Source organism: Salvia splendens, chromosome 14 (genome assembly GCF_004379255.2).
Source record: "Salvia splendens isolate huo1 chromosome 14, SspV2, whole genome shotgun sequence".
NCBI lineage: Eukaryota > Viridiplantae > Streptophyta > Magnoliopsida > Lamiales > Lamiaceae > Salvia > Salvia splendens.
This window is the reverse complement of record NC_056045.1, coordinates 5,285,348-5,428,825: the sequence shown is the minus strand read 5'-3', so window position 1 is coordinate 5,428,825 and position 143,478 is coordinate 5,285,348. Positions and strand designations below refer to the sequence as shown.

Here is a 143,478-nt window from a genome sequence, read left to right as displayed (position 1 = left end):
CAGCTAAAAATTGCCTTCTTCTATGCTTCCTCTGTCTCCTTTTCTCTGTAAGTCAAAAAGCCCCCTCAAATCTTTACCCCACAAAGACACACACAGAGAGAGTGAAGTAGGTGAGTGAAACTCCATCATCTCTTCACAATGCAAATCTTCTGATTGCTTCACCATTACAATCTTCCCCTTTTTTTTCAAAAATAAAAGATGTTCAAAAACCAGCTGCAAGAATTAGCTCAAAGAAGCTGCTTCAATCTCCCTTCATACGCCTGCGTGAGAGAGGGCCCCGATCACGCCCCCAGATTCAAAGCCTCCGTCAATTTCAACGGCGAAGTTTTCGAGAGCCCCACTTACTCCACCACCCTCCGCCAGGCCGAGCACGCCGCCGCCGAGGTCGCCCTCAACTCCCTCTCCGCCAGAGGCCCCTCCAAATCCCTTACCGCCAGAGTTCTCGTAGCTTTCCACCACCAAAGTTTTGTGCTTTGCTTTGCTTTGATTCGATTTCTCAAATGTATTTTGATTTTCTATGTAGGATGAGACGGGAGTGTACAAAAATCTACTTCAAGAAACTGCACACAGAGCCGGATTGAAGCTGCCCGTTTACACCACCGTCAGATCAGGCCCCGGCCACGTCCCCGTCTTCACCAGCACCGTCGAGCTTGCCGGAATCAGCTTCTCCGGCGAACCTGCCAAGACTAAAAAACAAGCTGAGAAGAATGCTGCTATTGCTGCTTGGTTCCAATTGAAACAAAGTATTCTTTTTATGATACAATTTAAATCCCCCATTTTCCCCTGTTCCATTGGTAAACTACAAATTAAGTAAAATGTTTGTTGTTTCAGTGCCAAATTTGGGGCTTTTGTCGGAGCAAGAGAATGCGGGAGGCGGGAAATGGAGTTGCAGTTCGAATTCCGGTAGAGTGATGAGGCGAAGAGATCACCATCATCATCAACAGCCGAAAATGCAGAGGCCTATTCAAAGAGACAATAGCTTTGCCCAGAAACGGCCGTGGAAGTTTCCGGATCCGTTTTTAGACCCGGCTTATAAGCACAGAAGCTTTCTCTCTTTTCTCCCTCCGCCGCCGCTGACGGCTTCCAAAATCCTGCCCCCAAACTTGCCCAATTCCAAAACCCCCACTCTCAAAGCTGCAGTTGAAGAAACGCCGCCGATGTTGGAGGAGTTTTTTAGAGACGATCAGGAATGGGTTAACAAGATAAGCGAGGCCATAAAAAGAGATCCCGGCAGTTCAAATTCGATTTATGGAGGGAAAATTGGAGGAGTCTACAGTCAATTTGGGGGAGAAGATGGCAGAATTAGGTCAATTCCGCCTCCGCTGATGAAAATTCCCTCAACTTGTCACAACCCCCAAATTGGATCAATCCCTAAATTCGCGCCGGCGGTGCAAATCAGATCCGTGATTCCGGTGTGCGCGGCTCCACCGGTGAGGGCGAACACCGACCAATCGCCGCCGATCAAAGAAGCAGGTCCACCGCCGTCGTCATCGGAGGAGTTAGATGTAGCTTCCTCTTTGAGCAAGCTGAAAATATGATGGAATTATGGAAGTAAGTTGATGTGATTAGTGGTTAAATGAGCTCGTGTTTTGGTGTGAATCAATGAGATGAGTGTTTTTGCGCCATTAATGAGGCACGTGTATTTTAGTAGTGGGGTGATATAAGTGTGATGGGATTAGTTTAGTAAATGGAGATTAGCGATGGATTAGTGGTAATAAAGAAGTGAAACAATAAATGAGGCATTAAATGAGAAGTGGGAAAGGGCAGATGAGAAATTGAAGTAGGTGTGCGCGTCACCACAATTAATGGCTTCTGTGATAAACGCAACCCCATTTAATTCTGCACGTCACCACAATTAATGGCTTCTGTCTTCACCAATTAATTCTCTCTCTCTCCTCTTTAATTGACTGCTGCCAAGTATATATACGCCTGTCTGTTTGTAGGTTGACCTTTTTCAATGTATAAAGTAAAATTTTAAATTCTTTTAATAGTAGTAGAATACTATACACGGAGTATTTTCTTCACAAAAATTTCTATGTTGATTTATAATGATAGTGGTAGAAGCCGTATAACCCACAATATCCACCAAATGTTTGAAGTGATTTCTACCACAAACAAGTAATCCTAGTAAAACTTACTACAGTATGACACCAAAACAAAATGTACGGAAGGAATATAACACATGTAAGATTGACTTGTTTCAATAGTCAATAACGAGTTTCATGCAACGATAATTCAACGTAATACTATCAGGCCATCCGCAATGGGGCGCGCATCGTCCGCGCCCGCCATCGTCCGCCCTATTGCGGGTGTGTGACATAGGCCGCGGACGATCATCGCGCCCTATACTAAGGGCGCGGAGTATAGCGCTGACGATGTCCATCGTCCGCGCCATCGTTCGCCCCATTGCGGCCTACGCGGACGATGGCTGCGAACGATAGGCCATCGGCCGCGCCATCATCCGCCCCACTGTGGGCTACACGGACGATGGTCGCGGACGATGGCACGCGTTTTTTATTTTCTATTTAAATCTCGTTTCTCATTTATTTGTACATACGAACATATCGACTATCTCTGTACATATTCTCTCTCAACATCCAACCAAAATGAATCTCGACGACGACACTAATAGTTCTAGTTAGTCTGAGTCCGGTAGTTCGACGTCAGAAGCATTAGATGCAGCCGTTGAAGAGGTCATGGCGGCATGCTATGCGGCAATGCAGCGCGAGGAGGAGGCGGCGGCAGCGGCGGCTGAGCAAGTCCATAGGCCTATTCGACATAGGACGTACGTCCGACGCGACCACCCGGAAGCTCACAAACGTCTGGTTGAAGACTATTTTGCCGATCAACCACGATGGGGCCCGACTGTTTTCCTCCGTCGGTTTAGAATGTCGAGGTACATTTTTCTCAGCATTGTTCGGACATTGTCTTCACGTGATGAATACTTCACGTTTCGGGAGGACGGCATCAGCAAACCCGGCCTTACACCATTGCAAAAGTGCACGGCTGCTATTCGTCAGTTGGCATACGGCACCACGGCGGACCTTTTTGACGAGTACCTCCACTGCGGGGATTCTACAGGCCGCGAGTGTCTGAAGCGCTTTTGTAGGTGGATAGTAGAGGCCTATGGCGACACATATTTGCGCAAGCCGACAGCCACTGATTGCCAGGGTCTGATGCAGATGCACGAGACGGCGCACGGGTTTCCTGGAATGCTCGGGAGCATCGACTGTATGCACTGGCAGAGGAAGAATTGTCCGACGGCGTGGAGAGGCCAATTCACAAGTGGATACAAGGGAAGCCACCCGACGATGATCCTCGAAGCCGTCGCTGACCATCGACTCTGGATCTGGCATGCTTACTTTGGCGTAGCCGGGTCGAACAACGATATTAACGTCCTCAACTCGTCCACCCTCTTCACCGAGCAATGTAACGGCAACGGCCCGGCCATCGAGTTCACTGCCAATAGACGCCAATATCATATGGGGTACTACTTGGCCGATGGCATCTACCCACGGTGGCCAGTTTTCCTAAAGATAATCAGCTGCCCAATTGGTGAGAAGAGGGTTTTATTTGCGCAAAAGCAGGAGTCGGCGCGGAAGGATGTCGAGCGGGCATTTGGTGTGCTCCAATCACGGTGGGCAATTGTGAAAGGGCCGGCTCGTTCCTGGTACAAAGAAGTCATCGTCGATGTCATATATGCGTGCATAATCATGCACAACATGATAGTCGAGAATGAAGGCGGAAGCATCACCGATTGGAATGAAGATGACCGTGCATCTAGCTCGTCCGGCACGTCGACCGAGACACCCGATAGAGGATTACCGTTAGGCTTCAATGAGGTTCTATCTAGACAGACCTCAATGCGCAACCAACAGGATCATGCGCAGCTCATGAGCGACATGATTGAAGAAGTGTGGGCTCGTAACCGCCGTCGCTGAGTTTGCGTTTTTTTAATTCGCATTGTAATGTATATAATTTTTATTAAATGAAATGAAGTTTTTGAAATTCATATTTTAATTTATTAGTTTTTTTAAATTGGTATAGATTTTGTAAATATTAAAAAAATTATGATGTGGCGCGCCATAGGGCGCGCCTTAAGGCGCCCCACTGCTGATGCCCTCATAAGAGAATAAGTGAACTAGACGAGAGAAGAAAAAATCACAAAACAAAAATAAATCATATTTTATCTCACCCCAGCTTAAATAAGAATGTTTCTATTTTGGCACAAAAATATAGATAATTATAGATAACAAATTAAATTGTAATAGTAAAATAATAGAGAAAATAAAGTAAGAAAAAAAGAGAAAAAATCATAATTAAAAGAGGAATAAAGTAAAAGAGATAAGAGAATAAAGTAAAAGAAAAAGTTGATTAATTATGGTTAAAAAAAAGAAACGTCTAACTTAGGTTTGGACATCCAATAAGTCTCACTTAGACTGAAACGACAGGAATATAATAATTATGAGATCAAAATATACTTTATATATGGATACATAATTTTATTAATAGTGAATTTATCTCTAATAAATTGAGCTTAATTTATTAATAATAATATTTCAGCTAATTTTTATCTATCTTAATTTATGAATTTTTTATTAAAACTGGTATGATTCATTGCTAAAACTATTGATATGGACAAGGAGAATACGTTTACTAAATCAATAGGGAGTAATGTTTATTACTCTCTCCATATTTTAAAAATAGAACTCTTTCCAGCAAATAGTCCAGCAACAGCCTAACAATAGCCTAGCCACATCACTCAAAATTATATAAAACAAATAATTAACAATCAAACAAAATACGGAATTAAATTTACGACACAGATACGGGAAAATTCAATTATATTATTAAAATTTTAAAAGTACATTAATTAAAAAAAATACATTAATTTTTTAAAAAGAAGGTACATTAAAAAAAGTACAAAAAAAGAAGGTACATTAAAAAATTACATAATTAAAAAAAAACTAACGCCGTGCAGTTCTCCGCGCCCACAACTCTTCAATTAAATCCTTTTGTAGTCGAATATGAGCATTCACTTGGCGCAGGTCGGCATGTGCTTGGAGGCGGCCGGCTTCATCGTGAGGTACCCCGCTTCGTACGTTGGGAACGGCCACGCCGTGGCATGGACCTGCTTCATTATCGCCGTTCGCCCAACTAGTCAGTTGTACACCTTCATCTTCGCCAATCATGTTGTGCATGATAATGCAAGCGTACATTATATCGGCAATGCAGTCGATATGCCACAAAGAGCGTTGGACCCCTAATTGCCGCCCATCGAGACTGAAGCACACCAAATGCGCGCTTCACATCCTTACGCACCGACTCCTGCCGTTCCGCAAAGTAGGCCTTCCTCTCATCGGATGCGCATCTGATCATCTTTACAAAGACGGGCCACCTAGGGTATATCACATCCGCCAAGTAGTAGCCCATATCATGCCGGTTGCCGTTGGCGACAAAACTGATGGTCGGACCGACGCCCTGGCACTGCTCGTTGAAAAGGGGCGACGAGTTGAGGACGTAGAGGTCGTTGTTCGACCCGGCTACCCCAAAATACGCATGCCAAATCCACAGCCGATAATCAGCTACGGCCTCGAGGATCATCGTGGGATTCTTTCCCTTGTAGTCGGTCGTGTAGAACCCATTCCAGGCAGCAGGACAGTTCTTCCACTCCCAATGCATACAATCTATGCTGCCTAACATACCCGGGAACCCATGCTTCTCCTTGTGCATCTGCATCAACTTCTGCCAGTCTTCGGGGGGTATGGCTTCGAAGGTACTGATCACGGAATATTTCAATCACGCCCTGACAGAAATACTTCATACATTCAAGGGCAGTCGTCTTACCGATGTAGAAGTACTCGTCCAACATGTCTGCCGCGCCTCCGTAGACCAACTGCCTGATTGCCGCAGTGCACTTTTGAATAGGTGTGTGGCCGGATCTGCCAGCCGCATCGTGCCTGAAGCGGAAATACAGATATCGACGCTCCAAAGCCTCAACAATACGCATAAACAGGGCACTGCTCATCCTAAAATGCCGCCTGAAAAGGTTGGCGTTAAACCGCGGCTCCGGTGTGAAGTAGTCTTCATATAGCCGCTGATGTGCAGCTACGTGATCCCGCTCAATCACTGCTCGGCGGTGGACAACGGGTCGAGGTCGAGGTACCGCCGGCTGCAAGGCCCTCTGTAACAGCCGGTCTATCTCACGGGATGTATAGGCCTCCAACGCTTCGTTCATTCGTCGTTCGTACTCCTAAGCATCCCCACCACTACCACCACTACTACCACCCGCGCTACTCATTTCGCGTTGTTGCTCTTGTACAGAAATTAAGATAGAGAGAATACTCGTTAAAACAAGCGGTGCAAATGAAAATTACGTGCAATGGCGGCCGATCCGGAGCCTGCAATGGCGGCCAGCGGATCGGCGAGCGCATCGGCCAACGCTCGGAAATCGGCGTGCGCTCGCCGATTTTTTCACCAAAATTCGGCTAGCCGGTTACAATAGTTCGGCGAGCGGACCGGCTAGCACCGGGGATCGGCTAGCCGGTCCGCTCGCCGCCATTGTGGATGCTCTTAGTGTGCAGGTTTTGTTTGGTCTGGATATGTCTACAGTCGATTAGGGCATCCACTATAGGCGAGGCGCGCTTATAGTGGATGCCCCAGAGGGGGCGACGCAGGGGCGGCCTATAGTGGGAGTGACGTCCGCCCCGAGGCGGATGAAAAAAAGAGGGCGGACGATGCATCAGTGACTTCCGGGCGAGGACGCGGCGGTCCGGGGCGGACGCCGCGATAGGCGGGGCTATCTATAGTGGGGCGGTGATAGGCGCGCCTATCCGGGGCGGACGTCCGAATTTTTTTTTAATTCAATTTAATTTACCTATAAATACACCCCACTCCCCTCATTATTTTCACACCATTTCACTAGAATTTGTGGACTAAAATGGATGATTTATGGAACGACGCGTGGAATTCTCTGATTCAAGAGGTGCAGTACGAGGCTGAGGAGGATGAAGCGGCGCGCGCAGCGGAACGCACAGCGGAGGGCGTGATCCCTCGTGAGATTTGTTGTCGGCGGACCATCCAACGAGACGATGTCGGAGCGCACCCGCGGCTAATGGCGAACTACTTTGTGGATAGCCCCCGTTATCCACCCGAGATTTTCATATGGGCGTACAAGTACAAGTAACGGTGTTGCCTCCGTACCGATCCATATGGGCGTACCACAGAGCAATGAATATTTGATCCAACGTTTCAGTGATATGTGTAGGATCACAGCACATACCACACTCCAGGCCGATTTGGTTGAAGAAGTTTGGGCACGTAGAGGAGGTGGCGGCGCAGTGTAAACACTATTATGCTGTTCAATAGATTAATATTTCGTTGTATAATTTTCCCCCCACTTTAATACGACGAAAATGTAGTGTTTAATTTTAATTTCTTCACTTATAGTTGTTTTGAGCATCCACTACCCCAATAGCCCCGCCCCCTTTTTTTGTCCACAGCCCCAATTTTTTGTCCATAGTCCCAAATTTTTTGTTTCCGCCACTATAGGCGGACACTTCCAATAGCCCCGAAATTTTATAACCAATTTTGATTTTAATTTTAATTCAATTATAAGTAATGAAAATTATCGGACTACACGTAATTATAAACAAACGACTATAAGTGAAGAAATTAAAATTAAACACTACATTTTCGTCGTTCCATAAATCGTCAATTTCAGACCACAAATTCTAGTGAGAGAAAATATGTGTGAGGGAGAGGTGGAATGGTGTGAAAATAATGGGAGGAATAGGGTGTATTTATAGGTAAATTAAATTGAATAAAAAAAATATTTTTCGGACGTCCGCCCCGGAATAGGTGCGCCGGACACCGCCCCGCTATAGGCCGGCGCGCCAATCTCCCCGTCCTCGCCCCCTTCCCGCCGATGATGCGTCCGCCCCGGGGCAGACGTTCCTCCCACTATAGGCCGCCCCGTCGTCATCCCCTCCGGGGCGTCCGCCCCCTTTTGCCTTTAATGGATGCTCTAAACCTCTTTCAATTTTGGAGAGAAAACAAACAATCTTATGAACTTTGAGATGGGTGCACAAGCACAAGATAATGAAATATTGGTAAAATATTGTCTGAAATGACAATTGGGTGTGCATAGATATAACTATTTTATTAGTGCAACTATCCACAAATTCTTGACATAAATTTCACATTAGATCTTTCTACGATATTTATATTATTGTCATCGATACACGCAAGCATTGATAATTGTCAGAATTTGTGATGGAAATATTGGCACTACAATGTTCATCGCTTCTAAGTTAAGTTTTTGGAATAAGATTTCATAAATGTTGAAGCTTCAAATTTCAATTTTTAGAACCATTCATACGAAAAGTTGAAACCCCAACCCTAAGGGCCTCTCACATCCCTCTTGTTGGTTCTATTGATTACAAGAGATAAAAGCCGGGCGTAATACAATCCAAAAGAAGGAATACAAGAAACGAAACGAAACTGAACTGAATTACAATGAAACAAATAAACCGTGAATGTTTAGCCGAGTCGAGGAGGCCTCTTCCCGCAAGACGAGATACGCCCCGGTAGTGCTCTTCGGTTTGGCGTTTCGTCCCCAAAGGTAAAACGACTACGTCTCTTTTGATGCAGCACCGCAATCAGTAGAGCTCCGGCGAACTGGATGGAGGAGAGGGCAAAGCTTCGACAGAAAGACAATGCAGAGAGGGAGAGAGCTTATGATGCAGAGAATGCTTGGAATTGTGTGTCCTAATGCAGTGGTATGGCTAGCCTATTTATAGGCCAAGCCACCATGCAGGGTCAACCGAGCCATGAAGGCTCATCATGGCAGATTCGTAACCGACGTCGGTTACGAGCGTGTGGCAGGAGTGTGCCTTTCGCATGTGGAGCGTGTGGATTTCTCACGTGGCAGCCGTGACTGTGCCTCGCTTGACGACGTGTCAAGCCACTTGGATTGCTGACTCGGCGGTGGTCCAAAAAGAATAGTTTGGGCCAAGCCCCAAGCCCAAAGACCACCCAAAGACCAATTGCCAAGATTCAAGATCCAAGTTCAAGTCCAAGCCCAAGATCAAGATCAAGATCGAGATCGGGATCGGGATCGGGCCCGGGCCCGAGCCCGCGGCCGCGAGCGCGTGCACGAGCACGAGCACGGGCTCGGGCTCGGGCGGGCAGGCGGCGGCGGCGCGCGCGTGTGCGCGCGTGTGGGCTCTTTCACCCATCTTGGTCCACTATAATTATTAAGTAACATAAAGTCACTTAATTTATACCCATTAAAAGATGTGTTAATCCTCCAATTTGGGATAATTAACACTAGTTAATTATTCCCTAAGCTCCAACTCCAAGCTTTAATTAAAAGCTAATTATGCCCAACTTTAATCCACTATTTCTCACTCACCGGAAATCGGATTTGAGAAAGTGAATATACTACATTTATCTACGTAAAATGTAGATCGACGCTATGTCATTTAATTTCACAAAATTAAATGTCTCGTCACATTTATTATTTGGTCAAAATCCCTTGACCGGGCATATTTAATACCATGATTTCTACAATCCCCCACATGAGTGGAAATAGCCGAATGCATATGCATGCAGACACAAGCTCAACCCTCGAGAGGTATATAAGCATAAGAGTCGGGCGTAATACAACCCAAAAGAAGGAATACAAAAGAGGAAACTGAACTAGAATGAGATTACAAATGTAAAAACGAAACAGTAACCGTGAAAAATGTTTGAGCCGAGTCGAGGAGGCCTCTTCCCGCAAGACGAGATACGCCCCGGTAGTGCTCTTCGGTTTGGCGTGTCGTCCCCAAAGGTAAAACGGCTACGTCTCTATTGATGCAGCACCGCAATCAGTAGAGCTTCGGCGAACTGGATGTAGGAGAGGGCAGAGCTTCGACAGAAAGACAATGCAGAGAGGGAGAGAGCTTATGCTGTAATGCTTGTGAATGATGTAGTGTAATGCATGGAGTGGCTAGCCTATTTATAGGCTCAGTTCACTGCTGTGGGTCAACAGCCATGAAGGCTCATCATGGCAGATTTGTAACCGCCGACGGTTACGAGCGTGTGGCAGGAGTGTGCCATCCGTGTGTGGAGCGTGTGGATTTCTCACGTGGCAGCCGTGACTGTGCCTCGCTTGACGACGTGTCAAGCCACTTGGATTGCTAACTTGGCGGTGGTCCAAAAAGAATAGTTTGGGCCAAGCCCCAAGCCCAAAGACCACCCAAAGACCAATTGCCAAGATCCAAGTCCAAGTCAAAGTTCAAGATCGAGATCGAGATCGGGATCGGGATCGGGCCCGGGCCTGCGGCCCGCGGCCCGCGACCGGGAGCGCGAGCACGGGCTCGGGCTCGGGCTCGGGCCTGGGCAGGCGGGCGGCCGCGGCGGCGCACGCGTGTGGGCTCTTTCACCCATCTTGGTCCACTATAATTATTAAGTAACATAAAGTCACTTAATTTATACACATTAAAAGATGTGTTAATCCTCCAATGTGGGATAATTAACACTAGTTAATTATTCCCTAAGCTCCAACTCCAAGCTTTAATTAAAAGCTAATTATGCCCAACTTTAATCCACTATTTCTCACTCACCAGAAATCGGATTTGAGAAAGTGAATATACTACATTTATCTACGTAAAATGTAGATCGACGCTATGTCATTTAATTTCACAAAATTAAATGTCTCGTCACATTTATTATTTGGTCAAAATCCATTGACCGGGCATATTTAATACCATGATTTCTACAATCACGGGCTCGGGCTCGGGCGGGCGGGCGGCGGCGGCGGCGCGCGCGTGTGCGCGCGTGTGGGCTCTCTCACCCATCTTGGTCCACTATAATTATTAAGTAACATAGAGTCACTTAATTTATACACATTAAAAGATGTGTTAATCCTCCAATGTGGGATAATTAACACTAGTTAATTATTCCCTAACTCCAACTCCAAGCTTTAATTAAAAGCTAATTATGCCCAACTTTAATCCACTATTTCTCACTCACCGGAAATCGGATATGAGAAAGTGAATATACTACATTTATCTACGTAAAATGTAGATCGACGCTATGTCATTTAATTTCACAAAATTAAATGTCTCGTCACATTTATTATTTGGTCAAAATCCATTGACCGGGCATATTTAATACCATGATTTCTACAATCCCCCACATGAGTGGAAATAGCCGAATGCATATGCATGCAGACACAAGCTCAACCCTCGAGAGGTATATAAGCATAAGGATAGGTAGTTGTTGACTTTGAACCCTCCATAGTCGACACCATCGGATACACAGGCGGCTTAGTAGCGCGATGCTTTGAACTAATCCCCCACGGCGTGCACCGAGACAATGGTGTTAACGCTTAAACACCTCAACCTCATCCGTTCTCACGTTTTGTGTCCATTGCGGTCTTGGACACCACTTTGGATTCATAAGTGCATTTTTTATGAAGCGACCACACTTCGCACTTACATAGGTGATTCTTAGTCAAGTACCTTGCCATACTTGGTCTCTTTGAGAACTCCATCTCTTTGAGATCCTTAAGAACCATTAAAAGTCATAGACTTAGCCTTTACCACTAGGCAAGTTCTCTAACACTCTATTGCTCTCTAGGGAATAGATATAGTTGAGTGTTTCTCATGAACTCTCATAGCTTAGTTGTCCCTTTGAACCAAGTTCTTGGGATCTCCAGTCATCATGGTTGGGTTACCACTATGATAATTCTTTAGTTTGTGGATTTCAAACTCATTCCTAGGGGTGGGTCGGTACGGTATACCGTACCGACCGTGCCATACCGCATACCATACCGGAAATTACGGTATGACAAAATTTCATACCGATACCATACCGAATTTTCGGTATACCGGAATTCCGGTATACCGACAATTCGGTATGATAATTTTTTATACCGTTACCATACCGTTATTGCGGTATACCGTACCGTGTTTCGGTATACCGTTAAAAACGGTATACCGAAACACGGTACGGTATACCGTAATAACGGTATGGTAACGGTAACGGTATACCATTATTATTATTAATTCTTTTTATAATTTAATAATGTATAACCTGGGTATAATATTCATAAAATTACTATGCAATGAAAAAATAAAACAATATATATTGTATATATTTGAGAAAACCAATAATTTGCGTGTGAGATGATCGAAAATAATTGCAAAATATGATTACAAATTAAAATATACAAGTATTAAATATTTTTATACTACTCCTATACATGGAATGTACATAAACTATTCATATAATTTAATTGTGTGTGGTTATATAGATTGTTCCAATAGTTTATTCATCCTTCAATTTAAGTAGTAGTATATAAAATACGATAACATACAATGAATTAAACACTAATTAAACGATTTGATTCATTTTCAGCTGCACATATTTTTAATTGAAATTTTATGAAATGGGACGAAGAATAAAACAATTTTTAATTACTTTGTATATTTGGAATATGACATTACACAAAGAATCATATACTAAATGGTGTGAGTTAATACAAATTCTTTCAAATGTGCTTTGTTGAAACATATTCTCGAATCCCGATATCGTATTTCCAATCTTCTTTCGGTGTTATGTGTAATTGTGTTTATTATATTTAATAGGATGAGTTGATAAAAAAATAATTGTGAATTGTTTGATTAAATTATCATTTGAATGTTTAATTTTATTGTATTAATCAATGTATTAATTTTTTTTAAATATAATATATATATATATAAATGTAATATATATATATATATATATATTACAACATATTTAATATTAATATATATATATATAATAATCTATCGGTATACCGGTATACCGCGGTATACCGAATATTCGGTATATACCGCAGATTCGGTATACCGCGGTATACCGGTATACCGTGGATTCGGTATACCGCGGTATACCGCGGTATAGCAAAATTGATACCGTTACCGTACCGAAACACTACGGTACGGTATCATACCGTACCGGAAACTGCGGTATACCGAAAAATCGGTATTTTTGGTATTTTTCCGGTACGGTAAGTCCGGTATTTCGGTATTTCGGTATAATTTCCCACCCCTACTCATTCCCTCTAGCAACTTATTCATTTGATCACGGTTTAACCCTTTGGTTAGCGGATCCGCTAGATTATCTATTGACTTCACATAGTCAATTGTAATCACCCCTGTTGTGATCAAATGTCTCACGGTGTTATGTCGTCGACGTATATGTCGAGACTTACCGTTATAGAAGCCATTGTTTGCCCTTCCAATAGCTGCTTGGCTATCGCAGTGGATCAGCACTGGTGGCACTGGCTTAGACCAACATGGAATGTCTTCAAGGAAGTTCTTAAGCCACTCGGCTTCCTCACCAGCCTTATCCAAGGCAATGAACTCCGATTCCATTGTTGATCGGGCTATACAGGTCTGTTTTGTGGATTTCCACGATACAGCACCACCCCCAATAGTAAAGACATATCCACTTGTTGAAAGTGAGTCTCTATTATCGGATATCCAATTGGCATCACAGTACCCTTCAAGTACCGGGGGGTATCTCGAGAAGTGTAGCCCAAGATTTTGAGTGTGTTTTAAATATCTCAAAACCCTCACAAGAGCTCTCCAATGCTCTTTGCTTGGATTGCTCGTGTAACGACTCAACTTGTTCACGGCACAAGCAATGTCAGGTCGAGTGCAATTAGTCAAGTACATAATGCACCCGATGACCCGTGCATACTCTTCTTGTGCAACGGGCTCGCCTTTGTTTTTGCTCAAGTGAACGTCGAGTTCAATTGGAGTCTTAACCGGCGCGCCATCATAGGCTTTGAATTTATTCAATATCTTCTCAACATAATGTGATTGTGTTAAGATGATTCCATCATTCGTTCTTAGAATCTTCATTCCAAGAATTACATCGGCTAGACCCATGTCTTTCATGTCAAAGTTTCTCTTTAACATGGCCTTTGTATCGTTAATTACTTGAGTGTTGCTACCCAAGATTAACATATCATCAACGTAGAGATACACTATAACATGACCGTTATTAGTGCTCTTGATGTAGACACATTTGTCGCACTCGTTGATTTTAAATCCATTTGATAACATCACATTATCAAACTTCAAGTGTCATTGCAATGGCGCTTGTTTCAATCCATATAGGGACTTTACGAGCTTGCATACCTTTTTCTCTTGTCCAGGTACTACAAACCCTTCGGGTTGTTCCATATAGATTTCATCTTCTAGTTCACCATTTAGAAACGCGGTCTTTACATCCATTTGATGAATCTCTAGATTGTGCAATGCAGCAATAGCGAGAAGCACTCGTATAGATGTAATCCTTGTTACAGGTGAATAGGTATCGAAGAAGTCATGTCCTTCCTTTTGTTTAAAACCCTTTACTACTAATCGGGCTTTATACTTATCAACTGTTCCATCGGCCTTAAACTTTCTTTTAAGAACCCATTTGCATCCTAAAGGTTTAGCACCTTCGGGCAAATCAACCAACACCCATGTGTGGTTTAGCAAAATTGAATCAATTTCGCTTTGAACAGCTTCTCTCCAATGCAGCCCGTCTGGGCCAGCAAAGGCTACTTTTATCGATGTTGGTTCTTCATCCAACATGAAAGCAATGTAGTCAGGACCAAAAGTTTTTGGTGTTCTGACTCTATTACCACGTCTTAGTACTGTATCTTTTGGATCGGGCCTTGCACGCTTGCGCGATTCAGGTTCCGCATCTGCTGATTTAGAACTAGTGGCTTCTTCTTCCACTTGTTTAGAACTAGTGGCTTCTTCAATTCTTGTCTCAGAATTGGTTGAGACTTTTTCCTTGTCTTTGCAAGGAAATGTATTTTCGAGAAATACAGCATTCCTTGACTCAATTGTTGTTCCTACTGTGATAGTCGATATTTCAGACTTGTGAACAACAAATCGATATGCACTACTGTTAAGTGCATATCCAATGAAGATGCAATCAACCGTCTTAGGTCCGATTGTAACTTCTTTGGGCGGAGGAACCATCACCTTTGCCAAACACCCCCACACTTTGAGGTATTTGTAGGATGGCTTCCTTCCCTTCCACAACTCATAAGGAGTGACATCTTTTCCTTTGAGAGGGATCTTATTCAAGATATAGTTGGCTGTCAAAACAGCTTCCCCCCACATGTTATGTGGTAATCCTGAAGTTAGAAGCAGTGCATTCATCATCTCTTTTAGAGTTCGATTTTTGCGTTCTGCAACACCATTAGATTGTGGTGAATATGGAGCAGATGTTTGATGAATTATATCACTTGCGTTGCATAACTCCTCAAACGGGGCTACATATTCGCCTCCTCTATCGCTTCGAATCATTTTGATTTTACAACCAAGTTGATTCTCAACCTCGTTCTTATAATTTTTGAACGCTTCTATTGCTTCATCTTTACTTCTTAAAAGATAAATGTAGCAATACCTTGTGCAATCATCTATGAAAGTGATAAAGTACTTTTTACCACCTCTTGTTTGCACCATCTTTAAATCACATACATCCGTGTGAATTAATTCAAGGGGTTTTGTGCTTCGTTCAACCGAATGAAACGGCAACTTAGTCATTTTTGCTTCAAGACAAATTTCACATTTATCTTGATTATCCACTTCATTAGCCTTTAGTAAATCTAAATTTACTAATCTTTTAATGGCTTTTGAATTTACATGTCCCAATCTACAATGCCACAAATTTGAAGACTCGGTCAAATAAGAGGAAGTAGATGCTTTATTATTATTAGCCAATGGCTTTGCAACACTGCGAGTTGCTACACTAAGCTTGAAAAGCCCATCGGTTACATAACCTTTTCTGAGGGATTTTCCAAACTTATATAAGACAAACCTATCAGACTCAAATACAAGTTTAACCTTATTAACTAGTATTGATCCTGACACTGGGTTCTTGCGGATGTCCGGGACATGCAGCACATCCTTCAAAGTGATTGTGACGCCAGACGTCATCATGAGAATCACGTTGCCAACGCCGAGGATTTCAGACGATGCTTGATTCCCCATGTGGATTTTCCTTCCTTCAACAGCCGTGTAGGAGGCAAACTTGCTCCTGTCGGAGCAAACATGAGCAGTAGCGCCGGTGTCGATGTACCAGCCTCCCTTGTTATCAACAAGGTTAACCTCTTCAGTGACCACTGCAATGAGGTCGTTCTCATCCCAGTCCTTGAACTCCTTCTCAACGACGTGGGCTGCCGGCTTCTTCTTCTTGCTGCGGCAGTCTTTTGCAAAGTGGCCTTGTTTGCCACATTTGTAGCAGTCGCCTTCAAACTTCTTTGAAGGCTGCTTTCCCTTCCCTTTGTCGTTTGGACGGTTTGGGCGAGGGCGTTTGTTGGAGGGACCGCCCCGCTCCAACAGGTTGGCTTTGGCTTCATTTGGGGTGAAGCCCTTAGCCTTTTGATCACTTTTGCGCACGTCGGCCTCAATGCGCAACTTCACGATCAAGTCTTCAAGGGTCATCTGCTTTCGCTTGTGCTTGAGATAACTCTTGAAGTCCTTCCAACTTGGAGGGAGCTTGTCAATGATCGTGCACCTTAGGAACTTATCGGGCAAGGTCATCCCTTCAGCCACTAAGGAGTGGATGATCATTTGGAGCTCTTGGACTTGCTCCATGATGGGTCGAGAGTCGACCATCTTGTAGTCCATAAACTTGGATGCTACAACCTGTTCAGTCCCTGCAGCATTGTCTATGCTATATTTCTTCTCTAGGCTTTCCCACATTTGTTTAGATGTGGTTACATTGGAGTATACATTATAGAGGCTATCATCTAATGCACTTAAAATAAAGTTTTTACATAGATAATCCCCTTTTCTCTAAGCCTCATAGTCCGCCATGACTTCGAGCCTAGTCTCTTGGTCGCTTGGCGCGGGCGGCTCGTTCTCCGTGAGGAAGTTGGCGACGCCCAATGTTGTCAAGTAGAACAACATCTTTTGATACCACCGCTTGAAGTCAGATCCTCCAAACTTTGGTGGCTTCTCGGCAGGTGGCATCATTCTTGGTGCCAAAGGTGCCGCAGTTGGTCCTTGGAAGGAATCAATTCCGTTGCCCCTAAGGAGCCAACAACGTGGTTGGGCATAGAGCCCCCACCATTCACGTTAGGCATAGAGCCCGCCATGGTCGTACCAGCCCCGAAGGGACTAGCACCCGCATGAGACCCGAAGGCCCCAGCATTCGTGTGAGACCCGAAGGCCCCAACACCCGTGTGAGACCCGAAGGCCCCAGCACTCGATCCATTAAAGGACCCGAAGGAACCACTCAAAGTGGAACCAACCGACCCAAGGGGTTGTTGAGGAAGAAGGATAGCGCCCGGGAGTGGGCATCATCGTCGGAATCGACGACGTGTTGACAGGTCCAGTGGTCGCCATGGTTGAAGGAATGGCGGCGGTGGTGGCGGCAGCGGTGGTGTTGGATTCCGTCGACATCTCCAGCAAAGGTGTATTAAGTTTCGAAATTTTAAGTTCAGTTTAGAGGTCAAAAACCCTTCAAAAGCAAGTTATCTCGTCTTGCGATTGTTGGTTCTATTGATTACAAGAGATAAAAGCCGGGCGTAATACAACCCAAAAGAAGGAATACAAGAAACGAAACTGAACTGAATTACAATGAAACAAATAAACCGTAAATGTTTAGCCGAGTCGAGGAGGCCTCTTCCCGCAAGACGAGATACGCCCCGATAGTGCTCTTCGGTTTGGCGTTTCGTCCCCAAAGGTAAAACGACTACGTCTCTTTTGATGCAGCACCGCAATCAGTAGAGCTCCGGCGAACTGGATGGAGGAGATGGCAAAGCTTCGACAGAAAGACAATGCAGAGAGGGAGAGAGCTTATGATGCAGAGAATGCTTGGAATTGTGTGTCCTAATGCAGTGGTATGGCTAGCCTATTTATAGGCCAAGCCACCATGCAGGGTCAACCGAGCCATGAAGGCTCATCATGGCAGATTCGTAACCGACGTCGGTTACGAGCGTGTGGCAGGAGTGTGCCTTTCGCATGTGGAGCGTGTGGATTTCTCACGTGGCAGCCGTGACTGTGCCTCGCTTGACGACGTGTCAAGCCACTTGGATTGCTGACTCGGCGGTGGTCCAAAAAGAATAGTTTGGGCCAAGCCCCAAGCCCAAAGACCACCCAAGACCAAGATCCAAGTCCAAGTCCAAGTCCAAGTCCAAGTCCGAGATCGAGATCGGGATCGGGCCCGCGAGCACGAGCACGGGCTCGGGCTCGGGTGGGCGGCGGCGGCGCGCGCGTGTGCGCGCGTGTGGGCTCTTTCACCCATCTTGGTCCACTATAATTATTAAGTAACATAAAGTCACTTAATTTATACACATTAAAAGATGTGTTAATCCTCCAATGTGGGATAATTAACACTAGTTAATTATTCCCTAAGCTCCAACTCCAAGCTTTAATTAAAAGCTAATTATGCCCAACTTTAATCCACTATTTCTCACTCACCGGAAATCGGATTTGAGAAAGTGAATATACTACATTTATCTACGTAAAATGTAGATCGACGCTATGTCATTTAATTTCACAAAATTAAATGTCTCGTCACATTTATTATTTGGTCAAAATCCATTGACCGGGCATATTTAATACCATGATTTCTACACCTCTCACATCCCAGTCCATGGTACTGTGAGGGGTGTTAAATTAAGGTACGCAGTGTTCCGCTAAGGGGAGGGCCTAACCTACTGGCGGCTAAAAGCCCACCTCTCAAAGCCTCATACTTATGCATGAGAAGTGTTGCAACTACACAATAGTAGTGAGATTTGATGCTTGGCCATTCCTATAAATCTGTCCATGTTTTTAGGCGTAGAAGTTTCCTGATAGGTTCAGGATTAATATAGCTTGATTGTTATCTGTTCAAATAAAAATTTCCCCTTATATTTTTCTATATTCGAAAACTGTAAAGTGTTAATAGCATCTGTCTTTAGTATTCAATGACTTAAATGGTGTAAATCTAGTATTCGAAAAGGTTTAGGTAGGAATACAAATCATGTCTAGTTGGCTAGAGTACTCCTTTATTTTACATTTTCACTAAGGAGAGTAAATTCGAAAGGAACACTATTTAAATATCTTCATCTTTTAGACTTCTAATAATTCAAAAATTTGCATATATAAAAATTGAGACATAAAAATTGAGACACAATTACAGGCGTTTGAAATTTTAAAAGTACTAGTACGTATATTTAGGATACAAAAGAAAGCATTTATACGTTTATGGTAAATTATCTTAATCTTTTATTTTTTTGAACGCTTGTATTTGTATCTCTTCATTTTAATTGCTACATCAACAATAAAAATATTTTATAAAGCATTAGTTGTATATGTATACACAAATTAGCAATTTAGTTACATTCAGAAATATTTTTATCCAACCTTTTTATTATAGTATAAATATCATAAAATGGAACGAAAATATTTGTATTGACATACACATTTAGACCATCCGCAATGGGCGGACGATGGCACGCCCGATGGCGCGCATCGTCCGCGCCATTCATCGTCCGCCCCCACTGTGGGTGTGTGGCATAGGCCGCGGACGATAGTCGCGGCCTATGCTTCGGGCGCGACTTAAACCGCGGACGATGGCACGCCCGATGGCGCGCATCGTTCGCGCCATTCATCGTCCGCCCCCACTGTGGGTGTGTGGCATAGGCCGCGGACGATAGTCGCGGCCTATGCTTCGGGCGCGACTTAAACCGCGGACGATGGCCATCGTCCGCTCCATTGCGGACGTCGCGGACGATGGTCGCGGACGATAGCACTAACCCGGTTGACCTCAACCGGACGTACGTGGATGAAGGGAGTTCCGGCACACCGGTGTCCTCCCGGCGTCCTCCCGGCATCAAGGCTGCGAAGGCCAAGGGGAAGGCGACCTCGACGTCATCGTCGACCGCTGCAACCCCTGATCCGGACCCGGATGAGCTCCCGACGCAGACGTCCACCGCGTTTGCGTCGTTAGCTACAGCGTCGATGGCAAGGACGATGTTGCAGACGCACAAGGCCCTCAAGAAGTGCACCGACCCCGAACAAGCCGAGTATCTTCGTGCATTACTCGATGAGTTGCGTAGGAAGTTGGGAATTGGCCCGACTTAGTTTTTTTCTTTTTTTAGTTGAATGGTGTAATTTTTTTTATTAAAACTTCGCCGCTTGTTATTTAGTCGTTTTTTTTACTCGTTACGTGTTATTTGAAAACAGTTAAATTAATTAAACAAAACAATAAAATGATGATGTGGCGCGTCATAGGGCGCGCCTTATGGCGCCCCACTGCAAGTGGAGAAGGAGGAGGATAAAAATGCTGACGTGGCGCGCCTTAGGGCGCCCCACTGCTGATGGTATTAAGCATCTTACAAAAGAAATGATGAACCAAACAAAAAATGTATCCAGTTAGTGCATGTAAATACCTATCGTACAAATCCATAAAGGTCAAAATGAAATTAATTTAATGACATACTATATGATATGTTGCATTACGAAATAGGATTATATAAATATATTTGTTTTCTTTAATTAAATCTTAAAATTCTATAAAATTTTGAAATAATTATAAAATTATAGATTAAACCCTATAATGGTAAGACATTTTTATCTCAAAATCATAACCATAGAATATATAGATAATACAGTAATTATTACTAGTATTTATTTGATAAATTAATTGATTTTCATTTTTTATATGTTTATATTTAAAACATTCAAACATACTCTTATGCACACAGATTCGGAAAGCTTATTAGTAGCAAATTACAATGTTCTAATGGCAATTGGAGTAAGGTCCAGAGCCTTTGTTCTTACGGCAAGGAACTTAGACATTATTGTATATAAGATGTCAAGTTCGAGTCCTCTTTCACATCAGTTGTAATTTCATATATGATTTTTTTTTAAAATCGCAATGAGAGTAAGTACTTTTGATAAATACATAACAAAAGTATTCAATTACAGGTACAGCTAATAAATATGTGAATACCCGTCCCTCATCCTTAGTCAAATATTTGATGAAAAAATAAAATCAAATTGTTGCCAATTCCAATTAAATCAAAGATAGAAGCGTAAGTCAAAACTGTCAGATTGGCAAATTAATTAGAATGAATACTAGTAGTAATATTTATCATTCTATCCAATAAATATATAACCTACAGTTGCATGATCGTATTTAATAATTATTATATAAAATTTTCCAAACTCAACTACTACTGCACAACTCCATTACTAAATTCTGTCGCATCAAAACTATATAAATGCCTTTGAATAGAAAAGTCCAGCAATTAAATTCTAATAAATGGGCTTTAATAACCCATTTAAAACACGGGCCAGAACTAATAATGATAATATTTCAATTTCCCGCTGAACAAATAAATCTATTTGTTTTTTTTAATGAAGAAAACTTCGTCGGTTCTTTCTAAACCTATTATTTTATGCAATAATATTATGTAGAAAATCCAAACCCTAAGCAAAATACTGAACTCGATTTAAAACTTATTAATGGGATCGAAAATTAATAAAATAATGGGATCGATTTTCTTTAAAAAGACTTGTTAATCATGGCTTATTGCACCAGCTAAAATACTTTAGAGCATCCACAACCGTGCTTTTGCCAGCGGCACGGTTGTGGGCCCGACCCCACTTTTTCTGCCTGCTCTCTGGCAAGAGCACAACACCCACAGCTGTGCTCTTCCGCAAGGACGAGCACAATTAATTTAAAATTCAATTACACAAAAACATTTCCATAATACTAAAATTCATTAAAAACCCACAATAAATATTACAAATTACAAATAAAATAAAAAAGACATAATTAAAATCCTAAAAATTAAAATTACATAATTAAAATCATAAAAATTACATAATTAAAAAACTAAAAATTAAAATTACATAATTAAAATCCTAAAAATTCATGCCAACCACCGCATCTTCGGAGATTTCCAAGTACGCCTTGAACAATCTATCCATCTCCGCCGGTGAGTACGGTGTGCGGACACCGGCGCGAGATGGAGGAGTCGGAGTTTGGGAAGGGACGGGAGGCCTAGGCTCCGGTGTCCACCCGTATCGCCCATCGGAGGCACCTTGCTCGTCGACCGGGTATGGCCGGTAGCCACCCGGAACGCCCGAATCTTGGGTGAGAGGAGGGGCCGAATAGTCCGTTTCCGGACTAGGAAACGGTTGTGAACCGAACCATTCGGGGTTCCAACTGTGGGAGCCAGTAGGGTTATCGTCTTGGCCGGACATAGTGATGTTGTAGGGTATGAGAGAATGAAGATGAAAATGGATATGAGAGATTGAAGATGAAAATGGATATGAGAGAATGAAGATGAGAATTGTGTAGTTTGATGTGAATTTTTGGGAGTGAAATTTGGGGTATTTATAGATGAAAGTGTGTATTTTTGGGGTAAAAAAATTTAAAAAAAATTAAAAAGTGGAAAAAATGGTTATAAACGGATATATTTTTTTGGGAAGTGAATTTTTTTTTTTATTGGTTTTTTAATTAAAAACTGATTTTTTAATTAAAAAAAATTTAAACACAACGGCTATGCCGTTGACGAATCCCAGCGCGCCACGTCAGCTGCTCGCTGGCACGGCACGAGCGCAGCTGCGGCGGGTAGCGTCCGTGCCAGCGGCGCGGACGGCCGTGGCGACGGACGCCACCGTTGTGGATGCTCTTATACTATAATTAAGAAAATCTCACTTTTTTAATGAATGAGATAATTCGAAAGGTAAAGTTTGTTTTATTAGTACAAAATGTAAGTTGTAAGAAAGTATGAGAAATGGGCTTCCAATTTGTGCTTGGTCTTAGATGATTTATTGGGCTGGGCCGACCTTTAAAATGATACATGAAATGTTTAATCGAAATCTTTTTTTGTGTATAAAATTTTCCAGGTAACAAAAACAATCATAATATTTGCTACAAAAAATAATTAGGCGCGCAACATTATATATTGTGCAACTTGATTCCCAACGTTTATCACAAACAGAAAGCACGTTTATTATATAAAAAAAAATTATTTGGCAAGTTTGTTATATAGATAGTATATTTCAAACAAAGCATCAACTCTTAGTCTGATATGTGAATACTTAAGATGGACGATATTATACACAGTTGCTTCATATCTTTCAAAAGCTAAAATTACAATTTACAACTATAAGCAGGGGGCGGACGTAGAAATGAACATTAGTAAGGACTATATTTTCAAAATATAATTTAAAATTTTTTTTTAGGTAATTTATTTGATCAATAAGGGCTTTAATATAAATATAGGTATAAAATAGGAATAAATTATAAAAATTTATAAAAGAAAATTGTTAAAAAAATTAATTCATTTAGGGCTAAAACCCCACCCTTTCTCTATGTGGGTCCACCCATGACTATAAGAGCAGTCGCGATAGTCTTCCATCACATCCCCTTGAAACGGGTCGATGGCGAAACATGTTGCAAGTGTATTCAAGTTACGGGCGTTCCTCTTGTAAGTGAAAGCTTGCGAGTATCCTACAAGGTTGCAAATGTGTCTATTACTCCTATTATCAATTGGTTTAGAGTGTCTTATGTCATCATTTAGTGTTGGGTTCGAAACCCAGCCCTCCCATATTTAAATTTATATTATTTTAACAAACTTTGATTTTTTTTTTTCTATTTCAATTTTCTTTTGATTTTTTACAATTTTCCTTTTATTTTGTTATTATTAAATATTAAATTAATAATTAATTGAAAATATATCCATTATTTTAAAAATATAGATTTAAATTGCAATAAATTTACTATTTTAATTAAATTTACAGGTTTAATTTAATTAGACTTATAATAACTAAAATAAAATAAGAATGAGGTACCGTTTAAAAAAATGGGAGATATGTTGATATTGTTTTTTAAGCAAGAATGAGATAAAAATATTGTGGGGATTATTAATAATGATGAGAAGGAACAGTCTAAGGACATGACAATAGATAGCCTAAAAGTATTGTGGAGATTATTGAAATATCAAATCTGGCCAAAAGAATATTTAGTAATAGCCCAGATTATTTCCCTAAATTCCACGTAAATTGTAATCATAGAAAAAGATAGCCTCTTCTAGTAATAAAGAGAGCATATATGAAACCTCTAGATTATGAGCAAAAATTTAGTGGTCAAGGCATACCACATGGCAATGTGATGTGGTATGTCCCACTAATAATACTTTGACAAATGGATTTATAGAAGTCCAACTAAATACTTTCATCTTTTTCTAAAAATGGACATTATTATAAAATTCAGAAACTATCCAAAAATTAAGAGTACTTATATTTAATATAATGAATGCATTTATATTTGACCAAAATACTTCCACTATGAACTAGTAAAATTTATTTCGTCCTTTTATATTTCTAATTCTAAAAATAATTTAATAAACAAAATATACGTAGTAATTAACTTATTATATTTTGATTTTTAGAGTTTTTTATGGTATGTCAATGATAATTTAATATAATAAAATTAACTTTTATGTCATTTTCTTATTATTAGCTACTTATATATTTAATATAATTATTCATATAGTCTTTAACAATGGTAAAATAAGTATAAAAATGAAACTATATAATCAATCATAGTTACATACGTTTAATATAATGCTAACAAATTTTGTTTATGATTTAGTTTAAGGTTATGGTAATCATTTGTAATTTTTTGCATACATATAAAACAAGAAATAAAGTAAACAACAAATTTAAGTTATCATTACACTAACTGTGCGAAAAATCACAAATAAAAAATGTAACTATAAATTAAATTATAAATAAAATTCAGTGGCATTACATTAACTATGCGAAATTAGGAATAATTATATAGTTTCATTTTTATATTATTTTACCATTGCACATATATGAATAATTATACTATTAAACATAAAGGTGGCAAATGACCTTAATTTTGTTATATTAAATACTCGTCTGCATTCTTATTGACAACTAATTTGGTAACAAAATATATAAGTGTGTTATACATGTATTCATTATATAGGTGGTATTAATTTTTGGACTTTCCAAATTTTATAATAATGTCCATTTTTAGAAAAGGATGAAAGTATTTAGTTGGACTTCTATAAATCCATTTGTCAAAGTATTATTAGTGGGACATATCATATCACATTGCCATGTGGTATGCTTTGACCACTAAATTTTTACTCATAGATTATTGATCATTGATGCCTTCAATGATTTATACTAGAATCAGATACTATCATAGTATATCACTAATTCACTATCATAAAGTTTTTCTATTACTATCCTTTTTTCCCACTCTGATTGGAGAAACACAATTTTATTGCATTTGCTTTTGAGCTCATACCTTAGTGTAACATCAATATTTAAAACCTAAAATAAATTTACCTAATCTTTTGCTTAAAAACAGAAAACGACTTAACCTAATTAACCACATTGAAAACGATATGCAACTTTGTTTATCTTTTATGATTAAGACTTCCACAAAATGATGCAACCCAAACGTAAACAAAACTCAAATTAAAACAGAACTTTGTACAATTTAAAATGACAAAATGAAACATTATTTCGCGGAGGGAGGGAGTATCGATCATACTGGATTATTGAAGTACGAAATTCAATCTCTTCTCTCCATATGAAGAAAAAATCGACATATGACTATCCGATCCATAATAACTAAGACAAATTATGTCCCAGAATAAATACATTTGTTTTTAGTGTGTCTATTTCAAAAAAAGATATTCTTCGGTGCAAGAGTATACTAATGTAAAGCTCCAAAAAAGAGTATACAGTTTATTGCAGTAGTTTTTTTTTTTTCAAAATTCCAATGTCATATTTCCAGAATTAAATTTCATTAATTATAATTAATACAATTTGATAAATGATTACTGATGTAAAAAAATTTTCAGTATTCCCATAAGGAAAAAAAGAAATGAGAATCGAATCGTCTCATCAATTCGTATTTTGTCTTATTTTGAGACAAATGTGGGGCACTCGGGGAGGAATCTTCGTGTCGATTAATATAAAGCATAGTTGTACAAAAGGGCAACAATTCCAAAAATAGATGATAAAAATTTATTTTGGATAAAATTATGATAAGTGACTTATGAAAATTACTCTAATCACACTAAAAAAGTTACGAATAAGGACGCTTTTTTATTCAATTAAGGGTGCTATTTTTCGTTGCTAAATATATTACCTACGCTTTAAAAAGCGTCCTTATCCTGCGTCGGTAATTTAATTTTGAGACGCTTTTTAAAAAGCATCCATATTCAACTTGTTTACTTATAAATTAATTTTAATCGACGTACTTCTTTGATAAATTCAAAGATATGAATGATATCTAGTTTTCTACTCTCTAGTTTACACTATTCATGTATTGAGATATCTATACACTACTTTACATGAAATCTTATGTCTTTAAACTATATTAAAAGCAAGGGTATGATTTTAGCATAAATGAAACTACCCAAACATCGTGTTTCATGTTGTATCTTTTTAATATGACATTTAGGCTAAATCATTTATAAATAAAATTGAGAAAAACAATACTAATATGGTGTTTAATTCAAACAAAAATAACAAAACCATAAAATAGTGTTTATAGAAATTCATTACGATAAAATCAAGGACATTTTATTTTATTTATATTATAAAAAAAGTTATTTAACTCTTGTTATTTTGTACATAAATTAATAGTTATACTAGTATTATACATTCTTAGATTTTCTATAAAACGGATTCTTTGTGCCCCAGAAAATAACATCATTTTAGATTGTGCATATATGATAGTACATGTTCGGTAATTTATTTCAAAGACTAAAAAAAAGTTTCATTTTTATTAAGGCAATTTAATTAGGAGTACTAATAAAACTTAAAATCACGAAATAATACTCCCTCTCCGTCCCTTAAATTTTGTGACAGTTTGACAAAGTATGAGTTTTAAGAAATGTAATAGAAAGTGGATTGAAAAAGTTGGTGGGATGTGAGTCTTACTTATAAAGTTAGTTTTATAGTAATAACATGCAAGTGTGAATAAGTTAGTGGAATGTAGGGTCCACTACTAAAAATAGAAAAAAAAAATTGAAATATGATAAATTTTATGAAAAGAAATATATGACAAAATTTTAGGGACGGAGAGTAAATCACCACTCCAACATACGTGTAAAGTCGGGTAGGTGGGCCCAGTGTGTTATCTCAAGACGTACTTCCAGAGTCCACGGAGCTATTGTAGAGCCCATTCCTTTGTTGTGGGCTTTAACGTGTGGGCCCACAATGCTTTACACCAGTTGGAAAATCACAAAATTTAATTTAATTTCATCATATAATTTAAAAATCAGTTAAAAAATTATAAAATTTAAAGTTATTTACAATTATTTTATGGTTCGATCGTATTGTTAATATTTTTTTAATAAAAAATCATGTCATATATTGTTGATATTTTTTAATCAACTGATATTGTATTTTATTAATATACAATATTGTTTAATTATCGGCGATGACGTTGTTTTTCAAATTAATATAAGATATATTTTCATCAAAAAATTTCATGCTTACTAGTTAAAAATTGTGAAACATTCGTAATTTGTCTTCCACTTTTATCGTAAGTTAGTAATTTTACAAGATACAGTACTTTAATTTGTGGATGGAAAATCAGTCGCATCAAATTGTGTTTCACGGATATAAAAACAGTCCAAGTGGCTCAAAGTGAAATCTTAATGATTGTAATTTAATTCAGAAGTTGTTTATTTTAAACGTGGCTCTCATACTAATTGAAATTTTCAAACGTTGCTCTCATGCTAATTGATATTTCAATTAAAATTAAGCAGATAAAATTATTTAGGAACCTATAAATATTTATATGATAAATATTTTTTCACAGCTTAGAAAAGAAATTCAGTTTTTAATTATTTTGGTTCCTAATAAATGCCCGTCTCTACATTTTTATTGCTTAAAATATCAATAGATGATAAAATAATAGCAACAAAAAATGTCATCATAGTTTCAACACAATATCAACAGAACATCAACTGTTGACATTTTTGTTGCTATTATTTTGTCGACTAAAGTCTCATTTTGGTCCTTAACATATTGCGATTTTTTTATTTTGGTCCAAAACATTATCTTTTGAATTATTTGATCTCTCACATTTGAAATCGGATCACATTTAGTCCGAAATGGACGGAACAGTAAAAAAATGTAACGGTCAACTCATTTAAAATCGATTTTGACCGGATTAAGAGTTATAAAAATTCAAATTTTTATTCTTTTTCAAATAAATTCAAATTTGTTTCAAATTTATTTTTAATAAAATAAATTGCTTGTCATTTATAAAACGAATTTTAATTCTTTTTCTCTATTCATCTTCTTCATCGGTTTAGGGTGAGAAACGATGAGAAACCCTAGTTCTTGGTAGAACCTCAAGGAACCCCAACTCGCCAATCATGGATCGTTCGAACTACAGCAGAGAGACCGGCGAGAGTGGCGGTGGACGTGACCTCCGATTCCGGTACGAATTTTGCCATTGCAAGAATCGGGCTTCACTCCGAATCGTCAACACCCATGGAAAACCAACAAGGGGGAAGCTATACTTTGGTTGTGAGAGAAAAGATTGTCGTTTTTTCAAGTGGTGTGAGCCAATCGATGAAGACGACGATGTGACATCTGCAATGCCGCTGCCGGAGACCGAATATGAGAGTTTTAGTTTGATTTTGTCATCAATCGAGGAGAATAATAGGGCAATAGAGAAATTACGTAGCGTTGTGATATATGGATTTTGTTTCTTTGTTGTGGTGCTTGTTTGTATATTAGGGTTCAAGTAATGAAATTTCGTTTCCAATGGTGAATCAAATATGGAATTCTGAATCAAATTTTGTTTCTTTGCTGTGGTGTTTGTTGTATATCAATTGCACTCCAGAATGGTATGAATTGCACTCCAAAATGAAGTAGAAGTAGTACAAACTTGGTTGCATACCAAGTGTTTGATAAAATACCCATTAGAAAAGGATGGATAAAATTTTATCATATGAGAACACAGATTAGGAAGGATATCCTCTTTCTCTATTGTGAATCACATAAAAATTTAATCTTAAGCTAAAGGAAGCGGCAGAGATTGAAAGAAGGCATTTCACTGCAAGAGGCCGGGTTCACTCACTGAATGTAGCTTGAACTAAATGGGAGTCTCGTTATTGTGCTCTCGGGTGAGGAGGTGTGTTTAGGGGCTTATAGGCTGGATTTGGGGGTCTACGAGCTGTGCACTCAGTGAAGGATAGTTACGCCTGAGTTCATTGGGGTGAAGTGTATCTTTTTAGTGATTAAATTATAGTATCTTCAAGGAATTAGCTATAAGACATTGAAAATGTTTGCTATTTTTCTTACTCCCGATAGGGGCACCGTTGATGGCTTCTTCCCCGTCCTCATCCCCCTCTTCTTCGTTTTAGGCTTGCAACAATCCAGCTTGTTTATATTTGCATAGTATTGGGCTGATGAAGATAGTTTTGGAAAAGATGAGGATGCTGCAGAATATACAAGGTATCATATGTACAAACTTTTCTCCTTTTGTGGGTTGTCTTCCAGCATTTTAGTTATATTAGGAACAACATGCATTTTAGGAGTCAGGCTCTACCTGGATTATAAATAATAGATCTTGTTTCCTGCAAATTAATTTTATTCAGACTATAATGCAGCTGGTATAAGCATGTTTCTTTTCTCTCCAGTTAAAAAACTGATAATGATCTAAGAGATAAGATAAAAATCAACATACAATAGAGGCACCTCCACATTGGAGGCACTATCAACAAATGGAGGCACCTCTACATTGTCCTCCTCAACAACATCAACCTTGCTCTTCCCCTTAATAGCCGCATCTAGCTTTCATTTCCCCTGTCAGTGGACTTTCCATCATCAATACTAGCTTCTCCATGGTCTTGTGTTACTTGACTGACCAATATCCCAGTTGTTTCCACAACATAGAGGTCAACTACCCCTGCTTTTACTCCAATTTTAGCCATATCCATAGAGGATTTATTGTCAAATAAGCGGACCAAGCCTTCTTTTAAATTCATCCCAGTCTTCAGGTAAAAGTACTCCAACTCACTTACATCTAGACCAAGCTTCTTCTCAATAAAATCATCTACTTCAAGTTTCCACCATTTGTCTGTCACATCTGTGCATGTACTCAATCATCCCATCTACATATTGTTTTCCACGGCTTTCACCGCTTTCATCCATCTCACCAGAATAATGCACTCTTGTTGTGTAGGTACCATCTACTTCAAGTTTCGACCATTTGTCTGGGTCACATCTGTGCATGTACTCAATCATCCCATCCACATATTGTTTTCCACGGCTTTCATCCATCTCACCAGAATAATGCACTCTTGTTGTGTAGGTACCATCTTATATGAAAAAAATAAGAATCATATCAGTCCTAAACATTTACTTTAAACAATCAAATATTTATGTCAACAAGTGTGGTCCCCACTACCAAAATTGTTCCCCAACACCAGACCTGTAATACCTCTTACCCGATTAATTTAATAATTGAATAAGTGATTTCACATTTTGGTACAAATCCCGACTTAACAGAAAATCCTTGATTTTTATATACAAGGATATATTATTTTCATTTACTTGGCAAACGGAAAAACTGCTATATAACGTCTGAAATTGGACAATAAACCTGTTTCCCAAAGTCTATATATATTTATACAACCTGGATAACGAAGTAAATGAAACATCCAAACTACATTATACTTTCTATACATGCCACAACTAACATATCCAAGAATTACTCGAACTCAAAAGACTGGCTAGTGACCTGGCTGAGCAGCTGTACAACAAAAGAGCTAGGTCTGATCCTCTAATCTGCAGAGGGTAAAAAGAAAGGGGTGAGCTTCAACAAGCCCAGTAGTATACTCAACATTAGAGCCTAATTTCCGAGGTTAAGTAAACGTTATGCAACCTATGCATTTTTATTATTATTAATCCAAAAAACACTCCAAAGCCTACCTCATCGTATCCATTTACATATATCTAATATCAGAAACCCCCAACAACATAATCATAAGTTTAGGTCATCATTCCTTGATCTCATGGAATTTACCAGATTCATAGTCACATATAAATTCATAAACTAATAGGATAGAACACAAAGTAAAGTGCACATCACCAATTATCAAGTTAACCACATAATATATCACAATATTATTCATACACCAACACGTATATAGAACACCAACATTTTCACGTATCCAACCACACATAACAACACTTGATCTGATGTACCAAATATATCAGAGTTATAACAGAGGTTTCACACAATCACATATCATAACACATAGCGATCACCATTGTTCTCACATATCAGAACACATATAGCCCCATTAAGTGCTTAGTGACAAACTAGGGTACGCGGACCAGATCAGAAACAGAATCAGACACAGACGCGGTCATGGTCCTCGAGAGGACGCCGCACAGACCACCCATTAGGGTGCAGACAGATAATCAGATCACCCATGAGGGTGCATATCAGACAGATCAGATAGGGGCCCATCAGATAACAGACGATCCTCGCTTCGGTTATCCAGAAGACGAGAGATCACAGATAATGCAGCGCTGCTGTCCTATGGCATGCCAATTGTACCCACCGAATACACTCAAGCACGGGGCGTAAACACAATCAAATATACTTTATATCTGACAATTTCCGACATAACACATCAACGCATACAGATCAGACATTATCACAGATAGATCAGACATCTTCACATGTAAATCATATAAGTATACATTTCATAGGCATATATAATTTATCTCATTTACCTTAATGCTCATTTCCACATTTATCTCTTTAACTTTCCAGGCACATTTATATTCATTTTCTAATCAAATTACTTATTTCCAATAATCTTTAACACAACAGATCAGTAACTTCTTTTATCACCATATCATATCAATAGCATATCAAATTAACAGAGTAACTTCCAATTATGTTAATACCATCATAGATTCACATATCCAGAACTCACGTAATTCACACCATAAGCAACATATTCAGATCATATATATTGCATCACTGATTAACCCACACTATTATACATGCAATTACGTGGACTTAAATCGGGAATTAAAATCTAATGAAGAGTATACAACCTCAAAAATGCCAGACACCTTTGACATACAAATCACTTTATTCCTGCTCCTTCTCCATGTCCTTGTTATCTCCCATCACATTCATATAAAATTATCAAATTCATATTGTAATCAAATAAATCTATTTTATATATTTAATCCATGCTATTAGTGTTTACTCCCTCCGTCCCGCTTTAGCAGTCCCGGTTGATCAATTTCGGGTGTCCCGCTTTAGGAGTCCCGGTTGAACTCGGTGCATAAAAATTGATGTCCACTACATCAATTTATTTATTACATCATTTAAAGTGGGACCCAACCTCCGCTAAATCATTTATTTATTACGCACTTAAAAGCAAAAAAGTTGTTTGAAAAGTGGGACCCAACCTCCACTACATCATTTATTTATTACACACTTTAATACCCCTTAAAACATGTGCCCGACTCAACCGGGACTGCTAAAGCGGGACGGAGGGAGTATCTACTACCATTATCTTCTAACTTAATTTCATAATATTTATGCATATATCCAACAAGACATTAGACTAGTCAAAACTACTCTCATTCCAGATTTCATATTAGCAATCATATCTTCATACACTTGTCCAAAAGAATAAGGTTAAAACATAAGAATTTCGACTTTGGTCATGTGTTAAGATTTTTACAGAACAAGTACTAATCCGGACAACCAATAAGTCAGAATTCAACATAATCCCGATGAAAATAAACACCATAAACGTCTATTTTACCCAAACCTAGCTGAACAGCGCAGTCCCCTTACAAAAATCATTATAAATTCAACTTGACTCGGTTGAAGCTGAATTTTGGCCACATCGCAGAAGACACATGAAAGTTTGTTCAGTTAAAAATTGGTAAGAAAAGGAGATCGTTTACTTGGTTAAACTGAAGTTGGAAAATTCTGCCAGAACATAAAATAAAAGCTGACTCCACTGTTTCTTTCACCACAACATAATTTCTACTTGTAAACTCCAAATTCCTACTATCTAAAGTAATTCAACTATATGTTCCAACCATCCCATTAAATTTCATTATAATTCCATGTTCAATTCATTATAATTAATTCCCAAAACATCCTATACCAAATATGCATTTTTCTCATGATCCAAACATATATTACGCAAATAAATTCCCAAGCTAAATCAAGTTAGCAAAGCAAGCTTCCAAATCCCTATTGAAGAACTCTATGTTATCCTTACATTCAAACACCATGTTCAACAATTTCATTCTATTCATTCCTCAAAGTAGGCGTAGGAAGCTATCAAGCCATCAAAAGATTGGATTTACACCTAATTTTGCTTAATTTTGGATTTGGAAAAATAACAATTATGAGCCTAGATTCAAATTGAAGAAGAAATTAGACAAATCAGATGTATGAGAGAGTTTCTTATACAAAGTGGAGTCAATTCCAGCCTAAAGCTGCCGGAAATCGGCGATGGTGGCGCAGGGAACAACCGGACAGCCGTGACGCAGAGAAAGAGACGGAGGGCGTCCTATTTGTGTTCGTGCAACGGAAGAGAGAGTTTGAGACGGAGAGAGACGAAAAGTCAGAGACGGAGGTTGTCGGAGGACGGTGGTTGCTGGAGCAGCTTCGCCGACGGAGGAAAATGTCGCTGTGTGTCACGGTGTGTGGGTGTAGAAAAAGTGAGGTGTGTGTGTTACAAAGTGAAAGTGTGTGTAGAAGGTTCCCGTAAGTGAGGGATAAAAAATCTCATTCCATTTTCCATTTTCCAATTTCTTTTTCTTTTCTTATTTCTTTTTCCCCCTTTTTTCGAATTTTTTCAATTTCTAAAATTCTACACCTCACAACTTAAATATTGTATTAAAAAAACCTAACAAATTTTAACTAATTTATGAGTTACAAAATTTCGGGTCATTACAAGACCATAAGCATTTAAAATCCTAAGCAAAACACACATCAAAGATTATACCCGACATGTTGACCATCACCAACCTCGGTCCCCGCCAACACACATCAAAGAATATACACACATAACTAAAAAAACATATTCCCCACATGCTCAGCACAATCAGTCCACCACACACACATGCTCAGCACACTCAGTCCACACATATACCAAAATATGAATAAGTGAAAATCGAGACAAATCAATTCCTAATAAGACAAAATTGAGACAAAATCAAGACAAATTGACACAAAAATTTGGAACCACTTTCGAAACGAGATGAAACATGAAGCAAAGCTTACCTTCTCGATTTTCACTCAGAGTTGGTTGACTGTGCATCGCCTTCCTCCTCCTCTCAAACGTGTAATTGTTATCACGAGGATCGCCGAGGCAACGGTGATAGGAGTCATACACGAACCAACTCATGGCGAACTACGTTGGGATCGCCGAGGCAACGGTGATAAGAGTCATACACAAAAATCTAGGGTTCCAAGTGTTCAAAGTGAGAGATTGGAGAGATGGACCATAATCGATTGGAATTTTGTAGGCGTCGATTGGAAGAACCCTAATCGATTGTGAAAAAATAGGAATTATAGTTTGGATTTTTTTTTATGTTTTAATAGAAGAAAGAAGCATATTTGTAGGCGTCGATTGGAATTATTTTTATTTTGATTTTATGTTTTAATTTTGATTTTTGTTAAAATATTTTATATTTTAATTTTTTTAGTTTTAGGTTAATTAGATATTAGATAGTAATAAAACACAATTATAACTCTTAATCCGGTCAAAATTGATTTAAAATGCGTTGACCGTTACATTTTAACTGTTCCGTCCATTTCGGACTAAATGTGAACCGATTTCAAATATGAGAGACCGAATAATTCAAAAGATAATGTTTTGGACAAAAATAAAAAAATCGCAATATGTTAAGGACCAAAATGGGACTTTAGTCTATTTTGTCACCTGTTTACATTTTCTAACGGTTCATATCATAGTTTGGAGTTTTTACAATATTTAAAGTTTGTATTTGATCATATCGTTATATTACACATATAGTTCAATGGATAAATTAGGTTTTTAAAGTTTATTATGATTATTTTTTGTTAATATACTAACTATTCGCTTAATGGGTTAATCAAATTACGATTCAATCGTGAATTTTGATTTGGAGTGATTTCCTTGATTATAAGAGCATCCGCAGCGGTTGAAGGACGGCGTCCGCCCGTCCGTGCTAGCGGCACGGCACCTGCTATCCGCCGCTGCGCTCTCGCCGATGGCACGGCGCTGCTCGATGCATCAAGCACATCCGTGCCAGCGAGCAGCTGACGTGTCCTCCTCTGATTGGCCAACGGCAATACCGTTGGCAATTTTCTTTTTTTTTAATCAAATTTTAATTAAAAAATTTGATTAAAAATAAAAAAAAAATATTTTCCCACTTCCCAAAAAATTATATTCATTTTCTCCCCACTTTTAATTTATTTTTTAATTTTTTCTCCAAAAATTCACATTTTCATCTATAAAACCCCCCACTTCCACACAAAAAATTTCACACCACACTACACAATTCTCATCTAGATTCTCTCATTTCCATTCTTACAATTCTCAATCTTTTTTTCACTCTTACAATAAAAAAATGTCCAACTCCGGCTATCACCCCTCCGACTCCCGCGATTGGAACCACGAATGGTTCGGCTCGCAACCATTTCCTAGTCCGAAAACGGAATTTTCGGCCCCCTACTCAAACCCAAAGTTCGTAAGCTCCGAGTGGCTATGGCCTTACCCGGTGGACGACCAAGATGCCCACAAGGGGCAATACGGGTGGGCTCCCGAACCACCCGTACCTAAAGAGGAAGGGAGCGACGGCTCTCAAACTCCTCCTGTTCCTACTCGTGGTGTCCGCACCCCGTACACTCCGGGGGAGATGGATCAATTATTCAAAGCGTTTTTATCTATCTCCGAAGATCCGTAGATTGGCACGAACCAATCCGGGGACCATTTTTGATTGCGCATCTGTCGCCGGTACAATCAAAACCGGCCGGCTGGAACAATCGAGCACAACGAGAGTATGGTGTGCAATGCCATATACAGAGCCAACGAAGAAATCCAATAGTTCCAGGTGTATTACCTCCAGGAAGAGCGGTCGGCGGGGAGCGGCAGAAGCGAGGTCGACATCATCAGTGCCGCGTTGGCAACCTACCAATCCCAACACTACAAACCGGCCGAAGTAGTTCCCAACGCCGGCCGCAAGGAAGGAAGAAGTCGATGACCAACCGCCGTCGCGCCCCGACTCCATCCGCTCCCGCTCCCTTTGTGCCACCTCAACCCCCCACCAACTCGTTGTGGGAGGTTTTGGCCCAACTCAATTTGGTCGATAGGTCAACTATGACCCCCGAATAACTTCGATCGCGCGTGGCAATGATACGGGGTCTCCAAAGATCATTGGGGATAGAGCCGGATGAATAGTCTTCCACAGAGGTATTTTTAGCCTTTAATTATGTAACTTTTATTTTTTAAGATTTTAATTATGTAATTTTTAATTTTTAGGATTTTAATTATGTAATTTTTAATTTTTAGAATTTTAATTATGTAATTTTTATTTTTTTAATAATTTGTAATAGTGTTCCGGGTAATTTTAATGTATTTTAATATTGTGGAAATGTTTTTATTTAAATTGAATAATAGAATGGTGGGACTCTTGAGCTTGTCATTGCGAAAGAACACAGATGTGAGTGTTGTGCTCTTGCCTAAGGACATGAAGTAAAAGTGGGTTCGGGTCCACATCCGTGCTTGTTGGCAAGAGCATGGATGGGGATGCTCTAAGTGAATCAATCGATTAATTTGAGAATATGGCTGACCAGTCTTAATTTAGTTTATTGTAAATATCTTATCCCAATTATATTTAGATCAGGTCATCATGGACGCATCCATGTAATTATTGTGCTTTAATATGAATAAAAAAAAGTCAACGAATCTTTATTTAATAAGTGTGACGCGGTGGTTAGTGACGAGCGCCACCGCATTTCCACCGATAGGGTGAAGGAGGAGCGGTGTATCTAACTTATATAAAAAATAATTAATTAAAAGTAGTAATTGTGATGGTTGATGATCTAATAATGAGTGTACGTGTAACTATAATCAATGCTTAAAAGTTAAATCTCATCCACATTGGAATTTATTTCAAATGCATATTTTATGATCTTCACGTCGTGGTTACGCGTCATACCTCGTCAACAAATTCTTATCCACTACTAATCTATTAAATCCATATAAATTGTTTTTTGTTAAAAGTATGATTGATTTAATCACAGTCTCTAACCTTTTTGTGTTTTACTCAATCTACCCCACACGTTATGAATGTACAATGTTGTTACAAGGCCTGAAAATAGAGCCCATAATTAAAAAAAATTTAAATTAAATTTCCGGTGATTGTGCAAATTTAATGTAGATGATCCTAGAGTTTTCACACATAGCTTAAAGATTGTGATTTACCTGACAAACCATCTTTTTTCTTTGGATATATTCTTTGGCAAATTCCTTCTAACTTCTAGAATAAACCTTGCTTTCAATTCATGTTACCATAAATTATGTCCCACACATGATTTTATTCTTTATTAATTAAATTAACCTCTTTGCATTAGATTTTGTTACTACGATTCAGATTTATATAACGATTTTATATATCAAATTTCTCACACTGTTTTTTTTTATGTAATTTGCTTTAATGTATATTAAATATTTACAGAGTATATAAATGAATAAATGATGTTTATGCAATCCATATCTTGAATAATGACGTGGATTTGTCGTATAAATTAATAGTCGTTGGAATAAAATAAGAAAAAGAGAATATCGAAGCGCATAATACGGATTTGTGCAATGAAAAAAGGAATATTCTCAGTCGGCGATTCCAAGCTTGTAGGGTCCATAAATAGGCCTCGTCCAATCCATTTATCCTCACAACAAATTCGACAGTTCCAAATCAATCCTCTCTCGCTTCGCCGTTTCCCTCTCTCTTCACCCACAATGGCCCTCAAAGCCATTCACGTCTCCGACGTTCCCAATCTCGATTGCGTCCCCGACAATGCGTCTTTCGCGCTTTACGCGACGCGATTCTCCAAAGGTACATTCAATTTTTTTTTCCGCGGTTTTTTTCTTTGATTTTGGCGGAATTTTGGCTGAGACGCTGCGTTTGGAATTGAAGGTGTGGAAACGGAGAGGGCAACGTCGTTTAAGGTGCCGAAATTCCTGGTGATCGGGCACAGGGGGAACGGGATGAACATGCTGCAATCAGCGGATTTGAGGATGAAGGCAGTTAAAGAGAACACGATCCTTTCGTTCAATAATGCTGGAAAACACGCCGCTGATTACATCGAGTTTGATGTTCAGGTACACATTCTTCTTTGTTTTTAGTAATTTCCCTTTTCCGTTTGTGAATTTTAATTTTCTGTGAAATTTATGTTTCCATCGCCATCGCCGTTTTCCGGCGTCGTTTTTAAACACATACAACATTTCTTCACAAAATTGGGCGATAAATTCTAGCTTAGTGCCCTTCGTCGTTTTCCTGTGCTGTTTAAGTAATTTTCATTAAATTTTGTATTTCCCTCCCTTTTTTGTCGCTACTGTTCAAACGGTGTTTTGTCGCCGCGTAGATCACGGCGCCGTTGATTTTCCGCCGCTAGATTTTAATCAATCTCAAATACGGTTTCGTAAAGAAACAAAACATTTCGCATTTACTAATTTTCAGTTGAATTATTCCTTCTCCTTGATTTCAGGTCATAGATTTGATCAATTTTAAAATTAGGTTTAGGTTTTACGATTTGGTCTCTTCATTTAGTCAAGAAACTGATTGGTTTAATTTTTTTTGGTTTTTCTTGATTTCTTTGTTATGCGTGGAGGAATTCTATTTATCGTCTTCGCTATTGAAGCAAGAATATGAGACAGGGGAGTAAGAATACAACTCTGGTTTTGTAGGTGACAAAGGATGGATACCCCATCATTTTTCATGACAACTTCATATGCTCTGAGGAAAATGTAAGTTTTCATTCTAAGTTTTTCATGACAACTTCACATCTTGGATTGTATTGTGTGAGTCTTTTCAATGATATAATGTTTTAATAGAAAGATTGTTATGCCTTTTCAGGGATCAATATATGAGAAGAGAGTCACAGATTTGTCACTGTCAGAGTTCCTCACCTACGGCCCTCAGAGAGAGCTCGGTTTGGAGGGGAAACCGTTGTTGAGGAAAACCAAAGATGGAAAGCATGTGAATTGGACTGTTGAATCCGACGAACATGCGTGCACTCTCCGGGAGGCGTTCGAGAAAGTAAACCCTTCTTTGGGTTTCAACATTGAATTGAAATTCGACGACTACATCGTTTATCAGCACCAAGATCTGACCAATGTGTTGCAAGCCATATTGGAAGTCGTTATTGGTCATGCCAATGAACGGCCAGTTATATTATCCACCTTCCAGCCAGATGCTGCTCTAATCATCAGGAAACTCCAGAACACCTACCCTGTAAGCTACCTGGACGAACCCGGTTCTTGAAATATCGTTGCAAGACTTGATTGCTAATGGTGGTTGTTTGTGCAGGTGTTTTTCCTCACTAATGGAGGGACTGAGATCTATGAGGACGTAAGAAGAAATTCCTTGGAGGAAGCCATCCAACTGTGTCTGGAAGGCGGTCTAGATGGGATTGTGTCCGAGGTGAAGGGTATCTTTAGGCATCCGGCAGCAGTCAAGAAAATCAAAGATCATAAGCTCTCTTTGCTCACATACGGAAAATTGAAGTGAGTATAGTATACATAAATGCTACATTTTGATTGATATATGTATTTGAACAAAACTGATAATGATTTGGTGGTGTTGATTTCAGTAATGTGGCTGAGGCTGTGTATATGCAACATCTGATGGGAGTGGACGGGGTCATCGTGGATTTGGTGAGGGAGATAACGGAGGCAGTGTCGAAGATGATGAGGCCGAGTGATGGGAAGATTGTGATGGAGGGAGAGGATCAGGTTGTAGTAGAGGGGACCAAGCCTCAGTTCTCACAAAGGGAGCTGGAGTTCTTGTTGAAGCTCATTCCTGAGTTAATACAGCAATAATGAAGATACACACCACCACCATTGTATGATAATAGATTTCAGGGATTAAACTAAAAGTAGTGTTTCTCTGTGTGGGTGTGTGTTTCTAGGGGGAAGTATGTAGTTTGTTGCTCTGCACATAATTCTTCTTTTCTACATTTTGAAGCTAGGATGATTAGCAATGAGAATAGTGTGCTCTATTTGTATCACTACTTGGGTGATGTCTAGTGATTTTCTTGTTGGAAATCCTAAGTCTTGCTCTCTTTTCTTACTCGGGTTTTATGTCATACCCCTCTGTGTAATGTAACATTTGTAGGGGTAAATTTGATTACATTTTCTCTAAATTCTATGCTGTTGAAACACAAGTTGTAGACAAGAATTAATGAATAATATAAATGGATCATGGATGTCTCATAAAATATTAGAATAAGGTATTTATAGTCATACCAATCACACTTGAAAGACAGTAATGTAAAAATTAAAAGGGCAGAAATGCCTAATTCAAACTCAGATCCTCCATTTCTCACCATTCTGCTCGCGGCTTATATGTTTTTTATTTTGGGTTAATTATTGTTTATTGCTTATCTATTAAAGTTGTCTATTGAAAAAAATGCTAGATGAAAAAATGTAATAAGAAACTTTAAATTCATATTTATTACAACTAGTATTGGGACAATATTAAATTTTGATAAACTAAAATTTTAATTACAATATTTTTTAAAAATAAATAATTTTAGAAAATAAATAATCAATTAATATGATATGTATTTCTCAATGTGCCAAAGCATACCCGAAAATCAACTAAATTACATAATTAAAAATAAAAAAATATACGCAGTATATATTTTTAAAATAAAAATTACATTATTAAATACATGAAAACTATATAGAACAATAACTTCTAAAACTACAAATTATCCAAGTTTGCAGAACTTTTTTATATCATTTAAAAAAAAAGAAAGTGCCACTTGACAGACTACTTTTTTTTACAGACATTATGATGGAACCAATACGTAGTTCATTGAAGTTGCTTGACTTCTGTTCCTTTTTGGGGCTTTTAAAGGATTCTGTATATATATTTGGGCTGCAATTTATATTTAAAGGATTGATCCAATTAATCAAAATTCACTCACTGCAGAGAATCGATTTTGAAATGTGTTGTATAAATTACTCCCTTTGTACGTACTAAAATCCATCAACATATTAATGAAGAAAAATTATTTTGGGATAATAATTGCACAAGTATATATATATAAAAGTGTGTGATCAAATACTAACTTTTTACAGTAATAACTAATAACTAAATATCAATTTTGTATGTTAAAAATATCAACACAGACATAAATTTATCAATCTTTCTTGTGTTGATAAATTATGTCTTTGTATTGATATTTAAATTTACATGTTGTATTGATATAATTATGTCTTTATGTTGATAATTTTAATACACAATTGAAAGTTATTAGTTATTACTGTAAAAAACATGAGTCTATGAAATGCTTCTTTAACCGTCGGTAATTTATCGCTCAAGTAAGCAGAGCTATGCAAACTCGAGACTGGGAATTCAAGTAAAAATTTGGGGTTGAGAAGCAGCAAATGTTTATAAGCACGACCAAAAACTAGTTTATGGATGACCTAATCAAGAGTAATTGACGTTTGTGTTCAAGAGTCGAAGGATCATGCATTTGAATTCGATCACGATGATGCCTTTATGAATGGTTTCTTATAGTATAAGCTACATTACATTTTTTTCAAGGAATGAGTGTGTTAAGAAGACAAAAAAACGACGTTATTTTCTATTTTGTCTTAATGCTTGATTTGTGAAATAGGAGTAATAATTTTGCACCAATTAAAATAAAAAAGACATCTCCATCTCTCTATTGCTAATGTTTAAAAAGCATAGCCCAGCCCTCCAAAAATATGTTCTAATTTGCGACTGAGTTTACTATACCTCTCAATGTTTTCGTTATAATTTATAGTAGTAGTTTTTGTGAGCACATAGTCTAGCAAATGATGCATACTTTAAATTCTAACAACTTTGGTGTTAATGCTCAAAACTCCCTTTTAAAAATCATGGGCTTGCATTATAAGGAAGTATCATACCAGAGCATTTTGTTATTTTGACTTAAGGCCCAATCCGTTAGCAAAACAGGAGGCATATATTCTAAATATATTTTGTACCTATTCTACCCCTATTAGCCTTAATTAAAATTTCTATATAGGAGTAGTTTTCTACTAAAGCTAGTGGTTTATAACATCTTGGATATCATTTTTTTGATTAGTTTGTAACTCATGTAATTCTTTTGTAAGGAAATAAATTCATAACTAAACACAAACATAATAAGACAAAAACAAGATGAATCATTTATCCAGTTTTACGCACTGTATATCTACATTTAAGGGCGAATGTCAAACCAAAGAGTTTAATTTTTGTTTACTATTTACAATGAAAGAACAAATATATCTAGACAAAAACATCAAACCATAATCCTAGTAACAATAGAAATTGGATTTAACCTAAATATATATTGTACGAAAGCCCAAACAGTTGAAATATGAATCGGATTTGGCCTAAATATACCATTTCCATTAATTTTCTATCATTTATTCATATATGCATTTCGCCTTTATACAATGCTAAAAAGATTTAATTGATGGAGCGATGCCATCAAGGTGGAGATGCATCGAATTTCTCTTTGATATTGATTGTCTATGGTGAAACATGTCAATATTCAAACCCTAAGAGCATCCACTATAGCCCCGAAGGGGGCGACGGCGGGGCGCCCTATAGTGGGAGGGACGTCCGCCCCGAGGCGGACGAAAAAAAGGGGGCGGACGGACGATCGGCGACTTGCGGGCGAGGACGCGGCGATAGGCGCGCCTATAGTGGGGCGGTGCCCGGCGCGCCGGTCCGGGGCGGAGATTGATTTTATTTTTTTTTTAATTTAATTTTTAGCTATAAAAACACCTCAATCCTTTCATTATTTTTACACCATTCAACCTCTTCATCACTCATATTTTCTCTCACTAGAATTTGTGGACTGAAATGGACGATTTATGGAACGACGCGTGGAATTCTCTGATTCAAGAGGTGCAGTACGAGGCAGAGGAGGAGGAAGCGGCGTGCGCGGCGGAAGTGGCGGAGGGCGCGATCCCTCGTGCGATTAGTCGTCGGTGGACCATCCAACGAGACCATAGAGGAGCGCACCAACGTCTAATGGCGGACTACTTTGTGGATAACCCCCGTTATCCACTCGAGATTTGCGCTGGCGATTCAGAATGTCGCAACGGCTCTTCAACCATATAGCGACTAATTTGGCGGAGCGTTACCGGTGCTTCACACTCCGGAGTGATTGCACTGGCCGGATCGGGCTGTCTACGCTTCAGAAGTGCACCGCTGCATTCCGGCAGCTTGCGTACGCCGGACCAGCTGATATGTTCGACGAATACCTACATATGGGTGAGACGACTAGCCTCACGGTGCTTAGGCAGTTTTGTAAGGGGATTCAGGAAATATTTGGTGGGGAGTTCTTACGAAAGCCCACTCCTGATGAGTGTCAAAGACTGCTGGATATGTACGGTTCGATCCACAGTTTCCCAAGAATGTTAAGAAGCATCGATTGCATGCATTGGGAGTAGAAGAACTGTCCGGTGGCGTGGAAAGGTCAGTTCACAACTGGATTCAAAAGCAAACATCCATCGATGATTCTGGAAGCCGTTGCTGACTACCGCTTGCGGATCTGGCATGCGTATTTCGGTGTTGCAGGTTCGAACAACGACATCAATGTTCTTCAGTCATCGCCGCTCTTCAATGACGAGCATAACACATACCACACTCCAGGCCGATTTGGTTGAAGAAGTTTGGGCACGTAGGGGAGATGGCGGCGCAGTGTGAACACTATTATGATGTTCAATAGATTAATTTTTCGTTGTATAATTTTTTCCCCACTTTAATACGACGAAAATGTAGTGTTTAATTTTAATTTCTTCACTTATAGCCGTTTTTTTATAATTACGTATAGTCCGATAAATCTAATTACTTATAGTTGAATTAAAATAAACAAAAAAATCGGGGCTATTGGAAGTGTCCGCTTATAATGGCGGAAACAAAAATTTGGTGCTGTGGATAAAAAAATTAGGATTATGGACAAAAAAGGAGCGAGGCTATTGGGGACGTCAGCATATAGTGGATGCTCTAATCCAATCCAAATCCGCATCAAACGTCTTGTCTTATAAACATTTCACTTCCACAATTTTTCATTGTATAAAAATGTATAACTCGTCTTGTTTACGAACACTTCACTTTCATCAAAAAAAAGGTTGAACTCTTAAAAATACTCGTCTTATTAAATTGAACTGCAGAAATAATTGAAAGTCATTAAAATATTAAAGCAACATCACCCTACAAAAGAAATAAATAAACCAACGTCGTTAGTGTCTTTAACACGTCTATTTAAGTCAAACTATTGAAACGAAATAGATGGTCAATCAAGACGTTCGAGTCCGAGTATGAACAAGATTTACACGTGCCTATTACCTCTTTTAAAAACTTCAAATAAATTAAATTGAAAATGAAATACTTCGTCGATCTAATGATTAATAAGATTTCAAATTGCAATATAAAACTATTGAAATAATAGGAAAAAAAAGCAATTGAAATATTGTTAATTGAAAGTAACTAAATAAGGAGAAGGAGAAGGAGAAGGAGAAGGAGAAGGAGAAGGAGAAAGAGAGATAGAAAGTGATAAGCAATATTAATAATTTTTTATTATTAACAATAGTCAATACTTTTACGTATAAAACCGATTTTACACTTTTAATTACACGTCAAGTAGAAACTATATGATTTCGACGTGTTTATTTTACCTTTTCAAAAAAAATACCAATTCAATGTCGATGGAGTCTGAGGTGGAGTAGAGGATTTCTCAATTTTAAAATAATCATTAAAAAAGATTAAACTATAATAAAGAAAAATAAGAAATTCCGCTTCATTTCCTCTTATATAAAGAGCAGCATCATTTGTTTGAAGACAGCCTACAACAAAAAATTTCCTCCATCTCTTAAACCTGCACTCAAATTCTTTGGCTGCAGTGTTTAATCCAAGAGAGAAGATAAAGATTCTTCTTCTTCTTCTTGTATTATCATTCTCTGCCTGAAAATGGAGACTCTGAAGCTTCCAATTGGGTTCAGATTTCACCCCACCGATGAAGAGCTATTGCTTCACTACTTAAAGCGGAAGGTTTTGTCTCTGCCATTGCTCGCCAACGTCATTCCTGAATTGGAAGCCTTCCAATTCAACCCATCGGATTTGCCTGGTTAGTTCTTGTTTTTTGCTGATTTTCAAGAATGGTGGTTGTGAGAAATTTGTATCCTTGTGAGGGAATATTGTTTGCTGGGCTTCTTCAAAATGATATCTTTCTTGTCCCCTTTTCCGATTTCGGGAGAAATTTCAAAAATTAAGGTTTAATTGGAGTGGTGTTTGATTTGGTGAAGGTGACTTGAAGGAGAAGAGATATTTCTTCTGCAAGAGAAAGAGGAATTTGGTGAATAAATGCGGCTACTGGAAATCAAGCGGCAAAGACAAGCAAATTGTGGCTTCAGGGAGCAATAATGTTATTGGAATCAAGAAATCATTTGTTTTCTATCAGGATAGGAAGATGAAGACTCATTGGATTATGCAAGAACTCTCTCTTGTGGGCTTTCTCAAAACTCCATTCTTGAATCAGGTAATGGTTCATACAAGCATTTTATTTGTGAAATTTATGTTCTTGAGATTTAGTACTACTTGTGTTATGCAGAGGCTACTGATGCAAGTGGGAGATTGGGTTGTTTGCCGTTTGTACCAAAGGAAGAGGAAAGCAAGAGGTCATGTGAGTGTGACAGTTAGCAAGGGAGCTTCGGTTGCTCAAACGACGTCGCCATCATGTTCGAGTGGGATAACGGACGTCTCTTGTAGTGATTTAGATCAGGAAGCAAGTAGTCGTTTTTTGTGAGAGATTCGCCTGATTCTGAAATGGCCTAATGAAAATGTAGTCTCATTTTGTTATGCAATTTGGCAATCAGAAAATGGATTAAATTAGAACCTCTCTTCTTCTCATTTTAACAATTCCCATTTCAAAAGTTTTCTTTTTTATAAGTAATTAATGAGATAATAAGTAAAATAATGAATCAATTAACTTGATAAGAGTAGTATTAATAATCTGAGGTTGAGCTATAATCATAGATAGTATTTCTAAGAGGATCAACAGTGGCGCGGAATTCCTCACGTAATTTCCAAAAACACCTCCTGCCACATCATAAGCACTTCCCACTGCACAGTGAAGGAATTCCACGCGGAATTCCCGACGGACTTCGCACAATAAAAAAAATTCACAAATTCACAAATTAAACAATTTATGCAATTAAACAATTTACAGAATTAAAATTTCGACGCGAATACGGAGAAAATGCAACAACTTTATTAAAAAAAACCTACTTCATTAAAAAAATACATAATTACTAAAAAAAAAGTACATTGCTTTTACAAATAAAAAACGGCTTCTCACTCCTCGGATTCCCCGTCGCCAGTTCCCTCGTCGTCCCCGCCGCCAGTCCCCCCGCTGCCGCCCCCTCGCCATCGTTATCCGACATCTCGTCGAACCACAAATCGCGCCGCATACTGTTGAGGAAGGGTTTAAGCTTCCGCTTGTAATGGGGGTCGATCGCTTGACGCCATTCAACCATCGCATGTAACAAGGTTTCATATGTCGCGATGCAGGGATCGTTTTGGGGGAGGTGCTGTCGATTGGGCCTCGGCGGATCCGCTGGTGCTTCCCCTCGACATCCGCGCTGCGGACTTTTGCCCAACCAGGCGACGGCGGCGGGTCGACGATGTGGGTGTGGGGAAGGGAGTTCCGCGGAACCAGCACTGCTACTGTACTCTCCGGAGGCGCTGATCTTCGTCCGCTTCGGCCAGCCATATTCAACACCCACAGTGAACTTGGGCGAAGACTGCACCACAAGATACACCGACCAATACTTGAATTCCCCGAAGCCCTTGTCAGCATCGGGGAACTGCTGATGAGCCAGCAGCTTCACATCCTCGATAGACATGCCGCTGGTTGCCGAGCGGAGGTTGTTTGTGCAAATGCCGGCAAATCGGCTGAGCTGCCTCTTCTACTGATCCCACTATTTCCGGCATTGCTCGCGTTATAAGGCTTCCCCCCTGGCGGTTTGAACTGGAGGTAGCTTTGGCGCTAATGCGCCACCAAATCCGGTCGATGTGCTGGTTCGCCCCAACGTATGGATCCTCCACAACACTGATCCACGCCTTCGCCAGCGCAACGCACTCGTCCATGATCCAGACGGTCCTCCTGTTCTCGCTGGATCCCTCCCCCACCTCAGCGGTCCCCACCTCACCACTATACACCGGGATGCCCCGTCCCCTGCCCCTCCCTCGCCCGGTCCTCCCCCTCCTCACTGTCGCCGGTGATGCGTCGGTGGGAGAATCCCGGATCGGAGAAAGCCCCAACTCCTCAAGCGAGAACGTGTCATTGCTAGTGAACTGAGTCTCGAGAAGAGAACTCGTCGGGTTGTCCGTCGACAGTAGGTCCATATAGGGCCGATAGACGTTGTCCACGGCGATTAGGGGACCCCCTGCCCACTCCCCCCCGCAGCGACAGACGATCCCTGCATGATCCCGAGCATCATCATCCCCGGCATCTGGGGCATCATTCCGGTACTCGCTCCGGGCATCTGGGGCATCATCTCATTCCACTGCGGGTACATGTTGTAGAACCCGGGCATCATACCCGGTGGCATTTGAGATTGGGGCATCATCCCTGGCATTCGAGACATCGCAGTGGACATCGGCGTACTCCCGCCGATGGGAAAATGCGACACCGGTGACTCGCTCGAGGCGGGGGAATAGCTATCGTGGTGCTCCATTGTTCTTCGAAAGAAAGGTATTTTTAGAGAGAGATACTCATTAATACAAGTGGTGCGAATGAAATGAAGTTCAACGGGATGTATAAATAGGAACCGGAAAAAAAAACCATTTAATGCAATATACGGGAATTCCGCTCGGACGTCCGTGCAAGTCAACGCAATGGCGGACGTCCGCACGGAATTCCCCGCGGAATTCCGCGGAACTGTGAATTCCTCGACGGAATTCCGTATCCGTGTATGCCACGCACAATGGCGGACGTCCCCCACGGAATTCCCGCACGCCGGTGGGAATTCCGCGTTGACGTCTGCCACGGCTGATGCTCACAACGGAACTATTCTTAAAACACTTTTTGTATGCGATGGTACTATTAAAACACGTTTTTATACATGTATTTTGATGAGTATAAGAATAGTAGTGTGATAAAGAAGATAATTGGGATTTGTTTCGATAAAAATCTTGGAGAATTTGGAGCGAGTGTGTAGAGATTGGAATAAAAATTGTGTTTCATCTTTAGGATCTATGCCGATTCCAAATATCAATAATTATTTCTAAAATTCTTTTGAAAAATAAGTTTTTATTATTCGATGTGTTACACATAATCCATTGATTTTGATACAATTCGAAATATAATGGTTGAATAGAAAGGAGGGCACATGGACTATATTCCAAATTCCAAAATGTCAAGATTTTTGTATAGACCCTTTTCCCCCTTAGAAAAGCAACCATAAGTTTTGATCAAAACAATCATTTATCACATAAAGTGGCACCAATTATTATTGCCAGAATCTGACGCTTATTTCATTTAAAAAGGCAAATTGATTTTTGGGGAGCAAAAAGAAAGAAACTAAGTAGAAAAAGTAGAGGCATCCAAAGAAATGAGTTTGTATTCCAATCTAATTTGGGTGAAAATTATGGGTGCAAAGTTTGCTCATTTGCTTGATATGATTGTGCAAAAACAGATTATAAAATTAGTTATGGTAATTGTATCCTATTATCTTCAAAAGTGTTTAACATAACTACATATGGAATGCGGATATATTGATCCTCAAATTAGATTATATGCCGCATAACACATATTTCACCCAACATAGCATCTACAAAATTTGAATTCTAACATATGTAGTCCTAGCTAACTAGTGGGCAGTGCCTCAGTGGCCACTACATTTCCACATTAAAGAAAAATCAGTAATCAAAGATAAATAGAAATTACTTTGACAAATTAAGAAGTCTTTAATTTTTTTAATATTTTAAAAATTTATTTAATCGATAACAATATGACGAGAGCACATTTTATCAGAATTTGACGAGAGCACATGTTCCACGTCAACAATCAAACAATATGTAGATATATCGATATTAATGTATTAAAATATTGGCCTTGTTACATTTAAAAAAGATATTGTAATGATTAATTTGTTAAATATTAGAAAAAAAACATGATATTCCTTAATAAATTTTAAATGTTTTGATATTTGATTGTGTTGTCGCAAAATTAAATAACATCCCATATTATATGATATCACAAAGATAAGACAAGAAAATATATTTAAAAAAAAAATTGGTGGTGGTTCTTGGCATCTGTCACATGTTGGTTGATTCATTGCATATTATTCATTGGCATCTTCAACTAGACGAAGGAAAGAACATAAATCGGCATTAATCCCCATCTAATATACTACTATACTCCTAAGGAATCACTTAATACTTTCTTCTTTTTCCCATTTCTATATTTCCTTAAATTCAAGGCCCATCTTTTTGGAATTTATTTATTCGTATCCGAAAAATCAGAACCAAATGCTCATAATTTTAATCAAATAGGGTTGCAAAGTGAACTGAAGTCCTTCACGTCAAACAATAAAACTAAATATATTAATTTATTTGTTTAAATATTCTTGGAAATGGGTTTCATGTTGTAGGGTTCGATGAACAAGACAGGTTGGTCTGGGAGAAATTTGAAGGCTTAGGATAATGTTAAAACATGTCAAAGATTCTTTGTGTCAACCAATTGATTCACGCTAGCTCAATTAATATGTTTATGTTTAATAATCCACTATAATACTCTCTTCGTCTCATAGTAGATGTTACACTGGAGATGGCACGGGATTTTAGAATATACTGTATTATTTTTTGTGTTAAGTGATAAAAGAAAATATAATTTTATAATTAATGTGAGAATGAATTTTTTTTAAAAGAAGAAATGTGACATTTTTTTGAAATTTTTTTAAAAAAAATGAAATGAGAGAAAATATAATTTTATAATTGTCTTCGGTCATGCGCCGCTAAGTCCAAAATATTTTATGGGACGACTCAAACATCGGCCACAATAAATAATTTATAATTTATACTAGCATGTGTGTAGTGTTGAGCCAAGTTTTATAAAATTGTCTATAGTTGATTAATCTAGTTATATCTAGTTATCTAATCATCTTTTATTGGAGCAAGTATAAATTTATTAATTAATCTCCCACTCTATGGGCGCAACTATTTTTTTCCCTCTTTTCATAATAAAGTTATATTGGCGGTGATAACAGAAATTCTGAATTTAGAAGTCGAACCTGATGCAATATTATATAATACTCCTAAGATTTAATAATTAATTTACTTGTTATTTAGCCTCTTCAAAGTAGATAGCGAGTTGTGTGACTGGGTGCAATGAATAGGATTATTTAAATTTAAATTTGAAAATGAATTATATAATATAGTACTCCCTCGTCCCAGTTAAGATGACACCTTTCGTTTTTCGCATGTGTTTTGTAAAAATCATAATAAATAGTTAAAGTGGAGGGAAAGTAAATTAAGTGTGAGAATAATATGGAAGAGACTCTCTTCTATATTATTCTTTCTCTTACTTTACTTTTTCTCCACTTTAACTATTTATTATGATTTTTCCAAAACACGTGTGAAAAACGAAAGGTGTCATCTTAAATGGGACAGATGGAGTATAATATAGGAAGGGCGGAGGACAAAATTTGTATGATTAAAAAAAACTGAGTATTAATTGGATACTAAATTGGATACTAAATTGGATATAGATGTATGTGAATTGAGTTATTGATTGCGTTGAAGTTGGCTGATGATTAATCAAATGATATTTCAATTACATGGAGCCTGAGTGGAATTCTTGTGTTTGACCTTTTACATACATCTCATTTTATAAATCTCAAACAGAAGAATATTTATTTGGAACTTATATGTTCTATTTACAATAATTTAAAATTATATCAAAATAGATAACTATTTTTTTAACTGCACAGCAGCATATATAGTTCCATTGCCTAAATAAATCATTGTCAAATGAATTCAAATTTGATAGAGTCAACTTATGTAGAGTAGTTGCAATTTTGTGCAAGTATTATGTAAGGAATTGAACAATATAAAATATGAATGAGTGGGTGCACGCCTGGAAGAATACTGTGCTATTTACGTCCAACAAGAAAAAAGAAATAAAATGTGGTCAAAGAGTGGTCAGCAAATAATAGAGAGGGGCAGTAATAAAACTGCAAAAAAGCAAAATTGCAGAGGAAATGTATGAATGGAAATCATAAAATTAGAGGGCAGAGGTGTAAGGAGAGTTACAGAGAGTTTACAGTGGGATTAAATTAAGGCGTAAATTGCTGATGCACATACAGCTAGAGCTGCCTTTTATTACGGTCAAAGTAGTAGGTCCACTTATTATTACAGTGCAGTACAATCAATTTCACTCAAAATTTGGATAGTTTTCACTTTGACACACACAATCAGAGGAAGGTGCTATGATTTATTGTTGCAAAAGCAGCAATGGTAAAAGCAGCAACCAATGCTTAAGGTTGATGAATGTGTGGATGATGATGTCTTAAGATGGATTTTCCCTCAAATCTAGGATGTCCTTCATTACTTACTTCTTACGCACCCCTTCTTCCGCCCTTCTATTTTTCTTTTCTTTTCACATCTTTAGTTTATTTCCAGTTTGAAACTCCTCAAATTCGATTTTTCACATATTTAATTTGGTGGTTAAAGTTTTCTATAGTGAACAAATGACAACAATTTGATCAATTTATCACCTACAATGCCGTGCTTTGGTGTGATTATTCTCTTAAAATGGTGATGTGTAGAAATAGGTCTACTTAAAAGGCCTAATAAAGAGGAAATAGTTATTGAATTATAAATAAAAAATATAATCACTATTAAATCGATGTGAGACAAGAATCAGGGTATTCAACACATCCCCGTATTGAAAGGGTTGGCAGCAGAACCATACATAAATCAATTTCATAATAATTCTGATCTATTTAGCAAATTATTTAGACAAAATATATTCGCGCAAATATCACATGTACCATGCTCATAACTTGAATTAAATCATGCTTTAAGTTAGTTGAAACCTAAAACATGCTTCTCTACGGATTAGCCATTTTACCTTGAGGATTCTCCAAATAATCGAAGATAGCTAGCGCCTTCTCCACGTGAATATCTTGAGTACTAAACCAAAGATCTCTTGACTGGTTCCCGGACTGTACACTGATATCAGTGTAGGCTGATCTCACCAGAATACTATGACTTAAATAAAGAAGACAGAAATCCTATCTCACATATGAGAGAAAATCGTCCCTCACAGTGTAGGAGGGGGGGACAGAAATTTTGATGAAAATTAAGTGTATTTTCTATCTCATTTATTCTCCTATTTATATTAAGTCACATATTGGGCCAAGTCAGAGATCTATGGAAGCTTTTGGATATGGCCTCCCCCAATTAGCTTTTTACTAATAAAATTGAACCCACAATTTAATACAAATTTATATTGAAATATTACGAGCAGTCACTACAGAAGTAATATTGCACTGCCCATCCAAATCCGAAATTACAAGTAATCCGGCTTTCCATTGTTTGTTGTTTATTTCCCGCGCTTAAGATAGAAACATCCATTACTTAATTAGTGTATGCTATGAACTTAATTAATTAACATCTTATTAATTCCAAGAATGGACTTAGCAAGAATTATTTATTAAAAATTCTTCCTAATTAATTAACTTAATTATTAAAAATGCTTGCTAATAACGCTTATCTATTATTCATAGAGTAATCAAACTCTAACTAGCTTGGTTCCGAATAATAAAGCCTTGTTTTTAGCTCCTCTTGAGGACGTTATCAAACGAGACTCACCTCGCGCACGATTCAATATAATAGCAATCCTAGTACCGCTAGATATTAATCACCACTACTCAATATACCAGGATTATTGGGTTGCGAAAAACCCGCACCTTTGGTAAGTCAAAGTAGTGCATAATCAATGTTGTATACCCAATGCTAACGTACATTGATTAAGAAATAAATGATTTATCAAGACCCCATCTTTCAGTAGATAGTATAAAAACTTGTCTCGCTGTTAGATCCAATTCAATGCTCTACCACACCAATGTCATCTTATTTCAGTAAGGCTTAGAAATATGCGGACTGACATTGCAACCTTTCATAATAGGTAGTCTAGGCCTATCTGGGTTCAGGACTGACCGTGTTACCTTAAAGTGGACGACGCCCACAACCGGTCGACTAAAACAAAAACTTAGACTTTGTTAAGTTACTTATACGTTTAAACATGCAATAAACATCTATTAAATGTAAAACATAACAACATTATGATAAAAATAATACATGTTGCATCCATTGGAAAATAAAATAAGAGTTTTTACAATATTCAATCACTCGAAATGTGATTTTTAGTAAACACGTATATGTGTCCTACAATACACATCGAACTTCCACACATGAGACAAAAGAGATTCATCATCGATTGCTTGCTACCAGCCTACCATGTATGTAGAAATAAGTCATTGACCCCCTTAAAATGTCACATATGAGAGGAGAGTCATCCAAGAATATATAGAAAACACAAGATCAATGTCAAGTCGATGTAAGACAATAATCAGGATGTTTAACATGTTGCTAGATCGATTGGGTTGGGTGGTGGTAGGGCGTGACGGTCACACGATTTTCCTTTCTTTTCTTTTTATAAATTAACATATTTTTTATACATATACATTATGAGGTGTGATCAAATACAAACTCTCTATAATACAAACTATACAAACTGATGTCAACGGAGTGTACAAATTCTGTCAACGGGGGGCTGATGTCAACGGAGTGTACAAATTCTGTCAACGGGGGTTGATGTCAACAGGGTGTACAAATTATGTCAACATGGGTGTACAAATTCTGCTTGTTCGATGTCAACGGAGTGTACAGATTTGTAGGAAATGTTGACATTAGAAAAATCTCTTATATTAACCGTTGATTAATTGTATTAAGTTAGTAGGATTAAAGTTTGTATAGTTTGTATTATAGAGGGTTTGTAGTTTATCACACCCCTATACATTATATACACTTATCACTTTTTCATACTTCAATATAGTGCCTTTGGGGACATCCGATAAAATTGGAACGATACAGAGAATTTGCATGTCCCCTGCGCATGGATGACACGCATAAATCACTTTTTCATATTATTAATCAACATTACATTTTGTACATATTTCATTAATCTGATCTCCTTGTCAACAAATGTAGTTGTGAACTCTGTTTCTAGGCAAGCTGAAACACTCCAGATGGGGATTAAGCATATTCACAATGTGTATACATAATTCTACAAAGTCAATTAGGCAAATAAGTCCATCTAAAATTAAAAATAACAAACAATGTGAAATTCGAAACATATGAGGTCCAACTCCATCATAACTACGCGAGAAACAGAGATGTGGCGCCATCATCAAGAAAATCTGGATTTAGTTAATGAATGTGTTTAGAGGGACAAGTTATACTAATCACTACACCTCATAATACTAATTGAACTCTCAATGCAGTACTAAAAATTATTGAAATAATAGTTGGAGTATGTTTTAGATGATGTATGTTGTTTTTTGTGGGGTGAAATAATGGGTTGTTAAGGTGATTGTCTAGCAATAAGAGGGATTGCTTACTTAGGCTGCAACCCACAATAAAACATTGAATTGTATTGCAGTTGTGAAACAAGCATAATTAATTACGTTAAGTTGGCATGTGACCCAACATGCTGTGGGGACGCCGACGGCGTCGTTTCCTGCTCTTCCTACAAAACTACCATTTCTTGCATTTAAGGATTTAACTTCTTGTCTCCATGCATGAATCATGAATTCATCCACCACAAAACAAAAACAGAGGCGTACAAAGATAAACTTCTTGTTTTCAATATTTCGATTTTTAGATTTCTAGATATTGGTTTTTATTTATGCGGTTTAGGGCTTTTCCACATATATCATACTAGTACTAAAGATTCGGTCATATTTTGATTTTGCATACAAATTTTGGAATTTTGAATAAATTTACGAATTTAAATAATGAGGAAGTGGATTTACAATTTGTTTAGAAAAGTCATACGTTAGTAAAAACTAGGAGTCCTATCTTTTAAATGAAGGGGTGCTACATCAACTGTCATTTCATATTTAATTAGTGGTTTAAGTTCGTATAGTCATTCACAATTTTCAGACTTCTGAGTGCAAAACTAAAATACACCAAAATTCCTGTATTTAGGTGCAAAATGACTCTTTTGTGTGTATTGAAAATAGAAAGACGTCGTTTTGATGAAGCAGTGCCATGTCAAATTGAATTTTTCCAATATTAAATAAGTATTTGAAAATTTATCATAGTGCGTTGTTCATATTACGTAAGAAGTTAATGTAATTAGGCGTCTATGCTGTTGAAAAGTAAAAATGCGGAAAGTAAAACTGAAGAAATGTTAAAGACTACATTTTTATTGATTTTGAATTGTTCATTGAGATACCTTCTACATGGCTATTTATAAGACTCTAGATATAAATATACCTAGGAACCATTCTCATTGAAACTCTACATTGTAAATGTTATTCTCTTCCCAACATACTTGAGACTCACATGTTTTCTTCCCAACATACTTGGGACTCACATGTTCTCTTTCCAACACTCCCCCTCAAGTTAAGTATCGAGTTTTTCGAAACTTAACTTGCACGATCTTCACTTTGATAAATAGTTTATACTCGTATTCAGGAGTCCTTCATTTTTCATTGACAATTTATGCTCGTATCATAGAGCTTCTTCAATTTATCACTGATAGTTTTTACTCATATCAAGGAGCCTTTTTTTCATTGAAAGTTTAGACTCATTTCAAGGAGCTTCTTTTTCCTTCATTGAAAGTTTAGGCTCTTATCAAGGAGCTTTTCATCATTGAAAGTTTAGACTCATTTCAAGGAGTTTCTTCAATTTTTTGTTGACAATTTTAACTCGTGTCATAGAGCTCTTCAATTTTTGATTGACAGTTTTAACTCATATCAAGGAGCCAATCTAGACAGTTTTTACTCATGTCCGGGAGCCATCTAAGATAGTTTTAGCTCATATCTAGGAACCATCTTCGATTTGGGTTTTTTTTCTTCATATTTCGCAAAAGACATAACATTCTTTCGCAATTTTTTATAACTGGGGAGCAATTTGCAATTTTTAAACGTGGAGGGACCAAATTATGGTTTACCTCCAATCAAAACTGCCCCCCCTTTGTTTCTCTCCTTTTCTATCATTTCCAACTTTAGTCGTCCTCCTCCATTCGACGAGCCCGAGCCGGCTCCTTCTAGTTTCTCCGGCTGTGGTAGTCCATTTCATTTTCCTTTCCAACTCCGGTCACCTGCCTCTTATCGGCCGGTGCTTCTCCGGCATTATGCTCCCCTCTCTTCGGAATTCTCCCTATTCCGGGCTGCATTTTTCACTTTGGTTTCTCCTCTTGCCGCCATCACGGCAGATTTCCCCGCCTCAACTCAATCGACAATTGTGCACCGAGCCTCCTTCGCGGTTGATTTCTCCTCCGGTTAACTGGCCTTCGCTGCACTAACCACAATGTTGATATAATCGAGGATGAATATTCCGACAGGGTACTTCCTCTCCCCTTCTGGCGGATAATTCTCCTACTTGCTTTGCCTCTTTTCCGGGCTGTCTTGCACTGTAGTAGCTTTCTCGCCCTCTCACCAGCGGGCATCTTTGCCTTCTCGGCCAACCTACATTTGGGGAGGGATTGTTCGGTCGGCTACTTCTTCTCCCCCTCGGCCGGACAAACCGAGGACTGCTCCGTTTCCTTCTCTTTTTCCAGGTGGCTTCTCTCCAATGGCGGCGTCAAAACTGGTGGTTGGCTTTACTCCTATAGCCGATGATCGTTCGACAATGGCTGATCTTTCCCCCTTCCCTGGATGATTTAGAGTCCTTACGTTCGCAGCCTCTCTCGTCTGCCTCCTCTGTTTTCTCAGCCCTCCTACTTGCCGGTTTCGGCTTCGTGCTGCTTCGATGTCTAGAGACGACAGCGACCACTCCTTGCTTCTTGCCGCTGCCATCTCCACCATGGTTGGTCATTAGAAGAGCAGCAGCCTCACTGTCGCCGACGTCTACTCATCACTGTCGGGGTTTCAAGGCCGTTGTCATCGCCTTGGCTACCACCGCTGCTCGCTGCTGCTGAGGCCAGAAGTGAGGCGGCTGCTCTGGCATGGTCATCCACTGCTGATGATGGGGCTGTTGCTGATCCTTCCCTATAGGTGGTGGCGCCATTCTTCGTGGCTGCTGCATCATTCTCGGCTGGAGCTAAACCCAAAATTTTCATAGTTGTTTGGTATACTTGGCAGATTCTCGGCTGTATATTTGGGAGAGGTTTTTTTTTTTTTTTTAAGACAAATCGATCCATGGAAGGATCGAACCTGCTCTGATACCATGTTGAAAAGTAAAAATGTGGAAAATAAAACTAAAGAAATGTTAAAGACTACATTTTTATTGATTTTGAATTGTTCATTGAGATACCTTCTACATGGCTATTTATAAGACTCTAGATATAAATATACCTAGGAACCATTCTCATTGAAACTCTACATTGTAAATGTTATTCTCTTCCCAACATACTTGAGACTCACATGTTTTCTTCCCAACATACTTGGGACTCACATGTTCTCTTTCCAACATATGCATCCATAATATTTTTCTTATTCATGTGAATACACAAACTGGAAATTGCTTGATTTAGTGTATATATGTGTTGATCTAGTGGTGGATAATGTTCAATGCTAATTGCTAAATATTTCGGATTTGAGTCTACTAGTGTTGACACCCGTGCTATGCACGAGACATAAGAGTTTCAAAATATAAATACAAATTTTAACAAATATATAGAAAATCACCTCTTAAAGCAACGTGAAGATTTACAAAATAAAAAATGTATTAATATTGTCCCACTATAAATAACGAATTTAGAAAAGCCCTATCAAATGAAAATTTTAAAAATATGCTGATAATTTATAGTACAATTTTAATTAATAATTTAAGTAGGGTACAAAATTATGCTGATAATTTATACTACAATTTTAATTAATTAATAACAAATAATCAAAAAATAAAAATTAATTAAAATAAAATATTAAAATAAAAAAGTAAATTTGAGCAAAAATCAAAGAGAAAATATCAGATAATGAAAAAAACAACAAATGTGATCAAGAAAAACATAAATATTCAAATAATCCTCCAAAACTTAGAAATACAACAACAACTAAGTAGTTCATAAGTTTTGAAACACCTCTTTGTAAACAACATCAACAATAGAATCATCATTATAGAAGAATAAATCTAAGTCAACTCAATTTTAACTACATATACTACCATTAATAATTTAAATATATATATTTATAAATTATATAGCTTTAATATTAAATATAAATATAAAATTTTATGTAAATATAAATTTTAAATAATTTTAATATACTAAAAAATAATACTACAAAATATTCAAGAAATTTATATACTCCCCCGTCCCATATAAATACGTCATATTTCCTTTTTCATCTGTCTTATATAAATAGTCAATATCCATTTATGACAACATTTTTCTCATTCTCTTTCACTTTATTATTTATGGCCCCCACTATCCAATACAAATGACGTATTTCTATGGAACGGGGAAGGAAGTATAAATTTAATTACTTAACTAAAAGTAAGTCAATTTCTAAGATAAATATTAAATAAAGTTCAGTAAATTAAAAATCACATTATGACTTTAGCGCTTAAATCATAGGAGTAATAATAGAGGCCAACACCAAAATAATACTCCTATCAATTGTAAAAGTTTGTACTATTAATTAAAGCCTAAATCATAAATCTCATGTTTAAGAAGAATACAATAATAAAAAAGTTAATAACAACAAAATAAAGAAATCAAAAGAGAATCCTAAATTATGTGGCCTACACGTATATGGAGTGCAAAACTATTAAACGTGTACCACATTATTGAATACCTATTATACATGTTTTGGACATATAAATAAACCTAATATACCTAAATACTGTAAAAGCCCAAACAAAGGGACAAATAATATTAATACTAACATTTTATCAAACCCTACAAAAAATTAGGCCCACTTCTCTCTCCAAATCGGGAGAATCTACTTCACCCGCCACGACCACCGCCCTGTTTGCCTCCTTTCTCGCCCGTGCTCGTTCCCGCCCAGCCCGCCTCCTAGCTCGGTCAGCCTAGCCTGCCTCGCCGTCCAAGCCTCGGTCACTGTCTCGCCTTCCACGCGTTGCCGGAACGTCTCTCCGTCCACCGCCCACCTGCTTCACCACAGCCGGCCCGACTGATTAATAGTGGAGTACCACCTCCCCAAGATTCAATTTTTTGTTGTAAATATGTTCCATTTGTAAATGGTATATTTATAAAGGTTAAACTTCTTTAGGAAGCTATTGTCTTTTTATTGGATTCGACAGCCATTGCCAATAATAATGTTTTGGGTTGTAGCATAAGTTTTTGGGAAGATAATCAGAGAAAGGAAATAAACTATATAGTATAGTATGTAATTGCTTTTTGAATATATTTGTAATTTGCTTTTGAATTATAATTAAAAGATTTTAATTGTTACAAAACCTATTCAAGCGTAAGACAAATAGGCTGCACCCTATAACACACCTTCTCGGCAATTATATAACAAAATATACTCAAGATGATTATTTACAACATTTTTAAAAGGAATAAAAAAATAATTACATCATCAGCTTTTTATTTTCCCTCCAATTTTCATCCAAATGTCCCTTTTTATTAGTATAGATTATGATGATTAAGTTTCTATTTATTTATCCATAAAAATTTAAAAAAGAAATAGCTGAACTTGTGTTGGTATGTTGATATATGGAGTCAAAATACTCGGGTCTGAATACATCATGATATGACATATTGCTTATTTATCCATTGAAAATGCTGTATTTGGACAAAGGTTGTAATAAAATTGTGAGCTGAATATTTTGAACTCATAAAAGTTTAAATCTTTGGGCTAGTAAACTGCTGCCTTGGGCCTAAAATCAAGAAAAGATACATACACTGAAATACATGGCCCAAAAGAAAGATGCCAGTTAAAAGTAAAACAACCATCATAATCATGTAGTAGTTTGATTTGATTTAATAATTACTTCAGTTTTTTTATTACATACCTAATAAAACTGGATATTTGGTTTAATAAACTCATACTGTCATACATATTGGAGTATGAATTACTCATAGATCTCGAGTTCAAATAGAATTTCAATTTAGTAATATAGGAGTATGAATTACACATATATTTCAGACTTGTATAATATACGGAGTACATGTTAAATCGTTCCCGAAAAGTATTATATTCACACAACCTCTAAAAAATGTTTATTTAATCAATTGATGTACTACTCAAGTGGTAAAATATACTCCATCTGTATTCAAAAAATAGAAACATTTGAAACGGTACGAGTTTTAATGCATAATTGGTAAAGTAAGTGAGAAAAAAATTGATAAAATAAGAGAGATGAAAAGAAAAATGAGTAAAGTAAGAAAGAGGAAGAGAAAAAAGAGCGAAATTAGAGTTAGTGAATTGTGGGGTCCATGTCCTAAAATAGAAAGATTCTAAAATTTCTATATATAAAAAACGATCCAAAAGGGAAATAATTTGATTTCAATGGAGGGCTCAAGGAAAACGCCATTAATACGACACCGTATTAGTCTATTTAATTACCTTCATAATTTCCCATTATGTGCATAACTGCATTGCCTCATGTCGTTCATCTCAGCTGCCTTTGTAGAATTCTGACGTCCTTTAATAATATTATTATGTACACCAAATTACTAAATCAAGGCCAAATGCTTACAAGTTGAATTATAAAATTATTAGGGCCTGGGGCGCCATAAAGCCCGCCCTATGCACCGCCATATCAGCATTTTATCATCATGCCCTTCCACCTGCAGTGGGGCGTCCTAAGGGGCTCCCTATAGGTTTTACTATTGTTTTGTTAATTAATTTAAATTTTTTCAAATATATAAATGCAAACTGATTAAAAAACACAACAATTAAATAGAAACGACAAATAATACATTCATTAAAAAAAAGTTACAATGGTTATAAATAAAAAAAGTTGACAATTCTATAAAAGCCCCAACTTCCGGCGCAACTCATCGATCAACCCTTGGAGGTATTCGGCTCTGGTCGGATCCGTACCCTTCATAAGGGCTTGTGCGTATCTAACAACGTCTGCGCCATCGAGGCCGTTGCCAAATCCGAGTAGGCAATTGTCGCCGGGGTCGGGGTCGGGATCAGCGATGGGGGGGCCGCGGCCGAGGAGGATGTCGCTTGGGGTGTCGAAACGGGTAGCGGGTAACAGGTAATCCCGAACCCGACCCGTTACCCGCCGGGTATAGGGTACCCGTTACTCGACGGAATCGAGATACCCGATACCCGACCGGGTAATCCCGATAGTCCCGAAAATACCCGATATATATATATATATATATATATATATATATATATATATATATATATATATATATATTGATATTTTATAATTTTTTTATTTTTTATTTTAATACTTGCTATTCATGATGTAATTTTTTAATATTTTACATGGTTTGATCTCAATTCTCAACAAAATTAAATAATAATAAAAAGTTTCAAGTGAGACTATTACATCATTAAGTAGTATTTTTAAAAAGCATCTAAAATATACAAATAATATTTTAAAAAAAGAAGATTTAAAAAAAAAAGTTTCGAGTCGGGTACCCGCGGTGTCGGGTGCGGGATACCCGACTCGGGTATCAGGTAATACCCGACTAAATGCGGGGCGGGTATCGGGACTAACTTTTCGGCCAAAATCGGGTGCGGGTACCTGCGGGTACCCGTTTCGACACCCCTAAATGTCGCCTTCGCCTTCCCCTTGTTCTTTGCAGCCTTGACGCCTATGGGACGCTGCCGGGAGGACATCGGTGTGACGGAACTCTCTTCCTCCGTGCACGTCCGGTTGAGGTCCACCGGACAAGTTCCGCTTTCCCTGGTCGTGTAACCACCAGTGTCGGTGGTCTTCGTCCTCTTTGTCGCACCGGTGTGCAGAATCCCACCTTGGAACTTCTGCTTGTCCCTCAAAAGTGCCCAGATGTTGAAATGCTTGAAGTCGCCGTACATGGACTGGTACGACAACAACGCTCTATCGCGCACGTCACTCAAGCTCTCGCCGCTTCCCTGATCCCTCGAGCACTTCTCGTACTTCGCCGTGAACAGGTTGACTTGCTTCAACACCTGATCCCAGTGCTTGCGGAGCTGCTCCCTTTGGCGCTTGTACGCGCTCGGCGGCTTCGCCTCATTGTAGCGCTCAGCGATGCGCTCCCAGTACGTAGGGGTGAGCAAAAAAAACCGGAAACCGAATATCCCAACCGAACCAAACCGAAATTTTGAAATTCGATTCGGTTATTTCAGTTTTTCGGTTCGGTTCGGTTCGGGCGAAGAAAAAACCGAATAACCGAATTATATATATTCTATTAATTTAATATATTATATTATATATAATATATAGTATATTCTTTTAATAAATTCTACTATATTATATATATTTTATGTATTATTAATTTTATATTATATATAAATATTCTATTAGTATATATAAAATAAAATAAATTACACACACATATATATATTAATATTATATTTATTTTTTCGGGTTTTTCGATTTTTTCGGTTTTGTTCAGGTTTTTCGGTTTTTTATATTCGGTTTTCGGTTTTTCAGTTTTGATTTTTCGGGTTCGGTTCGGTTTGGATTTTGAACTAAATTCGGTTTTTCGGTTTTGGTTCGGTTTTGATAAAAAACCGAACCGAAACCCGAATGCACACCCCTACCAGTACGCGAGCTGCTTTTGGTCGTACTGCGTGTTGTCGTCGAACGACCGATATTCGCCAGGTTGTGTACCCGGCCACCGTGCGCCATCTCCAAATATCGGGCTACCAGGACTTGAGTATCCACCGGAATCCATTTATACCGTAATTTGAGAGTTGAAAAGTGAATCGAAAAGTTACAAATGAAATCTGAGGATGGGGTATTTATATAAACAAAATTTTCGAATTAAAAAAAAAAAACTAAAACGCGTTGCATCGTCCGCGTCGCCCACAGTGGGCGGACGATGGCGCCGACGATGCCCTATCGTCCGCGCTTCGTCCGCGGACTAAGCTTAGGGCGCGGACGACGCATCATCCGCCCCATTGTGAATGCTCTTATGCCTGAGATTTTTTTAATGTAGTCATTACTTAACTAGAAGATGCATTGTTAAGAAATTATTGATTTTATAAACACCCTTGAGTTTCAATGCTGAATGATACAGTTATAATCTTGATTTTGTATCGTAAAAGAATCCACTCGACTCAAGAGATAATGATAGATTCGAATTCAATTATTTAGTCTATGAATACCACAACTCCACTAAGTAAACCAGTTGAACTGAATTAGAAAATACAAATATAAATTAATTGGCAAGATATTTTAGTTCCAAATTAGTAGATTTGGGATTCATGAGAAAACATTTTACTTTCAAATTAATACATTATAGCTGCAAATTAAGCTACTACTCCACTAGTGTAATTATATGAACCCATAAAAAAAAACTTATCTGACACAAAAATGGAGAAGCATTTACTGGTATTGAATTTTTTTTAAAAATAAATACAATTTAGGATATAAAATAAAACTTCTCTAACATTCTTAATTACATTAAAAATATCCTATATTATTTTTTTCAGTGTCCTACCAAATAATGAAATTAAATAGGATGAACAGAGTCGAATGAGGTAAAATCTAACCACGTCATCCACTGATTCTGGTCAAACATAAAATCTAGATTAGTGCAATTGGTATCCATCAGAAATCTTTGACTCTTGAATATTGGATATATTCATAAATCTATTAGCTCTTAGAATTAATTTCGTGTCATTTGAATGATGAATATATCTTTGGAGCAGTAGTTGAAAAAATGTCTGTAAGTTTTTTTGAAAAAAGTTTTTTAATTCTTTATTCGTTTTGGATTTAATTAAATAAAACATAACATTTGGTGTAAAATTTTTTTTACATCAATTGTTATCTTAAATTAGTGAACCACGTTACATTAGTAAAAAAGAAGCAATACTAATATAATTAAATAGTACTAGTAACTTGTTTGTTGAAATACTCCTAAAACTTAGTCCACCCACGCAAGAGGCTCAAGCCGACCACGGTTGTAGTATGAATGTATATAAATTAAAATTGTTGTTCTTTTAGTATTTTCATCTCGATTCTTCAAGATACTACAATTATTATGAATCTGTCAACCAAGTTATCTCGAAATGAATACTTTTACTGGTGTTTACATAAAATATTTCAAGCACTTATTAATGTACAAAACTTTATAGTTGATAAAGATATAATCAATTATTGAAAATGAAAGCATAATAAGATTGATTGGAAATATCAACTAAATAACGAATACTTTTCAAAATCTCTCTCAACGTAAGATATAAATTTCAAATTTATGACAAGGGGTGAGGCAGTGATAAAGTGCAAACTTTATATATTGTACAAAGTTCAAACTCTTTTGTGCTAGCACATTATCAACACATTGTCAATGCATTGTAAAATTTCAAGATTTTGATATCAACACAACGTCAATCATTGACATTGTGTTGACATTTTTCATTGCTGTTATATGTTAACATTTTTTAACAGTATCACAATTTAGAGTTTGTACAATATTTATAGTTTGCATTTGATTATATATTCCACAATAAAATGTAATCAAATAGTACAACACTAATCACGTCATTTTCTTTCCAAGCGACGACAAAAAAATTTGTTTATGAATTTCCCTTTTAACGTCAAAAACTATTTTCCAATTAAATTTTCTATCATATTGATAATTAACGCTGCTTAATCTGATTAGTTTGATATCCTTACGAGAAGAACGCATCTATATATACACTAATCACGTCAATATTAATTTCTCCCAATTTTCATGTGCATGCCGATTATAGTAACGAGTGTTAGCCCACGCGCTATGCACGACACAAATATTTTTATTTTATTAATTAGACATTGTAAATAATTAAATAAAATAAAAAATAACATTATTACATAAGATTAAAAAATAAAATGTAATACATTATAGTCACAATATGTTAGATAATTACAAATATAAAATTAAATAAGTTTTAAATAAATCAACATGAAAATATTTGTTAATTACAACACTTATATTGGTCTTTACAACAAAAAAATTTACCATCCTTAACACATATCCACTTTAATATTAAAACACTATCAATATTCAACTAATATAAATATTTAATATACAGCTATAAAATATAATTAGGACAATGATATTGCCATAAAAAGATAAAGAAATGAACAACAAAATAAATAAAAAACACACACATATATACATTAAATCAATAAAACAAAAGTTAGTAAGTCATGAAAAAACTTATTTGTAAACAATCTTAACCATACAATAATAAGAACAAAAGAGAGATCATCAATCGATGATTTATGTTGTATGTATATGCGCAAATACAAATGTGATAATTTATGGTTTTTGTCTTCTTTGCTTCCTTTCGCCATTTCATTGACATTAGGTGTTTTTCTTCGCATGAAAGTTATGGAAGTGATGAAGTTGACGACGAATGTGTAAAGCTGTAGCTTCAAAATATTATACATAGTCAACAACTTATGTGATTTCTTTATTTGTAAAAAACAAAATATTGTAGCCTAGTCAGAAAAATAAAACAAATTAACATGAGGAAAATACTTAGATATGAACTAATGTCATTAAAATATAATGTTCAAAATAGGATTTAAAAGTGCTATTTGCCTTTTACCATCTTTTGCACAACTCTCTCCACTACCTCCGGCTCACATCTTTGTCTCTTCGTCTTTCACTCTCTCACATGACACCTGCTCCGCCTCATTTACGATTTCCACGATGATAGAACATGTATTTATAGGCAAAGATCACTGACAATTTTTAAAACCTTTCAAAACAAATACTAATTTGATATAAATAAAAAACGTTAGAAATCATTGGTATAATCATATTCAATTCATACTCTTAATTGATTATTATTAGCTTAATTTGGCAGTTTAAAAAAAGTCCAAGATATGAAATGAATTAAAAGTAACCAATGGGAACAATCATTGTAACTGCTACATTAAAATTTTCCACAACTAAATTTATTTAATCAAATTTTATTTGTATACTTAAATTAGTAGTTTTTATTTATTACATTTACATCCCTTACACAAAATAATTATTCAAAACCTCCCAAAACTCGCATTTTATATATGTATAGATAGATGGTTATCAATGAATTTCTTATAAAAGCAACAAAGAGACTATAGATAAAAAAAGAGAATTATTAAGTAAGTCTAAATATAAAATTAATCAAGACTCCAAGAAATCTTAACTAGTGTAAAATCTTATTATTATGTGGTCCTATTTTATTAATTGAGGAAATAAATTAAACTAGGATCCCTTATACTCCATCTATTCTCTTATAATTGGGTCATATTTTTTATTTTGGAAAGTTTTCTCGTAGTCATTTCTATATATAGTAACTTTTTTTTTTCTTTCTAATTTTACTTTATTCTCTATACTTTATTCACTTTCTACTTTGTCATCTCTCTTATTTTTTCTATTTATTTAACACACTCAATATCTCTTTCTTAGACTCCGCACCGAAAAGTTTCACATCAGCTATGAGGGAACAAAGGGATATATTCTTTCGATCTCAAGTTAGTTGAGTCGAGTATTTTTTTAATGTTCAAAAATAGTTGAATCGTTTCACCTTTTTTTTTGCAAAAAATTTTATATTCTTTCACTTTATTTTTTCTCTCTCTTATGTATATCTTTATTTTATTCTCATTCACATAGAATATTTAAATACAATTAATTTCTTAAATTTGTGTAAAAAACGCCTAATGGTAATGGTAATGGTAATGGTAATGGTAATATTGAAGGACATAATCACATAACAGCGATGTTGCCTTTTCAATTTCGGCGCACAACGTTAGAATTCTCTTCAGCTGTTTCTTTCTTCTCTTAATTTCTTTCCCACACTTTTTTCCAACTATCTTTGCTTGAATTCACAGAAACGTTTCATTTTTAATGGGACAATAAAAAAGGAAATGTTTCATTTTTAATGGGACAGAGAGAGTATTGATTATTGCATTATCAGGGAGATGTTTGAATACATGGTGGGACAAGTTAAGGAAAAGGGAAAGTCCAGACATGGAAAAGGGGAGACTTTTAGCTTACAACAATTGAAAGTTGTTCACGGCGAGTATGATGATGCTGCAAGGCACTGCGCTTTCCGTGTGGAATCATTGAAGCAAGGGCAGAGCAGGAGCCTTTTTACCCAAGCAGCTCGTCACCATGCTGCACAGGTTTGGTTTTGTCTCAGTTATTCAAGTTAATAAGTTACAATATTATTCAAGTTTTCATGATTTTTATTTTGTGAAAGCAGTTGAATTTTTTATGGTAAGGACTCCAGTCTCTCGAAGCAGTTGAACCATTCATAAAAAATATTTCCGAAAAGCAACATATCGACTACGAGCTATCTGAAATAGATGGAAGGGGAAAAAGATGGCGGAGAGAACAGTTATGAGAGCAATGAGCATGGAGAACTAACATTTGACTACACGGTGAAAGAAGAACTAGGAAGTTCCTACACATTGAGTAACTCGATGGAGGTGAGTTCGTATTGCTTTTTGTTGAACTCAAACTCTGGCTTTTATATCATACTTTTGAGGACAAGTTTCTCTTATGGATTCTAATTATTATTAGCTTTATCTTAGTATATTATCTATTATTTCTCCATACTTGCATATGAGACCTCCCATTAGGATTCCGTGTACTTCTAAATGCAAAGTCCGTTTCAACTTTGTGGGGTTCCTGTCATTCTATGTATGGACTTGCATGCACTAAATGTTAGTGCTTTGTTTCTGCATTATGTCTCAATTCCAAAGAAGTTAACTTGTTGAATCAGATAGATGCTTCGAGTGCACGACCATCTCGGGTAAAAGATGTTGAGTTGCAGAGAAGTGGAAGCAGACACCAATGGGATCAAATACCTAGCCAACAGCCTCGAGCAGGGAGCCATTCTGCTCCGCTCTATCCAGAGGAGTTTACTACTTATGTGCTGCCAACTCCAGCTGAAGCAAAAGGTTCATTCACGACTGCTTCTGGACTTCTATCGAATCCCAAGCTATCTGCGGGGAGTTCGAAAAATTTGTGGCACTCATCGCCATTGGACATGGAGAAGCCAAAAAAATTCACAGATGGCCAGTTTTCTGCACACGGTATCTCGAAGCCTCAAATAGTTGTTGAAGAAAGCAGCACCTACAAGCACTCTCTTCCCCTTCCGCCTCTGGCTGGGGGAGCTGCTATTCCCCACGTTGACACACAGAGTGGATTCGATGCTAAGAAAAATGCAAGGCAAGCTTTCTCTGGTCCAATTACAAGCAAACCTTCTTTAAACATGCCCCACGCACCCATTAGCTCCAATGACAGACGTCAATCATTTTCTGGATTGCTTTCGCATGCGTCTGGTCCCAAATCTTCCTTGCTCGCTAATGTGTCTCATCATGCCTCACCTGCCCTTGCAACTTCACCTAAAATAAGTGAGCTCCATAAACTCCAAAGGCCGCCTGATACTTTCGTTGCCAAACAAACGCAATCAATAGGGGCTCTTGGACACTCCGCTCCCCTAGTCAATAGCAAACGGGAAGTGTCCCCAACGAACAGGAATCCCTTTAGACAACTGAGAGAAGGATCTCCACTTCCTCTCCCTCAGCCAACAGTCTCTCGAAGCTTCTCCATGCCTTCTCTTGGTCAAAGAGAAGCAGGTTTTCGCTCAGGCAAGGTGTATAGCGCAGGAGTTGCTTCTCCTCCGCTCACACCCATCTCCCTATTACATATGAAGTCACCAAATTCTGGACAGATACGAGGTAAGTCAATGGAACTCACTTTCTTGGTGAGATTATGCTTTTCCTTGCATTTATATATCAAAACATGATGCTACTATATAATGTTCTGATTATATATATGCCAACTTCAGTGAATGCAGGTGGGAGCTGACTGCTTTGGCCTTGGTTGACGCAATATCTGCATTCTTCAGTTTTGGAACCTGCCTATAATGACAGATTTTTGGCATATCTTTGTATTTAATTTGTTAATCTCAGTCAATTCGTCTCACTATATCTTGATTCTTGGAGTTAGATGTATCACAATTTTGGGCTTGTTATTCTTTTATTTGAATTTTGCGAGTCCCTTTATATCAAATCTAAATGGAGAGCAAGTACTTGAATTCCCATTACAAAAATTCACATTCTATTCTCGAGTTACATTTATTGCAAGTCCGAAAATACATATTGACTGAACTGTTTTTTATCGGGCCAGGCCCAATAATCAAGAGACCTAATATATATGATAAGCCCAATAATATGAAGGGAAAAAACAATACTCCTATAATTGTTGCAGAAGCAATTTTTACTGGTGGAGAGAGAAGTGAAGGATATGAGGATAATCCAAGCCAGTAGTAGCACCTGCACCTGCACCTGCACCTGCAGGTCTCCGTCACTGCTTCACCCTCAGCTCCGCCGTCACATTCCCACCAGAATTTCTCTCAACTCTCGGTTTTCACCAGAGTCGTCAATTTTGTCTCTGAAACCTAAATTTTCACAGCGCGCTGTTGCCGCTGTTACTACCCGCGCTGTCCTTGAGAATAGCACTTCAGGTAATGACTTGAGACGAGCTTGTAGTGTTGACGATCGATTACGCAGTTTCAGTTGTGGTGAATTTTGGGGGTAAATGAGTCAAAATTAATTTGTAGCTCTGTTTGTTTCAATCTGGACTCAGCGTAAAATGGCGTTCATATTTAGGATTAGATAAAAAGGTTGAAAGCTTCTGAGATAAGCGAATTTTAATTGGCGTATTGCTTGCTGCGTTGTTCGGCTTGATTTACTGAATTGAGATTTGATCAATGTGTACGAATAAGATTATGCTAATTGTTTGCTTTTCTTTCTTGTTAGATTCTGTGGCTACAAAGGTTGTTGAGCGTGATCTGTCTTTAGCGATCAAAGTGAGTCTTTGTTTTCTTGTGCAATTTGAATGTTTGGACTGCTCCATAAGGTTTAATGTCAATTTGAGGAACTGATTAAACTGTTCAGTTCATTTCAGAACAAGGCATCGGAGATATCTTCTGATTTAAAGGGAACTTCCATATTTCTTGTTGGTGAGAATTTTTATTACAAATTTGTGCATCTATACTTGTTCCGGATTTTGTTTGTTAGGTGTTAATTTTGCTGCTGCAGGGATAAATAGCTCGTATAAATTGAGCTTGGGGCAGATTCTTGCTGATGCATTGCGTTACTATTATTTTAACAGGTAACGTTAAGCGATATTTCCTATTTTATTGTTAGGACTGTGCTATAGTTTAGCATCTTCAATAAGCCTGAACTCATTCTGTAGCGATGGTCTGGTGGAGGAAGCTGCTGGAGGAAAACTTAATGCCATATCAATCATAGAGAATGACGAAGAAGGATACCTTGCATCCGAGGTGACTTTGGCGTGTTTTTTTCCTTGAGCTAAGATATGATATGCAGTACAATTTATGTTTTGATGAATATGATCCTATAATTTATCATAGACGGAAGTACTGAAGCAGTTGTCATCAATGGGCCGATTAGTTGTTTGTGCTGGAAATGGAGCTGTTAAAAGTGCAACAAATCTGTGAGTTGTTTCATCTGACGATATCCAGTGTTGAATTTATGCATTGCATGATGTCTGTGGTGAACAAACTAGTACTGCCATATAGGGCGCTACTAAGGCACGGAGTTTCTATTTGGATAGACGTACCATTGGACTTGGTGGCAAAAGAGTTGGAAGAGGACAAGATTCAACTTTCAGCTTCTGATACGCCAATATGCAAATCATCTCCAGAGGTTTATTCTTTTGCACCTTGAGTTACTATTCGTTACATGCTATGTCTCAATTTGAACTTTCAACGCATCATCATCACCAGTTATGCTTAACTTGTTCGTTTCACACAGATTCAGGATCAAGTGGCTGCACTATACAATAGTGGGCTAAATGGATATTCTACGGCTGATGCCACCATTTCTCTTCAGAGTGAGAGAGGCTATGTCATGTTTCTCTTCTTTATCTTCACATTGCGTCTTGTCTGTTTATTCTGATGCTCTCTCTCTTGCAGATGTGGCCTCTCAATTAGGTTATGGTTATGACGAACTTGATGCTGTGACTGTTGAGGATATGTGCATGGAGGTGAGAACCCGTTGAGACCTGAAAAAGGATATGCTTATTTGAAACTTGCTAATGGCAATCAAAATTTGAGCAACTAATATATTTCTTGAACAGGTTCTGAAGGAAATAGAAAGACTGATGAGGGTAAAGAAGATGATGGAAGAGGCTGCCAGACCATTTTAACCATCAATTTTATGATCTAAGAAGTGATACACTGTCACTCTATTTCTCTAATGCCTTCAGTCTCCCCCTCTCTACATATGTATATGTATGTGTTGTGTATTGATGGGCCATCATCCTACGGTTCTAAACCCAAGATCGAAGCCCATTAAAGTAGCCATGTGGTGGAATCAACATGGATGGAAATGTGGCCCATATTCACATGTTTTTGTCCCCATTTTGCCTGCTGATTTGAAAATTTGCAAAATCTGTGCTTACATCGATGTGAATATCTATGTGTCTAATTGAACTAGTTTGGAGTGGGTGAAATCGAGAATTTGAAATATGGGAGAGTGGAAAATTGCACAATGTGTCACTATGTTGAAGTTATGTGGCCCGAGACACACAATAGAAAGTGATGACTAATGACTAATAAGCGAATGCCACGTTGCTGTATGACCTGGTAATATTATTTCAACGTGTCTAAATAGAGTCGCATGCATGATTCAGATTTAAATTTATAACATTTTTTCTTTGTTTAACTAAAAACTGTAGACAGAAATACCTAGATGAGGATTAATTAATCAGAAGTCGTTCATTTCACGTAAATATATAGCGTATTCCTTCTTACATGCCTTGTTGGAGAAAAGTCGATTTATTTGATGTAGTGAAAGAAGGAAAAAAAACTCTGCATTTCTTTATCTGTATCTAGACAAAAAATATACAATTCTCGTTGGTTATTGGTTAAGGTGCATAGGAATGACGGAAAGTAGAAAAGTTCATAGGATTCACATTCACTCATTCACCACATTTAGAAATACGATTCAAAACTGGTCACAAGCAATATTTAATTTAACTTCATTTGCAAAAATCTGATCGAAAAATTTATACGAATTTTCTCTCATTTCGGAAACAGTAAATATTTATAGATATAATTCAGGAAACATTTAATGAGAGTGGTTTACTGAAAAGAATTGAATGTCGAGAATAAGAAGTGGAGATTTAAGAAAGTAAAATAAAGAGGAAAGTGGAAAAAAAAGAGAGGAGAAAGTGAAAATTAGTAATCCGTCCTCACCATTTCTGCAGTACATAAACCCAACCTCCATTTCTACAATCCGGATCTCCTACTCCACACTATTCTCCACCTTTTTTTTATTATCTACGGAGAAATTCAATTTCGTACAGCATTTCCATTTTTCTTTATAATATCATTCCAGCTGATGAACAATGTTTGATCGGCGATCAGAAGCTTTGATCGGCGGCAATACATTCCCTATCGGTGAGTCGCACTCGTAGCCGTTGAATCTCCGCTTTCTCTGGATGACTGGTGAACTTTGAAATGTTTTGTTAGCTGCTCATCTTTTTCATTATCTTTTTTTATTTTGGTTTTTTATTTCTTCACCTGCGAATGGAATGTGTGCTGTAGAAGTAACTGATATGTTGTTCGTTGAGTTATTTCATTGCTTGTTGACTGATCATTATCGGAACGTGGATTTTGGATTACTTAATCTCGGCACTGGATTTTGTATTGATTCTGTTTATCGGAGCGCTCATATATACTGTATTTTTCTGAAATTGTTGTATAGCTATTTCATTAATGTTTGGTTTTTTTTTTCATAGAGTTGGATTGAAGAGCTTTTATTTCCTATATTATTTTTCCGTCTGATATTTCTTATTGTTATTCCATTTGTCTGTTGTATCTTAGAGTTGATCGCGAGTTGCTCCTATTTCAGATTTATTTTACTTCTTATTGATTTGTCATTTGTGCTATTTTAGCCTCTCGAAGCAGAATAAGTAGTATAATCTGCTCTGTTTGCTTCAATTGATTGCTAAAATCCGGTTTCTTTGTTGTTGATACAAGTTTGTATGTGGTGTTCACAGAAATAGTTTTGCTTGTTTTAGGTACTAGCTATGATTTGATTGCAAGCGCGGAGTTGCATCTTCAAACAATAACATCTTCTTCCAGGATTATTGCCTTTGGGCTGGGCTGGTTATTGAAATGAGGATTGCATTTAGATTGGAATTTTGATGCATTCTAGTTGGAGGTTTTGTTACATTCTTTGTTGAATTGGTTATACCTATGGGTAAGCTACAAGAAGTTGCTCAGCTCATCAGGACAGTTGATTAATCTGTTGAGGAGAGATGGGGTTACCTCTAGTCTCATCCTGTGAGACATCTGAAAGTGAACCTAGTCCTTTAGGCACAGTTATTTACACCATACCGCAACTTGGTGGTGTCAATGTGAGTGGGTTGTGTGTGGGACCTGCAAACCAAACATTTCAGGATTCTAGGTATTATTCTTTGCCAGAATATCGGCAGAACACCTTGAAGTCTCCCGATGGATTTGAGAAAAGGTTTTTTGATGCAGCACCTGATAGTGTTCTCGAAAAGGTACCATTTGAGGACTCCTTAATTACTGCAACCAGGAGGAATGTTCAACATCCAGTTTCAAGGGTTGTTGGTTTCAATTGTAGTGAGAAGGATATATCGGTTGATGGATTAGAAGGCGCACATGGCTATTGTCAATCTGCTTCTTCCAAATTGAGCCTGAAAGAAACCGAGTCCAGTGGACTTGTCAAGAAACGGATGCTTTCTCCACTGAATAAAATGCTTCTCTATCAACAATTTGATGGTGATTCTTTGAATATTGGCAGCGGGAATGTTCAGATTAATTGCCATTCTAATAGAGATACATGTGGCATTTCTTTAGCACAAGATAGTAAAAAAGCGAATGTGGGCAGCAGAAGTCATTCAAATATGCCAATCTGGTCTGCAACCAATTGTTCTGAACTACATGATAGGCTGTACAAATACAGCAAAACCACTTCAATACTATTCACAGATGGGCCTGTGTTGGAGGACAAGGAACTAGATCCATTTCCATATGTACCTTCATCCAGAACTGATTCGTTATCCAAATTAGGTGAGATAGGGTCAGGGACTAAGTCAGTACCTATAAAACCAGGGTTGTACCCTCTCTCTTTGTCACCGCTCAGGCCAAAATTTTCCGGACAGTTAGAATCTGTGGTCAGGTTAAAGAGCAGTAAGAAACTGGAGATATTGGAAAAGGTTGCATGTTCACTTGATGAGAGCAGGTCGGGGGTGATATTTTCCTCTGAAAAAGAAGAATTCAGGAGCAATAGAATATCATGTAAAGATAATGACATTCTTCATAGAGAAGTCCAATCTCCTTCCTCAGGAACTAGAACTGGAAAACAGTGGCCTTTCTGTCAAGAGCTTGACAGTGGAAATTGTAAAAGATGGGGGAAAAATTTGCGGGGATTTCCTGTCCGAAGGTCTTTGGTTGGGTCCTTTGAGGAGTCTCTGCTCTCTGGTCGGCTTGCATTGGGAAGATTTAGTCAGGTTCTTTATTTTGCTTAATTTTCGATTTTGGCTTTCCGTGTTCTTATTTGATGACCAAATAATAGTTTTGTAAATTGACCGACCTAATGTTTGACAAAAGGTTAGAGTCTAAATTGTGTAATTTCTTTTCTTTAATTGTACAGGACATAGATGGTTTCCTTGCTGTACTTGGGATAACGGGTGGAAATTTCTCCCCAAAGTCGCAGAAACTTCCATTTGCAGTTACCAGTGTGGATGGCGACAGCTATTTATTATACTATGCATCTATAGGACTTGCTGGTAGTTCACGTTCAAACAAGTGCAGAGGTGAAAAGATTCTTGATCGTTGTGAACCATGTGAAGGAAAAAGTCGACTGCGTATTCCTGTGAAAGGGCGCATTCAGCTGGTATCTTCTACTTTTTTTTTTCATCCTACTGATACACTATTTCATTTATATTGACTGTTCTCCCTTGTGAGTATGCTTGGAAACGATAGAAGCATACCCTTTTGCACCATACATTTTCTTTGCATCGTTTAGCTACATTTGTGTTGAGGACTTCAGTCCATCTTATCTGGATATAAATGTTCCTACCAGTAATGATTTTTGAACTTCTTGCTGAATCATAGCTGTGAAGGAACTTCTATGGTTTCCTAGTTTTCTGTTCTGGCATATTGTTTCAATTTATAAGCTATTGTTTTTCTTTTTCCAAAGCCAAGGTGTAGTACTAAATATGTTCAGAAGGTAATTGTCAACTGGAATGCTGTCAAAATCTTACCATGTGCTTCTAAAAGGTTTCATTTCTTTTCCTTAGCTTACAAAAAATTTCATAGCATACATTCCATCCCATGTAGGTTCTCTCTCGTGCCATTTTATGTTTCTACAATGATCTGAGAGGCAATAATTCATCATGGTTGTAGAAATTTATATTAACATATTGAATGGTCCACAGGTCCTGAGCAATCCCGAGAAGACACCAGTACACACCTACTTATGTAATTACGACTTAACTGATATGCCAGCTGGTACTAAGGTCAGTTCTAGTACATTAACGTGTGCTTATGTTGCATGGGATGTATAGTACCTTAATCTTTCATCTCTTGGTCGCCTATTTATGAGCGGGAACAGAATATTTGTCTCGGTGGATATGGCAGGTTATGCTATATCTACCGTAAGTTATATGGTTTCTTGTGCTTTGGAGAAGTGTTCTCTTAAATTTATGCATCCGAGTCCATAAACTAACCTACGTTCTGTTCTTTCAAACAGACATTCTTGCGTCAAAGGGTGTTTCTTGCTTCCTCAGTCTCAGATCCCGTTCATGGTGGGGAAATGCAAAAAATGTTGGGCAAGAAAGATGAAAAGAAACTGTCAGATGGCATTGACAACATAAGTCAGGTTTTAGGATGTTATTCGTGCCAGAATGATGAGGTTGATGCTTCCTGCAAAACTGAGGTAAAGTGTGAATCTGGCTGTTCAAGGGCGAATGCAAACGCAACTGCTGTTGGTGCTCTTCGTTATGCTCTTCACCTGCGATTTCTTTGTACTCTCCCCAAAAGAAGTTCAATATCAGTAAGGCAAGCAGATCCTTTGGCTTCAGAAAGAAATAAAACAGACACGCAGGATCATAGAAGATTTTATCTGTACGATGACTTGAAGGTTGTGTTTCCTCAGCGCCATTCAGATGCTGATGAGGGAAAGGTGTGTAGTTTCTTAAACTTATACTAGTAGATTATAAAACGTGTGTCAGATTTATGTTTGCTGTGTGTCCTTTGCGTTTAGATGTATTTTAAGGCAAGTAACCAGCAGCCAGTGTAATTGAGTTAGGTTTTATGGCCTACTGCAGTTGATCGTGGAATACCACTTCCCCGAGGATCCCAAGTACTTCGACATCAGCAGCTGAAGTATCTGTTACAGGCTACGACTATGTTGGTAGGTATCTGTAATCTAAGCCACTGCTGCTTTCTATGGGACCCGGCTAACATGTAAAGAATGCAAGGGGAATAAGTACACAACTTGAAATTAATCACGAGTATACGTTATCTTTTGTGGTACGCCTGTAGTGTTGCTGTTTAGGAAGTTGGGTTTCATTAATTCTTTCAACATGTCTTGTTGTGTTGCTGTCATGTCAATCTGCAACCCCAGAAACGCTACACTTGGCCGTTGTTTTGGATCGAGATGTTGCGAGTTCGGACGTGCAGCACACATCTGGGGGAATCCAAACTCGGACATACTTCTCTATTTTGGAACTAGTAAGATATGTTGAAACAAACATCTCCCCTCCCCTCCCCTCCCCTCCCCTCCCCTTAGATATAAGTGCATTTCCATTTGAATCAGAGTATAATTCATTTCCATTATACCGAATTTAATGGAGTTAGAGGTCCACTGGGAGGAGGAGTATATCGTAGTATGTTTTTTCCATTAATTTATATAATATTATACAAAATTGTAAATGAAGCAACACCCTTTTCAAAAGACCCTTATACAATTTACACGAATTTTGCTTAAAAACTTGTGTAAACCATGTACTCCACTAGTGTAATTTACGCTCTTACAAATAATTTACTGTAAATCTTGTAATATCAGGAGATTTGTTTTTATTAGTAAGAGAAAAAAAAGTTATTGATCATGACTTTCTCTGTCCCATAGAAATAAACCATATTTCTTTTTTTCATTCGTCCCCTACAAATAGCTCATTCATTTATGGTAATCCCTTTCTTGTTCTCTTTTACTTTATTATTTATGGATTCCACCATTTACTACATAATTTTAACCACTTTTTCTCATTATTTCTTACTTTACCAATTACGTATTAAAACACAAATATAGAAATTGACTCAACAGTTTACATTTTACAAACTGAGTCTCCAAATTATTAATTTAAAAATATAGTTATACTATGTTAGTGGAGTATATTTGGTGTCGAAGTTAGGTTACGTTCCGGTCATCTATTGTACTATAAAGGATCCGCCGTATTTGATGATGGGAATGATGACGTGGCAAGAGGTAGAGGCGGGAGACCGTCCATTGTGGATGCTAAGAATATTTTCGAGTTTGGATCGCCATGCACCTCTTCACCGACATTACCATTTTGCCCTCATACATTTTCAATAAAAAAAAATATGGATGATCTGATATTCGAAACACAAATATCAATTTGCCAATAATTTCACCCAAGCGTGTTGGGTTTTATTAAATTACAATATTGGGTGTGTGCCTAGGTCATTTCTAGGGTTGGCTTTGGCTGATCAGATGCAAATGATGATCAATTTATTACCCCATCGCATTCGCATGGGACAATCACCTCTTTCCTCAGCAAGCTTCAATTTTGGCAATTGCCTCATTCATGGACATATAAATATTTTTTTAATGATCCTCAAAACAATTACTTGTATTTAATTAAAGTAGTAGTACTTTTTTTTTCTTTTTCTTTATTTTCTTATTTTAACAAAACAATATCGTTTTGAGTATATAAAAAAATATCCCTTTATACACCGATAAGAAAAATTGAAACTTGGTGACTGGATATTTCATTTTAAACCTTACAAAAATGGCCAAAGTTTGTGACTTAAATGAATCCCCTATAAACAAAGAACGAAGGCATTGGTTAAGGGACTACTAAACACTTTCCACAAGCCATTCAAAAAAATTAAGGGACTATAATTAAAATCTTTCATTTTCTTGAACAAATGACCACCAAACTTAGGCATTAACACAGAGTTGAAAGAACGAATCTACTTCGACTATAATTACTAAAATGTACAGGTACATGTATTCAAACTAACTAAAATAACATTTTCGATAAATAGTTTATGTGGCAATGTAGAATGTACTATAACACAACCGTAATAGTTTCTTTTGAACCCATTGCTGACCTTAAACATTATTGCTGTGCTTTATGGCCGAAATCGAAAGTAGGTACCTCGGAGTCGAACCCATGGGTTGCCCGATAACTCAAACGAGCAAATATGTTCCTATAAGGATCACTCTCTCTCTTCTCCTTCAAATATGCAAGACACTTCTCAACCTCACTTTTCACTTCCAAATACAGTCCTTGAGCTTCCTCTCTGCCTTTCAGTTCCTGCTGTCTTCCTGAACAACCACATGATCCCAACCAAGCACACATTCAAAGATACTACATAGAAACACAAGAGCTGACCATGCAAGAAACACACCTTTAGTCTCTATAGGCTTCCCGAATAAGAAATAAAAACGGCCAGGTATCTTGGGCACGATGATTGGAAGGTGAACGTCTTGGTTTGAAACCTCTCCCACCGCGTTGCTCCTGTGGTGAGATGCATGTCAATATAAAAGGAAACAGGCATTTGTGTCTCGTTTCATTACACAATCTTCTTGACATTATTAACGACAAGGGATACCTCAGGTTCACCACTTCCCCAGTTAGCTCTTCTATAGAATCTCTGAAATATGGAATGCGCCTCAGATCATCGTAATCCATGAGCAACTGACAAAAAAAATTATACGATTGTGTTAGAATATTCGCATTCTTATATTGAAGAATGAGGGTAGATTGAAGAGATTGTATTCAAGCCTACATGACCAATATCATCTTCTCCAACAACGCCAAAAGGCACGATTTTAGCTCCAAATTTAGCTGCCATCCGCACAAACTCTGACTGTTCTGGCCAGAATAGTCTGTACTCCTCGCCCTGAGATGTAATTTCAGCTGAGAAATTTGTTTACGATTCATCACGGGATGCCAAATAAATTTGTACCACCTTTCGATGAAGAGCCTCGCGCACTCCTCCAGGGTAGAGGAGCACATGTGATTTTGAAGAAAAGAGTTTAAAGAAATTGGGTGCTGATACAGGAACTGCTCCCATGATCCTGAATGAATCAAAGGCTGATGCATCTGGCATTCTCCCTTCTTTCAACTTGGAAAACATCATTGGATGAGCAATCCCTCGCAAAAGAATGTTTCTTTCAATCCAGAAACGGGACACGAGGGGCACAATCTCAAAGCCGAGCATCATATGATAACCAACATACAGTACTGGCCCTTCAGAAGGAATTCCTGCAAGACCTCTAATGACGTCTCCATTTTCCATAGTCGACAGGACCACAGGATCAGTAGCAGCGTCAATCCAACTGATTTCAAAAGACGTATATATTCAGAAAAAGATAAACTCGCAACAGAAAAAGAAAATGTTGGTAGCTAGGCAAATTCAATATTACCTTTGTGGTTCATAGACTCTCCTGAATTCAGAGGGGGATGGTGGCAAGTAATCTGAGACATGATCGTGGCGTTGACCACGCCTGTAGAAGCTGGTAGCAGTTAAGATCGAGATCAAGCTGATGCCATCTTCCTGAGTGAAAATAGATGTCCTGAGATTAACATGTGCAATATGCAGCATGGAGTGGCAAACTCAAGGGCATAATGTAATAGATAAGTTTATGTTAACACGATCATGCAAAGACAACCTAGGTATACGACTGTTGCTATGTATCCTCATTTAACATAGCTATCTTTTACGGTGAATTGAGGCATCAACCTACCAAAAAGAGGGCATGGCCACTGTCTTCAAATAGACGGACTTTAGACTTTGGCAGCACTTGACGAAGTCTCTCCGCCTCCTCTGTACTTGAAAGTAACTGATCTTGTCCACTGCAAAGTAAATATTTCGTCACGAGCAGAATACTTCTGAATGCAACATGAATTGGATTGAAGATGAAGAACAATAAGATAGATATTGAAGATGAGGTCAGCTAGCGAGTTCACAGTAGAAAGATATGATGGATCTGTGTTGAAATTCTGAATTTGAGGAAAACATAACTGACTAGATCATCATATTCAGAAAGATGGAAAGAATTGACAACCTTGCAAGTATCAAAGTTTGAGCTTTCACTGCATGGAGTCGTGAATTGGCAAATCCAGCAGCCGATTTGAGCAAATTGAGCTTCCAGCGTAGCGTTTCTACACTGAAGAGCTTAGAAAGGACCTGTGGCCTCTAAGCAATTACTTTCTTGAATATAATGTGAAATTCTACAGATAGTCTGTAAGAAATAAGTCTAATCCACATATAATTCCACAGAAACTTTCTGTATCACAAAAAAAATTTGTATGAAAAATAGAAATTTTACGAATACCTTCTTTTGTATACAATATCATAAAACATTGGAACTAAAAGTACAGAAGTGAGTAGCCAAGATAGCAATCAATTTGCAGAAAAACTGAGGCAGATACAATCTTCACATATTTATGCATATATGTTGCAGTTACGAGTCTTACAGAAAGATACGAGGACATTGCTATAGTCTCCTGAGATAGCTCCTCAATCACGTGTTCCGAAGAAAGATTATCTCTCACTGCTGTTGTCACCCTCTTTGCAGGATTACCTAATTAGCAAAAAAATCATATGAATACTAGTACTATAAGCTATAAGATTAATCTTTCTAGCATTTTATCATTCAACGAAAAACTTAAACAGACATGTTGGAAGATGAAGAACCCTAACCTAACAGCAAAGTTAGCACATAAGGCAAGCTGGAACCAAGTTGCTCAGGCATCACTTCTGACAACGGCAACAAACTTTGTGACACGGATTTTCCATAAGATGTGGCTGTCGATAAGAGATTGAACAGAAAACAAGTCAGATGCCATTCTAGTTCCCCTTTAAGACAATGATTTGTAGCAAATGTAAGATCTCCAAGGCAAGAAGTACCTGGATTAGCCAAGATTAATACAAGATCAATATCCGGATTACGAGCAGCAACAGCAAGCGCGAGGCATGCCCCAAAAGATTCCCCGACAAGATATATCGGTCTGTTTGCAGCACGAGAATGCTCCGTCTTAACAGCACTTTCAACAAACTTTACCAGGTCTGTGAGATACAAAAATTATACTAAGTGAATCACTTAATCCTTTGTTTAGTTGCCTCTACATTTCCATATGTGAGTTTCATTTGTCATTTGTGATGAGAGAGAGAGATGAAAAACCTGTGAATGAAGTTCTGTCTGTGAGGGGGATGTGCATGCACCATATATCAAAAATCCTAGCGTCACGCATGATTCAATAATCAATCATATTTGCTCTATGCATAAATCTATGAGTAAATGATAAAATTGATAGTACTAAGAGAACTCACTTTCCAAGTCTTTGATGTTGCAATGAAAGTCCCATTCCTACTCCATCCACACCTGCAAAAACAGAACAATTCCTGATTGCGAAGTATTTTGACAATATAAATGAGTACAGTATATTTTTCAATTCTATATCTAATATACATATAATTTGTTAAATAATAAAAATAGAGTAAATAGAAATAGTTAGATAAGGAAACCAGGTAAGTAGAGCAAAAGAGGTGAATCCTTCAACGGCGATCGGCATTCCAAGGGCGAAAACCACCGCGGCGGTCCGCCATCCGATCTACTAATCAACTCTCTGCTCTGCTCCAAGTAATCTCTCAAAGTCGAGCGCCGCTCCTCCAGCGCTCCGCTACTCGGCGCCGGCGCACGCTGCTTCTTCGCCACGGCGCCGTTGTCGGAAACGGAGGGACCTGCCTGCTTCTCCGTTCGAACGGCGGATGCGGAAACGGAGAGCTTGGATTTGAAGATTGTGCTGATTCTCGGGGTGGCATCGCGGTGGGTGGTCAACGGATAGATACCGGCGGCGATTGCTGCAGTGACGGCGGTAGCCATGTAGGAGTATTTGCTATTTTCCGATATTAGTGAAAGTTACAATCATTTAGTTGTTGACTTGAATAATTGAGCGACAGTAAGTGAAAAGTGACGACATTGATTTACTTTCTTCAATTAATCTTCTTATTTTTGTACTGTCTACCAGATTCTACTACTTACTCCCACTATCCTTCAATGATCATGTCACATTATGATTTAATGAATTTTTATTTCTAACAAATTCAATTAATAAAAATAAGTTTTATTAAATTAAATAAAATTATAATTAAAAAGTCTAAATAAATAAAAATAATAATAAATTCCTAAAAAAAAAAATAAGAGATAGTGTGTTTGTGTGTAATGAGAGTATTTATAGAATAAAAAAGAAAAAAAAATTAAATTCTAACGGTAATATTACTGTTTTAAAATTTTAATTTTAATTTTTTTTCTTTCAGAAAATTAATTTTAAAAAAATTATTTATTGCGTCAACATGACGACGTACACTCGCGGGCAGGCGAGTGGGCGTCACGCCTCGCACCAGAGCTCGCCAGCTTCATCGAGGCGGAGGGACACGCGACGCGATGGGAGGGCTACATCGCTATCTCGATGCTGGCTCGTTTCTCCAACTTCTTACTTCTCCTCCTCCTTTACCTCTGGTCCTGGATCGAGGAAAAATGGTTCAGTTTCTCTAGGCAAGGGTTTCTCCAAATCTCCTGCCCTGGGTTCATCTCTAATCATGGGATTGTGTGCAGCCAAGTTCCTTGGTCTAGAGGTTATACCCCCTGTCTCCTTGCCCTCGGTGGGATCTTTGACTTCCTTTGGTCTCATTGCTGGGCCTTCGTACCCCTTCCCAGACCTCAAGGTAATTTGGCTAATATTGGCCCTGTCAGGCGGTTTTACTGAGGCAGGAATTTTACCCTCATTACCTCGCATGTCACTCAAGGAAGTAGCAATCTGTGACAGCTGTCTTGCTAACATATCCATTGCCGCCTTTTGTTCTTGCTGAGCATCCTGAAGCTTGTGGACTACGTCATTGTTCGACTATAAGTTGTTCTGCATGTGCTGCTGAGAACTGATGAGTTCGTGCACCATTTCATCAAGATTCCTTGGTGGCTTAGAACTCGGCTGACTAGGGCCGGGTCCTGCATTTTGGTTTGCTCCACTTCCTTGGGTCGGGCGAATATTTCCTTAACCTGGGTAGGTGGTTTGGAAATTCCTTTGGTGCGGTGACACATAAGAGTTTCCCTGATGGTTTTGATTCCTGTTTCCCCAGTTCGAGTGATCTCCCTGGTTCCGATTGTTCCAGTTGCCCTGCCCTTCTTGGTTTCTTCCTAACCAGTTACCTTGTCTCTCGGGCTGAGGTGCAAACTGCAAATTCTGTTGTGGTGCTGGCTGGTTCTGTTCGTTGTCAGTCCATCTGAAATTGGGATGGTTCCTCCAGGGTGCATCTCTCTGTCTCCCTGGGTTCCAGCTCCCATCGGGATTCCAACTTCCCATTGCATTGACTTGGGCCTGATAATCTCCTTCCTAGGTCCCGTAATATTGCTGAACTTGATTATCTCCTGGACCAGGAGATTTCTAGTTTCCTTGTAAAGCTAGTGGATTTGTCTTTTCAATAGCGTTCAAAAGAGCTTTCTCGAGCCTGTCGATCATTGCTTCTACTTTATCATCTTCTTGCTCTCTCATAGCATTTACCGATCCTCTCCTTACTGCATTTCTGGGGTTATCATATGCATTCTTAGCGTCGATCAACTTCCACAGAATCTCTCTTGCTTCACTTCATTTTTTCCTGGTGAAATTCCCCCCACTCGAGGAATTCATTAAGTCCTTAGACTCAGGGGTCGCCCCTTCGTAAAACAGAGAGTAGGTCTCTGCCTCTATCATTCGGTGATTCGGGCATGCATCCAACAGTCCCTTGAATCTCGACCAATACTGACTCAAAGATTCGTCGTAATCCTGCTATACTCTAATATTTCTTTTTTCAGCGCATTCGTCTTGTTGGACAGGAAGAAATAATCTAAGAATTCCAACTTGAAGTCCCTCCATGTGCGGATAGAATCCGGGGGCAACCTCAATAACCACGTGTTGGCTTCCCCCTTCAAGGCAAACGGAATCGCACGTAGGCGATAACCCTCCTCAGTTGCTTCATTCGGCCTTTTCTGTATGCCACACAATTTACTGAATTCATTCAAAAACTCATACGAACACTCATTCCTTCGCCTAGAGAATGTGGGTAGGATGCCGAGCACGTTTGTCTTTATCTCAATGGACCTTTGTCGCGGATTCAGCACTATAGCTTGAGCTGGCTCTCCATCTAGATGAGCAGTAAGCGAGCCGATCTCTGGATCTGGATCGATTATGTTTGCCATGTCCCCTGTTTCTTCCTCCTCTGTACTTGTTTCCGAAGATGATTTAGGATCCTCCCTTCCTGACGAGTTCCAATCCTCTTCACTTCCGAATCAAACGGAAATGGATCTCCCGTAGATAATCCCGATCTGGTGGTGACCGTAGATGCTGTGTTCTTGATTTGCCCAATAAACTGATCGTTCCTCCACTCAGATGAGTTACCACAGTATCCCAGCCGTGAGCCCCTGCTCATAAACTAGAAATAAAAGAAAAAGAAAAAGAAAAATTTAAGAACTATCTATGCCAAAATCCTCTAAACACAATCACAAATTACGCCATCCATCCCCGGCAACGGCGCCATTTGAAGGTAGGATTGTTTTATAATGTGGGTGTTCGTGTTGTGAACATGCGATGTGTTATGCTAGGTCGAGATACCAGGTCCTATGAATCCACTAGATCACTTGGTCTAAGAACTCAATGGAACACGAAATACTCTGTCGTTGTACACACAAAACTCCCCTTCAAAGATCCCTCAACTCGAATACTATAGATTAGTATAGAGAAGCAGGGGTCGATCCCACGAAGATGGACACGTAAGAAAGCGTTTAGAGACTCTTGACAAAGGCGGCGCTGCCACGCAAACTGGGTTGAGGTATAACTACTACTAGACCTAGGCAAGAAATGTAAACACTAGACCTAGGAAACTGTAAACATGCTGAGATCAAACATCATATAGACTAAGGGATATTAAATTCCCTTCCTAGACCATGCAACGGCTACCTAATAGAACCAGACAGGAGGCATATAACAGTGGGGACCATAATTCCAGAATTAGCAAGTACGGCAGAAAGGCTGCAAATAACAAACTGAAACTCTAACTAACAACGACGTGCATTTTTTTAACTGAATCACAAACGAAAATGAAGAAAATAGAACACGTACCTAGATTCGAACAGAATATAAAAGTTGGGTCGTCGGAAACTTGCAACAAACCGGAAATAACAATGATCTACATATATTAGACGGAATGAAATGAAAACACGAAGGCTAGGCATAAATTTAAACCAACTCTGCTCGGATTCACGTCGGATGCTTAATGTCGGATGCTTAATCCACTCCGGATCCAAGCGATCCGAACCAAACAACAACCTCAATCAACTCCATAACTTCCGATCTAACAGATCTAAACCGATCAACTCCGAATTTAAACGATTCCACTCAACTCAGATACAACACCAAATTCAAACCTCCGATTCAACCAACAACAAACTCTGATCAACCTGATCCAGCCATTACTCCGCACAGATTCAGTGAACAATTGCGAAACGCATCCAACACAAGTAAACTAACTCAAACTCCAGATAATCACAGAAATGAAATCAGAAATCAACATCAACGACATGACAGAAAATTAAACTTGCATTAAACACAGAAATATTCAGTAAAAACAGAGGGCCGAGCTCCGAACAACGAAGCTCGGTGAAATCCACAAAATACGAGAAAATAAAATGGAACTTGTTTCTTCGCCCTCGACAGGACGGTGTTACAACCCAACTGAAATGCGAGAAAGCGAGAAGTGAAAGCAAACCCCCAGAATTTCCCTCTAAAGAACCCAAATGTGTAAAAGAAAAAGTGAGCTTCGAGCCACAGACTGTTAATGAGGCTTCCACCGAGAAGGTCCCTCCAGAATGCATGCTTCATTCTTTATATAGGTGCGGACTTAATCTTCTAGAACCTTCGTAGAAATCTTCATTCTACCCTTCGGCTCCGAGATTTTCTCTGTCTTGCAATTTTCCTCCATAATGCTCACTTCTTCGCCAGTTTCCTCGGACATGTGATTGTCCTCTTCTTTTCCTGGGCCTGGCGAAATTCTTCTACACATCTGGCTTAAAACGTGTGTTAGACCCAGTAAATCCTCAAATTTATCCCCTAGACCTATGCATGAAATTAGCCTTATCAGGCTCTTACTTATAAGGTCTGAATGAACGACTATTGGATAATTACACGTACATCCACGATTTAGAGATAAATTTTATACTTCTTTCGTTCCATAAAAATATGTGCACTTTCCATTTTCGTTCATCCCATAAAAATATGTGTATTTCATTTTTGAAAAGTTATATAAATTTAATAATGTAGGTCTCACTATCCATTCAGTCTACTTTAACTACCATTCACCTCATCTCTCTTACTGTACCATACCATTCTCCTGCATTCTCTTACTTTAACAATTTTTTCTTAATTCTCATGCCACCTCATTCACCCATATTTTTATGGGACGGATGGAGTATTATTTTTGAATGTTCACGATTTAGTGTTCTACGTATTTAATTTTTTTCATTTTTAGTATTCAGAATTTTACATTCAACCAACTTTTTTTGCTCTACAGAATATTAAAAATAGGACTTATATTCAATTTAATTTTTTCATAGAGTTAAACATTTTCTTAAAAATTAATTATAACGAGTCACAATACCTCTTTAAATATCTTTAAATTAAGAGTGACCTACATAAATGGTACCTGATCTTTATTTTATATCGTTTTTGGTACCCCGTGACAAAAATAACCCTAGCCAAACATGTGATTTTTTTGTTATGAATGATATTTTTGGAAATTTCAATTAAATAATACTCCATCCGTCCCACAAAAGATGTCTCACTTGTGGGACGACACAAAATTTTAAGATGTTTTGTTTTGTGTGTTAAATGGAGAGAGAAAATATAATTTTTATATTAATGTGAGGGTGAACTTTTACCAAAAATGGAAATGTGACATCTTTTGTGAGACAAACTAAAAAGGAAAGTGTGACATCTATTATGGGACAGAGGGAGTACCAAACATGTGATTTCTTTTTTCTTCCTTTCTTATTTCTTTTTTTCTTCTTTAGTTTCTTATTCTTTCTTTTTTTCTTCATTTTCTTCTGTCTTTTTAGTACTATTTTATCTTCCTTTCTTTTTTTTCTCTTTAGTTTATGTTTCTTCTTTTTTCTTTTCTCTTCTTTTTCTTCTTTCTTTTTAATATTTTATATATACATCTAATTACATTCATAATATAAATCAAGACCAAAATATTTAATTAAATTAATTATTTAAACTAATTAATCTAATTAATTATTTTTAATTAAATTATTTAATACTCATTTTAGGGTTAAAACACCTAACTAAAAATATTCAATTATTTATATCATTATGAATACGATTCACAATTTTACATTTTTATTAAGACTATATTGATTAGTTATTAATAATTATATATAAAATAATAATAATAGTTATTATCATATGATTCATAATTTAAATAATTATAATATAATTATTTATTAATTAATACTACTAATTTCTAGTAGTATAACAATAATATTATATAATAGTAATTAAATATAATTATAATTATAACTATAATTTTAATTAAGTATATTTGAATGATATTAAAAAATAAATAAATTATTAATTTATAACATCAAATTAATAATATTAATACTGATTAATAATAATAGTATAAAGAGTGAGGAGAATGAGAGAAGATATTATAATATCACTTTTGGTACTAAATTTGTGTATGCCCAAAATATCCTGAATGACACAAATGAGAAAATGTAATTGTTTAGATGGTATTTTGGGGAGAAAATTGCATCAGGTACCAAAAATGTGATTTATAGGTACCAAAATGATACTATAAAATAAAGATCAGGTATCATTTATGTGCAAAAGTGAAAAATTAGATACCATTTATGTAGTTCACTCTTAAATAAAAGACTGGTGGGAGTACTATCCATTAATTATTTAAAATAAATTCAAACAATACTTAAAAACCTATGCGGCACCGATACGGATACGCGTATCGGTATCCGAAGGATACGGATACGCGGATACGGCTCTTTCCCAAACAACCCGATACGCGGATACGTTTTAACTATTTTTTTTAATAAATAATAATAGTGCAAAATAAATTACAAAATAGATATTCTAATTCAACATAGAGACATTAAAGGTCTATTACACTCAAAATAACATGATAGCAGCAGGTTCTAAATTAGGAAATAATTAAAAGGTAGTAGCAAACTAGCATCAAGCCATCAACATCAAGCTCCTTACACTTTTCCACTTCCCTCCTCATGTCACTCAGCATTTCAAATGAAACATTTGGACATGTCTTAATCCCCTGTCTTAATTTTTGCAGCAAATGAGCTTCAACTCTTGTATAGCTAGTGCTTTTTGAAAATGGACAATAGTTGCATCTCCATAATATATTTCCTCCACCAGGTTTAGGCTTCTCTAGAATGGTGACATGATCCCACAATGGAGCCCTGATATCAGTTATTTGTCTGGACCCAGATCCAACACTAGAACTAGCAGCAGAACTAGCACTAGAACTAGCAGCAGTAGCACTCAGATTTGGAGATGCCATACTGCTGAAATTATAATTGAATTGAATTGGGGGAGCAAAAAACTGAATTATAACATAGAAAAGCGATGGCAAAAATAGATACATAAAACGAAAAATCTAAAAAAAAAAGCATACCGAATCTATGGAGGCGGGGAGTTTTTGACCTAGCTGCGGCTTTCTCAATTGTGTGGAATCTTATATTGTATAGAGCATCATTATTTATAGAGCTAGATTTGTTCATCCAGCTGCAATGGGCTACATCACAAATGGGCTTTTTGGTCCAGCCCGTTAATTCTATCGGGCCGGCTCCTTTAGATGGGCTTTAAACTGGGCCGTATCCACCGAGATACGTATCGAATCTGAGGTTTCCCGGCCCAATACGGCCCATCCCGCGGATACGCCCAGGATACGTATCCGTCGCGTATCGGTATCGGATACGTATCCGATACGCGATACGGCAACAAAGTGAAGTATCCGTGTTATATAGTTAAAAACCAATTATATATACACGTAATATATACTCACACGTACAAAGTATATCTTCAATAAGGTTTCATTTTCACTTTCCAATCTATACAAGTTAAGGAGATGATTCAATCTAAATCCTTCTCTCTCTAGCTACTTCTCTTTCTAGATTTCCTCCATTAAATTCTCCATTTCTCACTTACGTCGACATCAGCTTCCGAAATGAGCAGGAAGAAAGGTTTGTATTTCGCAGAATTGGCCCTCAGAGTGTTAGTAATTGCATTTTCCGTCGCCGGAGCCGTCACCATGCTCACCAGCAACGAGACCGTATCTCTCTTCGGAATAACCGTCAACGCCACCTACACCTATTCCTCTTCTTTCAGGTACCTCACACAATTTCTTTTTCTTTATTTTAAGATTTATTACAAAGTTGATGCTTCAATTTCTTGATTTGCAGATACAAAGTTGTTGCTGACTCTGTTACATGTGGGTTGACCTTGCTCTCGGTGTTCACCGTCATTTCTCTCAACCGCCCTAAGTCAAACCCCCAAAATTACTTCTATTTGCTCTTGCATGATATGGTAATACTAATCCACAATTTATGTTTCTCTCTATCAACTTAATTAATTTGAGTATGTATATCTCACATCGATAAAGTAGTGATCCTAACTCTTCGTGGTTATAACTTATAAGCAGGGCCCAAAATGTAATTTTTTTGTTTTTTCTATTTCTAAATTCGAAAAATCATCTCTAGCCCTTACTAGATATCATTGAAGACTTAATTGTAAGACATATATAGTCAGCACTACCTACTATGATATTTTTCTGGGCCTTTTAAGGGGGTGACTGGTTCGTTTCTAACAGTATGTATGTATTTTAATTTTATAGGTGAGTTTGGTTGTGTTGGTGTCGGGATGCTCGGCGGCGACAGCGATTGGGTTCGTGGGGCGGTTCGGGCAGAGTGAGACGGGTTGGATACCAATTTGCGACCAAGTGGAGAGATTCTGCGACAAGGTTATGGCGTCGATCGTCATATCTTTCGTGGCTGTCATCTGCTTGTTTCTTCAAACTCTCATGTCTGCATACAAGCTCAAATCTCAGTCATTTTCGGATCCCATTTGAATTCCAATCCATTTATGTTTATTTGTGGTAATAAATTGGTGTCACTTCCATGCATTTATGAGCATGTGTTAATGGATTTGGAATTTTTCACCAGACTTTTGCTGTTGCTAACTGATTTTGTTCCATACATTGTATTTGAACAATTTAGCTTAAAGATTCTGCTTTTTCTTTAAATTTATTGATTGATTTATTAAATTTTTGGGAGGTTGGACAGTGGGAGTATTTAAAATTGATATTCGGTCAGCAGTTACAATCGCTAAGAAAATCTTGTGCTGGATAATCATTTTATATGGTTAGCAAGAAAAAGAGGAAAATAGGTGACAAGATGGCATTTTTCCTACATAAGTTTATATATATATTGACAATTAGTAATAAAGATCAAAGCAATAAAACTGATAATTTGTTACGTGGATTGTCACCTTCAATAAGTAGCCGTAGTATACTACTTCGGCATTCACAGAAATGGTAATGTGAATAAAATTTCATTTCAGAATTCAGACACAACTTAAATTTTCAAATTTATCATCATTTTTATTATTATCTAATTTTTTATATATATTTTTTAAAATTAAATAACTATTACATTAATACCAAAAAAATACACTGATTAAAAAAAGAGTCTAGTTGTTGGGGTTTAGTAGGCCATTTACGCGGCAGGCTCGGCCTTTCAGTTTCTGGGCCTTGACCCATACAAAACGAAACCAGAGGATGAGAATTTCCTTTTCTCTTTAATTTTATTTATTTACTGAAGAAACTTTGGAATTTACATATTTTTATGAAAACGAAAATTTACAATGGAGTGTGTTATGTGCATTCACATGCAAACCTATGGGAAGTGGACCATACTAGAGAAATTTAAATTAAAAGCAATGAAATTTATTTCAACTATAGAGAATTTAAAGTTTGAACCCTACCTCCTAGTTTACACTACCAAATAACAATACTACTATATTGTGATTTTCATATTTTCGTCGACATATAAATATATGATTGTATCAACTAACAATTATGTAAGATTGGATATAATACAAAAAAGTAGATAAACTCAAATTTCATAAGTGGGAAGAGCCATTGGTTGGAAAATTCAAGTGGGGGATCAAAGAATTAATGCCATTACAAGCACGAGTTATGACTTTTGGCACAAAATCGAATTGATGCTATAGAATTAAATTATAGTCAAATATGATTCAACTTTAATATGCTAGATGTTATTCTATTTTTATTCCATGTATATGTTCCAATTAAATGTCAACCCTTCCGCGAGTTAATTTAATACGAAAAGTTCGAACTAAAGTAGTCAATGGAATTACTTCTATAGTCCACATATATAACAAAAATGATGTGACTACTCAGGGCCAAGGCTAGTTTTTGAAATTGGTAGTACCATCGCATACAAATTTACAATTCATTCAGTTTTTTTTAATTAGCATTGATGTTGTGTCTTATTGTTTGATAGATATAAAATTTTGGGATATTAGTCCATAAATTATCCTAGTAAAATTATTCTAAAATATTACAAACTTTACATTTGGTTTATTACTCCACGGCATGTTAATCATCATATCTGAATCAATGTAATTTTGTACATGGTTTTTTTTATCATATTTGCTACTAATATAAAAAATGATCTAAAATATCACAAACGTTTCAACTGTTATTTTTATTTTTCCTTGTGCTGACTGTCGCTACCCAACACTCACCGAGCTAGTCACCGTCACCGATGGCCACTACCACCTACAACAAACACACTCATTTGTACATCAAACACACACACACATACACACACACGTGACTCCCTTCCCCCAATGGCGGATCCAGAAAATAAAATTCGTGGGGTCGGATATAGTAAAGAATATTTTTATTATTGGAACAGCACATAGCTAAGCAATGGCATCCTTTCGTTACTTCCTCCTCTTGTGTCATCTTCATAAATCCTACTCTAAAGTAACTAGATATGCAAATATTATCAACGTCTAAACTGTTCTTTTCATGCTTAATACTTTGTCGAAATACATGGCATAGAAATCACAACTCACCTTAAATAACATTGTATCCTGTTTTTACTTCATTGTTAATATAAAATCATAAACTCTAAAAAAAAGTACTAAGATACACACATATATTGTTGAAAGTGTAAAGGTTAATTTTGGTGCTAAACATATGGCAAAAATACGAATTTGGTCCAAAACATTCATTTTTTGAAAAACAGGTCCATAACAAATGAAAATGTCGACAAAGTAGTCTTTATTTTGACGATTCCGTCAAAAAACTAACGGTCAACACAAATTGCAATGTGGTTGACCATTAGTTTTTTGACGGAACCGTAAAAAAATGACCACTTCGACAATAATTTCATTTATTATGGACCTATTTTTCAAAAAGTAAATGTTTTAGACCAAATTCTTATTTTGGTCATATGTTGAGGACCAAAACTGACATTTACTCTTGTTTAAATTAGACAAAAATAATATGATCCCTTTCATAACTAATTAAAATTTTATGATACTAGTGTCCATCACAGTTAATTAATTACTTATAAAAAAGTTAATTTGAGTGAATTTTTGAAAAATTAAAACTATTAATTTTGTAGTTTTTAATACGTAGGAGTATTTAACAAAAGAGATAAAATTGTTATACTATTAACAAATCAAAAGTTAGGTCTCGCAGTGAGAATTTTTCATTTTCATCTTCTTCTTCTCTCCTCTCATCACCTGTGTAACTCCATTTTCACTCTCTGAAACTCAATTTTTAAAATTCTTCTTCTCAAATATTCAAACAACTCCCTTGTCTATAAATTTCTCGGTCTCACACACATATGACTACCAAGAATCGTGACTACTCTCTTTCCCGCTCAGGCGCACCGCGTGGGGTTGGCGGCGACTTCAGAGGCTGGAACTATGGAGTTCCCCATGCCTTATAGTTAGCCGGTGGTGGGGTCGACCATCTCCTCTCGACCCCACCTGAATCCGCCGCTGCCTTCCCCTGTAATTATTTACTAATTTTTCATTTTACTCTTTTCATAACAAGAGCAAATTTGACCATTTTTTATTTTTCTCGTATCATATCATTTCTCACTCTTAATTAATAGCCTTATTTATGCTAAAAGTCAATTTATGTTTGCGCATTGGAACAATGTCTTATGTATAATTTGATGCTTAAAATAATAAATTTATTTCTTCATTTAATTTAACTCTAGGGAATATACAAACTTAGTCGTCTAATTCATTTGTTTTTATTTTTTATAATTTTTACGTTCATACTTATACATTATTGTTTTAAATAACAAAAAAACCTAGTGTTCCGTAAAAAAATTTAGTTTTAGTTTTTCAAGTTCGAACTTATATATTAAATCATCTAAAGTTACATTTAACATTTGATTATTTGAACCATATAACATCTCTATAAAGAAATATTTTGAAGATTATAGAAAATTATCCATAAATAAGGTCTAATATTTTTAATTTAAAACACGTGTTAACAGAGATAAATGAGAATAAATAGAAATGATGTATTCCTACCGAAGGTTTTCTGCCCATTTCTTTTGCCACGGTATCATGCATTTATTAGATACCAAATTTGTATTTCAATTTTAGTTTGATGTCCTATTAACCTATAGGCCACCACATCCAATCAATGTTGTGGGCATGCACATTTAGTACATAGATATTAATTTGTTCTACAAAATAAGGAAAAGAAGTTAATAATTATTTTTAGGTAACTTCAAAATTATCTACAAGTCGCCTCTCACTTATAGGCCCCCACATCCAAACAATGTTGTAGGCATTCATGCACATGCACTCTAAACGGTAGTACTACTTATTAATTTGTACTACAAAATGAAGACAAAAATTAATATTATAATTCTTTTAATCAATTTCTCATCCAAGCCCATGTTGTGTGTATTCATGCACATTTACTATATATCCTTAAACATAATTAATTTTGAAGGTCTTACTAATTATGATTGATATGCATAATACACATATAGCATACATAGTTAAGTTCTTCATGATATCCATTTGTTTTCTTTAAAATAAATAAATTGATGAGCAATAATTATAGGTGATCATATACATGCATGGTGCAGAAAAGAGATAAGTGGTGTGCATTGGGGCCATGCAGAACATATTCTTTTTATGGGCAGTGAGATAATGTTGCAGAAAGGAATGGACAAAAATAGAATAAATTTGCCCAAAAAAGAAAAAGTATTTCAATCATGTCTGTCACCCAGCAGCTATAAATAGCAATGCTCAAGCCGCAGTGTAATGATCATAACCGAGAATACTAATGGAGTGTGTGTATATCTTACTATTTGAGGAAAGGATGTTCTTGCATGAGGGCAAGAGTTCAAATGTATAGCCAAGGATGACTTGCCTGTTCCAAACTCATCAAATATCAAGTTTCATTGATTCTTGATGGTTTGTGATTTAGGCAGTCTCCTTGGCTAATCTCACTTGCTCTTCTCATTCATGCTAGGCCTCCTTTTCCATCAATGCAATAGAGAGAGGAGGACTATTTGAGGAAAGAGATTCTTGCATGATGATAAGAGTCAAGTTTGATAGCCAAGGATGACTTGCCTGTGCCAAACTCGTCAAAAATTAAAATTTTTGATGTTGTTGGAGATTTGGGCAGTCTCTTTGGCTAGTCTCACTTGCTCTTCTCATTCATACAAGGCCTTCATTTCCAATCAATGCAGATTCACCTAGAAGGATAGAGAGAGAGTCTTGATATATAAGGAAATGAGTTTCTAGCATGAGGATAAGAGTTGAAGTTTGATAGCCAAGGATGACTTGCCTGTGCCAAACTCATCAAGAATGATGTTGGTTGGATTTTTTATTGTGTTGTATTTAGGCAGTCTCCTTGGCTAATCTTACTTACTCTTCTCATTCATGTTAGGCCTCCATTTCCCATGAATGCAGCTTCTTCACCTAGAGAGAGAGAGAGAAAGAGAGAGGAAGAGAGGCCTTGCATGATGGTAAGAATGGTGTTTGGTAGCCAAGGATGACTTGCCTGCTCCATTGATTGATTAAATCCAATTGGAATTAATTTGGTGGTTTTGGGCAGTCTCCTTTGGCTAACTTGACAGCCTCTTCTCCTTCATGTTAGGCCTTCTCTTCAATACTCAATATTGTATAGTATCAACTTTCCATTTACAGAAGCTATTGAATGTTATGCAGGGGAGTTTCTTTCTTGTGTGGTCACAAATCTCATTGAAGTAGTAGTCCCTAACTTTAAATGTTAGATGTTGGTGAGAAAACCAGGACAAAAACTTATACTCCATATGGTCCCGAAATGAAAATATCGTTACTTTATTTTTCTCTTCTGCTTTATTTTCTCTCTACTTAACTTGCAAAAAATCTCGTTCCGAACATAAAATGCTCCACTTTAAGTGGGAACGAAGCTAGTGTTTTCAATCACGAATTCCATGTCGTGTTTGCCTCCTTTCTTTATTTTCCTATGTATCCGACAATGTTGTAGATATCTATTATAACAGACGATGAATGGTAGTGCCAACGCAAGAACACACGAACGATTTATGTGGTTCGACCAATATGATCTAAAAGAAAAGAGCTGATCGAACTGGGGACGAATGGTAGTCTGATGAATCATAAATATCAATGCACGTAATCGGAAATATCAGTACATTACTTTACGATCAACTTATAATGTCTCTATGTTATCCATATTATGTGTACACGTATCAGTGCAATTATTCTTAGGTGTATCAGTGAAGTAATTATACTCATTCCGTTCCCCAATTTTTGTCCACTTTTGTAATTTTCGTTCGTCGCTCATTTATTGTCTCATTTCATTTTTTACCATGAATGTTTAATAGGCATCACATTCCACTAATTCATTTACTCATATTTTATTATAAAATTAATATATAAAAATGGAACTCATTTTTATTAACTTTTTCAACTCATTTTTCTTTACATTTCTTAAAACTCCATACACAAAGTGGACTAAAAATGTGGGACGGAGGGAGTATATTATTATCATTAAGCTAGCTCGTCTAAAAAAACTTAATAATGATACAAAAATTGAGACGCAATTAGTGTTTGAATTTTTTTTTAAAAACACAATTTAGGATGCAAAATAAAGTAGTATCCCTAAGTTGGGGATAAACCATCTTAATCTTTTACTTTTTTATGACGCTTTTATTTGTAATCCCTAATTTTTATTGGGACACTAACAATAAGGACATTTTATGAAATGTTAGTAGTATAGTTAAAAATACATATTAGTGTTCTTAATAGCATTAAAAATGTCTTTAGCTTCTTTTTGTTGCAGTAAAGTGAATATATCAATATGTATCAATCCATCGTATTTATATACAAATTTCACAAGACTCAATTATCGGGACATGCCTATTATCACATCAATTCTGAAAGCATGTAAAGGATGCATATATAGATCCGACTTGACCAGAACGCACACAAAGATCTATACAACCTTGTATTCAAACCATCGAGAAAATTGCCAAGAAATTTCATCGATGTAACCGGGCAACTGAGGCAATCAATCAAAGTGGTGCTTTGAATGCAGACACATTGAGTATCTAATCATATTGTATAAAATGTAAAATCTTTAAAAGTGATTTATTCCTAATAATTTTTTTCAAATGAAAGAAGCCATACAAACACTAAAAGAATACAAACGGTTGGCAATTGAAACATAAAAATGAATATAATAATATCCTACATCGGTGTACACCAAGAGTTTAATTCATTATATAAGTCTCATGGATCTCTCCTTCTATCACCACTTGGTTTGAGGATGGAACCCATGGATTTCTATCATGGTATCAGAGCGGGTCGCCGACTGTGGGTCATATTTAACTGACACAACAGTATAACTGGGCTGAAAATTTGGACCAGTGGTCCAAGCCGATCGAAAAAAAAATTGGGTCTATTGTCTAATTGATCATAAAAAAGTCCAACCCCTCCAAGATTCACCTTGAAGGGTTTGAGGGAGTGTTGGCAATTGAAACATAAAAATGAATATAATAATATCTCACATCAGTGTACACAAAGAGCTTAATCTACTATATAAGTCTCATGGGCCTCTCCTCCTACCACCAATTAGTGTTAGGGTGAAACACGTAGATTTCTATCACAAACTACAAATCAAGCTGGAAAATTTTATTAGTTTTGAGAAATGATTAAAATTTTGAAAAAATTATAAGATTATAGAGAGAGCTCAGACAACCCTATGTGGAATTCAATTTTCTACTTTCAGAAAGTCATGTTCATACAATCATACTACTTCTTTAACCTCAATAATTTTGTCTTCATTACATGTGATGATGAGTTGATGACAACGAAGATGTCACTGCTGGCTTTTCTTCATGAAGGGCTATTAGAATAAAGAAGGCTAAACTAAATAAAAAAAAGCAACAATGAAAATTTAAATCCAATTAGTACAATGAAGGCCCAATTGCAACAAGCCCATTTATTTAAGAAACATTAAAAATTTAAATCCAATTTGTTAGTTCTCCTGTAGGACACGTTTGGTTTGGAAGTGAATATTGATCGGAAATTTTAGCCCTATTTTTTAACTCGTCAACTCTTCACACATCTCTTCTGCCCTTGAGCTCCACTCCTTCAAAGCAGTAATGGCGAATTCGAATTTCGCCATCCCGATCTTCATTCTCGCCGCTCTGTTACTGGCCGCATCGACCATCGCCAACTCCCAAGCTCCATTCATCGTCGCCCATAAGAAGGCCTCTCTCACTAGGCTCAAATCCGGCTCCGAACGCGTCTCCGTTTCCATCGATATTTACAATCAAGGATCCGCGTATGTTAAAATCCTCTTTTTCCTTTCAGATCTGTGTTTTCTGCGATTCTTTTGATGGCAATTTGTTAGATTGCTGTAATTCAGCTCACATGCATAGTAATTCCATTGATTTATGTGATTTCTGATATTTATTGAAACCCTTGTAATCAGTGGTTTTTGAGGGGGTTTTATTAATAACTCGGATGTTAATTTTTGTTCCTGGATTTTGTTAGATACTGAGAAATTGGGGTGTGCTTTCCTTTACCGGCAAATGGCAATACATGCAGCTCCCTTTGAATATGATTGGTGTGCTAGTGCAATCTCTTAAATCTTAATCCAGTATAAAGAGTCTTCCATCTGCAATTACCAATTTGCTTGATCTTGATGTTTCCAGATTCATTTGAAACTCAAAAATGAGAGTTTGACTTTAAATACTTGCATTGTTACTTGTTAGTATAGGCAGTTGATGATCGGCAATGAAGATGTCACAGTATCCTTCCTGTGTTCATTCTCAAATGAAATAAACCTCCTTCTTGATTCCTATTGTGCTATTTAGACGTATCCTACAATGATGTTCTAACGCAATACTCTTCTGTATGTTTAGGACTGCTTATGACGTTACACTTATTGATGATAACTGGTCTAGTGATGTATTTGGCATTGTTGCTGGCAACACTTCAGTCTCATGGGAAAGGCTTGATGCGTAAGTTATTGAGTTAAAACGGTATTCCTTTGATTAATCTATACCTGCACTTAGTCTCTTTATTTCATTAACTCACTATTGCTGTTTATGTTCAGTGGGGTAGTTCTATCACATTCCTTTGAGTTGGAGGCAAAAACAAAAACTGTGTTTTATAGCCCACCCGCAGTGGTAACATATCGTATTCCTACAAAATCCACCTTACAGGTCTGTCATTTTTAGAAAATTATGCATGTTATCCTAACATCGAATTTGGAAAGTAATGTATGTGTTATTTCTGAACTGTGTCCTTTCAGGAGGCATTCTCAACTCCAATCCTACCACTTGAAATCCTAGCTGATAGGCCCCCGGTGAAGAAGCTTGACTGGGTAAGTTGCAAAGGAAATTAGCTCGATAATTTCGCTTCTCCTTTTTACTAACTAATGCTGTCTTTTTGTGATCTTTTGGAATGGAATTGTTTTATGGCGGGACCTGGAATAATTTAGGCAAAGGTGCGTCAAACTTTACCCCTTGATTGATTCTTTTTATTTGGATCGTTTATCCTTGATTCTGACATCTGAGGTTGTTGCATCGTTTTATCTATGTGTGCATTTTATGGTCAAGTAATCAGCTACATCAAATCTTATGGTTCTCCATAACTTAGAATTAAGAAATATGCTTCCTTTGTTATTTCTTAATATATGAACAATTTTCTGGATTATGAATACATGATGTTGTCAGTAGAGCAAACATTATATGAGCTACGCCATACTACTAGCAATAATATGAAACGCTCTTAACTTTTTCCCATTAATACAGAAATCTTGTACCAAAGCAACAAATCTACACAATAATAATCAAGTATGAACTACTACAATTTCTTTCCCTTGTATTTACTATTTTTATCCTCTTTGCAGAAGCTGCTACAAAAATACGGATCTCTTGTTTCGGTTATATCGATTGTTGTGCTGTTCGTGTACCTGGTGGGGAGTCCATCCAGTGGTGCTAAGGGAAGCAAGAAGAAGCGCTAACTAACAAAATGATGTGAGATTCCTACATGTTACAACCTTATCACTCTCTACACTGTAACAGGTTTTGCTGGTTTTCGGGTTCTGTTTTGTTATTACAATTTCACACTTGTAGCAATAGACATTAGACACTGAGATAGCTTGGTAGTACATCGGCCTCTCTTCATATTTAGCTATCTATAAAAACCCTTTTATCTTTGATATTTTGCTCTTGTGGAGAGTTCTCAAAGTTATCAGTGGTGAAATGCATCTTCCGGAAATTTGCAGAATTTGTTCATATACTTTCGTGTCTTGAATTGATGCGAGTTGTATGTTGTAATTGATCGAGGCATCCATCGCTCTACTACTTATGAATTATGATAGTGATGGAGTATTACTTTATTAGTAGTACTTATTGAAAATTATTCATGAATGGTATGGTAAAAAATATACTCCTATATGTATATTAAGGTATGTTTCACGATTTGAGACTTCAATGACAATAAAGTTAGTATTAATCAACAAAATAGCTAAGACACCATGCAGTCTTCCGTTTTGGCCTTTAAATTTTAAAATATAACCTAGTTGCTGAAAACATGACATTAAATCTAGCAAATTATCGAGTTATAAGTTTGATTGCGGTGTTAAGCGCTATTGACTAAAACTCTTTATTCTTTGAAATGATCTTAATAAATTTCTAGCTTCTTATCTTAATTCATTGTATATCCAAATCATAATTGTAAAATTCAAACAGCAGGTACTAAATTTTCTATGTGCTTAAAACTGCCATTGCAGGCATAAGATATAATGCTTATTCTATTGTCTAGCATAGAATTTGACACCAACACATATCATTGTTCAAGAAAAAAGACTGAGAAAGAGAGGCAACATTTGAGGTGAGAAGTTGATATAAACAAAAGCATGATACAGAGTTTGAAGTCAAATGAATAATCCCCCACCATATACAACAATAAGCCATCAGTGGAACTAGAAAATGCATAAATAGTAGGTAGTGTCTAAATTAAGAACCTAAAGCTAATAATACATAGCAGGAACAGCTCCGGCCACCGCATCTACAGCGTCCTTACAAAATCCGGGGCATCTGTCCGAGGCCCGACAAGAGTCCGGTACAAGTACATCTTCTCCACTCTATCCCTATCATCAAGTCTGGCCTCAACTTCACCTGCACCACCCTCATTCTCACTGATTATCTCAACATTGAGCCGTGGCATCTTCTCCGCCAGAGTCTTGCAGGCTCCGAGGGTCACTTGACATGAGGACATCCAAAGGGATCGCATTGTTTCGTACTTCCCCATGTCCGATAGAAGTGCCATGTTACCAAACGGGCTGTCTCTGATCTCCAGCTTCTTCAGTTTCTTGCACCCGTTGAGGACGTAGAGCATCCCTTTGTCGCTGTCCCCAGCAAACGCAATTGAGAGCATTTCAAGCTGCTCGGCGTACATTCCTATGTAAAGGAAGACCTGATCTGTCAGTTGACCCGAGACTGATAGCCTCGTCAGGCCCTTGCATGACTGGACAATTGCCCCAAAACCTTCATCGAGGGGTTGGTTGGTTGCTGCATCTGGTACAATCGGGTTAAGGGTGCACAGCCGGAAACGGATGAAGTTGGGGCAGTTTTTGGCCACTGTGATGAGGGCAGCATTAGTCATCTGCTGACAGAAGTACAAGATTGAGTTCAGCTTCGGGCATCCAGCTGATATAGCAACCAGCCCTTCTTCGGTTACAGCTGCATTTCCCACGCCATAAAGGTCAGACGGAAAGACTCTCAACTCCTGTAGTTCCTTGCATGTGTTAGCCACGACACCAAGTCCTTTATCTCCAATGGTATCTAATATCTGCATAATCAAAGTCCAATCTTAGGAAAGCGAAACGAGTAGCTACAAAGAAACAAACTTAACAGAAGAAAAACAAACCCAGAGCCGCTCTATTTTCTTGCAATGACGAATTAGCTTTGTAAGTTCATTACTGAAGATCCCAGGCGCGTAACTCAAGTTCAACGCTGTCAAATTGGCGCAGATTGGGTAGACAGCGGGCAAACAGCGTCCATTCACATCCAAAAACCCTGACAAGCTTCTAATCGAATGACAATTCTTCACAGCATTTTTCAGTTTGATGAACGTCTCCGAGTTCGGATCATGTGTGAAGGAACCAGTACCCAAATCATTCAACTGCGGGGCTTGCACTAAAATCTTCTGAAGTACCTCCAGAGGCAATGCGTGGTTGAGTCTTAAACTCCTAAGGTTACGGCATCTTGCAACCAGTCTTTCAAGAGCAGCAGCATTAACCTCTCCTTTGAGGCATGCAAAATTTAAAGAGACCAGAGAGGTACAGCTCTCGGGAAAACAGCTGAGCCAGTGGCCCTTGCGATCATCAACTTCATTTTCCTGCAGGTCAAGCTCCCTAAGAAACCTGCCGTGCAAGGTCCAGTCATCAAAAACCAAGAAGCATTTAACTCTGACTAACATAGGAACTACTTGATTTATAAGCAATCGAAAGCAACCACGAAACCTAGTGCAGGAAGGTACAGTTTTACAAAAGCTACTTCATCCTCTAGGCACGACTCCACAAATATTCTATGGTAAAACATATGCTTGAGGATTATACAATTTCAAAGCTAATCAAGCCATCAAAGTAAATGGTAGCACTAGTTTATACTATTCCACAACAAAGTCAAGATCACAAAACCGACCAGATTTATATTCCACACCAAAATCACCAACAAAATAACAGATAAACTACAAATTCAGCGTGGAAAAACAGCAAGAAAACTACTCCAAAGCAAAAAAAAAGGGACGAATTTGATTGAATTCATCAAACCAAATCCAAATATATCAAATTTCTAAAAAGGAATTAATCACCTAAAACGGAAGAAGTTAATCGAATTCACAAAACATACTTGCAGTTAGATGCAATGGCAGCAAGGCCATTGGTAGTGAACCCTTCACAGCTGACCAAAACCAAAGACTTGAAATTTGGAAAAGATTTCGCAAGCAGCTTGAGGCTCTCATCCGAGACCACCATCCTCTTCAATCTCAGCTCCTCCAGATTGATTCTGCTCTTCGCCATCGCCTCGATCCATGGGTACACGTGGCCGCCCCAATCATGAGGCACCAGGTTGAAATCCGCGAAATGAGGCTTCCCCTTCAGGATCAGCGATCGGAGCCGCGGGAACCTAGCAATCAACCGCTCCGGATTCACTGCGTAGCAGTTGCCGATGAACACCTTCTTACGGCTGAATTTCTCCACGCTGTACCACGATTTGCACACCAGCGACACCGCATTCCGGTCACGGTGCGACGTCAGGAAATCGAACACGTGCTCCAGTACTTCTTCCGGGAAGTAATTCATCACACTCTGAAACAAACACATCTTCTGATTTGGGGATTTATAATGCCCGTGATGAAACCCTGCGGTTACGACAAAAAGAACTAGTCTTCTAATTTAACTAGTTTCTCGGATCTAATAACAGAAACAGATCTGAAATCGCAACGTCAATTTTACTTTCGGAGCGATCTGAGAGAAACAAACAGAAGCACAATTGGGGGAAACAAGGGAGAGAGATTGAAGAAATTACTGTTTTATGAGGGAGTTATTTTGAGCTCACTCACTCACTCATCATCACCCTAAAATCAAAAGGTGATGATTACTCATTTGAACAGAACGCAAACAAAAAAAGGTAAAAATTGCGGAAATTATCGATAGACTAAGATATTCAACGCCAAATCAACTGCCGACTGGAAAAAAATCCCCACTAGATGGGTTTTTAAAGGAAAGATCCAAATTTGGAACTAAAAAGGGTGAAATAGGAGAAGGAAAACTTAGATCCAACAATTAAGTAATATCACCCATCTAGAGAAGAAAGAGGGGAACTAATGAGATTGCACAGCAATAAAATCCATGGTCATCTCCCTCATTCTCACTCCCTCTCTCCCTCCCTCCCTCCCTCCAATAATCTAACCCCATTCAGTCATGCTAAGGGGTAAAGCTGAAATACACACTCTCATCTCATCATCAGACAATGGAAAGGCAGAGAGAGAGAAGGGAAATCCACTGTGGGCAGTAACCAAGCATAGTTGAAGTTTGACTAAGGTTAAGTAGATCAACGGCTGGCATCGATGGAAGAAGGAATCTTGACCGTAGAAGGGCTATGAGTCTCTTTTTCTCTGGTTTCGATATGGGCAATCACCTCTGCGAACTCCATTTTTCAACTTTGTCGATACCGTTGTTTCTTTCTCACGCGCCGAGATGCGGGGGAATCAGCGCCAATTGATGAGCGAGTGTGCGAGTGAGACCTCTCCTCGCGCGTGGGTATGTTATTTGCTTTTTCTTTCGATTTGTATGATAATTATTTTGTATGTCAGTGATTTTTTTGGGGTTCTGAATTTTATTTTATTTATTTTATTTTATTTTTGAGGGTGGAAAAATTGGTGATCACTGCTTTTTTGTTTAAAGTTTGAGAAGCTGCTTGGCTGAAAATCGAGCGTGGTCTAATTTGGAGTATTTTAGGCCATCCGCAATGGGCGGACGATGGCACGCCCGATGGCGCGCATCGTCCGCGCCATCGATCGTCCGCGCCCATTGCGGATACGGACGATAGGTCGCGGACGATCGTCGCGGCCGATACTAAGGGCGCGGAGGATGGCGCGCCCGATGCCTATCGTCCGCGCCATCGTCCGCCCCATTGTGGCGTACACGGACGATGGCTGCGGACGATAGGCATCGGGCGCGCCATCGTCCTCCCCATTGTGGCGTACACGGACGATAGGTCGCGGACGATGGCACGCGGTTTGGTTGTTTTATAAATAGAGTTCATTCGTTTTACATTTCATTTCACAATTTCACTTTCGAAACTTACATTTACATAATTACTACGAAATGGCTTCAAGTCCAAATAGTCCTATGTTTAGTGGAGATGCGCGTTGGCCGGGTACAGAACCCGGCCAATATCGTTCGTTCGACACCAACGCCCAATACGATCCCGATTTCAGTACGGACTCGTATGGGTTGTCGGACATGGAGCCGTCTCCAACCCGACCAGTCGCCCCCTCCCGACGTGACGCCGCAGCGGCCGATCCCGACCCCGCCGCGACCGCTTCCGCCCCAGCCAAAAAGAAGCGGAACCGGCAGCGGGCGCAGAAGTTGCCGCCTCCCGGTGATTGCGATGAGTACGCCCCCGGTCGTACAAACTACACCGACGAGGAAACTCTCATTTTGGCCCGGTGTTGGGTAGATATATCGGAAGATCCGATATTCGCGAACAACCAGAGGCAGTTCGCGTACTGGGAGCGCATCGCCGACCTCTACAATGCGGCCAAGCCGCCGAACGCGTACAAGCGCAAGCGTGAGCAACTCCGCAAGCACTGGGATCAAGTGAAGAAGCAAGTGAACTTGTACGCGGCGGAGTTCGAGAAGTGCGCGCGGGCACAGGGGAGCGGCGAGAGCTGGGAAGACGTGCGTGCTAAAGCGATATTGTCGTACCGGTCGATGTTCGGCGAGTTCAAGCACGAGGCCATCTGGACGCTTTTGAGGGACAAGCAGAAATTCCAAGGTGGAATTCTGCACACTAGTGCGCCAAAGAGGATGAAGACCACCGAAGTTGGTGGTTACACGAGCAGCGGCAGCGGCAATCAACCGGTTGACCTCAACCGGTTGTACGTGGACGACAGCGGTTCCGGCACACCGATGTCCTCCCGACGTCCTCCCGGCGTCAAGGCTGCGAAGGCCAAAGGGAAGGCGGCCGCGACCTCATCCTCGACCGCTGCAACCCCACCTCCGCTCCCGGAAATGCTCCCGCCCCAGGCAGCCGAAGTGTATTCGTCGTTGGCGACAGCGTCGATGGCGAGGACGTTGTTGGAGACGCACAAGGCCCTCAAGAAGTGTACCGACCCCGACGAAGCCGAATACCTCCGGGCATTGATAGATGAACTGCGTCGGAAGTTGGGAATTGCACCGACTTAGTTTTTTTTTTTGTAAGTTGAACGGTGTAACTTCTTTTTTTATTAATGTGTCCCCGTTTGTTATTTCGACCTTTTTATTTACTCGTTATTAATTGTTAGTTGAAAACGTTTAAATCAATTAAACAAATAAATAAAATGATGATGTGGCGCGCCTTAGGGCGCGCCTTAGGGCGCCCCACTGCAGGTGGGGAGGTAGGAGGATAAAACTGCTGACGTGGCGCGCCATAGGGCGCGCCTTAGGGCGCACCTTAGGGCGCCCCATTGCTAATGCCCTTATTTGAATTTGGTGAAGTCGACTTAATTTAATTATGTAGATTGCGTGCCAGCTAAATAATTAACTGCCACGTTGAAAAATAATGGTATTAGAATCTTATGAAATTGACAACCCAATCGTACTCATCGCATTATTATAACTTATGGAGTTGGGAGGAAATAGGGTGAGAAAATGGTTGAGCGGATTGGATTAGTTGAAAATTAATGATTAATCAATCATTTTTAAATGAAAATAAAGTTAATTTTGTTTCAACTTCATATTGTGGTTTTTAATTAAAATCATGTTCACCTTATTGAACTTATTTTTATATACTAGTATTTCTCTTTATGTTTCTATTTTTGTAGTAATATTAAGAGTTAGCTAGAAATTACGGAAAAGCACCGTTCTTTCATTACCGAAAATGTTATACTTACGTATGATCTTAGAGCATCCACAACCATGCTCTTGCCAGCGGCACGGTTGTGGGCGACCCCACTTTTTCTGTCTGCTGTGCTCAACACTCACAGCTGTGCTCTTCCGCAAGGACGAGCACAATTAATTTAAAATTCAATTACACAAAAACATTTTCATAATACTAAAATTCATTAAAAAACCACAATAAATATTACAAATTACAAATAAAATAAAAAAGACATAATTAAAATCCTAAAAATTAAAAAAATTACATAATTAAAATCCTAAAAATTAAAAATTAAATAATTAAAATACTAAAAATTAAAAATTACATAATTAAAATCCTAAAAATTAAAAATTACACAATTATTGGCTAATATTACCCGAGGAAGACTACGCATCCGGCGGCACCAACCCCAATTGTTTTTGGATACCCAATATCATGGTCTCGTGCGTTTGAAGTTGCGTGGGGGTCATAGATAACCTATCGGCCATATTGAGTTGGGCCAAAAGGGCCCACAACGAGTTGTTCGGGGGTGGAGGTGGAACATAGGGTGCGGGTTCGGGAGCGGGGGCAGATGGAGTCGCGGCGCGACGGCGTTCGGCCGCCGCCTTCTTCCTTCCTTACGGTCGGCGTCGGGAACCGCTTGGTCCGGCGTCGGGGCTACCCAAGTTAGCTTCGGCGAGTTGGCTAGCCACTTCTTCGCCGGCGTCGGATAGGGATGCCGACCGTGACCGTTTGGAGGAGCCGCTAAAGGAGGATGTTACGCCTCCCAGATACTTCGGGTGCGTCCTCGTTTCCTGCCAAACATTTAGGTACTTGAACGACTTACCGTTCATGGATTGGTAGGTGCTCAGCGCCGCAGTGATGATGTCGACCTCACTCCGGCCTCTCCCGGCATTCCGCAACTCCTGGAGGAAATAGCCATTGAACTTGCCAATTTTGTCGTTGGCTCGGCCGATGCAGTTGGGCACCATACTCTCGTTGCGCTCGATCGTTCCCGGTGGCCGGTTTGCATTGTACCGCCGAGAGACGCGCCACCAAAAGTGATCGCCGGATTGGTTCGTGCCAACCACCGCATCTTCGGATATTTCCAAGTACGCCTTGAACAATCTATCCATCTCCGCCGGTGAGTACAGTGTGCGGACACCGACGCGAGATGGAGGAGTCGGAGTTTGGGAAGGGACGGGAGGCCTAGGCTCCGGTGTCCACCCGTATCGCCCATCGGAGCCACCTTGGTCATCGACCGGGTATGGCCGGTAGCCACCCGGAACGCCCGAATCTTGGGTGAGAGGAGGGGCCGAATAGTCCGTTTCCGGACTAGGAAACGGTTGTGAACCGAACCATTCGGGGTTCCAACCGTGGGAGCCGCTTGGGTTATCGTCGTGACCGGACATAGTGGTGTTGTAGGGTGTGAGAGAATGAAGATGAAAATGGATATGAGAGATTGAAGATGAGAATAGAGATGAGAGAATGATGATGAGAATTGTGTAGTTTGATGTGAATTTTTTGGAGTGAAATTGGGGGTATTTATAGACGAAAGTGTGTATTTTTGGGGTAAAAAAAATTTAAAAAAAATCAAAAAGTGGGAAAAAACGGTTATAAACGGATATAATTTTTTTGGGAAGTGATTTTTTTTATTTTTTATCGGTTTTTTTAATTAAGAACCGATTTTTTTTAAAAAAAAATAATTTAAACACAACGGCTATGCCGTTGACGAATGAGGGCGCGCCACGTCAGCTGCTCGCTGGCACGACGCTCTCGATGCATCGAGCAGCGCTGTGCCAGCGGCGCGAGCGTAGCGGCGACGGGTGGCGTCCGTGCCAGCGGCGCGGACCGTCGTGGCGACGGACGCCACCGTTGTGGATGCTCTTATTGATTTTCGCCACCGCTTAATTTCATGAGATTATGATATGAGACTGCATACTCGGTGAGTGCTTAATAGATTTGATAGGGAGTATTATTCATAATAATAAAGAAGTACTCCGTGTATTTTATTTTCTAATGTCGATCTTATAAAAAATTTTAGATTAAGCGTATATAGCATGTGACAATTTTAATATGGGGTGTACACCCAACAAAGCTTGTAATGCAAAGCTTGAAGTAATGCATAAAGGTAGACTTGTTTTGAAATAAGAATCATATTGAATATAAATTGGGGTTTATCAGTTAGTGGAAAATTGATTAAAAGTTTGGTCTTCTGCCTAAAAATTTAGAAATGGCCTATATTTTAGTTTTTAGAAGTTTTCAATTAATATTTGTTTTTCCAATCATTTTCAGGTATTTCAATAGTATATCAAAGCTCATTTAACTTTTCATAATAATTACTTATGGTATTCAAAATATAGAAATACGTTGAGTGGGAGGTTTGTGGGCTGGCAAACCTTGTCTAGCATGGGCATTAAAAATAAAAATAAAATCATCAGCCACATAATTATCAAAGAAGAGAAGGTAGATTATGTACTTGACTTGGATTAGATGGTTTGAGTTTGGATTAAGAGCATGAATAAAGCAAGGGGCCGGGCCGCATCTCGATAGTCCCGGCCCGTCCCAAGCGTTGGAGGAGGTGGAGTCACGGCCCAGGCCGGTCCCGGGGCACGGTCCCGCATCCCGGCCTGAGCCGGCGTTGGAGCTTCCGGGGTGAGGGGGTGAGGGCCGCAATTTCTGAATTTTTACATTTTGAAAGAGGAAGAAGAGGGAGGGGGAGAGGAAGAAGAAGGAGGAAGAAGAAGGAGGAAGAGAGGGAGAGGGGCGACGTGAGCAGATTTGCATTTTTTATTTTTTTTTTGCATTTTTTTAATATTCTAATTTTTTTAATATTTTTTAGGTTATAATTTATTGTATTTGTATTAAAAATGAAATTCTCGCGTTATAAATAAAATTTTTCGTGTTATAAATTTCCGGCGTTTTTTATTTTACATGTAAAATAGGTTGAAGTTGTGAATATTGTCATTTATTAGTTGCGGCCCAGGTTGTGGCCTGCAGGGTTAGAGCAGTTGGGGCCTGGGCCGCAACTGTAGAGGAATGATGACGTGGAGGGGACTTGGGGCCGGAAATGGGGACGGGGTTATTCATGCTCTAAGGTTTTTATAATGAATTCGTAGTATTTGATTTAAACAAATGTCTTATGCTTATGAGTATTATTTTCGAACGTGATTTGTGCGATGAATCTTTTTCGCTTTAATTAGACTAAGATAAAGTGGAAATGCAATTGCAACAAGTAAGTTAGGCAAAAAGAAAGTAGTACTACTATATTAAATTATTGGTAATGCAATATTGGAAGGGCCTCAACTTGCATGTGATTACAAGCAGCAAATTATTGAGAAAAGAAGTAACTCTAGAAAAGTAATGTTTTAATAAATAGAAATGATAATAACAAATAGAGGCCATCATTTGAAAGAATTGCTCCCCATGTGAACTACCGGGGGAGGATCCTCCGCTGTTTAAGAAAACACAGCATGGCCTGCTGTGATTAAAACGCAGCTCCTTACACATGAAACGCAGCCAAACTTCAGACAAAGAGATTTTTGGATGAATTAATGAATATATTAAAACCATGCACTTCCATTTCTCTGGTTTATTTTTTTACCCCATTTCTTTTATTAATTAATTTTAGGTGGGCCGCCAAAGTCACTTTTACATGCATGAATATATGAACGTTTTTCTATTTTATTAATTATTATACAGTTATGATAATAAATTATTTTAAATTAAACACACAAATGTTGTAATTTTTCTTATTGATGCATCAACATACAAATACAAGCGTTTTAGTTTAATTACTCATATATAAGAATTAATCTGACGACAACTTAAGACATCATTTGTACATCTAGCGATTTATAAGATATATACTAAATTATTTATATATATTCTAGAATAAATTATGGACTTTGAATATTTTAAGAATAAAAAATTGTAAGAAAATAAGATATAAATATAAACAGAATGAATGATACAACTTCTAAATGTATAGCAATAATTTACTATATCATGATCAAAATTTATAAGTGTTTTAATATATAAATTTAATTGTTTTTTATTCAAATAAAAGAAATGTCGAATAAAAAAATCCATATTGTTTTATAGTAACTTGTGAAAAATGAGTATGATCCACTAGAAATTTGATCAATGACAGAAATGGGGTAAAAAAATAAACCAGAGAAATGGAAGTGCATGGTTTTAATATATTAATTAATTCATCCAAAAATCTCTTTGGCTGAAGTTTGGCTGCGTTTCATGTGTAAGGAGCTGCGTTTTAATCACAGCAGGCCATGCTGTGTTTTCTTAAACAGCAGAGGATCCTCCCCCGTGAACTACCATCTCTATATAATGTCGCAATCTGATCCCACACCTAAATGCCAAACCATTTTGAAATACCTTTTGTTAATTGGCTACATTAAATTTAATTTGTTTCGTCCAGATAATTTATTTAAATCTTCACTTTAATTCGTAGTATATCATATAAAATCATCTTTCACATTTTTGTTACATTCCCTGTATTCTTGATATCATCCATTCAACTTAAAGCATCTCTAATGGCGGCGAGTGGACAGGCTAGCCGATTCCCGACGCTGGCCGGTCCACTCGCCGAACTATTGGAACCGGCGAGCGCCATTTCGGCTAAAAAATCGGCGACCCGACGCCGATTTTCGGGCGCTGGCCGATCCGCTGGCCGGTCGGCTGGCCGCCATTGCAGGCTCCCGATCGGCGAGCGATCGGCCAACTCAATTTTTATTTTTTTAAAATTTTTCGAAACACTATATATATGCGATTTGCACGTCATTTTCATTCGCACCACTTGTTTTAACAAGTTTTCTCTCCATCTTAATTTCTGTACAAGAGCAACAATGTGAAATGAGTAACGCGGATGGTAGTAGTGGTGGTGATGCTGAGGAGTACGAACGGCAAATGAACGAAGAGTTGGAGGCCTATACGTCCCGCGAGATAAACCGGTTGATACAAATGGGGTACCTCACGATGAAGTCGGCCGCCTCAAGGCACATGCCGACATGCGCCAAGTGGATGCTCATATTCGACTCCAAAAGGACTTAATTGAAGAGTTGTGGGCGCGGAGGACTGTACGTCGTTAGATTTTTTTAATTAATGTAATTTTTTTAATAAATGTACTTTTTTTAATTTAAATATTATTATTGAATTTTTCCGTATCTGTGTCGTAAATTTAATTCTGTATTTTGTGTGATTGTTAATTATTTGTTTTTTATAATTTTGTTTATTGTGGCTAGCCTATTGCTTGTCCAGTTGCTTGTCCTGATGATATGACAGGAGGAGTTTTAGTGCTGCTTATGTGGCAGGAGGAGTTTGTGGCTAGCCTATGGCTGGCCTATTACCATTGGAGATGCTCTAAATTCAATATTTAGTGGGTTACATGAAATAGTATTTATACAAAGAAAACCTTCATCTCAGAGTCCAGGTTAAGGAGAAAAATAAAAGACAAGGAATAAAAAAAGAAAAATACAAGATGAAGAGATGTAATTTGTGCGAATTATGATAATCTAACACTTTATGATTAGTGAGTAATACTCCTACGATATTGTGATTCTTATCTTACCAAATCTCCGGTTACTTTTGAGCACTCTTTTGTGAAAATAATAATAAATAATTAGAGCATCCACAACAGAGAGCACGCGCTCGTTCGTCCGTCCGTATCAGCGGCGCGGCACCGCTGTCCGTCGCTGCGCTCTTGCACAGCGCTGCTCGATGCATCGAGCACGTCCGTGCCAGAGAGCAGCGTACGTGGCAGCGTGTAATTGGCCAACGGCATATCCGTTGAAAAATTATTTTTTTAAATAAAAAATAATACAAAAAAAAAAACTAAAAATCCTAATCCCAAAAAAATGGCCGTTTTTTTGCCCCTTTTTCTGTATTTTTTTTTTATTTTTTCCCCAAAATCATCTATAAATACACACATTCATCATCCATTTTTCACATCAAATCATCTCTCACTCATATTTTTCATACAACTTATCTACACCTTATTCTCTCACTCAAAACCTCAAACACATGTGGGCTAAATTCGGCCACGAGTAGTGGGTTTTTTAATTTTAAGAATTTAATTATGTATTTTTAAATTTTTAGGAGTTTAATTATGTAATTTTTAATTTTTAGGATTTTAATTATGTAATTTTTATTTTTTAAGATTTTAATTATGTAATTTTTAATGTATTTTGTAATATTATTCCGGGTATGTTTAATGTATTTTAATTTTGTGGAAATGTTTTTATTTAAATTGAATAATGGAATGGTGGGATCCTTGTGCTCGTCCTTGCGGAAGAGCACGGTTGTGGGTGTTGTGCTCTTGCCTAAGAGCAGACAGAAAAAGTGGGGCCGGGCCCACAACCGTGCTCGTTGGCAAGAGCACGGTTGTGGATGCTCTTAAGTGGAGCAATGGTAAAGTAAGAGAGAGAACTTCTCTACATTAATTCCCTCTCTTACTTTACCATTTCTCCACTTTAACTATTTATTATCATTTTTATAAAACGAGTGTTCAAAAGTAACTGGGACTGCTAAAGCGGGACGAAGGGAGTCATGATAGCACCAAATTTACATAAAACAAAGACTAAAGGTCATTTTTTATCCTAAACATATGATGATTTTGGTCCAGAATATTATCTTTTGAATTATTGAATCCCAATGAAAATGATCCAAATTTAGTCCATTTTTAGCGGCTCCATCCAAAATAGACAGTCAACGCTAAGTATGTGAGATTTGACTGGAATAATAACCTTTATTAGATTATTAAATATTTTTAAAATAATATAATTAGCTATTCAAAAATCAAATAAAAAAAGGTATCCACCATCTGGAAGAGTAGGCATGCACAAGGGTCGTAAACCGCCGGTTCCGGGCCCGAACCGGCGGTTCAAGGGTCGAGAAATTGCCGAACCTGAACCGGCCCGCCTAGCTCCCGGCGGTTCCGGTTCCGGTTCAAAAAACCGGCGGGTTACGCGGCGGTTCAAAACCGCCGGTTTTCGGCTTGAACCGCCGGTTCCGGGCCGGTTCGGCGGTTCGACGATTTTTTTTTTTTTTGCATTTTTCAACTTTTCAATTTTAATCAAATTAAATTACACTTTTCAAGTTTGTTTTTGTATGCAATGTGAGTAAATAAAATTGAAAAAAATACGGCTAAAGTTGCAATTTTATTGAAATTGCATGTTTACAAATTACACGTTACAAGTTACAACAATTACAAATTGAAAACATATGGCGGTCTTGAAGTCTTAAACAAAATTTAAATACAAATGAGACTACTAGTGAAGAACTAATTACAAATGACAAGAAACGATGTTGAAGTTCTTAAACGTATAAGTGTATTATATATATACTCTTAACCGGCGAAGAAGATCTTTCTACATAACTAAATTAAGGACACCTTTAGCAATTCAACTTTAAATGTAGAGTTTCGTCTAACAATCAACAAATATAGTAGAATTGTCAAAAGTTTACCTCATTTAGCCGTATAGAGAAATATACTTCATCGACTAGAGTATATACAAATACAATTATGTAATTGTTTTTGCATATACAAAAACATATGGCGGTTCAACCCTAAACCGGCGGGTTGTCCACGGTTTCCGTCAGAAAACCGCCGGTTTCTGACCGAAAACCGGCGGTTTCTGACCGGTTTTGCAGGCCTACACACTGACCCTACGGCCTAGCCTCTGAAAAGTTGTCGGAACCGTCAGAAACCGGCTCCCGAACCGGCGGTTTACCCCGACAAACCGGCGGTTTACCCCGAAAAACCGACGGTTTACCCCGCGAACCGCCGGTTCCAACGGCTATACTAAACCCCTACGCGAACCCTACGAACCCCTAACCTACGAAACACTATTTAACCCTTTGAACCGGCGGTTCGAACCGCCGAACCGCCGGTTCAGGTTCAATATATTGCCGAACCTGAACCGGCCCTTCCGACCCTTCAACCCTTCTGCCGGTTCAACCCGCCGGTTCCGGGCCCGGTTCCGGTTCATGAACCGGCGGGCCCGAACCGGCGGTTAACCGGCGGGCCCGAACCGGCGGTTAACCGCCGGGCCGGGTCGGTTTGTGCATGCCTATGGAAGAGCTTAGTCGACAGGAAGATCTCTGGAAGAATTGGGAGAATTCAAGCCAGAGAAAGGACATTAATATGAGGATTGGTTGAAGAGGTTGAAGAAGGAGAGGGCGACGGTATTGGAAGATGGTGATGAAGGTGCGGAGCGCGTGGAAGAAACGCGAGAGGTAGTAGATATAGGACCAGAAGACGCGGCCGGAGGTGTGCGTGTTGAGGGGGAAGCCACTCAAAGGGGGTGGTGAGGGAACGGGAACGCCGCCACAGCCGGCGCTGTTGCGGATCTCAGCGGCGGCGGAGAGAGGATCCCGGCGAAGATGGTGGCGGAGAGGAGCACCATAGAGAGGGAGTGGAGGGCGAGGGTGACGGGGCGGGACCAATTTTGTGCTTTTACATTCTCTTCCGCATTGATGGGTTTTAGATTTCGCGATTTCTTTTTCGTCTCCGATTTTGAGGTTTCATACGGTGGTGATGTAGATAGAAGGAGGAGAAACAAAGGAGGCGGCAACGCTGTCGCCGGACTACGATTCGCTGGCTCAGCTACAAGAGCGGTGGCGGCAGAAGCATGAAGAGATGAGCTGAAGCAGGAAGAAGAGATTCGTTTGGGCGTGGCTCCACCGGAAGGCGACGATAGATGGTGCTCCGATAGTTAATAGGTTAGACTGTTAGCCAGTGGCGAATTCAGGATTTTTGTTCTGGGGGTACGATAATATTATATTAATTGGCACTTCATAATTGACTTTTATCTTCACTTTAATACTACTCCAAAAAAATTATAAAAATAAATAAATTTAAAAGAAGTAAAAAACAGTTTAAAAAATTTAATGCATGACAAATACAAAATATAAAAAATTAAATATATTAAAAGAATTAAGCTTTATAAGAAATTAATGAAAAGATAAGAAAATTTATTATATTAATAGAATATTTAAAAAATTAAAAAACTAGAGCCATTATATATTTAAATACCCCTTGTTCTATTCTCCCTCCGTCACTGCTGTTAGCAAGGGTCATCCTTTGCGACGCCGGAACGCAGTCCCTTCAATTTGCTTTTCTCCAACACATAGAATTTCATTTCTCAATAATTATTTTTCAAACAATGTAAATAATAATTAAAAGTTGCTAATTCAGTTAAAATTAACTTAATTATCATTGACTGTTAAAAATTTGACGGCTCCATCCAAAATGGACTAAATCCGAACCGTTTTCATTTGTTCGGGATGTAATAATTCAAAAGATAATGTTTTGGACCAAAATTATAAAATCGTCATATATTTAGGACCATAAATAACCTTTAGTCTAAAACAAAATAAGAATATTCCTTAAAGAACAATAAAATATAGAGATATGTCGAAAGTATAAAAACATAGTAAAGAAAAGTAGATTACTTTACGAAACACATATAAATAGTACAAGAGGCTAAGCCTGACTAGGAAATATAACCGATGTAAGATACTTATTCTATAACACTTATCTTGCCAAGAACAACAATTACGACACTTCAAAGACTTGACACTAACATAACATATTTACAACATCATGAATGCCAGAGAACTTAGTATGATAAATAAATACCATTTCCTATGAGTTAGAATAGAATAGGAGGTGTTTACAGAATGGCAGAGGTAAATTTTATATTCTAATCAGCACATTATAACACATGATTATAGGATGATTTTCATAACCTTCACAGATTGTATTCATAATAAAAACTCCAATCTATTCGCACATGTGACAAAATTCTAATGTAGAAAAACGCACAAAATAATAAACTTTCCAGAAAATTGAGAAAGTCTGCTACTAAATTGCATATACATAGACCATGATAACACTTACAGATGGAAGCTCACGATCAACAAAGAAAGCAATAAATAGAAGAGTGTTAACTTCTTTCGAAATAATCGAATCAAAAAATGTATGAGTTTATACTAACTTGTTTGTTTTGATATTATAAAACTCAAGCATGCTATATGAAATTTTAGGCAGCCCCATTATCTCTTTGAGTAGGAGACAATATTACAATTATAGTCGTTCGTTGGTCACGTTTATTTGTGACTAAAGTCCATGTGTATTTTTTATATTTTATATGATTGTCTTTTTTCGCAAAGCTCGGTCTGTGAAAATATATCTTCATTCGTCTTTATTTAGTCGAGACATTTCTTTTCAACATAGAAATAAAAAATCAGTGTTTAGAGGTTAAGCGGTGAAAGTAAAAAATAGAAAAGATAAAAAAGTAATAGAGCTAAAGTTTTTCTAGAATAAAAGAAAAATGACTCAACAATCATAGAACGGACTGATGGAGTATTATTTTTAGATATTTATCTATACATAGAATTTCCTTTTCCTCTATGGAAAAGACTAAGATGTCCCAACATATATATTTGAAAAACTCGCTAATTATTGGTAAGTGCCAATATTTAGAACGTATAATGACAAGAAAGTAAGTTGAGACATAATCGACACACTGTTTTCTCGAATAATGAGGAATTTTTATAGTAATTAATTTACATGAAAAGGAACAAGGGTTGCTCTGCCATGGCAAGCACGAGCACGACATCACTATGTTGATTACACACATAATAATTTTATTATATATAAGTGTGGATATTTTATTTAGTATGTTATGGTAATAGGGAAGGAATCGTCGTCGGTTATTCCACTAAATAAAAGAATTTTAAAAAAATACAATAAAGATGGTGATGTAATATGTATATTAGAGAGTTGACAGCACCACTAAATGAAAACCAAAACGCAATTGATTTTCTCCCACTTTTTTTTCTATTTTGAAGTAGTAGGAGTACCTTTTTTCTAAATATTATTTGAAGATAGTAGTAAAACAATTAAAAACTAGAAAATGGCAGTGATTACTGATGTATACATCCTGCCACTGACCAATGGTATTGTGCCTGATTTTTCATTCCAACATTTTTCATTAATCTGCAAAAGTTATCCGTCGTATTGGATTTTCAGAACAAAATTAACTTTGAATCAATTTATTTTCAAAAAAAATTAAATGTTTTTGGAACTTAGTTGGTTGGGAGTGTTGGAATAATTGAATGAACAATTACATAAAGCTCTCTATGATGATTAACCGAGAACGATGGAGAAGGAGCATAAACTGTAGAGCGGAAGCGTACCTTTGATCCATAACGAATTGAAAGGCGGAATTGCTTTGTAGCGGCTATGGATCTTCCAAACGATCAGAGACATTCTTCGCAATAGTCTGCCGAGAGAATATAGAGATATCGAATGTTCTTCTGACGTCTGGGGACCATAACCTAATCTTATATTTATATAAATATAAGGCTCTTTATTTTCTATTCGCTCTCTCATCAAATAGAAAATCTCATATGGTATCTACACTTATAAATACACTTTAGCCCAAACTTTAATCTTTAATAGATCATTTTAATTGGCCAACTGAAAGATAGTCATACACATTAAATTAGTCATGTGGAAGCCCAAATTTCCAACAATCTCCACTTGGGCAACACATGACACCAAATAAATGTGTACAAACCGAATGAGCGCTCAAATATGCTATCACATAGTGTATTCCCAAACAATCTTATTATCAACCATATCGGCATAGGACTAAAGAGACAGTCATCATATTTTTTCATGATTAAACCCATCAGTAATCACATATGCAATTATAATCAACAACAAATCAATTATGAAGTGTAACATGAAAATTTCATGCAGGGTGATCATACATGTCTATTTCCAACTGGTCCTCCCAAATCCTTTGTGAGATCAAACCAAAACCAAATAACACAAATAATGGACAAAACATAATACTTTATTTCTGCAGAAAATAACATGAGTTTTATAACTGCATGTTCAAAATACGATATAGAGCAATAACCAAAACTACTCCCAATGAACGAAAGTTCCCTTAAACAACATAACACCCATTTGGGTTACATGCCCATGAAAGATCTTGAGTGTTAGTCCCTTAGTGAGCGGATTTGTCATCATCAAATCTGTTCCCTTATGCTCTATATGTATTTATCCATTCCGAACCCTTTATTTACCAACTAGGAAACTCCTGTTGTTTTAGAATATAATGCCGCAGAGTTATTGTCACAATATAACTTAAGTATACTTTCAATACCTTAACAATATGCAACCTCGTGACAAAATTTTTGCAGTCATATTCAATTACTAGATGCCCCAAAACAAGTTACGAATTCTATTGTCATGGCAGTAGTAGATACAAGTGTTTGCTCAGCACTTCTCCACGAAATGGCTCCACAGCCAACAAACATACGTTACTTAAAATTGATCATTTAATGTATTGGCATCTAACAAAATCATAATCAAAATACCTAATGATCTCTCCAAATGATCTGATTTTCTGTATGCGAGCGTGTAATGCTTAGTTCTCTATAAATATCTCATAACCCGTTTTGCTGCTTCCTACTGATCCATACTGGATTACTGAGATATCTGCCCAACATATTAACAATTAAAACCAAATTGGGTCTAATACATACTTGAGCACACATTAGGCTCCCAATCGCCGAAGCATATTGAACCTTCTGCATTTTCTAAATCTCAAGATTTATCTTAGGGCACTGAATGAGATTAAGTTTATCTCCCTTAGTCATAGAAGTATTTCTTTACTTGCAATTATGCATCTCAAATACTTCAGGCACCTTTTCACTATATCCCTTCTGTGCCAATCGAAAATTAGTTCTTTCGATTCCAAATAAAAAAGAGTCTTCCCCCAGATCTTTCATCTCAAATTTCTTCGAGAGAACATTCTTGGTGTTAGTGCAACATATCCTTCCCATTAATGAAAATCAATATGTAATTGACATATAATACCAAGAAGATGCATTTGCTCCCTGAACTTGTGGTACACACAACCCTCAATAGCATTCTTTCTGAATCCAAATGAAAGAATTGCTTCATAAAATTTGCGTTACCATTGACGAGAGTCTTAATTGAGGTAGTTGAGATTTGCTTTAAATGATCTCATCCACATGAGATTGAACGTTTACAACATTATCATATTGAGGTTCTTAATCTGCTTCTTCTTCAATGGTAGTATTTGATACCTGGACATTGTCAGAAACAGTAGTAGGTGTCTATACAGACTCCTCCTCGAAAGTAATGTCCCTTAATACATTCTTCCCCCAAACTCAACATCCTCAAGTAATACTATATTTCTCGTCCCAAAATTAGTTCCTTTTGTGGGATCATAAAATTTAAAAACCCCTAAATTTTTGTGGATAACCAAAGTGAGAATATATGCTACAGTCTTTAATGCCTCTCACCAAATCAAATGTGACAAAGAAAAATAAGAAATCATACCCCTTCACATATCTTTAAGAGTTCCATTTCGTCTTTTAGCTACACCACTCATGCTAGATGATCCTGACATGGTGTACTAAGGGACGATCCTACACTCTTCCAAATAGAGGGCAAAAGGTCTTTGACATTGTTCACCTAAGCATTCATTTCTGTCGTAGTATTCGCCACAACAGCTAGATTTGACTTTCTTAACGATTTTGTTGAGTTGGAGCTCAACATCAGCCTGAATATTTTGAACTTGTTTATAACCTCAAATGTTTGATGGATTAAATATAGGTACCCGTAATGAGAACAATCTTCTATGATGGATATAAAATATTGTTGAACATTCCAAGAATTTGAAGGGAATGACCACAAATTCCGTCTATATCAATTCTAAGGCATTCGTATCTCTACCGGCACATAGTTCCAATGTTTGATCTGTTTTCCTTCGATACATTGAACCCACAAATCAGCATCTGAAAAGATAAGTGTATTCAATATACCATCTGACACAAGTCTCTCAATTTCTGATTTTGAGGTATGACCTAAACGCTTGTGCCATAAATTATGGAATTTTCATTATATAATTTTTGCCTAGTCCCTTTTGATTTAATATGTAAAGCTTCTGAATATGAAGTAACATAATTAAGCATGTAAAGATTGTCAGAGACACTTAACATAACAGTGTCCATAATACTAGAATTATTTGAAGGAAGAACTTTACTATTTCTAAATGAACAAGAGAAACCAAATTTGTCCAAAGCAGAAATAGAAACCAAATTCAGTCTAAATGGCTGTACAATAGAGTATCCTTTAAACCTGAAAGTTTTCGATCTTTAATAACAATCTACAATGCCCAATAGTCTATACTTCCACCGATTTGTCATATCACACTTAGATGTATCTTTCACCATCAATTGACTTTCAGTAGCTCAGACAGTCTTGCGTTGATAATCGTATGTGAGTAGTAGCACCAGAATCTACCCACTAAATATCATTAGGGACTAAAGCCAAATTAACTTCAGTACAGACCAAAGCAAGAATTGTAACTTCCTTTGTACACCATGCATGATATTTGTTACAATTCTCCTTTTTATATCCATGTCTACCACAAAAGAAACAACTATCATTATCCTTATGTTGTTTCTTTTGTGATGAACCATTATCCATAATAGCATTCTCAATACACTTTCTCTTAATGCCCTTTACTTTATTTCTTGAGATACTGACCATATGTGATACACCAAATGCACAAACAAGTCTTTAGAACTCAAGCTTAAGTGAAACAACGTGAGACATTTTCATAAGGTGCTCCCTTATGTTGCCCTTGCTCTTATACAATATTGAGATCAAGCATGCTTATCTCAACCTTAACCCTACGTTTTTTTCCGCAAAACGTTCCTTAATTTCGGCAAGGTGCACTGGCCTTAGTGATATACTCAGATGCAGTGCCTTGAAAGCCTTCTGGGATGCTACACCTAATGATCAGTAGACTTACACGATTCGAGTGTTCTTACTTCTCATAGTTTCTCCTTTGATAAGAAGTACTATCGTCCGTAGGATAAGTAGGTTACTCAATCCTTAGCGTGTAATCCAGATCCATGCAACCCAGAGCAATCAAAATATAATCATTTCAATCCTTAAAATTGGACCCTTTCAACACTGACATGTTGTTCATGTTGGAAGAAACCACAGAAGCAGAAATCATAATTGAACAGAGAACAAAACCGAAATAACTATCATGCTCACATAATAAAATTCAAATAAGAAGGTAACATCTCGAGGTACCGGCACAACATCCATATCAAGTCTGTGGACAATAATATGAACTTGCAAGTGGTAACCTTTTGTAGTAATCAAACACTGACAATAAGATCATGTCAAGTAATGTCCACCTGTGGGCATCACAATTACTCACACGAAAACTGGAAAATCATACGTGTTTATCACCACATGTATGTGTGTATCTCGTGCCAAATATTAATCTTCCCGTGGGCCGACTAATATCCGCATTAAAATACATACACACTTACCGTCCTAACATTCGCAGTAAAGAAGTCTAGACAAGAGAGGTTACTGTTGCAACGTCTTATTTCGACTAATCTATTTGAACATTAGTAAACCATATCGAGGTACCGAGCACAACATTCGCAATAAGTCCTTTGACAGTAATGTGAATTTGTAAGTGGTAGCCTCTTACAATAATCAAACACTGGCAATAAGATCATGTTAAGTAGTGTCCACCTGTGGGCATCACACATTACTTACACGAAAACTGAATAATTGTCACGTATTTATCACCAAAGGGATATGTGTGTATCTCGTGCCAAATATTAATCTTCTTGTGGGCCGACTAATATTCGCATTAAAATACACACACATCAATAAGGGAACATGAGATGCACCAAAAAATTTAAATTTAAAATTTTTAAATCAAATACAAACGCTCGCAAGGGAGTTGTTTATAATTTTCTAGAATAAAGTGACTAGCCAGCGAGTCACTGGGTTCACATACCATGCAAACCTAGCGAGTCGCCAAATCCTAACGGCCGGTTCAATAACTCCCCAGCAACTAAGCAAGTTGCTGACTCCTGAAGGGATTCCATATAATTTTTCTAAATCCGATTTTACCATAAAAATCGATAAAAATCCGAATTTTGATGTTCCTAATAGCGAAACTAACTACCATAATCAGCCAAAAATAACATCATAAAACCAAACGAATCCCAAGTACACAAACTATAAATTTTATGGATTCATGTAACAGGAACATGAAATCTTAATTACCGAAAAAATATACAATTTGCAGTTTCACGTTACATAAACGAAACCAAACATGTAAACAATAATTGCATTTTTAAAAGAATTCATAATTCCCCAGCAAACGGTCCCGACGCAAACATTAATCATATACGATAATTACTTCAAGAATGAATGAACCATTCATTAACCAAAATTCACTATATGCGTGAATAATACAAATAAGATAAGTCATCAATGCATATTACAAGACAACATCGAAAAGCGTGATCTTAATTAGCATAAACTGAATTACCAAAAGTAATTCTTGGTACCCAAGAATTCAGACTGCGTGCAAAATCAATTTTAATTATTGACATTCCATTCTCAATACATCACAAAAGCAAATAACTGAATTTTGCAATGTTACATAGCCACACAATATTACATCAAGCCACACAATATTACATCAAGAATGAATTCATCAATTTCAGTATGTATAAACAACCTTAACTTCTCATGAAATCACCATAACCAAATCGGGCGTGAATAATTGAATTCATTAGTGTTATAAGAGTCCATTGGCGGCTACCAGAATTAAATAAACAACCACAAACCCTAATTTCTTGATTCAAAAGACAAACAAAAATATAAAACCTTAATTCTCCTTTTCCAATTCTCAGGGAATCATCAATAGAGTGGCTCTGATACCACTTGTTGGAATAATTGAATGAACAATTACATAAAGCTCTCTATGATGATTAACCGAGAACGATGGAGAAGGAGCATAAACTGTAAAGCGGAAGCGTACCTTTGATCCATAACGAATTGAAAGGCGGAATTGCTTTGCAGCGGCTATGGATCTTCCAAACGATCAGAGACATTCTTCGCAATAGTCTGCCGAGAGAATATAGAGATATTGAATGTTCTTCTGACGTCTGGGACCATAACCTAATCTTATATTTATATAAATATAAGACTCTTTATTTTCTATTCGGTCCCTCATCAAATAGAAAATCTCGTATCCCTCATCAAATAGAAAATCCCATATGGTATCTACACTTATTTCCATAACAAATAAATACACTTTAGCCCAAACTTTAATATTTAATACATCACTTTAATTGGGTAACGGAAAGATAGCTATTCATATTAAATTAGTCATGTGGAAGCCCAAATTTGAACATGGAGCACAAATATATGTAAATGTTTTTGTCTGTTAGCTAACCACTTTTAACTTTGTCTCTGCCGTAGACGGTGAAGCCTGGACTTTTCCTCCTTTATTTACGGCTGATTTCATAATTGCAAAATTCTATTAATGAATCAAAATAAGTTCTTGATTTTGAAATTTAAAAACATGTGCATATTACTTAAATTATATAATGTATTGCATCGATGTCACGTTTTTTTCTTCTTATTAATAGAAGATTGCAAAACAGATTATGTAACATGGATTTGAATGGCAACATGTTTGAATAAGGTAGCTTAATTTAATGCGGGTAAATATGAAGAACTAAGCATGCTTCATTAGTTTGAAATCACATGATGATTACTAATTTGGAGTACTAATTATGTACTTTAGTTGAGTAGACACATAATGTTACTATATTTATGTGTATGTGTCTACGAATGGTGTTAACCTAAGTTGTGTAGTGTAGAATGTTATGAGCTCAATAAAACATGGAGAGTTAGTTTTTTTATAGATATTGTTAGAGCATGAATGAGTTTGAGTATAGTGGTGTGTTTTTAACCATGACTATTATAATGATTTTATTGTTACAAGGTTAATAGCGAAGAATTGTTAGAATAATTATGCAGCTCTTTATTCAAATTATTGCTACACCGGTTACTAACCTATTATCCACGTCACTAAGTCTAGTCAATGCTTGCGGATTTGTCGGCCGTGTAGTTCGTGCATGACATGTCAACTGATATGGCGCATGCTTGTACAAAAGTTTGATTTTCAACTTGAAAATACATCCCTAAATCTAGTAAAAGTTTGCATACTTGGCATATGATTGTACGGTTATTACAAGTAAATCTAGCCTATGCATCATTAAAACTAGTAAAAAGTGTGCAACTTTGTCGGCATTGTTATTGTGCATCATACATCGGCAAATCTAGCCTATGCTTGTACAATTGTTTAAAGTTACCTTTATCAACAACATCTCTAGATCTAGAAAATGATTGTGGATTTGACGGCCTTGTTCTTTGTAAGTCACACGTCAGCAGATTCAGGTGCTTGTGCATTAGTCAAAATTTTATATACATGAATAGATGTAGTAAATGTTTGTGGATTTGTCCACCTTGTTGTTTGTTCATCACACAACAGTAGATCTTCTGTATGGAGTAATGATGCATCCTTTTTTGGATTCTCTTACAATGTCTGTTAACCTATCTATACGAAATGTAGTTAGTTATTGCAGATTTGTTAGATTAAGATTTCATCTTTAGATCATCCCGGCAGTTTGATTACTTTCATCTTTACAATGTCTGTATAACTGTTTCATGAATTCCTTCTCCTCAAATTAATGGCATTACTTATCTACACTTAATGAACCATTGTAGTAAAACCTTAATGAGTTGCTTGTCATGATTAAGATAATTTCAGAGAGAAGCTGAGATTCATCTTCCTATCCTTGAATCCAAGGAAGGAATTCCAATTAGCATGCTCGACATGGATGGAATTCATGAGTGGTGGTTCAAATACAGGTTAGAATCGACATGCTTGCTGCTAATCGCCACTATTTTTCCTCAACGTGCTCGTAAACATCATATTTTCTCATCCAACATACGTACTTATAACCTTAGGCACAGTCTACATGTCTCGCATCCGCATGATTCAGTGAAATTCTCTCTCATTTAGTGAGTTCAAATACTACCAAGTATAGCGGTCAAATGTGCCATTTCAAGTTTACTCGTGTCTTACTTTTCACCTCGTTTCTGCCATTTCCCGATACAGATACTGGCCGAACAACAGCAGCAGGATGTACGTGCTCGAGGATACGGGTAAGAACACCTTAAACATGGTACCCTGTTTGTTTCCATCAAATTTGTTTGCTCCTTCTTAACTCGATGTAGTGTGGTGGCACATCTCCTTATTGGAGTTCGTCTATACTCATGGCTTGGTGACCGACGACTTCATTCTCGTCTACCAGAACGTTGAAGACGGAAGATATGTAAGCCAGATATACTTTGGATAGAGATATGATTCTTATTCATATTTGATAAAAATCAGTAACTTGTCCTATTCACACTAATATTACCAGATCATAGAAGCAAGAAAGAAAGGGCAGGATCTTGCACCGAGGATATTTGACAATCTTGCGATGAATGATGCAGCACCCGAGCTAGAGTTCCCGGAACTCCCTGTTCTAGACGACACAGAGCTGGTGTATGCGCAGGGACGGACCTAGGCATGGGCCAAGCCACCGCTCTAGCGGGGGCTTGGCCGGTGCCGGTGCTAGTCCAATACTTCCACCATGGTTGTCTGTATCTGCACGTTGTACCTTTTACATTTTTTTAGAGAAAGATGAAAGGATGAAGGGGAGGAGAAAGGGAAAAGAAGACGAAAGAGAGAAGGGAGAGAAATAGAAAGTAATAATGAATCCAGCTATGTGGGGTCCACAATATATTCATATACTACTACTTCTATTGTTTTTTTATATTATAAACTCCTACAACTATAAATCATTGTTTCGAGATATTTGAGAATAGTAGATATAATGATATAATCAAGTTTGCTTCTTTTTATTTATATGTGGAGTACAATATGCTAATCTTCTTTTTATTTATAGTATAATACTATGAGTTTTACGTAACAAATTATTTTACACATCTCCATAATGTCACAATTTATGTGTATCTATGTTAGTATATAAAATGTTAGTAAAAAATTAATCTAGTTAATTATTTAAAAGTAGAATATAAAATCATGATTTTTAAATTTTTATTAGACTATATACTTTTTCTTTTTTTTGTTTTTTTTCTTATTTTAATAAAAGACCATCGTTTAACTTTTAAATGTTTTAAAAAGACAACATTTTATAATTGGATGATATAATGGTGAAAATTTGAAAGTTTACAATTTAATATTATAATTTTAAATATAATGAAATGACTGGCCAAAATTTACTAAAATTTTTAATTTGAATGAATATTATTTCTTATAAAAATATATATGAAATTTTGTATTTGAAATTCTCAAATTTTGTTTTCATCATTTTATAAAATTTTAAAATAAATAAAGGAGGTAAGAATAAGAAATTATATTTAAAGTATATATATACTTTATTTTTTATAATTTTAGCACCGGCTTATCGAAAAATCTGGTTCCGTCCCTGTGTATGCGTATGACAACGATTTCTTGGACGACTCTCCCCTCGACTACATGGGAGAGTCGATCAACTTACCAAGCCTTGGATCGGACTCGTCGTTTGAAGCCATTGAAGACTACAATCCTGACGACTTCAACTTCGGGTGGAGAGAGTAGGTTGGTTGTGACAATGTAGTGCAACTTTTGGCTTGGAAAGAACTTTGTGGGATGGGTAAGTAGTGGTGCACATATATATATATATATAGGGTCTTGTTAGGTTGAGATTATTTAGCTAAATTGATAAATGAGATGCAATATCAGCCACTAATCCACAAGATTAACTAAATGTCAACAGCTATCACATTATGTCAACACGGAGGTATAAGTGTCATTTCGTGTTTTAATGTGTCGGATTGTTGACATGGCTTGTATGTCTAGTTGACATGACTTATAATTGTTGTTAACATGGTTTCTATGTGCAGTTGACATGGTTGTACGTGTAATTGACATGGCTTGTAACACAGTTGACATGGCTTGTATGTGTAGTTGACACGATATGTACCGTAGTTGACATGACATGTATGTGCCGTTGACACGATATGCACCATAGTTGTCATAGTGTCACCGGCTTATATATCAAATGTCAACAACTTATAGTAAAATGTATCAGCTTGTATATCAAATGTCAACAGTTTGTCAAAAGCTTGTATATATTGAGAACAACTCAAAAACAATTATTGTAATTAAAAAATAACAACTATTTGACTTAATCTTCTCTAAGCATCATAGTATACAACTATGCAATAGCTTAATTGATAATTCCATAACAGAAATGGAGACGGAGTCGGAGGAGATTGACTCGCCGGAGGTGGAGCGGCTGAGGGAGGATCTGTTGGACGGAATCGACGAGGATTCCGATCTCTGCACTTCCATCCACAACCTCGACTCGTTCATGAAGAGTTTCGAGGAGGAAATCACTACATCTCCCACTTCCAGTCACGGATCCGGAGCGGCTGAGGAAAGAATCGGCGTCGGATTGCGGCGAATCCGGAGAGGTTGAGGAAGGAATCGTCGAATTGGTGTCGGATTCCGGCGAATCGCGGCCGGATCTAGGCTATCTGCTCGAGGCGTCGGACGACGAGCTAGGGATTCCACCTCCGGCGGCGTCTCCGGCGAGGAAGGAGCTGGTGACGGGGTGAGGAGGAGCGTTGCCGTGATTTGAGGCAGAGCATCAGCGAGAAGGGTCGGAAAAGAGTGGAGGAGGAGATGAGCAGAAGGTGGAGGCGTAAGGGAAGAAGAATGGGAGGGGAGAAGTTAGTTTTCATTTGTTTTCAACTAAATTTACCATTATACCCTTTCATAATAAATTAATCTAAAAATATTTTTTTGTGGCAAAATCTGGACCACTCATTTAATAAAAATGAGTGGCTGATGTTGCATCTCATTTCTCAATTAGCCTAAAAAATCTCAATTGATCATGGACCTATATCTATCTATATATATATATATATATATATATATATATCAAGAAAAGAAGTTGGTGATGATAGTGTTTTGCCTTGATATGCTATAGGGCTTCTGAGGCCAGAAAAGGAAGGCCTACTGCCTAACCTTTTTTCAGGCTATGTATCATTTTGCTGTGATTTTGTTGAATCAACTAAATTATCCTTTTGAAAAAATAATACTTTAATATGTAGATTGCTGTGAAATACAAGTACAAGCATTGAATAAACAAAAAAACTGGATAAATTCTCCGAAATTGGAGTGTCTACAAACACAAAGAATCTTACTCATCAGTGTCGTCCCAGCTCCAGAAATAACTTGCATCTACTTGAAATGGAACCATCAACCATGAGAATTCAATACAGTGTAGCCAACAACACACAGAGAGCAACAACAAGAGTTCCCGGTCTTATTACCATCAAAGAAGTCGAAGATGAGACGTATCGTTCATTCTCTTTATCTGCCAACCGGTTTTCCACGAGTGTTGCAGCACCGTGACTGAAGAATCTTCGATGCAGAACTTGTGTGACATCACCGGGCTGCACCCCAGGAGGCCGGTCAGGAGGCATTTGATCGGTGTGGAGTGGCTGAACACTCCAACGCACGAGGACACGAGAGAAGGAGGGATGATTCTAACATTTATGTCGCGTATCGGACCTTGGTTATTGGGTGCTACTCGCGGAGACATCTCGTCGTCGGCCTCATTGTCTCCAGTTGTCACTATCTGGAGTCTGCTCTTACCGGACTTCTTCTTATGAAGGCCCTGCCGGTGCTTGTGTGACGAATCCCAGTTGGGTGGTGCCAGAGAAGGCACGTCTCGTTCGGGCATCAAGTTCGGAAGTGCGTGAGTGCTGTTGTTTCCAAAAACCGGGTTGTCACTAGGATCTGGTGGGGAGAAATCAGACCTAAATTTATCAGGAAATGCCACGACCGTACCATTTAGGAACTGAACCATCCGGAATTCTACCTGCCTCAGGGATTCTCCGGATGGTGCAGAAAAATCGGGCTGGAATTTCTCCATTAAACTCACTGTAGTTGGGGTGAAAACTTCTGACCGATGGCACCCTTCCCAATGGCCTTGGCTCATCTCCACGAGTTCATCCGATGATTGTATATGTTCCTCGGGCAAATTCAACTCCTGCACAGTTAAACTTCGATTATAACATTGAACAATAGAGTAACTTTCAATCATATTCAAGTTTCACAGAGCGGATTGAGCTTAATATTCAAGTTATAATCACTTAATTTAAAGCAATATACAGATTCTCGAATCACCAAGGCACTTCATCTTTAAAGCAATATTCAAGTTATAATCACTTTGCACACAAATTTAAAGCAATATAGAGATTCTCGAATCACCAAGGCACTTCATCTTTAAAGCAACACAGACATGTTACGCTTGCAACCAGCCACGAGTTCAAAAGGAGTTATCATCTTTCAATTCAATATAAACAGTTTATATATGTGTGAACAATTAATACTTTTGGCCAAGTTGAAGATGTTTGAGCATCGAGCTAAGAAAGAACACTTCGATTGTCACTCAAAAAAGGACTGATATATTGAACTATTTTCAGAGAAAAACTGACCCTGAATCAACCAGTGCATGAATAAAAAAATGACCTAAAGAGCAACAGAGTAAGTATAATAAATTCCCAATCAAATGCGGAAGAACACGCAACAGAATGTAGCTGCACTTTATTGACAATTTCTAATGTATAATTTCAATCACAATTCTACCTACGAACTTATCATCAGCTGGGATCCTAATAGATTTACAAGTGAATGCCACAAATCATTCGGACAAAAGAAGTTAATTACATTTAACTTTAGTCACGTATGCAAGCTTTCGGATCGGCATAAAGCAGGCCCAGTAATTTCAAGAAAATCAGGCTCCATAAGGAATGTGAAGAATCACAAACAATTAGGTAAGATGGAAGCTACTGTTGTACGATTTCAAATAAGTAGCTTTGATTTAAAATAACCCTTCCATGTGGAATACCTATCCATTAGCCATTAACGAGAAGGGATATTTCCTAGTACAAATTAGATAGGATAAATGCAGGAATGAAATATTGCAAGCTCAACCGTGCTTATCGGCATACCTCTACTGTGTAACACAATTAGACCATATTGCAGAAACAGTTCCCAGTTAATCTAATCGTCCACATTTTAACGCTCTTCCACTAAAATCCAAAACTAGCACTGAACTTCACCATCTTAAGTTTCAGCTATAATCAAATTGCAGACCTTCACCAGTTAATCATATGCAATACTTATATACAAAATGCCAAAAATATCACCCCTGCATATGAAGAGCTCTATCAATCATTTCATGTTTCCACATTTAGCAATCAAACAGAGTTTCCAACTACAAACATACTACATCAAAACACATACTTATATGATCACCATTACCATTAACAATGCAAGCAATCAGTAAATGAGGAAATACTTCATTGCATATCTATGATCAAAAAAATCAAGCTGACCTGGCAAACCGCCTGCGCGGTGGCGCGTGCCCGATCCAACGGCGAGGCGTAGATCGCACTAAACCTAACCCCCTGGGACTTCAAAAACACGGCGAGGGCACGCGCCTGGCGCTTGCCGTTGGAGGTGAGGGCGGCGTCGGGGCAGCGGCCGGCGATCAAATCGGGCCTCAGATTCATGTGGCATTCGCCGTGGCTGACCAGATAGACCTCCGTGATCGCCCGATCCTCGTCGGAGGGGGCGGGGGCGGAGAAGCCGCGGTGGAAGTGCGCGGGGAGCGGCGGGAGCGACGGCGGGGGGGCGAGGACGTTGTACGGGTCCCACACCTTGATGGAGGGCCCCGTGCGGGGCGTGCCGTAGGCGGAGAGCTGCGGGGAGAGCGGCGACGCGGAGGCGTGGCAGGGCAGCATCTCCGGTTCCTGCTCCAGGATCTTCTTCACCACGGCGTGGTCGGCGCTGTCGGGGATGTCGCGGGGGACGGCGTCGTTTTCCTCATCTTCGTCGCCGATTTCGTCGTCGTCTTCTTCTTCCTCTTCCTCTTCCTCTTCCTCTTCCTCTTCTTCCTCCTCGGCTTCGGAGGGGATTTGGGCGGACTGCGAAGAGCCCATGTGGTGGCGGGGAAGGGAGCTTACTGAGATCTGTCAATGTCGAGATCCAATCGAATGGTTTGAAGAATGGGGATTTGTAAGATCTAAGACCAAAATGTAATAGATCTCGATTTCTGGAATTTTGGACTAACAATTTCAATGTCTTTTTTTTTTCTTTTCTATTTTTTTTTGCTTTTTGTGTTGAGGAATCTAATCCAGGAAAAAGCAGATTCACGTTACCCCAATTGCCCCGACATCACCATTTTCTTAAGTTATCTTTGCTGCGGTTTCCTACGGTTTTACCTAAAATTGCTAGGAAGTTTGATTATTCTGAATTTGAGAAAATAAAACTAATTTAGTTTGTTTTCATCACTTATTTTATTTATTTCTAGGAGTGACAATTCTACGGAGGATCACCTAATACATTTCATACTACACTTTCTAATACATTACTATAAAGTGAACAAGTGAGGAGGATCACCTAATACATTTCATACTACATTTTTCTAATACATTACTATAAAGTGAACAAGTTGGGTATCCATTACCTAATTTTTAGGGTTCTGAATATCGGGTGTTCGACACCCGAACACCCGATATTCATTTTGACGGCCCTAATCATGACCCCAAAGGTTCGGGTTCTGGATTAGTTCATGGGCTAATTGGGATGCTCATAAAATTAACTTTTATCAATGTAATACATAGTATGAAAAATAACTATCTGTATATATAATGTACAATACTTTAATTATGATAATTCTGGAATACATAATTAAATATTCAAGATTTATATGAATAGAATAAAATAATACTAAAGTAATATATTTCAAAAAATAATTAAAAGCATGTTTTAAAAATAAAAAATAAATTTAAAACTGAATATAGATTGAAGTGTTTTTGTTATTAATTATATTTTAAAAAATCTCAAAAAAGTGTCAAAATGGGTATTAAACATACAAAACAATATACAATAGTTGCTTCTAGATCCAACCCACTATGTTAGTCCATCAGCATCTGGGTCAATCCTACTCAGGTTGCGAGCTAATTGGATGCAGGTTAGTTAGGTTATAATTTTACCCACTATGTTAGCCCATCAGCATCTGGGTCAATCCTACTCGGGTTGCGAGCTAATTGGATGCAGGTTAGTTAGGTTATAATTTTATCGCACTAAAATTTTCCAATCGTAACCCTCTAAATTTAGCTAATTATGTGAGTCAATCCACGTGTTTTGGATTGCACTGACATCCCTAGTTGCAATAATATGGTTTACTAGCATTTATCCTTTTTAATTTTGTAACAACTGCTATTAGTTAAAAAAAATTGTTGTTACTATTATATATTTGCTGTTTTAACTTTAGTCCAAACATTCTTTTTAACGCTAGATTTGTTATTTTGAATCGACTGGACGCTTCATTAAAAGTAAGATGATAATATTTGTCTATTTTCGGCCCCAACATATGAAATTCTAGTAAAGTAACAAAACTGATACTACAATAAGTCAGGCCCAATTGTATTACAAACATGACCCGTGAGTATTTTCAATCAAATGCCTCCAGTTAATGTATTAATAAATAAATGTGAAGTGTGATTTAATTGGTAATCTTCATAGCCTTGCACTTAAAAATTAACAAAATTTAATTATGTAATCATGTAACCCTATAGCCCTTATAATATACTACTCCACAATTAAATATTTATAATTGCAACTAGATGCAGTCGACATTCCTTACCTCGATTTATGTTTGGATACAAAAATCATCCCAATGGAAGAACAGCAAACTAACAAATATCCAAATGTTTTGGTTTCGAATTTGGTGCAGACATAACATCGTAACTGACCATTTAATCGAGGGTGGATTCTACTTTGTTGTTTTGAGATTCAATAAAATATTTGAACAAAGGATTATTACCTTTTTTTTCCTCATGTAGCTAGATGATTGCACATACATGGCTTGATCCATTTCCTTAATTATCACTTATATTAATTAATCGATAAGAATTCATAAGTATCATGTTACTTGACACGTTTCTTTTCGGCACGTAATTTAAGAAAGTTGTATTTAGTGAGTTAAATAAAATAAACGAAAAAATAAAGTAAAAGAAAGAAAGGAGTAAAGTAAAAGAAAGAATAAAGTATGTGAGATTAGATATTTTGTTTTTAGTTAATAAAGGAAATGACTCAAATAACTTAGGACAATCTAAAAAGAAATATGACTCAAGTAATTTGGGATGGAGGAAGTATTGTTTTTTATATTTGATTTATGAGGAGTTTAGTCACGGTTAAAGTCTATGATTCTCTTATCAATTTCAGTTGCTAGACGTGGAACAAGTAATGTACTATGTTGTCTTCACCCTTACATCATGGCAAAAGAGAAATTATTTATTAGAATAATAGTTTGCGTGCATATACACATTATAAAATATTAATTGACGAGGTTGAATTCTTATTGACAAGCAAAGGATAATATTATAACCCACAACATTAATTTGAAGCTAAAATTAAGTTTTTGGTGGAGGGTGGCTATAATACTTTGTCTCATGATTATCCATCCGATATTACATCACAATGTTATTAAAATTTTAAATTTCATTAAGTATAGTAATATTGGTTCTATTTTACAATTATAGATTTTTTGTAATGAAGATTTAAATTAAAGATAAGAGATACTCGCCCCTAGTAGAGTGTTGGTCTTTTTGTGTTTTCTATTTTTATACTATTTTTTAATGAGAAACTTAAGGTGCATTTCGATCGCATTCGAGAGAGAGCAGTTTGTATTAACAAAAGATCGTCGAGAATATCTTACGTAGCTCTCTCAAACAACCCAAATTATACACATGAATAAGTAATTTTGAAGTTGTCCGAAATCATATCAAACTTACTAAACTTGAGCAGGCAAACAAGAATTTTATTCTGAAAAATTAGTCAAATACTATTCATATTCGTTCCAATGTCCAAAAATTACATAAAAACCTCAAGGTGGATTATATTGGTGTGTAAGTTTCACGAATAACATCAAACAAATATAAAAATCAACCAATAATAATAATAGGAAATAATTAAGTATTAAGTATTCAATTTCAATTCGACCTAGTAACAAAACCCAATTAATTGCGGTGAAAGACTCGGTTAACAATTTTTTTTTCACTTAAGATGAACATTACATATTTTTTCAATATTACATGAAAATTTCAGAAAATGTGTTTGTGCAAATAAAGGAGAACGAATGAAAAATGAATAAAAAAATAGCTACAGTTGGCTTTCGTTGGTATTATTGGGATGATTGCAATATTTTTTAAAAATTTCATTTGTTTCCTTTTTTTTTGCACAAATAATATTTTTTTCAATTTTCATGTAAATTTATTTGATAAAATCATTCAATATGCATTTTAGATAAAAGCTCATGGAAAAATCTTTAATTTGGGAGAATATAATACGTTGAAAAAAAATTCGAAATAAAAAACTACAACCAATATTTTATTGTGATGACATTTGTCATAATAATTATGACTTTCTTACTAACGATACACGATCAAATCTATTGTAATTGAGTAGTATTTTTCAGTTATGTATTTTTAATTATAATGCATGGTAAATCTAGAATACAGTAAGGGTGCAGGAGCACATGGGCATGGGGAGATGGGAATAAGAAATTGGATTGCAATGAGTTGCATGGCGGCCACGTGTTTCATATATATTGATGATGTAGCGAATTTTTGATGGGAATAAATGCAAGTAATAAACGATCACAACACGGAAAATTACGTGGTTCGATTTACTGAGGTAAATCTACGTCCACGGGAAGAAGAGAGGGCAAATTTGTATTGCTTGGTCTCGATTACAGATTACAATACTGATTTGCTATAAGATTCAGGATCTAGAGAGCTTAACCCTGGTCTATCTGATCTAAGTTCTATTTATACATTCGAACTAAGATCGTGGTTTGCAGCCCTGGTAGTGGGGTTGATAACTGCTTAATACCACTAAATAGATCGTGGGTGTAATGGAGGTCGTGGAGATCCTGCATGGGTCCACTATCTCCTTGTTCGGTCGAATACTGAGACCGAACTGCTGAACTTTGCCGATCAGCTTTTGCCGATCTGAGAGTTGAGCTCGATTGGTCGGCTTTTACCGAGCTATAGGCTGTGACCGAACTCTTTGGTTGTGCCGAACTGATACTCTTTACCGAGCTATAGGCTGTGACCGAACTCTTTGGTTGTGCCGAACTGATACTCTTTCTTGGGTTTTGGGCTGATGGGCCGTCACTGCTATTGGGCTCGCAATTAGGGTTTAGTTGTTTAGTTCGTACCCCATCACCACCCCCCCGAAAAGCGAAGTAAATCACTTCGGCATTTTGTAAGGGGGTCAGGAGGCGTGCTCTGCACGTGTCTGCATTAAATGCGACAGCAAATCCGGCCAGAGAATCCAGAAAAAGTGGGATTTGAACCGGTGCGACGAATTTGAAATGCCTTTGCGAATCTGATAAATATTTCCTCTCTTCATCATTGGAATACTTTTGCGATTATTTCTTCTGTATTCTCTCTCTTTTTCGTAAAATTTTCTTCCGCTTCTTCAAGAATTTCTTCAGAGACTTTCGACCATCAAAGAGTAAGAATCATGTCTTCTTCTTCTGAATCTGTTTCTGAATCAGGTAGTGGTAGGAAGGGGGGTAAGGGGTCTTCTGGCCGGAAAAGGTCCGGGGAGAAGACGGTAGAATATTTTCACAGCATTTTGAGTAAGGATACTGTGATATCCTTACACGGAAAATATTTTCTTCCTGGGGGGTTAGTGGTGATTCCCGACGACATTCATAGGGCTAACTCGCCGCCGGAGGGTTATGCCACCGTTTACGAAGCCTGCTTAGAATGCGGGCTTCGTTTCCCTCTTCCCCCTGCCTTTGTAGAGCTTCTTGATTTTTTTCAACTTCCTTTAGGTCAGGTGACTCCAAATTCTTGGAGGCACTTATCGGCCTTTGCTGCCGAGCTGCGTAGACTAGAAAAGGATCTGTCTCTGAGGGCAATCCTTAATTTCTTTCAGTTTAAGAGAAAGGGATCCTGGTTTTACTTGATCCCTTTACAGCCCTTCAGAGCATTCTGTAAAACCAAATGGCCGAAGTGGCAAAATCGTTTCTTTTTTTACAATAGGACAGCGGCTCCGGACTTTTCCTGGAGAGGGCCGAAGTCCGTAATTCCTCATCCTCGGGTAGAACCGTTGGACGAGCTCGAGGGCGAGCTCAATAAGATTCCCATGATTAGGAAACAGTATTCGGAATCTGAGCTCGTCAAGGGTGACTTCGTGTTCGATTCCTCGTCTTCGGACGAAGAGACTGAGGGTGAGGATTTCTTTTTTATGCTTTACTGCTTTAGCGGCGAAAACTAACTTTGTTTTCTCGCTTTTTGGCGGTGAACATGCTAAGCAGGCTAGGTCGCAAATCCTCCGAATCCAAGGAGCCGGAGAAACAGAGAGCCACCAGCTCGGCGTCTGATGCCGAGAAGAATCCGAAGAGGCAGAAGACCTCTTCGAGTCAGTCTTCGGATCCAAAAAAGCCGGAATCGACTTCGGCAAAGGGGAAGGCGAAGACTCAGAAACCCCCAAAAGCGCCACAGAGAGACATTGTCCTGGGGGGTTGTGGATCCGGAGCGGTTGCGGCCACTTCGGAACATATCTCTGAGCCCTTTTTATGGCCAAAGGACTTTGTAGATGTGAATTTTCTTCTTGATTTTCTGGCTTTGCTTCTTTCCTATATTTTTTTTGTGGCCCCTCTGTTGACTTTTTCCTTTTTCCATTTTCAGAGGAACAATATGCTCTGCAAACTCGTCACCGTTGAACTCTCTAAAGCGTCCAGCGATTATGATGAGATGCAGATGAATTTGAATGCTGCTCGTCACCAGGCCGAACAGGCTCGGGCAGACTTTGAGGAGGCAAGGGCCGCTAGGATCTCGGCTCAGGATGAAGCCCAGCGTGCCAAAAACCAGCTCATCATCCAGAGAGAGCAGTCGAAACAGAGGGAGGCTGCTGCCGTGGTTGCTCAGGGGGAGGCTCTCCGTGTTTACACGGAGAAACTCTTTTTGAGCAATCAATTTTCGGCCCTTATCGGCGATCTGCTGAAATTGATGACCGATAACGCTGAGCAGGAACCCGAAGTCGTTTTGCCGCTGTATGGCCGAGAGATTGCAGCGCGCCTCCAGAGTCTGCCGCTCCTTGAGGAGCTTGCGTCTTCATCGGTCCTGCTTTCTGCTGAACGAGTCCGTAATTGCCGTGCTGACCGTGACGAGAACATGGAGGCCATCTTTGCCTCCTTGGGGCCTGTTTCACCCGCTTCAATTTTCAAAGAGGGTGAGCAGGAAAATGAGGCCGGCAAGGAGACCGAGCAGAAGGATCAGCAGACCGGCGACGGGCATGCCGAGCAAGAGATGCAGCAGATCGGCGATGGGGGCGCCGAGCAGGAGGGAGGGAGGAGGGAGGCCGAGGCTGAGACCGAGGTCGACAAGGAGAAAGAAGCTGAAACCCACCGGGAAGCCGGAGACGAAACTGGCGGAGTATGATTTCGTCTCCCTTCTCTTAGTTTAGTTTCTTTCTATTTGTAAAATGGCCTTGAAGCCCTCCTTGTGTAAATTTTTTCTTTGAATGAAAAAATTCTTCTTTCTACACTCGTGTCTTCTTTATAGCTTTTCTTAATCTCTTTTACTCTTATTGTGGTTTACTGCCTGCTCGGTAAACTGAAATGCCGAACTGACATAGCTGCTTCGTATTCTTTACTTAAGGAGCTGGAGGTACTTCACTGGAAGCGGCTGTACTCTTCGGCTTTAAATGAAGCTGAGAAAAAAGCTATAGATGACCAGATGAAGTATGATGAACTCTTGGCTCGTTTAGTGGAGCTAGAGTCCAACAATAAGGACTTAGAGTCCATAAAGAAAGATCTGGAGGCCGAGCTGAATACTGTCATCGCTGAGAGGACTGCATATGAAGACTTCATCAGCGGGCGCGGGGGAATGACTATATCTGAAGTTCAGAATCAAGTTGATGAACTGTGGGAGAAGCTTCATGTACTCCGGAAGAACAATGTGCTGGAGAGCTCGGCTTGCCAACAAGTTGTGAAATCATTGCGGCGCTTGGCTTCTCTGTACGACATCATTCTTTCCCGGCGTCCCGCGATCGAGAGATTCCTTAGCCGTTTCCCGCTAACAGACGCTCACGCTCCAACTCAAACCTCGGATCCACTTACTCAAACTTCTACTCCAAATCAGCAACGGACTCAGGAGCAACCGGAAACGTCAAGACAAGAACGCCCTGAAGTTCGTAGAGGAGTTGTGAATATGAGTGAGCAAGATCAGCGAATGCTTCGTGAAGAGACTCTTCGCCGCCGAGGTGCTAGAACTTCCCGGACTCAGGGAAGAGGCGGTAGGTCGATCAGAGCATCTCGTCCTCCTACTTATTCTTCAACTGCTCGGAACGCCCGAACTCCGCATCATGAGGATTTTTCGGATAGGTGGCTCAACTTTAGCAATCGTAGACAGTAGAATAGTCTTTTGTAATGGTGTAACGCATTCTCGTAGGGCAGCGGAATTGTATGCCCAACAAGACTTAGTAAATGAAATTTTTTCATTTCGCTTCTATCACTGCGTATTTACAGTTCAGCGAAGTGAATTTATTTCATTTATTGTACTCGTCATCGGTCTTATGAAGTAAACTCTTCTTTGACCGGACTGAGTTAGTGTCCTTATTTGGCGAGTTTTATCGCTTGGATTGGACTTTCCCTAGTTAACCGGAGTGGTTTTCGGCTTATTGCAGTTCGTTTCAGACGAATTGCTTGTTTCTTAAGCTGAATTGTGGAATCTTTGTACTCGTCCTCGGTCTTATGAAGTAAACTCTTCTTTGACCGGACTGAGTTAGTGTCCTTATTTGGCGAGTTTTATCGCTTGGATTGGACTTTCCCTTTCGCTTCTATCACTGCGTATTTACAGTTCAGCGATTTTTTATTTCATTTATTGTACTCGTCCTCGGTCTTATGAAGTAAACTCTTCTTTGACCGGACTGAGTTAGTGTCCTTATTTGGCGAGTTTTATCGCTTGGATTGGACTTTCCCTAGTTAACCGAAGTGGTTTTCGGCTTATTGCAGTTCGTTTCAGACGAATTGCTTGTTTCTTAAGCTGAATTGTGGAGTCTTGTATCTTCCTTAGAAGCTTGGACTCACAATTGTCTTTAATAATTGATCTAAAAAGGGGATCAGCCTTTAAAGAACAATATACCTCAGTAACATTTATAAGAGACAAAACGCACATAGAGAGACAAAACGCACATAGAGAGACAAATAAAAAGGACGAAAAAGATTTAAACTTTTAAAAAACAACAAGCATAAAGAACAATACAAATATGAAAGCACATACCCCTAGGACCGAACTAGACACGAGACTGACCGGACCTTGTCTCTTACAAATAGAACTTCTTGAGGTTGGAAATGTGCCATGTTCGGGGTACTTGTTCTCCTGACATGTGGGTTAATTTATAAGACCCTTTTCCCAGGACTTCTGACACCCGATACGGACCTTCCCATGTGGGTTCAAGTTTGCCCAGCTTTTCTGCTCGGCTTACTTCATTGTTTCTCAATACGAGATCTCCCACTTGAAACTGCAGCTTTTTCACCCTTTGGTTATAATACCGGGTTACTTGCTCCTTGTACTTGGCTTCTTTTATGAAGGCCAATTCTCTTCTTTCTTCGGCAAGATCTAGTTCGGCTCTCAGTCCGTCGTCATTAAGTTCTGTTGAGAAATTAAGAGTTCGGGGGCTGGGTATGCCGATCTCAACCGGAATTACGGCTTCAGTGCCGTACACTAGACTGTACGGAGTTTCACCGTTGGAGGTTTTTGGTGTAGTTCGGTAAGACCATAGGACTTGAGGAAGATTTTCTACCCATTGTCCTTTGGCTTGTTCTAACCGAGCTTTTAATCCTTTCACCAAAGTACGGTTTGTTACTTCCGTTTGTCCGTTTGCTTGTGGGTGAGAGACTGAAGTGAACCGCTGTTGAATATTCAACTCTTGGCACCAATTCTTGAATGTTTTGTCAGTAAACTGAGTCCCATTATCTGAAATGAGGATATGGGGTATGCCAAATCGGCAAACTATGTTCTTCCAGACAAAATTTAATGCCTTTGAGCTTGTTATCGTAGCTAATGGTTCAGCCTCCACCCACTTTGTGAAGTAATCCACGGCAACGATCAAGAATTTCATTTGCCGGGGAGCTTGTGGTAGTGGTCCTACTATGTCTATGCCCCATTGCATAAAAGGCCAAGGGCTTTGCATAGCACATAGATCAGTCTGCGGCATCCTTGGGATATTTGCATGGATTTGGCATTTCGTACATTTCTTAACTAGCCGTACTGCTTCTTGTACCAAAGTTGGCCAATAATATCCCCATCTCAGAACTTTTTTAGCTAATGCTCTAGCTCCGATGTGGCTACCGCAAGATCCTTCATGAACTTCTCTAAGGATGTAATTCGTCTCTTCTGGTCCTACACATCGCAATAACGGTTGAAGGTAGGACTTTCTGTATAGGACTCCTTCATGAAGTTCATACCGACGTGCTCGACATGTGATTTTCCTTGCTTCTCTCTTATCCTCGGGCAGTTGTCCTTGATCTAGATACTTTAATATTGGCGTCATCCAGTTTGGTGAACTGATTACTGAATGTACCTCGGCTTCATCAATGCTTCGATGCATTAATTCTTCCGCCTTTGAGCTCGGATCTGAGGCCAACTTACTTAAAGTATCTGCTCGGCTATTTCCCGCTCTGGGAATGCGGATTATTCGAAAATAAGAGAAATTTCGGCTAATACTTTGCGCTTTGTCCAAGTATTTTTTCATCCTTTCATCCCGGGCTTCACTTGTACCCAGCATGTGATTCACTATGACTTGTGAATCACAATGAATTTTGAGAGATTTGACAAGTAGACGTTGCGCTAACTGAAGTTCGGCAAGAAGGGCTTCGTATTCGGCTTCGTTATTAGTGGTTGGGAATAAGAACCGAAGTGAATAAGTTACTTCGTGTCCGTCGGGAGCGATAAGTAGAATACCAGCTCCACTTCCTGTCTTATTCGAAGCTCCATCTACGAATCCCATCCAACAGTCCGGCGGCTCTACTTCGGGTTTCTGGGGCTGTGTTAGTTCATCATTGGTAGGATTTTTCTGTTCGGCAATAATAGGGATTGCCTGATCGAACTTTGCCTCTACAAGAAAATCTGCCAAGGCTTGTCCCTTGATGGCTTTCCGAGGTAGATATTCTATTGAATGTTCTCCCAACTCTATGGCCCACTTAGCAATTCTGCCTGATGCTTCTGGCTTAGTCAAAACTTGCCGAAGTGGAAGATCGGTTAAGACGCATACTTTGTGAGCATAGAAATATGGCCGCAGTCTCCTTGCTGCATTTACTAATGCCAGGGCAATTTTTTCCAGAGGTTGATACCTTGTTTCGGGACCTCTTAATGCTCGGCTTGTAAAGTAGATAGGACGCTGTTTTGGGCCTTCTTCTCGTACAAGCACCGCGCTAATGGTTTGATCCGATGCTGCTAAATATAAGAATATCACTTCGGCATCTGTTGGAGCAGAGAGAGTAGGAAGTTCGGTTAAATAACTTTTGAGTTCGTCGAAAGCCTTTTTCTGTTCGGCTCCCCACTCAAACTTTGGTGCCTTCTTCAAAACATTGAAGAACGGCATTTGCTTTTCGGCTGCTTGGGAAAGGAATCTATTCAGTGCGGCTAGACATCCAGTTAGCCTTTGCACATCATGTATGGACTTCGGCATTGCCATGTTCTGAACAACTTGAACCTTTAGGGGATTTGCCTTGAGTCCTTCCTTTGAAACCCAACAACCCAGAAATTTTCCCGAATCTACCAAAAAGGTACATTTTTGGGGATTGAGTTTGAGGTTGGCTTTTTTGAGCACGTCGAGAGTGTATTTGAGATTGTTTTCGTACTCCGAAGTGCTTCTGCTTTTAACAACTATGTCGTCAACATATACTTCAACCTCTTTTCCGATCAGGTGCCGAAATAGCTTATCTACCATCCTTTGATATGTGGCTCCGGCATTCTTTAAACCAAATGGCATCTTTTTATAAGCAAAAATACCGAAGTCAGTAATGAAAGCCGTTTTTGAAGCATCATTCTCATCCATTAAAACTTGGTGGTATCCTTTATACAAATCAAGAAAACAGAAAATTTCGAAGCCTATCAAAGCTTCTA

The 143,478-nt window shown here is 38.0% G+C and overlaps 11 protein-coding genes, 2 long non-coding RNA genes and 2 pseudogenes across 15 annotated transcripts in view; 10 read left to right on the top strand and 5 right to left on the bottom strand.

Annotated features, from left to right (window-relative positions):
- Positions 1 to 1,822, top strand: part of LOC121765813 (double-stranded RNA-binding protein 3-like) — a 2,062-nt gene extending 240 nt beyond the window's left edge. The window contains exons 1-3 of the mRNA XM_042162061.1: positions 1 to 444; positions 524 to 743; positions 832 to 1,822. The exon at positions 1 to 444 is cut by the window's left edge and continues 240 nt beyond it. Of these exons, the coding sequence (XP_042017995.1) occupies positions 199 to 444; positions 524 to 743; positions 832 to 1,538 (1,173 nt within the window). The 5' untranslated portion in view covers positions 1 to 198 and the 3' untranslated portion in view covers positions 1,539 to 1,822. The remainder of the gene's footprint in view (positions 445 to 523; positions 744 to 831) is intronic.
- A 28,749-nt stretch (positions 1,823 to 30,571) lies between these two features.
- LOC121763353 lies at positions 30,572 to 33,821 on the bottom strand. Its single transcript, XR_006042430.1, has 2 exons — positions 32,609 to 33,821; positions 30,572 to 32,305 (listed from the first exon to the last, which is right to left on the bottom strand). It is a non-coding gene; the product is annotated as an uncharacterized LOC121763353 (long non-coding RNA).
- A 4,175-nt stretch (positions 33,822 to 37,996) lies between these two features.
- LOC121763289 (glycerophosphodiester phosphodiesterase GDPD1, chloroplastic-like) lies at positions 37,997 to 40,400 on the top strand. Its single transcript, XM_042159283.1, has 6 exons — positions 37,997 to 38,165; positions 38,247 to 38,431; positions 39,017 to 39,076; positions 39,186 to 39,563; positions 39,639 to 39,835; positions 39,922 to 40,400. The coding sequence occupies exons 1-6, from the start codon at positions 38,069 to 38,071 to the stop codon at positions 40,148 to 40,150; spliced, it is 1,146 nt and encodes a 381-aa protein (XP_042015217.1). The 5' UTR covers positions 37,997 to 38,068; the 3' UTR covers positions 40,151 to 40,400.
- A 4,739-nt stretch (positions 40,401 to 45,139) lies between these two features.
- Positions 45,140 to 46,208, top strand: LOC121763702 (NAC domain-containing protein 83-like). 2 transcript variants are annotated; one of them, XM_042159760.1, is made up of 3 exons: positions 45,143 to 45,444; positions 45,623 to 45,855; positions 45,928 to 46,208. In XM_042159760.1, the coding sequence occupies exons 1-3, from the start codon at positions 45,288 to 45,290 to the stop codon at positions 46,120 to 46,122; spliced, it is 585 nt and encodes a 194-aa protein (XP_042015694.1). In that variant the 5' UTR covers positions 45,143 to 45,287; the 3' UTR covers positions 46,123 to 46,208. The 2 variants fall into 2 exon arrangements, with proteins under 2 accessions (XP_042015693.1, XP_042015694.1); XM_042159759.1 differs by having other exon boundaries at positions 45,140 to 45,444; positions 45,623 to 46,208.
- Positions 46,209 to 54,440: 8,232 nt separating this feature from the next.
- Positions 54,441 to 54,537, top strand: LOC121766206 (annotated as a pseudogene).
- A 13,058-nt stretch (positions 54,538 to 67,595) lies between these two features.
- On the top strand, positions 67,596 to 69,545 carry LOC121765135 (annotated as a pseudogene).
- A 345-nt stretch (positions 69,546 to 69,890) lies between these two features.
- LOC121763380 (probable inactive shikimate kinase like 1, chloroplastic) lies at positions 69,891 to 72,113 on the top strand. The gene is made up of 10 exons (XM_042159391.1): positions 69,891 to 70,150; positions 70,446 to 70,495; positions 70,594 to 70,648; positions 70,728 to 70,800; positions 70,885 to 70,972; positions 71,063 to 71,145; positions 71,231 to 71,357; positions 71,466 to 71,544; positions 71,627 to 71,697; positions 71,791 to 72,113. The coding sequence occupies exons 1-10, from the start codon at positions 69,931 to 69,933 to the stop codon at positions 71,857 to 71,859; spliced, it is 915 nt and encodes a 304-aa protein (XP_042015325.1). The 5' UTR covers positions 69,891 to 69,930; the 3' UTR covers positions 71,860 to 72,113.
- Positions 72,114 to 72,860: 747 nt separating this feature from the next.
- LOC121763919 lies at positions 72,861 to 77,703 on the top strand. 2 transcript variants are annotated; one of them, XM_042160011.1, is made up of 7 exons: positions 72,861 to 73,114; positions 73,738 to 75,198; positions 75,342 to 75,584; positions 76,129 to 76,209; positions 76,443 to 76,874; positions 77,020 to 77,112; positions 77,281 to 77,703. In XM_042160011.1, the coding sequence occupies exons 2-6, from the start codon at positions 73,978 to 73,980 to the stop codon at positions 77,074 to 77,076; spliced, it is 2,034 nt and encodes a 677-aa protein (XP_042015945.1). In that variant the 5' UTR covers positions 72,861 to 73,114; positions 73,738 to 73,977; the 3' UTR covers positions 77,077 to 77,112; positions 77,281 to 77,703. The 2 variants fall into 2 exon arrangements, with proteins under 2 accessions (XP_042015945.1, XP_042015944.1); XM_042160010.1 differs by lacking the exon at positions 77,281 to 77,703 and having other exon boundaries at positions 77,020 to 77,227.
- Positions 77,704 to 78,893: 1,190 nt separating this feature from the next.
- On the bottom strand, positions 78,894 to 82,928 carry LOC121765322 (acyltransferase-like protein At3g26840, chloroplastic). The gene is made up of 14 exons (XM_042161418.1): positions 82,475 to 82,928; positions 82,280 to 82,331; positions 82,131 to 82,186; positions 81,857 to 82,015; positions 81,650 to 81,754; positions 81,424 to 81,530; positions 81,012 to 81,133; positions 80,691 to 80,799; positions 80,370 to 80,500; positions 79,913 to 80,282; positions 79,730 to 79,843; positions 79,553 to 79,638; positions 79,349 to 79,458; positions 78,894 to 79,265 (listed from the first exon to the last, which is right to left on the bottom strand). The coding sequence occupies exons 1-14, from the start codon at positions 82,830 to 82,832 to the stop codon at positions 79,057 to 79,059; spliced, it is 2,088 nt and encodes a 695-aa protein (XP_042017352.1). The 5' UTR covers positions 82,833 to 82,928; the 3' UTR covers positions 78,894 to 79,056.
- Positions 82,929 to 89,454: 6,526 nt separating this feature from the next.
- On the bottom strand, positions 89,455 to 89,976 carry LOC121763784. Its single transcript, XR_006042494.1, has 2 exons — positions 89,681 to 89,976; positions 89,455 to 89,570 (listed from the first exon to the last, which is right to left on the bottom strand). It is a non-coding gene; the product is annotated as an uncharacterized LOC121763784 (long non-coding RNA).
- A 131-nt stretch (positions 89,977 to 90,107) lies between these two features.
- Positions 90,108 to 91,291, top strand: LOC121764851 (CASP-like protein 1F2). The gene is made up of 3 exons (XM_042160875.1): positions 90,108 to 90,393; positions 90,468 to 90,591; positions 90,899 to 91,291. Exons 1-3 carry the CDS (start codon positions 90,233 to 90,235, stop codon positions 91,130 to 91,132), a joined length of 519 nt encoding a protein of 172 aa, XP_042016809.1. The 5' UTR covers positions 90,108 to 90,232; the 3' UTR covers positions 91,133 to 91,291.
- Positions 91,292 to 98,650: 7,359 nt separating this feature from the next.
- On the top strand, positions 98,651 to 100,887 carry LOC121766030 (translocon-associated protein subunit beta-like). Its single transcript, XM_042162359.1, has 6 exons — positions 98,651 to 98,932; positions 99,516 to 99,614; positions 99,710 to 99,818; positions 99,908 to 99,979; positions 100,097 to 100,102; positions 100,508 to 100,887. The coding sequence occupies exons 1-6, from the start codon at positions 98,751 to 98,753 to the stop codon at positions 100,619 to 100,621; spliced, it is 582 nt and encodes a 193-aa protein (XP_042018293.1). The 5' UTR covers positions 98,651 to 98,750; the 3' UTR covers positions 100,622 to 100,887.
- Positions 100,888 to 101,487: 600 nt separating this feature from the next.
- Positions 101,488 to 104,563, bottom strand: LOC121765566 (protein AUXIN SIGNALING F-BOX 2-like). The gene is made up of 3 exons (XM_042161767.1): positions 103,515 to 104,563; positions 102,532 to 103,027; positions 101,488 to 102,453 (listed from the first exon to the last, which is right to left on the bottom strand). The coding sequence occupies exons 1-3, from the start codon at positions 103,985 to 103,987 to the stop codon at positions 101,671 to 101,673; spliced, it is 1,752 nt and encodes a 583-aa protein (XP_042017701.1). The 5' UTR covers positions 103,988 to 104,563; the 3' UTR covers positions 101,488 to 101,670.
- Positions 104,564 to 125,537: 20,974 nt separating this feature from the next.
- LOC121764059 (B3 domain-containing transcription factor FUS3-like) lies at positions 125,538 to 127,846 on the top strand. The gene is made up of 6 exons (XM_042160149.1): positions 125,538 to 125,567; positions 125,966 to 126,066; positions 126,317 to 126,363; positions 126,436 to 126,533; positions 126,624 to 126,746; positions 127,664 to 127,846. The coding sequence occupies exons 1-6, from the start codon at positions 125,538 to 125,540 to the stop codon at positions 127,844 to 127,846; spliced, it is 582 nt and encodes a 193-aa protein (XP_042016083.1).
- Positions 127,847 to 129,337: 1,491 nt separating this feature from the next.
- LOC121765986 lies at positions 129,338 to 132,476 on the bottom strand. The gene is made up of 2 exons (XM_042162302.1): positions 131,662 to 132,476; positions 129,338 to 130,310 (listed from the first exon to the last, which is right to left on the bottom strand). The coding sequence occupies exons 1-2, from the start codon at positions 132,265 to 132,267 to the stop codon at positions 129,591 to 129,593; spliced, it is 1,326 nt and encodes a 441-aa protein (XP_042018236.1). The 5' UTR covers positions 132,268 to 132,476; the 3' UTR covers positions 129,338 to 129,590.
- Positions 132,477 to 143,478: the final 11,002 nt, after the last annotated feature.

What these genes read in the sequence shown, in the direction of transcription:
- LOC121763289 (XM_042159283.1), top strand. Translation starts at nt 38,069, where the DNA reads ATGGCCCTCAAAGCCATTCACGTCTCCGACGTTCCCAATCTCGATTGC. An exon ending in ACATCGAGTTTGATGTTCAG is followed by an intron (nt 38,432 to 39,016) that starts GTACACATTCTT and finishes CTGGTTTTGTAG; the next exon opens with GTGACAAAGGATGGATACCC. An exon ending in TCATATGCTCTGAGGAAAAT is followed by an intron (nt 39,077 to 39,185) that starts GTAAGTTTTCAT and finishes ATGCCTTTTCAG; the next exon opens with GGATCAATATATGAGAAGAG.
- LOC121766030 (XM_042162359.1), top strand. Translation starts at nt 98,751, where the DNA reads ATGGCGAATTCGAATTTCGCCATCCCGATCTTCATTCTCGCCGCTCTG. An exon ending in TCATGGGAAAGGCTTGATGC is followed by an intron (nt 99,615 to 99,709) that starts GTAAGTTATTGA and finishes GTTTATGTTCAG; the next exon opens with TGGGGTAGTTCTATCACATT. An exon ending in CTACAAAATCCACCTTACAG is followed by an intron (nt 99,819 to 99,907) that starts GTCTGTCATTTT and finishes GTGTCCTTTCAG; the next exon opens with GAGGCATTCTCAACTCCAAT.
- LOC121764059 (XM_042160149.1), top strand. Translation starts at nt 125,538, where the DNA reads ATGATTGTGGATTTGACGGCCTTGTTCTTT. An exon ending in GTACGTGCTCGAGGATACGG is followed by an intron (nt 126,364 to 126,435) that starts GTAAGAACACCT and finishes AACTCGATGTAG; the next exon opens with TGTGGTGGCACATCTCCTTA. An exon ending in TTCTAGACGACACAGAGCTG is followed by an intron (nt 126,747 to 127,663) that starts GTGTATGCGCAG and finishes TTATAATTTTAG; the next exon opens with CACCGGCTTATCGAAAAATC.
- LOC121765986 (XM_042162302.1), bottom strand. Translation starts at nt 132,267, where the DNA reads ATGGGCTCTTCGCAGTCCGCCCAAATCCCCTCCGAAGCCGAGGAGGAA. An exon ending in CCGCGCAGGCGGTTTGCCAG is followed by an intron (nt 130,311 to 131,661) that starts GTCAGCTTGATT and finishes TTAACTGTGCAG; the next exon opens with GAGTTGAATTTGCCCGAGGA.
- LOC121765322 (XM_042161418.1), bottom strand. Translation starts at nt 82,832, where the DNA reads ATGGCTACCGCCGTCACTGCAGCAATCGCCGCCGGTATCTATCCGTTG. An exon ending in ATTAATCTTGGCTAATCCAG is followed by an intron (nt 81,755 to 81,856) that starts GTACTTCTTGCC and finishes TCTTATCGACAG; the next exon opens with CCACATCTTATGGAAAATCC. An exon ending in GAAGCCTATAGAGACTAAAG is followed by an intron (nt 79,266 to 79,348) that starts GTGTGTTTCTTG and finishes GTGGTTGTTCAG; the next exon opens with GAAGACAGCAGGAACTGAAA.
- LOC121763919 (XM_042160011.1), top strand. Translation starts at nt 73,978, where the DNA reads ATGGGGTTACCTCTAGTCTCATCCTGTGAGACATCTGAAAGTGAACCT. An exon ending in CATTGGGAAGATTTAGTCAG is followed by an intron (nt 75,199 to 75,341) that starts GTTCTTTATTTT and finishes TTAATTGTACAG; the next exon opens with GACATAGATGGTTTCCTTGC. An exon ending in TGAAAGGGCGCATTCAGCTG is followed by an intron (nt 75,585 to 76,128) that starts GTATCTTCTACT and finishes AATGGTCCACAG; the next exon opens with GTCCTGAGCAATCCCGAGAA.
- LOC121763702 (XM_042159759.1), top strand. Translation starts at nt 45,288, where the DNA reads ATGGAGACTCTGAAGCTTCCAATTGGGTTCAGATTTCACCCCACCGAT. An exon ending in CAACCCATCGGATTTGCCTG is followed by an intron (nt 45,445 to 45,622) that starts GTTAGTTCTTGT and finishes GATTTGGTGAAG; the next exon opens with GTGACTTGAAGGAGAAGAGA.
- LOC121765566 (XM_042161767.1), bottom strand. Translation starts at nt 103,987, where the DNA reads ATGTGTTTGTTTCAGAGTGTGATGAATTACTTCCCGGAAGAAGTACTG. An exon ending in GCCATTGCATCTAACTGCAA is followed by an intron (nt 103,028 to 103,514) that starts GTATGTTTTGTG and finishes CTTGCACGGCAG; the next exon opens with GTTTCTTAGGGAGCTTGACC. An exon ending in AGAAAATAGAGCGGCTCTGG is followed by an intron (nt 102,454 to 102,531) that starts GTTTGTTTTTCT and finishes TTGATTATGCAG; the next exon opens with ATATTAGATACCATTGGAGA.
- LOC121763380 (XM_042159391.1), top strand. Translation starts at nt 69,931, where the DNA reads ATGAGGATAATCCAAGCCAGTAGTAGCACCTGCACCTGCACCTGCACC. An exon ending in ATCTGTCTTTAGCGATCAAA is followed by an intron (nt 70,496 to 70,593) that starts GTGAGTCTTTGT and finishes AGTTCATTTCAG; the next exon opens with AACAAGGCATCGGAGATATC. An exon ending in TATGCAAATCATCTCCAGAG is followed by an intron (nt 71,358 to 71,465) that starts GTTTATTCTTTT and finishes CGTTTCACACAG; the next exon opens with ATTCAGGATCAAGTGGCTGC.
- LOC121764851 (XM_042160875.1), top strand. Translation starts at nt 90,233, where the DNA reads ATGAGCAGGAAGAAAGGTTTGTATTTCGCAGAATTGGCCCTCAGAGTG. An exon ending in ACCTATTCCTCTTCTTTCAG is followed by an intron (nt 90,394 to 90,467) that starts GTACCTCACACA and finishes CTTGATTTGCAG; the next exon opens with ATACAAAGTTGTTGCTGACT. An exon ending in ATTTGCTCTTGCATGATATG is followed by an intron (nt 90,592 to 90,898) that starts GTAATACTAATC and finishes TTAATTTTATAG; the next exon opens with GTGAGTTTGGTTGTGTTGGT.